Consider the following 118,349-nt stretch of genomic DNA (forward strand, 5'->3'; position numbering starts at 1 on the left):
TTGAAACACAGCCTGTTCACTTTTAGATGTTGAAATCAAGTGGCCTAACTGGATAAGATGCTGCTTATTTCTCAGAATGACAACGAGTTGCCAATTCTTTATATAAATGTGTCGTATGCTCATTGCACATTAATAAAACAAACTAGACAGCTAGCGCATAAGTCTGGCTAAAATGTTACTAGCGGGTATGTGGTACCGCAATGCCACACTTGACAAACTGAGCATTAATGTTCCAAAATCAGGTTCATTGATACTCTCATTTTAGTAGGGTCTGGGTCTCTCAATTTTGGGAGTTGAGACATGAAAAGGGCATCGTTAGAAAGGCCGAGTTCTCCTCTATTACAGTGAAATAAATGTCTAAGCGTTTATGTCGATATGACCGATTCGGTTGGACCAAACCTGAAATGCAAATAGCGAGTTTAAACCGCTTGTCAGAGAGGAAGAAGTTATCTTTTGTCGTTGTTGTGAGTGGCAGGGGAATGGGCTTGGTGTCTGTGTGTGAGTGGGAAGGTACACAGTGCACACAGCACAGGAGGAGTGAAGGAGACTAAAAAGTAGTGAAATGAACATAAATACGAAAACTATAAATAAAATGTTGATTCTTGCGATACAGGCATTTTGAACATTGTGTTAAAACACACATTAGAATTCAACTAATTTGATATATTACCCAGCCCTATTTGATGTTACTCCACAACACTAACCTAAAATGACAGAGTGAAAAGAAGCAAGCCTGTACAGAACACAAATATTGTAAAACATGCATCCTGTTTGCATTAAGGCACTAAAGTAAAACTGCAAAAATACTTGGCAAAGAAATGAACTTTATGTCCTGAATACAAAGCATTACGTTTGGGGCAAATCCAACATGTCACTGAGTACCACTCCTCATATTTTCAAGCATGGTGGTGGTTGCATCATGTTATGGGTATGCTTGTCATCGGCAAGGACTAGGGATTGTAGGCTTAAAATAAACAGAATAGAGCTAAGCACAGGCATAATCCTAGGGGAAAACCTGGTTCAGTATGATTTCCAACAGACACTGAAAGACAACCTAATATGCAAGCCCAAAAATATACACTGGTGTTGCTTACAAAGATGACATTGAATGGTCTTGAGTGGCTGAGTTACAGTTGACATAAATTTTCAAGACTATGGCAAGACTTGAAGATGGCTGTATAGCCATGATCAACAACGAACTTGACAGAGGTTTAAGAATAAATATGCAAAAAGTGTACAATCCAGGTGTGCAAAGTTCTTAAGAGATATACCCAGAAAGTCTCAGCTGTAATTGCTGCCAAAGGTGATTCTAACATGTATTGACTCAGGAGTGTGAATACTTATGTAATGAAATGTCTGTATTTCATTTTCAATACATTTGCAAACATTTCTAAAAACATGTTTTCACTTTATCATTATGAGCTATTGTCTGTAGATGGGTGAGATTTTTTATTTTATTTAATACATTTTGAATTCAGGCTGCAACAACAAAATGTGGAATTAGTCAAGAGGTATGAATACTTCATGAAGGCACTGTATATTTATACTTCATTAATATTAATGATATTACGGATGCTGCATTTGTTCTGCTCAGCAGAAGTCATCCTCACAACACAGTTTCTCAGCAGCCCCAATGCAGGTTTAAGAGCCAAACTCATCCTTCTTCAAATCTCTCCCTATCCCTACAGAGAAGAACACCAAGGCATGTTTAGCCAAACCCATTCCCCTCCTTCCTTGGTCATGTAGGCAAATTTGCATGTAGTTTACTGTATGACTGACAAAAACTTGCACTGCCAAGAGGTTTTAGTATAGCCCTGAGAACTAGTTTTGCTGCAGTGCTCTCTTTCTGGTGTGAATTAATGCAGAGAACAAATTGGAGGGGGAAACATGTGCGTGTACACACACATCTGAGAGCATAATTAAGTGACTGTAGATTTAGGATTAAGCATGAAGGGAGAGCCTCTCCGTGTGCTGCGTTGACAGATGGAGGACAGTAAGTTACTTAGGCAACGTGGCTGGGAGCTGACAGAACGAAGACAAAGCTACTGCAACTATCTGGGGGGAGATTAACAAACATTACAACATAATACAATCCAGAGAAATCCCCTTACTTCTTTCTCCTGTCCTAGCAGCACGCCAACCCTACTGTAATGTACAAAGGATTCCCTATTGCACCCTATATAGTGCAATACTTTTAACATGCACCCTTTGGAGCCTCGTTGAAAGTTGTGCACTAGGCTATATAGGGAATAGGGTGCCATTTGGAAGGTATCTGAGGAGTCAGCTAGGGGGTGAAAGAGTTTGGGATTGGACCAGGCTCCAGACCAACATCATGGTCTAGAAATAGCTAAATGAGCACATAGCCAGTTTCATCGAGGCCAAGACAAACAGCAGAGACCTTAATGACAATAGAACTCTCTGAGGTACCCTTTCTTTGGCGAGAACAACTCTCACATGGTTGATTCTGGAGGACTCGTTCACTCTACTACAGTACAACCCTCCAACAGGCTGTGTCCCAAATGGCACGCTCTTTCATTTTGACCAGTCTATGCTCGCCTTTACTGTTTATCTGATCAGTAGGCTGACAACTCAACCGGTGAGGTATACTATTAGCTAGACACACATGAAGCTTTGGCCATGGCCCACACTACCTCCAATAATGTAAAGAGATGTAGAAGGAAGATCTTACCTCATATTTTGGTAGTGTAAAAACACCCTGTGTGTAAACTGGGATTGAGAAATATTGTGGTTTGAGGGAACAGAGCCTTCCAGACACAGCAGAGATGTGAAGCAATGGCGCTGCACAACACAAATTAACATTAGAACAACGTTGTGTCATGACTCAAAAATCAAGTTTGACAAATTTCGCTACAAATTTGGGTAGCTATCTGAAGTCAAGTTCATATATTGTGAAATCGGCGACCACACAAGGTCACGTACACATGCTTGTGTCCTAAATAGCACCCTATTCCCTACATAGGGCTCTGGTCAAAGTACTGCACTATATAGGGAATAGGGTGCCATTTGAAATGGAGATAAATAATGACAGGCAGAGGGGCCAATACAACACTGGTCCTATGGAGTGTGTCCCCCAAATAGCACGCTATTCCCTATATAGCGCACTAGTTTTGACCAGGGCCCATAGAGGCTGGTCAAAAGTATTCCACTATATAGGCTACCATTTGGGACATAGCCAGGGCCTGTGTCAGTAACAAGATATGCCTATTACCTAGCCAATGTTCATTACTCTCTGCAGGCATGGATTTGTGCTTAGTCCTGAAGTCAAGTGCGTTACATTCCTCCGTGTGTTTGTGTGTGTGTGCGACTATAAGCTCATCTGGAATCTTAAGTACAGGTCCTCAGTGGGAATTACTACTTATTCACTCAATTTACAACCAGGCTGCCCTTTTCCAGTGTTACACTGTGTGATAGAGAGACTGTAGTCAGAAATAACTCCTGTTAGACTGATCTGAGGAAACGGAAAAAGGGGGTTAAGAGGAACGGTAATGTCTCGTTTTAAATCACAATGACATGGCACAAAAACACAGCCACAATAAACCAGTTGAGCTAGCTATAGTTCTCAGCTATAGAACTCTGTCCTCCTAACCAGTCTCTCTCCAACACCCCTCTTTCGTCACCTCGGTACCAGGCCAGTCAGCCCGCAGACAATGTCTCCCAAATGGCACCCTAATCCTTATATAGTGCACTGCTATGTAGGGAAAAGGGTGCCATTTGGAATGTAACCTCAGAGCCCCATCAGACAGGACTCAATATCTCAGAGGCTTCCTCTTCCACATAACATACAGCCAGGAGCTAGCCCCTCTAGTCCACCCCCCCTCCCCTCGTGAGCTCCCGGCCACAGGGCCAAGCATACCCTTCCTGGAAGGGGTCCCACTCAACACACAATGTTACATTCAGATTTATTAAGTGCAGTTGTGGGTCTCTGATCCAATCGAGAATGAAAAGATTAAAATCAGGGGGCAGAGTAGATTCTACAAATATCTGTAATTACTTAGACTGGATGTTTGCTCGTTACTTCAATCGTTAGGGTCGAGCAGAGCCCCTCAAAGCACTTAGTAGGACCCCGTTTCACATCAGGTTGGAATAGTTTGACCTATATTAGTGGCAAGGTTTTGCTGAGTTTGAACTGGGGGGGGAAGAGAGGCTTGGCAATGAGGAGTAGCTAGGTCTACCTCTGTCACCCCATTTGATCTCAATCCACCTAAAGAAATAATCTGCTTAACCAGGCCACATGAAAAGCTTTTTAGATGAACAGGACTTGGAGAGCAGCACACACTGCCACTACGACCTTCAGGGGGACTAACCTGGAACGCTAAATCAATTCACTGTCAACCAGTGGAGAAAACACAGCACTTCACAGCAGAGGCCTTTTCTCAACACCACGATGTGAGAGCAAAGGAGGTGTAGACCAGAGGTCGACCGATTATGATGTTTCAATGCTATGATTTTTCAATCCGATACCGATTATTGGAGGACAAAAAAAGCCGATACCGATTAATTGGCCAATTGTATTTATTTATTTGTAATAATGACAATTACAACAATACTGAATGAACACTTATTTTAACTTAATATAATACATCAAAATCAATTAAGCATCAAATAAAATATGAAACATGTTCAATTTGGTTTAAATAATGCAAAAACAAAGTGTTGGAGAAGAAAGTAAAAGTGCAATATGTGCCATGTAAGAAAGCTAACGTTTAAGTTCCTTCCACAGAACATGAAAACATATGAAAGCTGGTGGCTCCTTTTAACATGAGACTTCAATATCCCCAGGTAAGAAGTTTTAGGTTGAAGTTATAGGAATTATAGAACTATTTCTCTCTATACCATTAGTATTTCATTAACCTTTGACTATTGGATGTTCTTATAGGCACCTTAGTATTGTCAGTGTAACAGTATAGCTTCCGTCCCTCTCCTCACCCCTACCTGGGCTCGAACCAGGAACACAACGACAACAGCCAAGCAGAGTTACCCATGCAGAGCAAGGGGAATAACAACTCCAAGAGCGAGTGACATTTGAGACGCTATTAGCGTGCACCCCGCTAACTAGCTAGCCATTTCACATCGGTTACACAACGAAGAGCTGCTGGCAAAACGCATAAAAGTGCTGTTTGAACGAATGCCTACGAGCCTGCAGCTGCCTACCACCGCTCAGTCAGACTGCTCTATCAAACCATAGTTATAACATAATAATAACACACAGAAATACGAGCCTTAGGTCATTAATATGGTCGAATCCGGAAAATATCATATCGAAAACAAGACGTTTATTCTTTCAGTGAATTACAGAACTCTTCCGTGTTTTATCTAACGAGTGGCATCTATAAGTCTAAATATTCCTGTTACATTGCACAACCTTCAACTTTGTCAAAATTACGTCAAATTCTGGCAAATTAGGCGGCCCAAACTGTTGCATATATACTGACTCTGCGTGCAATGAACGCAAGAAAAGTGACAACTTCACCTGGTTAGTATTGCCTGCTAACCTGGATTTCTTTTAGCTAAATATGCAGGTTTAAAAATACATACTTCTGAGTACTGATTTTAAGAAAGGCATTAATGTTCATGGTTAGGTACACATTGGAGCAACGATACGCACCGCATCGATTATATGCAACGCAGGACACGCTAGATAAACTAGTAATATCAACCACCATGTGTAGTTAACTAGTGATTATGATTGATTGTTTTTTTTATAAGATAAGTTTAATGCTAGCTAGCAACTTACCTTGGCTTCTAATGCATCCGCGTAACAGGCAGTCTCCTTGTGGAGTGCAATGTAATCAAGTGGTTAGAGTGTTGGACTAGTTAACTGTAAGGTTGCAAGATTGAATCCCCCGAGCTGACAAGGTAAAAATCTGTCCTTCTGCCCCTGAACGAGGCAGTTAACCCACGTTCCTGAGCAGTCATTGAAAATAAGAATGTGTTCTTAACTGACTTGCATAGATAAATAAAGATTAATTAAATGTGTAAAAAGGGCAAAATCTGTGTCCAAAAAATACCGATTTCGATTATGAAAACTTGAAATCGGCTCTAATTAATCGGCCATTCCAATTAATCGGTCGACCTCTAGTGTAGACACAGAGACAGCCACAGAGAGACACAGCCACAGAGAGAATCAGCCACAGCGAGCCACAGAGAGACAGCCACAGAGACAGAGAGAGACAGCCACAGAGACAGAGAGAGACAGAGAGAGACAGAGAGAGACAGAGAGAGCCACAGAGAGAGCCAGAGAGAGCCACAGAGAGAGCCAGAGAGAGCCACAGAGAGCCACAGAGAGCCACAGAGAGACACAGAGAGACACAGAGAGCCACAGAGAGAGCCACAGAGAGACACAGAGAGACACAGAGAGCCACAGAGAGACACAGAGAGAGACAGCCACAGAGAGAGACAGCCACAGAGAGAGACAGCCACAGAGAGAGACAGCCACAGAGAGAGACAGCCACAGAGAGACACAGCCACAGAGAGAGACAGCCACAGAGAGAGACAGCCACAGAGAGAGACAGCCACAGAGAGAGACAGCCACAGAGAGAGACAGCCACAGAGAGAGACAGCCACAGAGAGAGACAGCCACAGAGAGAGACAGCCACAGAGAGAGACAGCCACAGAGAGAGACAGCCACAGAGAGAGACAGCCACAGAGAGAGACAGCCACAGAGAGAGACAGCCACAGAGAGAGACAGCCACAGAGAGAGACAGCCACAGAGAGAGACAGCCACAGAGAGAGACAGCCACAGAGAGAGACAGCCACAGAGAGAGACAGCCACAGAGAGAGACAGCCACAGAGAGAGACAGCCACAGAGAGAGACAGCCACAGAGAGAGACAGCCACAGAGAGAGACAGCCACAGAGAGAGACAGCCACAGAGAGAGACAGCCACAGAGAGAGACAGCCACAGAGAGAGACAGCCACAGAGACAGCCACAGAGAGACATAAGTATCCTCTCCCCTCGTGTGGGTGTTGAGGAGATTAAGAGTGTTCCCTAGAGGCCTAGCGAGGACACAGGGAACCCAGTGTTAACAAGGAGGGAGGAGGGACGGGCATCTTTCTCACTGATACCTTTCTCTAGTTGAGCCAGTGTGGGTTAGACCTTGGTTTAAATGCTATTTGAAATAATTTCACATACTTTGTGCTCTACTGAACTTTCCTGGCTTAAAGAATAGACCCAAACACAGCCCATTGAGTTGAACTCCAAGCAGGCTAGTGCAAATGCTCAAAGTATTTAAAAGATTTAAAATAGTATCTGTACCCAGGTTCTGGTGTGGGTGAAAGAGAGCTGGCCAGATGGTGTCACAGGACACCCAGCTCAGACGGCAGGCTAGGGCCAGTGTGTAAAAAGACACCATCCAATCACAGAGTGGCTCATTCATCCATTAGACCCTCATCTGTGCAGGTCAGCGTAAACACTACACAGGCACGCAACCACATACTTGGACCACAACCCGCCGTAACCCAAACGCCATTCACAAATTGGACATTTTGCTCCTTGCGGCAGCTAAAGTTGTTGATGACGCAATTCAAGTAGGGCTACAGAGTTTTGATTTGGCTTTAAAAAAACTAGTTGTAAGCTACCTGCACCTACCAGGATTCTAGTATTAAAATTCAAGTGGCAGTTTGGTATTTCACCATTATATAAAAGTCTATGGTATTTCCGCTGGAAAGAACAGCAATTAAAGCAAATGAGCAAAAGAGAACAAATCTAAAATCACAATAATGTTCATGAATTAAGTCAACGTTATCAGACATTCTCATTCCATTACGCCTACTCTGAAAGAGAAGATAACACAGCCAACAGCTCATTGTAACAAATGCGCATCCAAAATGGCACCCTATTCCCTTCCTCATATAGTGCACTACCTTTAATATAGGGAATAGGGTGCCATTTGGGACAGAATTAAATGGCATTCCGATCCCCTAAATGAAGCAGCCAATCCAAAAGCATATTGTGGAATAGCATGGAGACAGAAAACATCCTGTGGGCAAACATTTCTGCTTTTCAGGAAACCCAGTCATGAGAAATGTATAGGGAATGTACAGTACTCTACTCCAAGATGTGTATAGACACCGTGATTGTTAAAGCAACATTTCAGCACAGTGCCTTTCAGCAGGGGGAGGGGAAAAAAAAATCAGCTTTCCTCCTACCGCTATTCATTTAACCACGTCAAAACGAATATGCATTGAGTACCTTCCGAACAACGACAAGTCTGCAATCGCCTTACAAGTACAGAAAAATTAAAGTTCAAATGTAAACATTTTCGCAGACAGCAAAAAAAAAAGCAGAGTGGAGCAGAGAAAAAAATACAGCCAATTGGAATTTCTATTTAAGGGCAATCCATTAGAGAGAAATGGGAGGGAAACTGAAGACACACGTCAGAGTCTTCAGTTACACTGGCTGTCACACTGCCAACACTACCCCTTACTTAGACCGCTTGATGTTGGCGAATAAAAGAAGATTGAAGTCTTAGTGGAAGACAAACTATCCCAGAATTGAGAAAGGGGTTGCCAGAGCCCAGAATTCAGCAAACACTCATAAGCCTGAATGGCAGTTCAATAAATAGGAAAAGTTCCCCCACACAAATGAATCCAGTGGAACTTCACAAATTGGGGATAAGAGGTAGAGAGCATTAACCTAACTGAATGGAGAGGAAGTCCAAACAAGAGGAAAGAAGACCTGGGAGTGCTTTAGTGATAACCCAAACAAATCCTTTATTCTTTAGGCACTCTTCTGTCAAGGGGATTAGGACATTTTGAATGGATAACAATTTGAGACCATATCACTTCTATATGGATTTGTTTGTCTGTCTGGAAGCCTGTTGGGCTAGGGGGACATGTCCTAGCATGAGATGATAGGAAACAACAGGCAGAACAGGGCTGTGTACCATAGGGCATCTGTGACCCGTTTCCTTTTACAGTGCAAAACTTTTGACATTTCTTTTTGGAAAAAGAAACGTCCCTTTTTCAGGACCCAGTCTTTCAAAGATATTTGGATTTTTATAAATTTACTTCATAGATCTTCATTGTAAAGAGTTTAAACACAGATTCCCATGCTTGTTCAATGAAGCATAAATTATTAATGAACATGCACCTGTGGAACAGTCATTAAAAATGTGTATGCCCATATACAGTAAGACATACCAAAGATTTGAAGGCACCGATCAATAGCCAATATACTCAGCTTTCCACAGACTACCATTCTCATACCAGACGGAATTTAATAAAATAAATCAAATAGGGTCCCCAGCTCACTTTGTTAAAATATTGAAATCAGGTAATCTACCTGGATAAGACGCGTATTTCTCAGAATGAGAACGAGTTGCCAATTGCTTATATAAAATGTCTTTTTATGCACATTTATAAAACACAGACTAGACAACTAGCGCATAACAGTCTGTGGCTAAAATGCTGCTAGCCGTACCCACACTGACAACAGAAACAGCACATTAATTTTCCACAATCATATGCATTGCTACTCTCGGTTTAGTAGGGTCTGCTCTGTTCTACATTTTGAATTTATACATAAAAAGGGTATCGTTAGAAAGGTTCATTTTTCCTCTATTACAGTCAAATAATGTTTAAGCGAGTTGGTGTCCATATGACCGATTCTGTTGGACCAAACATGAAATGCAAATAGGAGTTTAAACTGCTTGTTGTCAGAGAGGAAGTAGTTATATTGCGTCGGTTGTTGTGAGTGGCAGGGGAACGGGCTTAGTGTGTGAGTGAGTGGGAAGGTGCACAGTGCACACAGCACAGAAGGACTGAAGGAGACGAGACAACGCTCATGAAAATACAAATATATGGGCCTCCCGGGTGGCGCAGTGGTTAAGGGCGCTGTACTGCAGCACCAGCTGTGCAATCAGAGTCCCTGGGTTCGCGCCCAGGCTCTGTCGTAACCGGCCGCGACCGGGAGGTCCGTGGGGCGACGCACAATTGGCCTAGCGTCGTCCGGGTTAGGGAGGGCTTGGTCGGTAGGGATGTCCTTGTCTCATCGCGCACCAGCGACTCCGGGCGCAGTGAGCGCTAACCAAGGTTGCCAGGTGCACGGTGTACCCTCCGACACATTGGTGCTGGCTTCCGGGTTGGATGAGCTCTGTGTTAAGAAGCAGTACGGCTGGTTGGGTTGTGTTATCGGAGGACGCATGACTTTCAACCTTCGTCTCTCCCGAGCCCGTACGGGAGTTGTAGCGATGAGACAAGATAGTAGCTACTACAACAATTGGACACCACGAAATTGGAGAGAAAAAAGGGGTAAAATTCACACACACAAAAAAAATTAAAAAAAATACAAATCTATGAACACCTAGATTCTTGCGATACAGGCATTTGGAACATCGCGCTAAAACATACATTTAAATGAAGTCTATATACGTCGCCCATCCCTAGCCGAACAGTACTATATAATCGCACTCTGAATTGAGTCATGCGGAGTTCAACAGGGAACATAATCCTTGGTGGGCGTGTTATCGCCGCCAACAGGACCTCTGACGAGTAACAGAGCTCACAGTCTGCTCAGTGTAAAAGTAGAGAGAGGAACAGACAAAGTCCACTGGAAATGAAGATGGCCCTTGCAAATGCGTGTGTGTACTGCATAGAGTGCACAAAAAAGGAATTCAGTGTCTTTTAGGCCAATCTATTCTGCACACAATTTTACAGAGCTTACAATAAAACAGACAAGAAAAGCCAAGCTAGATCTTCAGATACACGCCCGTCTTCACCCCAGGACTGAGTTGTTCAAGATTAAAGCATTTAATCACGCTTTAAAACAAAAAAATCTTATTATGTCAGATTGTTTTTGAAAAATACAAGAAATCAAGCAAAACAAACTAAAAAAAGTTAGTGCCACACAGAGTCTCAAAAGTCACCCTATCCCTATTTTGACCACAACTTTTAAAAACAGGGCTCAGTGTGCCATTTGGGGGAAGGACAGACCGACTACTACCTGGTAGGACCGACATGTCTCCACCCTCTTCAGGTCACAGTGGTGCTTCCACAGCCCATTAACCTGCAGTTATTCTACACACAGTACACCTGCTGTCTGCTACCTGCTGATGTCGTGCTCTCCTGGGACATGGGTTATGTTACTATTGGGGGGGGGGGGGGGGTGTAGCCCGAGGTTCTGAATGAGGCCACACACTGCAACTTGAGAATCACCCCATCTTCTTGCTAAATAAGGTAGAGGAGTGTATCATTTCACCAGTCTCATTGGTTATTGATACAGTTTGCAGCAACATAGCAGCACATTAAACAAACTAGATGCACCAAAGAAAAATACCTGAACGACTGACTTGAAAGTACAGAATACAAAGCAATGGAAGTGATTGTACTTACTTCCTGACGTTCTTCCCAAACAGAGCTGAGAGGAGAGAGAGCAAGTATGGCTTTCACACACACACACACACACACACACATAGCTGGCTGCTAGATCAATGAACTGGATTACATTTATAGACCTTCAGCAAGCAAAGTGAGGCTCAAGAGGCAGCAACTCAAAGCTTTGGCAGACCTGAGATCAGCATTGGAGGGGTTCGGTGCCAGCCCGGCGCCGTTTCATTCTGGGCCTCTACAGGTTTCATCCTGGATTCTTAACCCTCTATTTCATAAGGCTGTCACTTCATAACGACTGATCTCCAGTGACTTCAGGTGGCCAGAGGTTGTGTCCCAAATGGCACCCTATTCCCTAACTCCATGGGTCCTGGTCAAAAGTGTGCAATATTAGGGAATAGGGTCCCATTTTCTACACAGAATAGTTCAAATCAGTAAATCTGATCAGAGATCCTACACCAAGACAATCATTTCTTATGAGCAAGCAAAGTCTATTGGGTGATGGCTTCAGGTAATCGTCATTACCAACAAGAAGGTCCTACCAAGGATGATTTAGCTATTTGATTTTGAAATAAGACCCCTTGAAGTATCAACAAAAAATATTAAAACAATGAATTGATTAACATTTCTATTTGGCCTTACTGCTACTAGCCCATACAAGTGCTTTGAATAACAGATTCACCACATGGAACAGTCCCCCCCAAAAAAATCTAAAATAAATTTGTGTCTGTCCTATATCTGAGTGATAAGAAAGATCACTTAGAAATGTACTTGTTTTTGAAAGAAAATTGATCAGAAATACAGTGTAGACATTGTTAATGTTGTAAATAAAAGGCCATCTCTCAGACTGGCCAATAAAAATAAAATATTAAGATGGGCAAAAGAACACAGACACTGGACAGAGGAACTCTGCCTGGAAGGCCAGCATCCGGGAGTCGCCTCTTCACTGTTGACGTTGAGACTGGTGTTTTGCGGGTACAATTTAATGAAGCTGCCAGTTGAGGACTTCTGAGGCATCTGTTTCTCAAACTAGTCACTAAATGTACTTGTCCTCTTGCTCAGTTGGGCACCAGGGCCTCCCACTCCTCTTTCTATTCTGGTTAGAGACAGTTCGCGCTCTTCTCTGAAAGAAGTAGTACACAGCGTTGTACGAGATCTTTCATTTCTTGGCAATTTCTCAGAAAAAGAATAGACTGACGAGTTCCAGAAGAAAGTTATTTGCGTGCTCAAAATGGCCAGAAACAATCGAACCCACAAATGCTGATGCTCAACTAGTCTAAAGAATAACAGTTTTATGGCTTCTTTAAATCAGAACAACCGTTTTCAGCTGTGCTAACATAATTGCAAAAGGGTTTTCTAATGATCAATTAGCTTTTTAAAATTATAAACTTGGATAAACTAACACAACGTGCCATTGGAACACAGGAGTGATGGATGCTTAGAATGGGCCTCTTTACGCCTATGTAGATATTCCATTAAAAAAAAAAAAAAAAAAAAAAAAGCCGTTTCCAACTACAATAGTCATTTACAACATTAACTAGGTCTACACTTTTTCTGATCAATTTTATGTTCTTTTAAAAATGGACAAAAAGTGCTTTTCTTTCAAAAACAAGGGGAATTTCTAAGTGACCCCAAACGTTTGAACGGTAGTGTATACTTCCATTTTTTTTTTTTACTGCTACCAGGGGGAGGGGGGGGGTCTTCAGACGAGTGGCTTGTGGATGTCCTAGCAACCGGCATTAATTTCTTACGAACAAGTACACCTCCACAGAGGGGTCATATTAGTGTGCAGCCGAAACTGTTCAGACAGACAGAAGTTGGCAGATGGGCTGCACTGAGTCCCAAGATGCTTGTGTGTGTGTGTGTGTGTGGGGGGGGGGGGTTGTAGAGCAAAACAGCGAACACCGTCGAGTTTGTGAGTCTCATCTTTTCACAATGCCGGAGAAACTAAACCAAATCATGAATTTCTGTCAAACCTTGTCCATCGACTGCTTACAGGGCAAGGAAATCAGTCGTTTTGTCATTTGGGTAACTATCCCTTTGTGGAAATGCTGCTTCCTTCTGCTCTTCAGGGGTGGCTGAGGTGATGACAGAGTTGTCTGAATTAGACTCCGTTCCCTGCAGTGTACTACTTTTGACCAGGGCTCATAGGTCTCTATTCAAAAGCAGTGCACTGCATAGGGAATAGGGTGCCATTTGGGGGACACAGACCAGAGAATAACAGCGTTGAGCCCCAGAGCACAGCTGGTGTCATTTAACTTGTGTTGAGCTGATTATGCAGAGGCTTGGGTTTTGTCCCAAAGGGCACTCAATTCCTTTTATAGTGCACTACTTTTGATCAGGGCCTATAGGGCTATGGTCAAAAGTAGTGCACTATATAGCGACAGTAGTGGCATTTGGGACACATCCTTGGTGGGTGCCCTCCTCTCTCCCCCACCTCCCTCCAGTGAAGAGAGTGCAGAGCCTCCCAAAGGTGCTCCAGGCATGTATCTGATGAGCTCACTCGGTTTAATCTATTCCCCTCAAACAAAGTAAAGTCAAAACAACAGGACTGGAACAGGGGAATACATGGTGCCACTCCCCAAAATAGGAAACCGCTAAAATCAGTTCTTCAGTTGCAGCTGAGCAGACAGTTACGTACACAGCCCATTTCCATGTGTGCAGACTCATAAGAGCAACCGATCATTCTGTTAAGAGTAGCTTATACTAGGAATATGTTGTTGCGGTGACAGGCAAAGCGAAACATGTTAGCGGTTGACAAGGTTCTCCCAAGGATCAAAGTTAAAATCTTACCACTGAGGAAGAGAGTGCACCGCAAAGGGCATTGTATTCCCTACATAGTGCACTATTTTTTGACAGAAATGTATGGCCCTGGTCAAAAGCAGTGCACTATATAGGGAATAGGGTGCCATTGAAGACACTGATATATAATGTAGTGAGATACGCCGGCGTCTGTAACAGATCTAAGATCGTGTTGAGACTGGATCCTAAGGACGCTGGCCGTGATTCCCCTTGTGAGTGCCTGGGCCCAGGGCCAGGATGTTAGTATGGAGAATCAACTGGGGAGGTGTCCCAAATGGCACGCTATTCCCGATATAGTACACTATATTCCCCCCGGACAAGCTCCTTCCACTCAGACCGACTCAAACTACAATATTTCACCATTGGAAAGGTCATTGGGAAGTGGAGAAATGTCACAATTTCATTGAGTGCTGAGGAGGTGCTGCAGACAGTCCATATCCCAACACCTTACAGCTTCCTCCTCCTTCACACTGCTGGATGGGAGGATGTACATGTCAGGTCAGAATGAACGTGTACATCTAAATAGCCCCCTATATAGTGCATTACTTTTAACCAGGGTCCATATGGCTCTGGTCAAAGCTAGTGCACTATATTGGGAATAGCAGATTATAACCAGAGGATGCAGTTACTTTGTCCATATCACCCACAATCTACAGCAGATTATAACCAGAGGATGCAGTTATGTTGTCCATGTCTCAAATGGCACCCTATTCACTATGGGCCTTAGTCAAAAGTAGTGCACTACATGGGGAATTGGGTGGCATTTGGGATGCACGATTGTGTGAGGATTAGTGACGAAGCGGAACAGTTTTTCGCTGCAGAAAGTGCTGGTTGTCACAAACATCACATTCGTATATCATACTAAAGCTAGAAATCGGCTGTATCCTAACAAATGAGTTCGCTCTTATTTCAGCCTGAGCCTGTATATTCAGTTTGGGGTAATTCTATGAACATCAGCCTGAGAATGTTAACAGTTAGTCATCTTCAAATGAAAACATGTTAATAATAGGTTTATTTTACAGCCTTTACATGCAGTTCAATGCTCAATCCAGAACTACGATTGTACATTATGGTCAAGTGAATATTAACTGACATGTTTATGACAACTGAGACGGGCCTTAAAATAACAACCAATAACAGAGGGGATGACTTGCCAAAACAATAACTCTATATTAGCAGTGGTAACATCCCTGTGCCAGAGTACTGAAGGCTTGCCCTCCCTGTAGAAGTTGTTTTTCTTCTCAAGACTTTGAATATTAGCACTAAGGTGTGGACCCAGGTGCCGGTATCATTCAGGAGAGTGACTGTAGAGCATGTAGAGACAGACACACACAGACCGGTTTGGACAGGCAGACGTACAGTCACTGACAGACAGCTGGGTCCAGCCGTGCTTCAGATTCTGCTGTGTGCTGCTGCTTACTCCTCAGTCCTGGCAGAGTTTCCTTTAAAAGCCCAGGCTGCGAATATCAGTAGGATTTCTGTTCTAGGAGCAGGTCCCCCCTGTATGTAATCTTATCCAGTATGATCACAAAGGCCAAACTGATCATAAATTAGCACTCCTAATCTGAGACGTTACATACAGGCCAATGTACTTACTTTGACAGCTGCTCTAATCTACACTCTGCTTCCTTTCAGGCCCACAAAAAGTACAAGTACATTTGCCCTCAGTCAGCGTAAACCTAAATGAATAAAACCAGATACAGTATGTAAAACCAATAATGGAGCTACATAGTTTTTTTTATACGATCCTATTTGAGAACTAACCAAATCCAAACTATAAAGTAGACAGACAGGCAGTAGGGCTGGGTATTTCCAGGTACCTCACCAAACAATATCACAATTCAGCCTTAGGTGTTGTGTACTAGGCGTGTCAGAAGGCCCACAAAAAAATTGTCAAAGACTCAGAGTGCCAAGTCCAGGACCAAAAGGCACCTTAACAGCTTCTACCCCCAAGCCATAAGACTGAACAATTCATTTGTTTTGTACACTGCTGCTACTGGCTGTTTATTATTATCTATGCATAGTCACTTTACGCCTACCTACATGTACAAATTACCCTGACTACCCTGCACAACAAAATGGTACCGGTACCCCCTACATATAGCCCTCGTTATTGTTACTTTATAGTTTATTTACTAAATATTTTCTTATCTATTTCTTGAACTGCATTGTTGGTTAAGGGCTTGTAAGTAAGCATTTCACGGTAAGGTCGACGCCTGTTATATTCAGTGCATGTGACAAAATTTGATTTATTGCGATCGTCACGATTCTATGTATTGTGATTCAAAACTGATTTTATTAAGACTCCATTGCTCACATATATCTGCTGCAGAAGGACAAGAGAAAACAAGTTGTTTTGATCAGTCATGGAAATAGAAGTGCTGTAAACAAATTGTCTCCCTGTTTAAAATATTGAGAACAAGATATGAAGGAAAAATACATAATTTTTGGTGCAGGTACAGCCAACTACCACAAAAATAATATTGCAATATTGTTTAAAAAAACCCGATACAATGCACCATTAAAAAAAATATTCTATAACCCCCCCACCCCCCAATCAGGGAGAATCTAAGGTGCTTGTTTTGTCAAACTGAAATTAAGCAAACTATTCGAATTTTAGCAAGCTAGTGTAAAGAATCACAGTACCATCTAAACTGCTGTGAAATATATTTTCCATAACCAAAAACATTGTATTTTTAGCTGTTTGAAGCTGGTGTACAAAACTGAAAGTAAAAGAGCAAAAACTAAACTTAATGGGAAGCATAGTAATAGCACACACAGAACAAATCTACCCCCTCTGACTTTTTTTCAATGAGAATGACAGATCTATAAACACACGTCTATGTGAATTTGGTCAGGTCGCCCAAAAATATACATATTGTAGTTTTAAATATCTGTCTTAATCCAGAGACAAGGAAACAATGATCTGCGTACATTGTGAAAACACAAAGCCACCGGAGAGGCATTCCACACCAGTTGTAGAAAAGTGAAATTCTCAGCCACACCTAATTAGAGCAAAACCTACGTCGGAATCTCAAATGGCACCCTATTCCTTGTGTGGGGAATAGGGTGCTATTTGGGATGTAGCCAAAGTGACCACAATGGAGAGTAATGGTTCTCTTACTCGCATTAAGTGGAGGGAGCCTAAAGCTACATGGAGCTGCAATTAACATTGACGGATAAATCAATCTGCTTATTTCAGTGCAAATCAAATATCTCAGCATAAGTCATAAAAAGGAGACTTTGTTGATCTCTAAAGAACACAGACCTTCAGAACATTTTTATGTGGAGATGAGTTATAGAGAACACTTGTTTACTATGAACACTTGCAGTGTGTTCTTTCAGAGGTTCAGCTTGAGGGGGAGATGGAGTAGTGTATGAAGAAGAGGGGGGAGATGGAGTAGTGTATGAAGAAGAGGGGGGAGATGGAGTAGTGTATGAAGAAGAGGGGGGAGATGGAGTAGTGTAGGAAGAAGAGGGGGGAGATGGAGTAGTGTAGGAAGAAGAGGGGGGAGATGGAGTAGTGTAGGAAGAAGAGGGGGGAGATGGAGTATGATGATTAACATTCATGAGTGATACTGCCCCCAGTCAGAGGATGTTAGCTACACAGACCAGTCTTCTTTATGTCTCCCACAGTCAGGTCCAATAGCAAACTGTAGTTGGGTTTGAAAATAACCCGAGGTATAAGGATACTTTTCTCATGACCAAAAAAGACATAGGCCTACTGTTGCCAAAGTTTCATTTGGTGATGTCACCTACAATTTCACCTTGAAATGTATCATAAAAACATATGGAAAACTGGCCTGGAACTAAAAAGAGGCTGCTCATATCTGAGGCCAAACCTTTATATAATCATACGTGAGGCATAAATGGTTAATTACATGGAAATCAAGGCCACAACTAGAGAAGTCAACAATGTACTAGGCTATACTATGACCATGTCAAATTTGACAAAGTGGCAGTTTTTTTCTGGAGGTCGCATAATCCTCACCAAAAATAAAAATAGCGGGAGCAAAATAACACTGGGCCTGTATGTGCGGTGTCGTTAATGCCAGCTGTAGTAAGACAGCTAGGTCTTGCATTCACTGGCATGAATGTGCCATTTTCCCCATCCCTGTAAAGGCAGCCTGGGTAGAAAAAGACAGTGTTCGTACTACAACATCGCAATACAAAGCCTGTCAAACAGCCTCGGAGGACATCTGTAAAATGTTGACTGATAACTGGGCTGTCCAACTCCAACCAAACACGTCATCTCACTTTTAACATCACAGTTCTTAGGATTTCCATTTAAAATTGACCAGGCTAATTAATAGAACTACTGTATATAAATAAGGGCCTTTCTATTTTCTAAGAAGAATTTGACAATATAGGAATGATTTAGTCAAGAGATGCTAATGGGTTCACGACTACAGCGGTAGCTGCGGGGCTTTCTAGTAGGCGTTTACAGAAAGACAAACCAGAGGTCAAACCCCAGCACTGTGCTCTGGTGCCTTGTTCTTTTTGGTGGCCAAGACACTATTTACATGCTATGAATATTTTTACAAAAAGCATGGTGTTTTGAGAGATTGTAGTACAGAGACTATTGAACAGGCGTGTGAAATACACTGAAGGTAGACTATAACAATGTGCATTTATGTAATAGTGAGTGGGTTGAATTTAGAGGTGAAATAAAAACATCTACCCCGGTCTCATTATAGATGGAGAGTTTCAGAGGGCACCAATAGCCCTGGCTGAATGATTGAGGTGACATTGTCATACATGTACCTCCTGCACTGCTGGATCTCGTAACATTAAGCATTTAGCTGCATCGGCTATAACACCTGCAAATCTGTGTACGCAACCCATACATTTAGATTTTATTTGTATAATCAATTTAGGACAAGTATCTGTAGAAGCTTCAAGGACAGACTAAGAATAATTTCCCCGTCTGGGCTGGTGACACCTCTACACTGCTAAATATGTTCCCCTTAACACAATGACAACTCCAATGTCCTTCCCACATTTCACTTTGCATTGCACTCAACATGCCTCTATTATAAAACAGCACAGTAAGATAGTTTCAATCAAATAAAATGAATCGCTACTGCAGCTTAGACTTCAACTAAACTATTCATATTCTGAAAAAAAAGGAATCTTGCTCCAAACAAGCATTTTCCTCTGTGTTTCTTGTTTGACAGTCCTCCTTCCACCCACACAAGGTTAAACAGCTCCTATTAACCGGTCATTATCTTGTCAGGAAGAGAGGAGAGGCAGGCAGGAGTCAGAGGTTGAGGCAGGGCTTAGGGCTGGTAGCTAAGGGGCACAGCTTTGATTCCCCAGCTGCGATAGAGCATTTCCTCAGCACGGACTCAACAGCACTCCAGGGATTGCTAATACAGAGAGCTCAATTTGTCCCTTGCTCAGGGCCATGCACAGACCTTCCAGGGGACAGGTGGTCAAAATATTCATGACTGGCGAACTTGACAGTCAGTTGCGAATACAAACAAAATATTTATAAAGATAAAAGTTGCCATATAATAAATATATTATGACCATCAGTGACGTAGGTGGCCATATGTGAAACTGTCCATTGGAGAGTTGTATGAAAATATACTAGCATGCCTTTTAACAGAACATTCTATAGTGTCTAGACTCAGTCTCTCCTTTGCTCAGAACTCACCTACAACTATCGTTAGTGGGGTTAAGTATAGACAGACTGGTTGGCTGACAACTAGAGCCAAGACAATAGTAGTATTGCAATACTCCTTAGTATCATGGCAAGGAAACAAAAACGTAACTTTTTTTAGGAAAACCGCCCTAATGCTGGAAACAAACAATTGCACTAATATATATATATTTTTTTTTTTTTTTTGACTTATAACAGGTTTTTCAAGGACTACAGAGTTTGACTGCTTCATGGATTCATTTTTGCCTTGAGAATTATTTATTTATTTATTCATTTATATATATAAAAAAATACTGGTTTTGTCCCTTCTGACAACTTCACGAAAACAATGCATGCACTTCAATGGGGCAGAAGGCCGTGTGTTGTTGTGATTCTGGATGGACAGACTTGTGGTGAGCAAAATCAACAACCTCTGCATCATTCAAGACTGTTGTTTTGTGAGCACATGTTACAATTCACAGTTAGTCATTGTTTTGTAAATGCAAACTGAAAACTACCCAGGGTCTTGCCTTGGCTCCAAGTTAGAGCAGGTCTGCCGGAGCCATGGCCCAGTGAAACACTGGTGCCGGCCTGAGTAGATGGAAACAGAAACGTCTGAGGCTTTGGGTAAAACACTGAGGTAAATCCTCATTGGAAATGTGCCATTGCATCATCTCATGGTCAAACAGTAAGGGAGCAGCTTTTCGCTACACCCGCAATAACATGTACTAAACACGTGTATTGAGCCAATAAAATTTGATTTGAATATATGCTATACATAGCATTTCCCATCTGAGGCCAACCAGTACTAGAGCTCTGTTCTGTGGTAAACTCACTGGTGAGGACATCAAGGCTCCATGTCAACCATCTCACACCAGGAGGGCTGATTTAGGGTCTGTATTACCGTTTAAATCATAAGGAATGAGATTATATGGATAAGGGTGGACTAGATCCTAGACGCTTTGTGAATATGCCCTGTTCTGTGGTGCACTCACTAGCTCAGAGAGCCTGACATCAGATTTAATACTTAACAACCCGTCACTGAAAACCATTCTGCAGATATCAACATGCACTTGTGGTTTTGTACAGATGTCTGGGTTAGGCGATGCTTTACTGCAGTCTTAACTCAAACTTAGAGGTGCAGTCACCAGGGTACCGAATCTCAAATCTACGTCTGCATCTCAAATAGCACCCTATTCCCTTTAATAGGCTAATAATCAATTTTCTGTCAGAGGAGCTTTCTTTATATATAAAAAAAGGATCTCCTGCTATATATAGCAGATAAATATTGTGCACGTCCCAAATGGCACCCTATTCAGTGCACTAATTTTAACCAGGATCCATAAGGTTCTTGTCTAAAGCAGTGCAGCATATAGGGAATAGGGTGCCATTTGGGATGCAAACATGGTCTTATCAGCCTGAGCAGTGCCATCAATTTCAAAGGGCATAATTATTTATTACTCATTAAAATTACTTTGCAAAGAAAGTAGATTTAAGACCGTGCTGGTTGAAGCTTTTTGGTAGTGGTAGGACCTACAGGCTAGCTCTAGCACTGGTTTCTTATTGTATCACTAAAGCACCACATTTCACACAACACAGACCACTTAACTGGTTGTGGAATGTTGATGGTAGCCTAGCATTGCTCAAACAAACGGCACCAGCCTGAACGGTGCAAGAATAAAGATGTCTGTGCAAGAAGTAAAAAGACGTGATGTCTGTGCAAAGGGTCTTGAAATTAAACCGTTAAATATCATGAGTCGATGCATTTTTGCGGAGTGGAGTCGTTCGTACAGTACATCTGAGCCACGGAAAGATGTTTATTTAATGGCCAGACATTCCTCTGAAACAATCCTCTCCCTGTGCTCAGTGTTCCACACACATGCCTTGACATTTCAAAGTGTTCAGTTATGGAGAGCTCTGAACAGGCCAGCCTCCCCACAGAAACGTGCTTCTGAGGACAAGAACACATTTATGGAGCTGTGGAAACAAAAACCAAAAGATGGGTTCCATCCCAAATGCCATCCTGTTCCCCATACATATTGTACTACTTTTGACCAAGGCCCATAGGACGATAGTCAAAAGAAGTGCAATATATCGGGAATAGGGTGCCATTGGAACACAGTCATGGAGCTGGGGAACAAAACCAGAGATGGAGAATGAAACGGATCAAATTTGATTCAATTTATTTGATCATTAAAATGAGCCTGCATAGTACTCTTAGTGTGGCGCAGCCTTCAAACATTATGGAGGATTACACACAAAGACCAGAGGCTCGTTTCAAATGTGGTCTTCAACATACATCTTCATGAGGGTCCTATGCTGCAACAAGCCAAATTGACACCTGGTTTAATTAGAGTAAACTGGCTCAATGTTACCACAGATACAAGTACAGTCCAGCCGTGGACATTGTTCATAAGAATGGTCTCATTGATACGATATTTAACCAAGTTTCTGGTGAATTATGGAAAAACTGTTAATCCCAAATGGCACCCTGTTCCCTACATAGTGCACTACTTTTAACCAGAGCCTAATGGGTATAGGGTACCATTTGGGACACAACCTGTATGCTGCTGCTATCCAGTTATACGTGGCTACCTCAGAATAAATAACTGTTCCAGAACAATTTGAATATTCATGAGGCATAAATCACAATGGATCCTCTATTAACAAACTCAAACTAAGGTTACATTTCTTATAACCTCAAAATGGAGACTTCTGTCAGCAAGGAGACCGGCTCCAACACCAATGGCCAGTCCTAGATATTGATAAAGAAATAAGAACACTAGAAAAAAATACCACTGCTTATGCTTCAAGGAGACCAAATAACCCTGCAGGGAAGCCAAATTTGGGAGTTTCTTCAATGGCCATATTCTGCTTGCCAGGGTTAGCACAAACAGACCACCAGCTTCAGGAACACGCCCATGACTTACCACAAACACACTTCTGTGGAGGCAACCGAAGAACCTTATTTATAAATAAACTCAGGTCAGAGCATCTGAGGCTGTGCACCCAACCACGTATAAGAAAGTTCCGCAGGCTGACAAAGGTGGACAAAGACTTGCAATAAACTCAGAGCAAAGCAGGGAGCGGATATCATAAAAGCTAAAAAAAAATATTAAAAGCTGCCTCACCCCGTCATGACCAGTTTATACGCAGGCGCTTCCTCAGTTTATGGAAGAAGACCTAAAGCTAGAGCTTCTCCGCAGATGCAAAAATGAGATGAGACTTCAAACCAAAAACTAGGCCTATATCCCATCAAGACCTCATCAAAGCCTCGTAAAGTGTTGTGTCCCGTAGTGGTGGCTAGTGAGGGGAGGGGAGGAAGGCTCATAGTAACAGCTAGAATATAATGAATGCAACGGTATCAAACTCTTGGAAAATGGGAAAAGTATCTCATTTATTCTCTTCCAGCCATTACCATGAGCCAAAGATCCAATTTTAAAATGTGCCACCGGCCACCTCTGGTGTCCCATCAGCTAGACATAGGCACACATGAAAAGATGTCACTCATTGGCCTGTTTTCTCATGGGAGCACGGACCATATGTAGCTATGCAACTAGGCTTGATTCACATAAGGCGGCCATGGATGTTGCTAGTTCTGAGCAATATGGTCTAACTATAATTTCACAAAATGTTACACATTTGACGATATTTTAGGTTTTTTAATAAAAGTTCTAAATATGTTTTATGAGTAGTGTATGACCTTAGAATGTATGTGTTGCTTCCCTATGTGTTTTTGGGGGACTTTCATTCTGATTGATTGAACAGTATAAAACAAACTTGGAATATAGTGGGCACTTTGAATAGAGTTGTTTGACATGTCAATTAATGGAAAAAACAGGGACAGGGCAGGAACCAAAGTGTTGGTCAGTGTTTCCCAGTGGACCCTAATTAGATGTTAGATTAAATGTTATCTTACTTGTGCTGCAGTCCAAACACATTACCCCCTCAGCCCTTAAGCTAGCCACTTTCCCTCCGGGGGAAATCCCTGTCGAAACCGGATGCAGTTTGATTGCCATCTTAAGTGGAGGACAAATTTACTAACGTTGCCCCATCGATCCTCGATTTAGCATGAGGGAGCGAGTGAACACCTTTGGTAACTTACGAGGTTGATATGACCCACAATTCAATGCAAACTGTAGTCATGTCAAACTCTGGTGGTCGCGAAGTGTTAAATTGAATCAAAAAGGCTGCATTTTCAGCATGTCAGAAAAAAAGCTAGCTTGCTAAAAAAATATATATATTTTACCGTTGGAAAATTGTCTTGATGTTTTAGTGAGGAGCCAATAAAACTTAGCTAGATAAACATATTTTGGAGATTCCGGAAATGAATGGGAATAAAAACGCGTAAACTATAAAACTAGCTAGCTTGCTATGTGTAACTGTAGCTAGCTACCTGACAGGAGTGCTAGATATGTTAGCTTACTAGGTACATTAATAGCTTTAGGTTGGTTGTTTTAAGCTCAACTGCAAGATTTCCACCAAGGACATCGCCTCTCCGATCATCATTCCCCCTCGCTTGGGCAAGGGGCATTTAAGGTACACCTGGATGTGACGATATAAAATGTAATTCAAGGTGTGAGTGTTTAGGAGGCTGTCTGCTTTGAGTTTGAAACGCGGCCTTGAAGTAGTTAAAATATTCATGCATCACCTATTCCTTTATGATTTAGAATATGCCATTGCACACACAAAGAAAAACTCATTCTGATCTAGGCGTACAGCAGCACTGGTATCAGGCTGTATTAGCTAGCAACGTTTTCTCTGACTAAGAACATTTACCTAGCTAGCTTGCCAGCTAACTCGCGATTAGCATTAGTGGCTAACATAATTTATTTTAGCCACAACATGCTAAATGTTTGCAGATGTAACAGTTGTTAAAGTACTATGTGAATTTCACCAGGTTCATATATTAATATGTCAAGTGTTGATTTGTTATTATGCATGCCTGCATCCTGGGAGAAGGGGAGTGTGTACTTACGTTGCGCCCTGCATGCTCGTGCTCAAATCATTTTGATGCACTGAGAGAGGTAGGCACGCTTTTTCTGTCTTCAGAAAAGTTTGATTCTTTTAAGTACAAAGTCATACACACAGTGTTTTGTTCATGAATACTGATGTATATTTAGAAGTTTCTCATAAGACGGTGGTATTGTTAAGATGCACTTGTAATTGTACTTTTTAAGATGATATGAACATTCTGAATTCAACATGTGGTTAATAGCTAGCTAAGGTATTAGCAGGCTATTGTATGTGTGAACGATGGCTAGCTCCTCGAATGATCCCAGTCCCTCCTATTGTGCATCTGTTGTAGAAAGAGACGACGATTCTCAGAACATATGTGCTCTACAAATGTTTTGTTTCCTTTTGGATGCAGGTATGTGGTTTTATCTATGTAAAATATGTTATGTATAATAAGGAGAGTGTATTAACTTTTGTATTAGAAAATCCTTTTGATTCACTGAGAGAGAAAGAGGTGACGATTCTCAGAACATATGTGCTCTACAAATGTTTTGTTTCCTTTTGGATGCAGGATGCAGAAAGTGAGTTCTGCTTGATTAAAACTAGCTGATCTCCAAAGTCCACGTCTATAGTCTCAATCAACCACACACAACGCAGAGTTACAGCGGTGCAGTATAGCACTGGTTACACAGACAGTAAGATAGTGTTATTAATATAAATCCACAAGATTTCTATAAAGAAACAGCATAGTTGTCACCAACATCTTGTTGCATCTCCAACATTGACCACGCAGACTCCAAGTGGTTGTGACTCGTGGTAGAGCCCAAAAACTGCTCTGAGTGACAGTGGGCGGGGCTGTGTGGAAGGAGAGAGAGGACAAGCAGCAAACGGAGTAAACAATTATTTTTTAAACTGACATTACACGCGGCGGAGTGGCATAACATTTAACAAACACTGAAATAATGCTATAGAAGGCCAAGTAAAAACCCAAACCTGTCCATGCATCAATATATAGTGAAATACAGTAGATGTAGGCAACACTCAGCTGACTGGAGCTTTGCCAGGGTGTAATCTGTTTGCATAGCACTCTATAAACCACTTACGCACTCCATGACATGAAGTGTTATGATTTAACTTCCCGTTAACTCTGTTCCAAGAGGCCACTAGTGCTGCCCTTAGAGATGCCATCCCTTGGAGTAGAGCTACTTATCCCTACTACTATGTCACTTCCTGTAACATGCAGTTAGAAATGGTTTAAAATCAGGGCCTGTATTCATAAATCGTCTCAGTGTGCTGATCTAGGATGAGTTTTGCATTTTAAATCATAATGAATAAGAATGGAAACATGATCCGAGCTCAGCACTCCAGATGTTTTATGATTTTTGCTGCACCAGAACACATTTATTCAAGGTAGTCAACTCCCAACAACTGCTCTCAAAGACACATTTCTGTTGAATGCATTCAGTTGTGCAACTGACTCGGTATCCCCCTCATTAAGATGTCAACGCTGGAAAATCAAATCTGACGGCTTATGCAAGGCCGTTACATGCAGCTGGGAAACGGTGTAAATCAGTATGGATGCAAAAACCCAAAAGGACACTGGTCAAAAGCAGTGCACTAGATAGTGAATGTGGTGCCATTTGGGACTCAGCCAGGGTCCCAATCATTGCCCAGGGATCATCACACATGATCAAATTAGCTTTTAATCCAGCATTGGAGCACGAAGCCAAACCACTGTCTCACACAGCCCTGTGATAGGATCAAACACTGTTCAGCAGCAAAAGGTGCAATATTATAGCCTGGTTACCAGTGTTAGTGCTATCATGCCACTCCTTGCATGTTTGTTTGGCATGGCAAATAGCATGATAACAAACAGACTGGTACCAAGGCTAGCAACATTCTATGGACTCATTCAATGATTACATTCTGCGTGTACTGTAGGAAGTGATGACCATAGTGTCTATTGTATTCAGATAGTCCTTTTGAACATAACAAGAAAATGGACAAGTCCATAACTGAGCCATTTCCTTGGAAAGTCTTGTTTGAGTGGTGATTGGAATGACCGCATAGACTCTGCTCACAAGAACTTTTAAAAGTGGTGCTGAGCAGTAGCTCGCACGTGTGATGCACTGCACCATACTAATGACCATAGCATCAACACTTTCTTCTCACATGCCCATCCTGAGGCATTGCAGATCAGATCAAAGGCAGTTTCACATTAATCAAAATAGTAATTTGTGTAATGAAATAAAATTAAATATACCTGGACAAGACCATCACTTTTGGTGGTTGAAATAATTACCCTGTCTTCAGTTTAACTAAAAATAAATCAGAATTGAGATCACCATTGTAAATACCAAGTAGGCCTAGGAATGTTATTAAATCACAAAACATTCCAAGTTGTTTTCCTCAGGGTCCTTAATCCATCCTTTTCTATCTGAACTTAACCAGAATTGTCAGCAACTAACATCAGCAATCACTCAGATGAATATGGTCAGAGCACTTTTCCTGTCCCTCATCTAGATATTGGGAACAAATATCATATTATTCGAATACTGAAATAATTTCAAATGCTTTCCCAAAAAGAGAATGGTGTTGACAGAATGCCATTGAGAAGACCACTTAGGCCTACATGCTTTTCTTGAACAAGATCCTCAAGCGTGGTGTTCAGATGGAATATTAACATTTCCATTTTAGTCATTTAGCAGATTCTCTTATCAAGAGCAATTATTATTATTAAGTGCCTTGCTCAAGCGCACATTGACAATTTCTTTTTTATCCTAGTCTGCTCAGGGATTTAAACCAGCAACCTTTGTTACTGGCCCAACGCTCTTTACCGCTTGGCCACCTGCTCTCCTATACCTGCCGAACATGATTGCTTATGCCAAGACTAATGATTGAGTAGCATATGAAATCCATGGATTAGAACTTTTGATTTAATTGTTCCAGCGAGAGGTGTCGAAGCCTTTGAGCTCAACAAATGGCAGGCTACCCCACCCAAATCCAGAGGCCTTGAAGCCCCCTCCTGCTGTTCAGGGCTTTTCTACAAGAAATCTGCCTCCAGAAATTAAAGCTTCTCCCAAGTGGGGGTTGCCTGCTGCACTGCTGCTTGGATTCCACCAGGATTCCACCCCTCCCACTCTCGGGACTCTGACTATTGGTTACACAGATTTTTGGCCTCCAATCCCATTCTAACCAACTCTCGGCTGGCTTTGTATTCATGCTACCTGATGAAATTGCTGAAAAATATGATCTTGTTGCCATCTGATGCACATTCAGATGTCATAAATCAGCACTGCAGAGCTCTCCCTGTCCTATGTCGTGCCTTGATTGTATTACTGTTGATGATATCTGGAAATGTGCATGTACACCCTGGCCCAACTACTGTTGCTAGCCCCAATTCTGACTTCTGCTCTGATATCTGCTTCAATAATTTTTGCTCTCATAACAGCCTGGGTTTTCTGCACGTTAACACTAGAAACGTATTATCTAAAATTGATCAATTGAAAGTGTGGGTTCAGAGCGGCAATCCAGATGTGTTGGCCTGTACTGAGATGTGGTTAAGGAAGACTGTTTTGAATACAGATGTTAACCTTCCTGGTTATAACCTTTTTCAGCAAGACAGAGCTTCCAAAGGTGGGGGAGTGGCAATCTTTACCAAGGATCACCTTCAGTGCTCAGTTGTCTCCAAGTCTCTCCCCAAACAATTTGACTTGCTGGTTTTAAGTATTAAACTTTCAAATAGCACCCAGCAACAGTCAACAAAGAGCTATTATCCTCAATCAGCACCGGCCTGTACCCTACCTGCCCTCTGCGCTCTCCTGGCCCCTTACACCAAGTCTGAATTTGTCCTGCTTGGTGACCTAAACTGGGACATACTTAACCCACCTGACCAAGTCCTAAAGCAATGACTCCCTAAATCTTTCTCAGATTATTACCAATCCCACAAGGTATGAATCCAAACACCCAGAAAAGGCTACTCTTTTTGATGTTATCCTCACAAATAATCCTCGTAGGTTTCAGACTGGTGTTTTCTGTAATGACCTTAGTGATCACTGTTTTACAGCCTGTGTCAGTAATGGCTGCTCAGTGAAACGATCTTTCCTGATTTGTTAAAGACGCTTGCTAAAAACTTTAATGAGTAAGCCTTCCTTCATGAACTGGCTCTGTAAAATGGTATAGAATCAGCTTGATCCCCTCTGTCGAATACGATTGGACCTTATTTGATATTTTCAGTGGTATTGTTAACAAACACACCACCATAAAGAAAATGAGAATTATAAACCGGTTCAGCCCCTGGTTCGACTGTGATCTTGCAGAGTTAATCCACCTCAAGAATTGCATTTGGCAAAAGGCTCGGCACACGCATACTCAGGCTGACTGGCTCTCATACAGGCAAATGAGAAATAAGTGTACTCAGGCTATCCGGAAGGCCAAAGTTAGTTACTTTTACCTGTTACGCCTTGTTCGGCAACATCCGGTGAAATTGCAGAGCGCGAAATTCAAATGAAACTATTAGAAATATTTAACTTTCATAAAATCACAAGTGCAATACACCAAAATAAAGCTTAAATTCTTGTTAATCTGCGTCAGATTTCAAAAAGGCGTGTCGGCAAAAGCAAACCATGCGATTATCTGAGGACAGCAACCCACCATACAAACACAGGAAAATCATATTTCACCCAAGCAGGTGTGACACGAAACTCCGAAATAATGATATAATTCACGCCTTACCTTTGAAGATCTTCTGTTGGCACTCCAATATGTCCCAGAAACTTCACAAACGGCCCTTTTGTTCGATAAACTCCTTTTTTACATCCCCAAAATGTCAATTTATTTTGCACGTTGAATGCGCGTCAATTGGTCTCACCCCAAGAAGTTCTGAAAAAATCTTAATACCTGAAGAATAAACTCTCCTCCTCACAGCTGCCCATGTCCCTTAAAATTTATGTGGTTATTAATGAAGAAGCACATGGCTGAGCTCTAATCACCACTTAAGTCAGGTTTCTTATTTGACTCAGCCATGCCTCCTTGCCTGTCCAACATTTCCTCATCTTCCACCCTTTCTAATGCGACTATCCCCAATGCTTCTCCCCTTTTTTCCCCTGCCACACTACAAAGTTTCTCCCTGCAGCCAATCACTGAGTCCGAGGTGCTAGAAGGTCTCCTGAAACTTGACCCCAAAAAAACATCTGGGTCAGATGGTTTAGACCCTTCCTTCTTTAAGGTTGCTGCCCCTATCATCGCCAAGCCTGTCTCTCCTTTCTGGGTAGGTTCCCATTGCTTGGAAGGCAGCCATGATCACTTTATTTAAAAAGAAAGATCAAGCTAGTCTTAACTGTTATAGGCTTATTTCTATTTTGCCCTGTTTATCAAGTGTTGGGAAATCTTGTCAATAATCAACTGACTGAATTTCTTGATGTCTATAGTATTCTCTCTGGTATGCCATCCGTTTCCGCTCAGGGTACGGATGTCACTGCAACCTTCAAGGTCCTCAATGATGTCACCATTGACCTTGATTCTAAGCAATGTTGTCCTGCTATTTTTAGTGACTTGGCCAAAGCTTGTGATACGGTAGACCATTCCATTCTTGTGGGTCGGCTAAGGAGTATTGGTGTCTTTGGACTGGTTTGCTAACTACCTCAGAGTGCAGTGTATTAAGTCAGAAAATCTGTTGTCTCAGCCACTGCATGTCGCCAGGGGAGTGCCCCAAGGCTCAATCTTAAGCCCAATGCTCTTCTCAATTTACATCAACAACATGGCTCAGGCGGTAAGAAGCTGTCTCATTCATTTATATGCAAATGATACAGTCTCATACTCAGCTGGCCCCTCCCAGTATTTTGTGTTAAATGCTCTACAACAAAGCTTTCTTGCTGTCCAACAAGCTCTCTCTCTACCCTTGTTCTGAACACCTCCAAAACAAAGGTAAATGTGGTTTTGTAAGAAGAATGCCCATCTCCCCACATGTGTGACTACTACCTCTGATGGTTTAGAGCTTGTGGTAGTCACTTCATACAAGTACTTGGGAGTATGGCTCGATACGGTACATTGTCATTCTCTCAATACATATCAAAGCTGCAGGCTAAAGTTAAATCTAGACTTGGTTTCCTCTATCGTAAATCGCTCCTCTTTCACTCCAGCTGCCAATCCTACCCTGAGTCAGATGACCATCCAACCCATGCTCGATCCAATGGTTGATGCATATTTATAAAACCCTTTTAGGCCTCACTCCCCCCTATCTGAGATATATACTGCAGCACTCATCCTCACATACAACACATGTTCTGCCAGTCCCATTCTGTTAAAGGTCCCCAAAGCACACACATCAATAGGTCGCTCGTCTTTTCAGTTCGCTGCAGCTAGCGACTGGAACGAGCTGCAACACACTCAAACTGGACAGTTTCATCTCAAAGACTCAATCATGGACTCTTACTGACAGTTGTGGCTGCTTTCCGTGATGTATTGTTGTCTACCTTATTTCCCTTTGTGCTCTTGTCTGTGCCCAATAATGTTTGTACCATGTTTTGTGCTGCTACCATGTTGCTACCATGTTGCTACCATGCTGTGTTGTCATGTGTTGCTGCCTTGCTATGTTGTTGTCTTAGGTCTCTCTTTATGTAGTGTTGTCTCTCTTGTCGTGATGTGTGTGTGTGTGTTCTATATTTTTTTTAAATATCAGCCCCCGCAGGAGGCCTTTTGGTAAATAAGAATTTGTTCTTAACTGACTTGCCTAGTTAAATAAATGTTAAAAATCCTGATGTGACATGTAGGCTTAGTATTAAAGTACAGGAAAAGCGCTCCAACCACTTGTTGACCGCATATCTTTTTCATTGTCTGTAACGGGTGTTAATGTATGAATGACGTCCTCCCCTGGGACCTCAGGTGGCCAAGCTCCAGAGCTCACACCAGACAGCAGCCAGGCCACTTTGCTGCATATTCATCTGAGTGATTGCTGTTGGATATGAATTGTTGGTGTTACTTACAATTCTGGATACTTAAGGATTGATTAAGGACCCTGAGGAAAACAACTTGGAATGTTTTGTGATTAATAAAAAGGTTGCTGTTTTAAATCCCTGAGCAGACTAGGTGAACACCACGTTTGAGGACCTTGTTCAAGAAAAAGCATGTAGGCCTAAGTGGTCTTCTCAATGGCATTCTGTCAACACCATTCTATTTTAGGGAAAGCATTTCAGTATTCTAATAATATGATATTTGTTCCCAATATCCAGATAAGGTACAGGAAAGGTGCTCTGACCATTCATCTGAGTGATTGCTGGTGTTAGTTGCTGACAATTCTGGTTACTTAAGTTCAGATAGAAAAGGATGGATTAAGGACCCTGAGGAAAACAACATTGTATGTTATTAATCACAAAACATTCCTAGGCCTACTTGGTATTTACAATGGAGATCTCAATTCTGATTTATTTTTAGTTAAACTGATGACAGGGTAATTATTTCAACCACCAAAAGTGATGGTCTTGTCCAGGTATATTTAATTTTATTTCATTACACAAATTACTATTTTGATTAATGTGAAACTGCCTTTGATCTGATCTGCAATGCCTCAGGATGGGCATGCGAGATTAAATGGTTGATGCTATGGTCATTAGTATGGTGCAGGGCTACTGCTCAGCACCACTTAACTTCTTGTGAGCAGAGTGTATGCGGTCATTCAAATCACCACTCAAACAAAACATTGTTAAAATATATTGGGGGGAAAAAATTAGTCAAATACTGAAATATTTAAAATGACCATCCCTAAAAGAGAAAAAAAAATGGTGTTGACAGAACACCAGTTGGTTGATCATAGCCTACCCTTTCTCATTTAGACAACTTAATTCCGTCATTTGAATTAAATTTTGCATTCATTAGAAATCTCCCACTTCACCTGCTAGACTTGGACTCTATATAGGAAATAGGACTGTACGAAGGGGAAAAAAATAAAAATTGGTTGACCGAAAGTTGTCTTTTTAAATGTATTTTTCCATATATAGACACCCTTTTAACAAAAATCAACTTTATGCATTGAGCTTGTCTGATGCTTTTAGCACACTGTTTGTTGAAATAAGACAAAATGACTCAATGACACCAGATAGCAAAATACTTACCCTGACCCGACCATCCTCCTCTGCTCTTGCCGTCTTTCACAGATTCTGCTTTTACTCTCCTGAAGTTGCTGGTATAGGCTACAGAGGAGTCAGCAACATTTCATGTGGAATGTAAACTTATCTTACTACCGATCTGCGTGACAGTTGTTATAAGTGTGCATATGAAAACCACGTCTTCGTATCTCAAAATCGTTGTCATGTACTTAATCAAAATTCTATCCAAATAAATGTTCAAAGTAAAAAGCAACTTCTATTGCCATGTCAACTGTGAAAATAGCCTATATAATGCCAACAAATAAAAACATTGCAGCCTGCAGATCGAAAATAACCTGAAAAAAATTCCTATAAATCACATTGGCTAAGTATGGCCAGTCTACAACAAATTGAAACATTGTATAAGATATGCTGGGCCCTCAAGAGTTTCCCTGTGCCGGTGATCTGAAGGACAGACAGCTGTAGGCTGGCTATTTGCACAAGGAATAAGAAGTAATCAGGTAGGCCTATTTTATGAGGTTCCACTGGACCAGAGGATTACATTTTTCAATTTCAGGAGCATTACATTTTTCAATTTCACGCTAAGTGGTTATTGAAAGGGAGAGACTGAAATATATTTCAAATACATTGAGTAACTATTATCATTCTCAATGGATGAAAAAAATATGCTTTGCTTGCTGTTTGAGGTGAAGAAAGCTTTACTTTGAGAAGCTCCACAGCTCATTACTGGTGGTGCGTTAAGACTATCAGAAACACTATCAGATCCCCAAATGGGCACAGTTATATGCCTACCCTTGTGCACAGGCCGGTAGCCAAAGCTTATAGGCCTACTTCTAAGTGTAATCAGGTATCCTTACTCAAAATTGACAGGAGCGTCCAAACAAAAGACAATTACTAAATTAACAAAACTCGTAAATGGAATTACTTTTTTAAATAAACAAACCTTTTTCTCACAAGTGTAGCATAGGTTGTGCGCCCTGCAAACCATGTGTCCACTCCGACAATGAGAACGGTAAAGACAGGAATAATAGACTGCATTAACGGAAATTACAGTAACCAAAAAAACATTGTAGATTTGAAATAATTGGAATTAATGGTAAATGTACTACTGGTTATATATGTAAATGGGGAATTGATAGACTAACAAGCAAACAAACAATTCACAATTAATTATGAGAAAGAGCATTCTGGAGAGAGACGTGCATTGTGCAACTTAGCCACACTCCCCTTCTTCTTGGAGTATGCCATGCCCACAGCCGCCACAATGGATTAGTTCACTGAGATGGGTGTGGAAAAGACAGGTGTCTGGTGTTATATATATACACGCATTGTGCCACACTCCTTCTTCTTGGAGTATGCCATACCCACAGCTGCCACAATGGAATACTAAGATGGGTGTGAAAAACACAGGTGTCTTGTGTTATATATATATATATATATATACACATACACACACACACACACACACACACTGCTCAATAAAGGGAACACTTAAACAACACAATGTAACTCCAAGTCAATCACACTTCTGTGAAATCAAACTGTCTACTGAGGAAGCAGCACTGATTGACAATACATTTCAAATGCTGTTGTGCAAATGGAATAGACAACAGGTGGAAATTATAGGCAATTAGCAAGACACCACCAATAAAGGAGTTGTGCTGCAGGTGGGGACCACAGACCACTTCTCAGTTTCTATGCTTCCTGGCTAAGGTTTTGGTCACTTTTGAATGCTGGCGGTGCTTTCACTCTAGTGGTAGCATGAGACGGAGTCAACAACCCACACAAGTGGCACAGGTAGTGCAGCTCCTCCAGGATGGCACATCAATGCGAGATGTGGCAAGAAGGTTTGCTGTGTCTGTCAACGTAGTGTCCAGAGCATGGAGGCGCTACCAGGACAGGCCAGTACATCAGGAGACGTGGAGGAGGCCGTAGGAGGGCAACAACCCAGCAGCAGGACAGCTACCTCCACCTTTGTGCAAGGAGGAGCACTGCCAGAGCCCTGCAAAATGACCTCCAGCAGGCCACAAATGTGCATGCGTCTGCTCAAACGGTCAGAAACAAACTCCATGAGGGTGGTATGAGGGTCCGAGGTCTACAGGTGGGGGTTGTGCTTTACAGCCCAACACAGTGCAGGATGTTTGGCATTTGCCAGACAACACCAATATTGGCAAATTTGCCACTGGCGCCCTATGCTCTTCACAGATGAAAGCAGGTTCACACTGAGCACGTGACAGATGTGACAGTCTGGAGACGCCTGGAGATGCTAGCTAGCAACTTAATTTGGCTTCTTACTGCATTCACATAACAGGCAGGCTCCTCGTGGAGTGCAATGAGAGGCCGGTGGTTAGAGCATTGGACGAGCTGACAAGGTAAAAATCTGTCCTTCCGCCCCTGAACAAGGCAGTCAACCCACCGTTCCTAGGCCGTCATTGAAAATAAGAATGTGTTCTTAACCTGTTACATCTATGGGGGCGCTATTTCATTATTGGATTAAAAAAAAAACGTGCCGTTTTAAGCGCAATATTTTGTCACAAAAAGATGCTTGACTATGCATATAATTGACAGCTTTGGAAAGAGAACACTGACGTTTCCAAAACTGCAAAGTTATTGTCTGTGAGTGCCCCAGAACTGATGCTACAGGCGAAACCAAGATGAAACTTCAAACAGGAAATGAGCAGGATTTTTGAGGCTCTATTTTTCATTGACTCCTTATATGGCTGTGAATGCGCAAGGAATGAGCCTGCCCGATCTATCGTTTCCCCAAGGTGTCTGCAGCATTGTGACGTATTTGTAGGCATATCATTGGAAGATTGACCATAAGAGACTACATTTGCCAGGTGTCCGCCCAGTGTCCTCCGTCGAAATTGGTGCATCATCACCGCAGAGTACGACCCTGCCTCACACAGGAAGCGGCGCAGGTCCTAATCCAGGCACTTGTCATCTCCCGTCTGGATTACTGCAACTCGCTGTTGGCTGGGCTCCCTGCCTGTGCCATTAAACCCCTACAACTCAACCAGAACGCCGCAGCCCGTCTGGTGTTCAACCTTCCCAAGTTCTCTCACGTCACCCCGCTCCTCCGCTCTCTCCACTGGCTTCCAGTTGAAGCTCGCATCCGCTACAAGACCATGGTGCTTGCCTACGGAGCTGTGAGGGGAACGGCACCGCAGTACCTCCAGGCTCTGATCAGGCCCTACACCCAAACAAGGGCACTGCGTTCATCCACCTCTGGCCTGCTCGCCTCCCTACCACTGAGGAAGTACAGTTCCCGCTCAGCCCAGTCAAAACTGTTCGCTGCTCTGCCCCCCCAATGGTGGAACAAACTCCCTCACGACGCCAGGACAGCGGAGTCAATCACCACCTTCCGGAGACACCTGAAACCCCACCTCTTCAAGGAATACCTAGGATAGGATAAAGTAATCCTTCTCACCCCCCCTTAAATGATTTAGATGCACTATTGTAAAGTGGCTGTTCCACTGGATGTCAGAAGGTGAATTCACCAATTTGTAAGCCGCTCTGGATAAGAGCGTCTGCTAAATGACTTAAATGTAAATGTATCTTCAACTGCACGTCTTTTTCCAAGCGATTCACAGGAAAAAATAGACATTCACGAACGATATATCAATGAAGAGATATGTGAAAAACACCTTGAGGATTGATTCTAAACATCGTTTGCTGTGTTTCAGTCGATATTATGGAGTTAATTTGGAAAATAGTTTGCCGTTTTGATGACTGAATTTTCTGTTTTTTTGGGTACCCAAACGTGATGTACAAAACGGAGCAATTTCTCCTACACAAAGAATCTTTCAGGAAAAACACAACATTTGCTATGTTACTGAGAGTCTCCTCATTGAAAACATCCGAAGTTCTTCAAAGGTAAATGATTTTATTTTAATCTTTTTCTGGTTTTTGTGCAAATGTTGCCCGCTAAATGCTACGCTAGCTATCAATACTCTTACACAAATGCTTGTTTTGCTATGGTTCAAAAGCATATTTTGAAAATCCGAGATGACATTTTTGTTAAGAAAAGGCTAAGCTTGAGAGCTAGCACATTAATTTCATTTCATTTGCGATTTTCATAAATAGTTAACGTTACGTTATGCTAATGAGCTTGAGGCTATAACTGGATACAGGTTTTTTTTTCATAGACAAACGTGAACAAAACGGAGCGATTTGTCCTACACAAATAATATTTTTTGAAAAGCTGAACATTTGCTATCTAACTGAGAGTCTCCTCATTGAAAACATCTGAAGTTCTTCAAAGGTAAATGATTTTATTTGAATGATTCTTGTTTTTGTGAAAATGTTGCTGGCTGAATTCTAGGCTTATAGCTATGCTAGCTATCAATACTCTTACACAAATGCTTGTTTAGCTATGGTTGAAAAGCATATTTTGAAAATCTGAGATGACAGTGTTGTTAACAAAAGTCTAAGCTTGAGAGCAAATATATTTATTTCATTTCATTTGCGATTTTCATGAATAGTTAACGTTGCGTTATGCTAATGAGCTTGAGGCTATAAATAGGATCCCGGATCCGGGATTTTTCAACGCAAGAAGTTAACTGGATTGCCTAGTGTAAAAATATATATAAAAAAAAATTAAAAAATACAATCAAATAAAAAACATCGGCCAAATCGATTGTTATGAAAACTTGAAATCGGCCCCAATTAATCGGCCATTCCGATTAATTGGTCGACCTCTAATATGTACAGCACATAACTACCTCATACCCCTGCACAGACACATATTCACTCCATTTATTCCTTGGGTCACTATATCTTTAACTCTACATAGTTGGAAAAGCACCCGCAAGTAAGAATTTCGATGTTAGTCTACACCCATTACGTACGATGCATTTGACAAATAAAATGTTATTTGATCAAAGAGCTGTGACGCGATCACTTGACATCACTCTGCTCTAAAATTCATTTTTAAAAATGCCAGGGTGGGGGAGCAACGAGAGCAGCAATACCTAGCAAATGACTTTAGTGGGTTTCTTTGTTTTAAAGTTATGTTGTGGGTGAGAAGTTCACAAGAAGCTCTGGGTATTTAGATCAAAGCTCAATGCATACATAAGGGGTTTCATTTCGAGCTTAATTTCCATCTAGAAGCAGTGGCGTGTATTCATGGGGGAAGCCAGGCATTGCCTCAAATGTACCAATAAATTAAATTATTTTCTCTCCGAGTTTCATAGTGTTCCTTTATTTCGCATGAGGCTGAATGTATCTCACCATCGAAAGCATCCAAGCGAGCGAAACAGCACCCCTTCTTTTTTGTGATGAAACGAAAGGTATAGTTGAATTTATTCTGCCACTTCTTATTATCTCAGCCTTAAGCCTATATATCATAAGGCAAGGCATATAAACTCATCAGTTTAAAAATGAATTCAGTAAATGTCAACCTAGAGAGTCAGGCAAATTAAAGCAATTTTCTAAACAATATTTTGGTTTGTTGCTAGCTTGTTTGCTAGCCAGTTCAAGTAATTGCCAGAGTACAGTCGTGTCCAAAAGTTGAGAATGACACAAATATTATTTTGAAAGTCTGCTGCCTCAGTTTGTATGATGGCAATTTGATATACTCCAGAATGTTATGAAGAATGATCAGAGGAATTGCAATTAATTGCAAAGTCCCTCTTTGCCATGTAAATGAACTGAATCCACAAAAAGCATTCCACTGCAAAAGGACCAGCTGACATGAATCTCTCGTTAACACAGGTGTGAGTGTTGACGAGGACAAGGCTGGAGATCACTCAGTCATGCTGATTGAGTTTGAATAACAGACTGGAAGCTTCAAAAGGAGGGTGGTGTTTGGAATCATTGTTCTTCCTCTGTCAATCATGGTTACCTGCAAGAAAACACGTGCCATCATCATTGCTTTGCACAAAAAGGGCTTCACAGGCACGGATAATTATCGGATCATCAAGAACTTCAAGGAGAGCGGTTCAATTGTTGTGAAGGCTTCAGGGTGCCCAAGAAGGTCCAGCAAGCGCCAGGACCGTCTCCTAAAGTTGATTCAGCTGCGGGATCGGGGCACCACCAGTACAGAGCTTGCTCAGGAATGGCAGCAGGTAGGTGGGAGTGCATCTGCACGCACAGTGAGGCAAAGACTTTGAGGATGGCCTGGTGTCAAGAAGGGCAGCAAAGAAGCCACTTCTCTCCAGGAAAAACATCAGGGACAGACTGATATTCTGAAAAATGTAGGTACAGGGATTGGACTGCTGAGGACTGGGGTAAAGTAATTTTGTCGTCTGAATCCCCTTTCCGATTGTTTGGGGCATCCGGAAAAAAGTTTATCCGGAGAAGACAAGGTGAGCGCTACCATCAGTCCTGTGTCATGCCAACAGTAAAGCATCCTGAGACCATTCATGTGTGGGGTTGCTTTTCAGCCAAGGGAGTTTGGCTCACTCACAATTTGGCCTAACACAGACATGAATAATGAATGGTACTAACACATCCCCGAGAGCAACTTCACACAACCATCCAGGAACAGTTTGGTGATGAACAATGCCTTTTCCAGCATGATGGAGCACCCTGCCATACGGCAAAAGTGATAACTAAGTGGCTCGGGGAACAAAACATCAATATTTTAGGTCCATTGCCAGGAAAATCCCCAGACCTTAATCCCAATTGTGGTCAATCCTCAAGAGACGGGTCGACAAACAAAAACCCACAAATTCTGACAAACTCCAAACATTGATTATGCAAGAATGGGCAGCCATCAGTCAGGATGTGGCCCAAAAGTTAATTGACAGCATGCAAGGGCGGATTGCAGAGGTCTTGAAAAAGAAGGACCAACACTGCAAATATTGACTATTTGCATCAACTTCATGTAAATTGTCAATAAAAGCCATTGACACTTGTGAAATGCTTGTAATACTACTTCAGTATTCCATAGTAACATCTGACAAAATATCTAAAGACCCTGAAATAGCAAACTTTGTGGAAATGAATGTGTCATTCTCAAAACCTTTGGCCACGACGGTATACCTGACAACATCTCTTAAAACATTGGCTCCTTTTTAATTAAATATTATGGGAAAATAAAATGTAACCGATGTGAAATGGCTAGCTAGTTAGCGGTGGTGCGCGCTAATAGCGTTTCAATCGGTGACGTCACTCGCTCTGAGACCTGAAGTAGTTGTTCCCATTGCTCTGCAAGGGCCGAAGCTTTTGTGGAGCGATGGGTAACGATGCTTCGTGGGAGGCAGTTGTTGATGTGTGCAGAGGGTTCCTGGTTCGAGCCCGGGTCGGGGCGAGGGGACGGACTAAAGTAAAACTGTTACATAAACCCACAACATCATTATTTACAAGGCAATGTCGAACTTACAGAAAATAGCTTAACGCCACTGCGTGACCAAATAAAAGTAGGTCATTCTATCTGAGAATTTTAGACCTCCTGCATCGTTGGTCTAGTTGCTGTGGCAGTCCGGTAACCACGACAATGGAGACAAACTCTTTTCCATGTCTGTGTGACAAGGAAACTGACAGTTGAAGTGACAATCTAGACATTCCCCAGGAGTATAAATTAAACATTTTGACCAGCGACACATCGCATTCTAATTGCCTACAGACAGACCAAGTATAAACAGGCCATTACAGGTTATAGAACAAACAAATATCACAACACAGGTTGCAATATGGCTTAGTTTTTCTGGCTTGGCTTGGCTTCCCCAGTGATTGTACCCATGCACCACTACTGCTTAGAAGACCAATTCACTCTCAGCTTGAGAATATTCAGTATTTCCACACTTCTCTTTCTTCCATGATAGAAGTCTGTTACAATTATCATTAGTTACATTCCAATTACATTAGAAAGTCAGCTTGGAAAAAACCAATGACCACATAATTTCTATCGGAGGGCAAAGAAAAACTTCCACCAAAGTGTAAACTATACTGACAGCACACAGCCAAACACTCAAAGTATATGCAGGATTGTATTGATATAGATAAGGCTAAGTGTAAGTCCCCCAGATATGCTCCACCAGTCTGCCTCCCAGTCACAGCCTCACTATAGAAATAGGCCCATTCTTCTCCAGCGCTTCACTGACATCATTGAATTATTGAATGGACTTGCACTCACTGCACCATGTCATCTGGGTTACTAACATTGAAACAAATGAGACTGCTCCACCACACAACGCTGTGCCATGCATGATTTCATTATAGAATCCTCATGTTCCTGGATCCTACATACATGGCGAGATCTAATATCAATGTAATCAAGTTTGTTGTCAATGACCTTTAAATATAAAAAAATAATAATAATAATTACGTTACATATTAACTTTTTGGGAGACCCAAACAATGTCACAGAAATGTGAGTTTCAAGTCTGTTATTTGCATTCAAAGCAGGTCTAAGAAGCGGTAGATCTGTTCTGTGTGTGCCGATTTTATGCTTCCTTAAGGTTTGTTCTTGTATATTTTACTTTCAGTTTTGTACACCAGCTTCAAACAGCTGAAAATACAATTGTTTTGTTATGGAAAAGCTATTTCAAAGCAGTATAAATGGTTCAATGACTACACTATATGTGCTTGCGTTGTCACAAACTGATATTAGGCAAATTATTAGAATTTTAGCAACCAGGAAATGAAGGATCGATTTCTGCATAGTGCAGCTTTATAGGTTGCAATATGGTCTGCACCCACATACAAAAACAGTTTATGCTTGTCTCCTGTATGAGGGAACTTAGCATTCTGTGGAACTGAATCAAATAACCAGCTACTGTATCAACTTGGCATCTCCAAAAGTGAGTAATCAAATGTAACCCATTATCTAGTTCTCATCTGTCCAGGCATGCCAGTACAACCATCATATGCTAAGAAATTGCACAATATCATTATAGTCAGCTGAACCATTTATCCTGACATGGAAGTTTATCTTCAAACAAATATCAATGAAGGTTCTCCTGTCCTCAGTCGACTCTTAAAAATGCAGGGCACATGCTGTTTCCCTCTTTCCTCAAGGGCAAATTGCTCTCAGGAAGCATGTGGCTCAAAAAAGATTCTTCCAAAATTCCAGTTCAAACAATTGAGAGAGAATGGAAACAAACCATGTTGCGAAACATTCTGACTTTCCACCATGCATCATTCTAGAAGTTTGATTTTAATTTAGGATGTGAGTAGAAGTGAGACAGACTCGGGATACAATCTTTGTTTGAAGCCCTCTTCCTTGATTGATACTAGCCTAGCTGGGTATAATTTTAAATTGTATTTCTATCAGAAAAAAGGGCATCATTGACTTTTTTTTAAACACACAATGGTCAAGCTAAGCAATTATTTTTTTAGGTGCATTTCACAACCTGTTAGTTGCATAATCCTAACAGGATGGAACCTAACAGGGTGGACATCTGGAGCCTAAATTAGACAGCTCTGTGAGTGTGCAAGATTGAGCTAGCATAACGGTGAACACTTAAATCGGATTTTAACTTCTATCAAAAATTTTGAAATTTGGTTAATTTTCTCAATAATTTAGCCTAACAGAGTGGACATTTGAGTGTGAGACTGACAGGGGACATTAAATGTATTCATATTTCTCGTGGAAGTGGATGAATAACACCGGCGGACATGGCATAAAACGCCTACATCCACTGAGGAGAACATTTTAAAGTGTTAAAAATGCATACAAATCAATTTTAAGGTCCATATTTTTGTTTTTAATGTAAAAATGATAAATGGTTTTATATTTAAAGCATTTTGGAATCTACATTTTACACTAAATAAGTGATATTTCCTGGGAACAGAAAAGGCACCCCATATTTAGAAATGACCCGGCTAGCAAGCTAGCTACCGCTTCTTAGCTAGCTAGCTATGCCAACAACATAATAGGCTAATTAGCTAGGGGTAACAAAGTCAAGAGAAACTCGGGTGCCAGTGAAAATGTAGTATAGACATCTTGGTAGCATAATAATAATAAAAGGTACAATCGGCATGACATCGATAGGAAATTTTACGCTTTTTACAAATTACATATTTTAATTAAGTTTGGCAGTATCCCCATTTCAAAAACAGAATGCCATCCTGCAGCCTGCGGATGCTAACTAGCTAGCTATAAAACAGTCAGCTAACTAGCAAGCATCCAGCTAGCAGCTTCCAAGGAGTCAAATATCATTATCCTTTTACATCTAGAACTAAATAGGTTTGCATATTATATCCTAGTTAGTTAGCTAGTTAACTACTTAAGTTAGCGTTGTGTCATCTTTCCATGCACTTCAGTTGGGAAAGGGTGAAATCCCAAATGAAGTTTTCGTGGATTTACACAGGACTTTGCCAACTATGGTGATGTATCATCAACTCAACCTAACATGTATTGTTTATTTTAGTCAGCAGGATAAAACGGCATGTTGAATAATTTGATCATTTTAGCTCATCTCTTACAAATTTGCGCCATATTTGCGCGAGCCTCACGTCCAGTCCAGGCATTGCAACATTGTTTCCAGACCCAATGCTGTGAATGGAACATTGGAAACAAACACGCCATACAAAGTAAACGCGACTTACCTTTGCAATTGCTTTTTTGTATCTCATGACGGCTTGCTGGATGAGAATATGGATTTTGATATTTCCATCTCTGCACGGTACCACCACCCTAGTCCTTCCAAAACACACAGTCACTTTCATAGTTTAATATCCGATAGATCTTGCCCAGATTCGGAGGAAAACCGAGGATAAATTATCCCTTTGAAAGTCAGCCGAAACATGAATTATCTTTGGTTATTGAATCTTGTATCCTTAAAAAGAGATGAGACCAAAATATCTTTCACATTTTATCCAGGGACGACATTGTTAGCTATGCGTTTCTGACCACCTGTTTAGTCTTTCTCCTTCTGTTTCCACGTTCCCAGACTAGTGCAGGGAGCAACAGCTCCATCAGGATTCGATTGGGGAACGGCCTCCACACGCCGGTCAAGACTGGAACTGTCGAAGGTGGTATATGGCGCGCGCGAGCAATTGCACCCATGTGTGCGTAAACAAATGGGTGATTTCGAAAAATATCTGAGATCTTGACAATATTTTGTAATGAAAAAAAAATATTTCCTGCAAAGGAACCTCTTTAACATGCAATATTATTGAATCATATCCCTCCCTACAAATGGCACACTTACTCCCAGTCCTTAAACTGTAAACTAGGCCTACTTTAGTTGTAAACATGTCACAGGAACCCTCCAGGAGATCAATCTGCTCTTCTATCAACTATTTATTTCTGATACGTGTGTATGTGCGTTCTGCATATTGAATATATATATTCAAACGCAATAAACACGTGTAGGCCTATTTTGATGAATACAACTTAAACAAAGATATCCAGCACTTAGGAATATAGTTCTTTTTGTTTTATTGCATAACAGAAATCTCAAGGACATGTTCTGGCCACAAAACCTTGATCTCCACCTGCCTGGTGCTATTTTGGTGCTTTGTTCTAGTGTCCTAACCTAAAACTGAAACCAAGTCCCAATGAAAACCAGAGCAAATCCATGTGTGAAGCTTGTGGAACAGCTGCCTTGACTTGGCACATAGCTACAGTTCCACAGAACATGACTGTATGCTGTGAGGAACCTGCTCTCAGCATGACTGTGTACCAAATGGGACCTTTTTCCCATAGGGTCCTGGTCAAAAGTAGTGCACTATAAAGAGATTAGGTTGCCATTTGGGATGTAACACATATTAACTTTTTATATGGGCCTGTGCTCCATGAACAGTGCTGTCCCAAAAGTGTGGGCTCATGGGTGAGTCACATGTTCTAAGGCAGAAAACCAAAGAGTTACTTAATACAAGGCAATTTGTCTTCTAACTACAATATGACTTACATTGACGTGCTTGTTTCTATCTTTCTATGCCCCAGGGTTGGGCTCAATTCAAATTGAAGGCAGTCAATTCAGGAAGTGAATTTGAAATTAACATTTAAAAAATGTAAAAATGTTGTAGTAATTAGCTTCTACTTTTCAGTTTATTGTGAAGTCTGAAAATAAATGCCCTTTTTTAGATTATTTAATTGTACCCTACCATGCTATGCCCCAGAATTGATGAGCATATCTTCATGCCCCAAAAGCCTGAGCTAAAGCAGAAAACCAAGCTATTCCACAATATCTTGTGACTTTTCCTAACACAGGTTCATGGACTTACAGTACAAACAGTAATGTGTTTATCTCTGTACACACTTTATAAAGTGTATACAAAGGGAATGCTTAAAATGTTTGTATTTTTGCATACTGTTACTGTGGTTACACCTCTGTAAATATTTATCAACATTGACCACCTGAAAGAAGATCTTGACCAAGGCCAGCTGGTGCAAATGCTTTAAAATGACCTTTAAATATATTTTTCCTTTATTTCTTAATGGGATGTTATACATTTACTCAATAATGTTTGCCTGACAGAATTGTAGTAATAACTGTAATGGGTCAATGAACTCTTCACATCTTGAATGTTCCGTTTTTTACTGTTTTTATTGCAATGTCAACATGCAAGTTTTGGGCGACACCTTGTGGAATGATTACGTACTGCACTTGGCTTACTTGACCTGCAAAAAGCATAGGCCATTGACGAATGTCCTCTATCACACCAAGTTCAGGGCACTAAGTTTTTCCAGTTACTGACTCTCTCTCATCAGTTTGGGATGACATCTCAATATGAAGGCATATGCCATCTCTTGGCATGTTCAAACAGCAGCCTGGCTCATCCCAGGATTCTCTCCCAGTGCCAGAGGGTCTGGTGGGCTGTATAGCAACTTGGCTTCTCCATCACAACAAACTCATAACACTGCCTGTGTCCCAGAATGCACCACATTCCCTATATAGTGCACTACTTTTGGCCAGAGCTGGGTACCCTGGTTAAAAGTAGTGCACTACATAAGGAATAGGGTGCCATTTAAGATACATCCATAACTCAGCCAGTCAGGGCCCTGGGCAACACAACTCATCATGTCACCATTTAAGGCTTAATCCTGACAGTCAGACACAAATGAACATCTTTATGTGCAGTCAAATGTAACAGATAGCCCACAGCTTGCTTAATAACAGTACTGTTTCCTTCCTCACCAGCCCACTCTGGTATTCAATATTGGCTGCCCTCTTGATAACTGCTCCACCAAGAAGATAAACATTTGATGCCACAGGTGGAGGCATTTCAAGCTGAGAAGTCTGAAAGCACTGAATCCTGGCCTCTGTACTAAGGCATCGTTTTGTGTGTGTGTAATGTTTTGTTTGTTTTTCATTGTGTAACAATGCACAATCAAAATATCTTATTTCATCATGTAGCCTTATTCCTATACAACATGTAGAAGTCTTTTTTTTTTGGTAAGTGTTCATGTGATCAGATAGTACAAGAGGTATGCTAATACGCCAACCCCTGGTTGTTACAGAATAATATGTACATGTAGGTAGGGGCTAGGTAATCAGGATAGATAGTAAACAAGGCAGCAGCAGTGTGAAAGAGTGGGAAAGTGTCTCTATTTGTGAATGTGTGTAGCGTCAATATGCACGTGTGTTTTGTGTGTATTTAGACTTTTTTTTCACCATTATTTAACCAGGTAGGCTAGTTGAGACCAAGTTCTCATTTACAACTGTGACCTGGCCAAGATAAAGCCAAGTAGTGCGACACAAACAACACAGAGTGACACATGGGATAAACAAACGTACAGTCAATAACACAATAGAAAAGTATATACAGTGTGTGTAAATGTAGTAAGATTAGCGATTATATGTCCCTCGGCTATGCAAGAGAGTCAGTGCAAATAAATGGGTTCAATGCAAATTGTCAGGGTAGCCATTTGATTAACTGTTCAGCAGTCACATGGCTTGGGGGTAGAAGCTGTTCAGGAGGCTTTTGGTCCCGGACTTGGCGCTCCGGTACACTTGCCATGCAGTAGCAGAGAGAACAGTTTTAGAGCTTTCCTCCGAGATTACCTGGTATAGAGGTCCTGGATGGCAGGGAGCTCGGCTCCAGTGATGTACTGGGCTGTATGCACTACCCTCTGTAGCGCCTTACAGTCAGATGCCAAGCAGTTGCCATACCAAGTGGTGAATCAGCCAGTCAAGATGCTCACAATGGTGCAGCTGTAGAACCTTTTGAGGATTTGAGGGCCCATGCCAAAACTTTTAAGCCTCCAGGGAGGGAAGAGATGTTGTCATGCCCTCTTCACGACTGTTTTGATGTGCTTGGCCCATGATAGGTCCTTAAGGATGTGGACCCAGAGGAACTTGACGCTATCATCCGGCTCCACTACAGCCTAGTCGATGTGAATGGAGGTGTGCTAGGCCCTCATTTCCTGCAGTCCACAATAAGCTCCTTTGACTTGCTGACTTTGACAGGGGGTTGTTGTCCTGGTTCTCTGACCTCCTCCCTATAGGCTGTCTCATCATCGTCGGTGATCAGGCCTACCACCGTCGTGTTGACGGCAAACTTAATGATGATGTTGGAGTTGTGCTCGGCAACGCAGTCACGGGCAAACAGGGAGGGCAGGAGGGGACTAAGCAAGCAACTCTGAGGGGCCTGCGTGTTGAGGGTCAGCGTGGCGAATATGTTGTAGCCCACCCTCACCACCTTTGGGCGGCCCGTCAGGAAGTCAAGGATCCAGTTGCAAAGGGAGAAGTTCATTCCAACGGCCCTTAACTTAGTGATGAGCTTGGAGGGCACTATGCTGTTGAACACTGAGCAGTAGTCAATGAAGGTGTTCCTTTTGTCCAGATGGGAAAGGGCGGTGTGGAGTGCAATAGAGAGTGTGCCATTTGTGGATCTTTTGGGGCGGTATGTGAATTGGAGTTGGTACAGTATCTGTGCCATCATGGCATCTTCTTCTTAATTGGATGATTGCTCCCAACTAATAGGAAAACCCACTCAATATCCATGCTAAAATGGGTTATATCCATCAGGCACAACTCCAATATAAAGTTTTGGCTCCAGAGTGGCACAGCAATCTAAGGCACTGCATCTCAGTGCAAGAGGTGTCGTACAGTCCCTGGTTCAAATCCAGGCTATATCACATCTGGCTGTGATTGAGAGTACAATTAGGCCCAGCTTTGTCCGGGGTAGGCTGTCATTGTAAATAAGAATTTGTTCTTAACTGACTTGCCTAGTTAAATTTAAAAAATTAAGTCATTTTTTTCCAAAGTTTCACTGATATTTATTTCACTAGGAAAGTCAGTTAACAAATTCTTATTTAGAATGACAGCCTACCCCAGGACCAGCCTGGAATCGAAACAGGGTTTTTATAGTGACGCCTCGAGCACTGAGATGCAGAACCCCATATCAGTGCATTTTTAACAACATAACCATTATGAAACTTCTATACTTAGAGAAATTCTGTTGAGAACAATCATAAAGTAGTTATTAATAAGCTGTTGTTCTGTGAAACCAACAGGTAACGTTAGGCATTAGCATGTGCCTGTTCCCCATTGTAGAGACGAATAACTATTCAGGTTGGTTTTGTAGTTGTACACTGGAGAGCACTTATTTAAATTACATACAAAAAAGCATGAAGCAATTTGCCTGTCCGTTAATCTTGACTAACGGCATGATCCTGCTAGTGCATTGACAGACCATATTGTGCTACCACGAACCTGGCATATTGATGACAAACATGTACACCCTTCTAATCTCAGAAACCATAGTTTGATTATATATTGGATGTTTGCACGCGGACATGGATATTTACCAGAGTACTGCTCTTATGAAATGCTGGATGACCAAAGAGTGTTTAGTTATAAAAGCAATGTAAGAATCTTTTCCAGTCCCCTGAGACACTCAGGACTGCACTTGTTTTAAACCTGGCTACTTTCAATCCTTCACAAGACATGCAAATGCCACTCTAGGATTTAATGGTAAGTAAGTAAGCCTTGGACAAGTAAGCCTTGTCTGAGCCGGAACAGCCCACAGGGCCTCTGTAGCGTGAGGCAGCTTGATGTACAAGTACACTCCCTGGACAGGACATTACTCGGCTGCAGGGCCTTAGCCCCAATCCATCGCCTTACTAAATGGTAGATTGACAATAATTATCTGATTACATATACTGCACATTGTATGGGCATATTATATTGTATTTTTGTCACAGTAAGAACATAAACGGATGACTCAGGAATGTAACATGCAGCCTATGTGTCATGTATGAAAGGTTATTGATATGTAGTATGTACGTACATTTGTTTTCTTAAGGTCCACTTATTCAGTTAATATATGGTTGTGAATTAGACCATGATGGAATACACTCTCTTTCTTCGGATGATGACACCCTGCTCTGGAGCCACTTAGTTCCCCATGCAATGGCATTAGCAACTAAGACCATTCTGGATGGGTATAAACTTTAGAACCAAAGTAATTTGCCCTATGTGAAACGTGATTGTGTTCCAAGATTGAAGAATGTTTACACACATAGTAAGATACCTTTTCTGTTGATGGCTAAGATCACTTATTAAATGTTATGGCTCTGACCATGCATTGGTTCAATTGATATAGATTTGTAAAACATGTAAATAAAAAATCCTCTTACAGCTATCAACTTTTAAGATTAGTTGCATGATATTAATATATAGAGTTATTGTACATTGCTATAAGAGTTCAGCAAGGCTTCACATGCAGATATGATCGAGTTTTGGCTTGATCAGATAGGGGCAGTTTTTCTGTTAGATGTATTTGAAATACTTACTAAACAAACTTTTTGGTATTTTGTCATTTTGCATTTAAAAAGGGCTGAGTTATTTTTTTACAATTCTAACACTAATGCAGCCAATCTCGAGTAATAGGGGCCACAAAACACTATGAACTGTGCCAATTGTCAAGGCTATTGGTAGTTTTCAGCATGTTAGCCAAGGGTCATAGACAGGTTGTTTTTAAAAATGTATTTCCTGCATAATATTTTTTTGGAACAAGTATTTTGTAGTTTATTTTGATATGTTGGTCTTTAGGGTATTTTGTAACAAGACACATTGGATGTATCTGTGCACATTTTTGATTATAGGCCTCATTATACCAACTGTTGTCTTGTGGCATTCAAAACAAACTGTACTGTATGATGCTAATCAAATAATCTGAGACATACCAACATATGATGGTCCAACCACATTTCATTGGAATGACACCGGAACAACGTAGGAACAAATAACTATCTTGTATGACCCGTTTGGCAGCATTGGCAACCTGTGCATACACACTGCAATATATCTTACAACAAATATACAACAAATATTAAGTATGTGAATGTGGATATTTAGGCAAAATTTGAAGTTAATTCCTGATTTGTATAGTACAATACTGTATACTATAGTACTGTATTGTACCCACAATTATAAGTAGGTGGGCAATGGTTAGTGTACAAAACTGATGATTGTAGAAATAAAGGATTTGGAAGTTCACTTTGTCTTGCAGAGTGCATGGGATTTTGTATTGTAATGTTCTGTCCTTGACAGTTCGTCCTGAAGTGGTCATTTGACCTAGAACTGGAGAAGACCGAGTCAAGGACATCTCGGTTAAGGGGGAGCTGGATGGGAAGCCAACCTCTCTACATGTGGCAACAGACATCAAACCTAATCATGATTTGACTTACCAACTGCATAAAACCATCTTCATCTCTGGTTCTAAACACAACTACTCATGTTGCGTGGAGCACAGCAGTCTACCCGAGCCTCTACAGATCGATCAGGATGAGATAAAGATGCATTTGCGTTCCACTTTAAATCAAATATACAGCTGAAGTCGGAGGTTTACGTACACCTTAGCAAAATACTCAGTTTTTCACAATTCCTGACATTTAATTGTCACGACTTCTGCCGAAGTTGTTGCCTCTCCTTGTTCGGGCGGTGCTGGGCGTTCGACGTCACCGGTCTTCTCGCCATCATTGATCCATTTTTCATTTTCATGTAAACTTCCGACTGCAACTGTATGCATTCTATATATTTTAGATGTTTTGGAGGTTTTTTTCATCCGTTTCTTTTATTTCAACAGTTCCACCTAATAAACAGATTGTTGATAATTGCAGTTCTGCTTTGGCTGAAATGCAGATCTAAGTAAGTTTGTAAAATTATTATTTAAAAAACGTTACCATTTGATAAACACTTTCATTCAATACCCATATTATTTGTATAGCTATGTATTGAATGGTAGCCTTTATAAATATAGGCCCATTATACTGTATTTATACTATACTGTTAGTTTTACTAGTATTTTGAGATATGCCGCTACACAAAATGTACCAATCTATTTCTAGAGACAAAGTACAAAATTACATTATGTAAAGATATTTCGTAAAACATTTGAAGTATTTTATTGTTATCTATGTGCAAAATGTAAAACAGTTCATTCCTGTGAGTGTTATGTTACTGTTGTACTTTCGCAAGTTACATTTTTTTTGTGTAGAGGTAGACTCGGTGAGATGACGTTGCAACGAACAATGTACTGAGGAAACTTGCCTTTTGCCGGAACCAGATTAAGAAAGGATAGTGTAAATGAGGTCAGCAGAAGGACAACTTTCCTACCACTGATTCTGTTGATAGCAGATATTTCGATTAAGGTCTACTTGCAATAACCGTGAAATGTGGTTGTTTTTCCTTGACTGTAAGTTGCTCTGGATAAGACAAACTGCTTAATTACTAAAATGTCAATGTAATGTTAAATCATGTAAATTGTTTAATATAATAATTTCCTGATCAGAGCTGTCGATTGAGGGTTGTGTTACCCCCTGCTGCCGCTCTTTGTACCTCCTGTTGTCCCCTTGCTGTTCCCTCACCATCTGGACACTGCCCTCCAAATTCGCATCCAAATGGCACCCTATTCCCTATATAGTGCACTACTTTTAACCAGGACCCATAGGCCTCTGGTCAAAAGTAGTGCTCTATATAGGGAATAGGGTGCCACTTGGGCCATACACAGGTACATCTTCCTAGACAGGAAGGGAGTGGTAAAGGTGGAGGAGAGGACAGAAGCCAAGCTATGGTCCGTGTTTTATTTAGGAATTTTGTAACTGTGGTTTGGGAAGCCAATGCCCTCCCCCCAACACAACACAAGCACCGTTACTCACATAAACACACGCACATACACACACTTGAAGGGACCTGGTGGGCAATACTTTGCCCAACAATTTAATCATTTTATGTGCCGTAGCCTAATATATTCAATATTTCAACATAATGGTGCTACTGTAATGACTTCGTTCTTTAACATTAGCTGGCTTGGTGTAGGAACAGTATGACCTGACCTGGCATAAATGCCACCATATGGTGGCCCTGGGGGGCCAATGACAAAAAGTATCTTTCCACAGAAAAGGGTAGGTAGCATATCGGTCCTGGTCAAAAGTAGTGAACTATATAGGAAATAGAGTGCAGTGGTCTAAGACACTGCATCTCAGTGTAAGAGGCATCACTACAGTACCTGGTTCGAATCCAGGCTGCATCACATCCGGCCGTGATTGGGAGTCCCACAGGGCGGCACACAATTGGCCCAGCGTCGGCTAGACCGTCATTGTAAATAAGAATGACTTGCCTGGTTAAATATATATATTTTTAAATAGCCATATGCAATGTTCTCTCAATATTTTCAGCATTGAGCAAATTTCAAGTCTGCTGAGCTCAAATATATATATATATTCTTACTTAAGAATGTGTTTTCTATTATTGTTTTTCTCTGGGTGTACTGATGTGTTTTATGTGTACCGGTATGCAGGGCTCATTTGAGAAAGAGACCTTGCTCTCAGCATGACTCCCTGTCCAAATAAAGGTTAAATCAATAAAAAATGTATACATTTCAAACCAGAGTTGTTTTCCCATTTACAACCACTAGATAGCACATCCAGATAAAATTGAAATACTGTAAACTTTGCCTGGCTACTCCAACTGAAGTTTGTGCAGCCAGGCAACTCTTGGCCTACATTACAAGTTACAACATGATCTGAAAAAAATATGATCAATGTTAAGTGTTCACTGTGCACATGGGATAGAAGGAAAATATAATGACAATGTTTAGGCTAACTCTGTAAACTTCAAATAGTAGGTCTAAACACTATTATACTATTTTTAACTCACAGTATTGCTAGTAATATACAGTGTCAAATGTTAATTCTAAGATTATTATTAGTGTATCCAGTGCATTGTTGTCTAACGTTAAAAATGAACAGAATGATTTGCCCTCAGTCTAGCTACAGTAGCAGAGTACAGTAATCTGTGAAGCTCCTCCCACGTGTAGTGTTTTTCTGTAGTGTTCAGTTGGAGGGGACGAGTGCTTGGTCGACATTTTAGCGCTGCATCATCAGGACTGACGTGGGGACTACGTGGCTCGAGCCATCCACTCCTACCATAATTAGTGACGAGTCTGACTACGTAATTTATAACTTTGGTAAGTTATTACACTGTAGCCTACTCGCGGCACAAGTCCAGAAAAAAAGGAGCGACAAGACAGAACGTTCACGGTTTACAATGACGCATGGACAAACTTTCGATTCGCAGTCGAATCTACTTCCTGCTTGCTAGCCAGCTGAACAACTTCATGCACAGAAACAAATGCAATAGTGTTTGGCTTGCTAGCTGACATGGTATACAGTGACAATTGGCTTGCCAACCAGTGACCGTATATTATTACTTCACTTTTTTTTGTAACTCCCTGCTACTAGTTAGCTGCTAGTTACATTATCTAAAGCTGACGTTACCACCCTTAATGCTTTTCGGTGCGAGTCGCAATTTCTATCGAACAGCTGCAGAGCTATACGACGCAACTCCTTTCGCGTTCTCTTTTTGAAAAGCTAACGTTAGCCAGCTACTGAAGAAAATACATTGTGGTTGTCAGCAATACCTTTTAATAAATGTACCAAATGTATCTTCTTTAGGTGCTGAATATGGCTACAGATGTAGCAGAAAGTTTCATATGTAACAACCTCGCTACACGTACAAATTAACCAGTTTAGAAACAAGACTCCTCCCATTTCGAATTCAGACAGGCGCTCCATGGGGGGAAAGTTAAGTGAAAATATGAACCAAGGTCCAAGCAATAGCAACTGTCATATTTAACACTACATTGCATTGAATACATTAATTTGATTCACAATCACATCAACCTTTTGGTTGAACTGTGTTCTTGAAATGCTTGACTTAAACTTTATGAAGAGCTCTTGGAACTTAGATGGCATATCAGAGGAGGCTGGGGGGAGGAGCTATAGGAGGACAGGGTTATTGTATTGGCGGGAATGGATTCTATGGGACAGTATCAAATAAATGGAAACCACATTTGATTCTGTTCCATTTCAACCATTATAATGAGCCCGTCCTCCTATAGGTCCTCCCACCAGCCTCCTCTGTGGCATAAGTATTCCAACAAGCGACGACACAAAAGCATTCCTTGCATCTATTTAAAACACTTGTATCCCTGTTTAATTAGTATGGTTACAGCACAGGAGAAGACCTAACTTTGGGATCAAGTACTAAACCAAGTACTAGACTACTTTACACATATAAGTCAGGTGCCTGAGTGGCGCAGAGGTCTAAGCCACTGCATCTCAGTGCAAGAGGCTGTATCATATCCGGCCGTGATTGGGAGTACCATAGGGCAGCACACAATTGGCCCGGGGTCGGCCGTCATTGTAAATAAGAATTTGTTCTTTGCCTAGTTAAATAAAAAAAATAAGTGAATTTTTCCCAGTACTTTTTGTCTTCTAAAAAGGTCGGGACTATGTACCAAAAGTGCTGTAATTCTTAACCTCATAGTCATTGTATAATTTCAAATCCAAAGTGCTGGAGCACAGACTAAAAAAAAACTAAATGGTCACTGTCCCAATAATTATGGATTTTAAAATAACCTTAAACTTTAAAAAACCAAGCTAGGTAGACTATAATTGTACTTTGCCCAATTTCCTGACATTTCCAGTCCGATGACCATGGACACAGAGGTTGCGTCGTCAAAGCAGGAGGGACGTTTTGATGACTCTCTGTCTGATGAGGATCCAAGTCAGAGTGAATCCAACTCACCCACTGCAGTAATCACTCAGGTAGATACTTTGTGAAGTGTGTGTTGTGGCCAATGTCACTCATCATCACTCTTATAATTCAGATGTGTATCGGGGTCTAAATAGCCTGGTCCCAGATCTGTTTATGTTTTTGCCAACTCCCATTACTCATTGTCAAGCCAAATATGACAATAAATGACAAGGCGTTTGCATTTCCTCAAATATTTCTCAAATATTGTTTAAATTGCTTGTGAAATAATTGAACATCTCTCGTCTTCCTCTAGGTTCCAGGAACAGGAGACTCCGCGGGCATGACAGTGGTGCAGTTACCTAGTGGGCAGACACTTCATGTTCAGGGTGTCATCCAGGCTCCTCAGGCCTCTGTCATCCAGTCACCACAGATGCAGAATGTACAGGTAGCTCCTTCCCTATTCCTATATAGTGCATTGCTTTTGACCAGTGCTCTAAATAGGGAATATGTGCCATTTGGGATACAGACTCTTGTCACTATAGTCTTCTTGGCTAAATTCAGTCAAATCTGCATTGTGTTATTTTACAGAGTAGTTATTTTTCCCCATAGAAAAACCAAAGAATGGTTTTGCGTACTTGTAGCTATAGTTTCTTAGCCTGAGTGCCAGTCTGTTTGTCCCATCATGCAAAATTCTTGTCAAACATGCTTGGCTTGACAATGACACCATTGAAGTTAGCAAAAGCACAAAGTTTAACCTTCATGTGCACAGAATGTTGTATTGTGTCTGACTGTCTCTAAGACAACACACTGTCTGCTTTCATTAGACAAATCAGCACGTGATGTCACCCTAGTTGTCCTTTATTCTCTAAATTACAGAGAATCTGTCCCAAATAGCATTCTATTCCCTATATAGTGTACTACTTTTGACCAGAGCCATGTGGGGGAATAGTGTGTCATTTCGGAAACACCCTGAGATTTCTACTTTTGTCCAATTTTGTTTTCAGCACTGGGAATGACTTTTATTTTTTTTAAGGTATTTTAAATGGAGGGAGGTGACCGTACACAGGGATCATATCTATGCATTACTTTCAGACTTCATAGTGTTTTTCTTTGCTCCAGATAACCTCCATAGCTGGGCTTGAAGATGGGGAGTCAACAGCCACAGACACACAGAAAAGAAGAGAGATTCTCTCAAGACGCCCATCTTATCGGTTGGTAGACATAAAAACGTTGCAAATATTAAACAAACAAAAAGTAGTGCACTATAAAGGGAGCAAGATGTAATTTGATAAACAAGCAATGACATTTCAAAGCAATCGAAGCAGAGTAGTTTATTACGTGCTTTCCTCTTTCTTTCAGAAAAATCCTCAATGAGCTATCATCAGATTCCTCCTCAATTCCGAGAATCGAGGAAGAGAAACCCGAAGATGAGGTTCCATCCTCCAGTGTGCCTGCAGTTCAAGTGCCAACTTCAATCTATCAGACCAGCAGTGGCCAATACAGTGAGTTTCATTAGGCTCTTGTCAAAATTAGTGCACCATACAGGGAATAGGTTGCCATAGTTAGAACGCAACTATGGTCAAAATGTTGACGTGCACTCACTATTGTGACATTAGGGGTTCTGCCCAAATAATGTAAGAGTTGGTGATGCACGGGTTGACTCATAACCGCAGTTATATCTGAGGGGTTGGCGGGTTTAGGGTTATTAAATATTGTGTGGTTGAATAAAGTGAAAACAATACCTTAAAAAATACATAAATGTATAATTTGTGTGCAAATTCTATCTTTAGGTTAAATTTAGGGTTTTCTTAAATTATTTTAGGTTATCTGGTATTAGTGCATAAGCCAAACCTTTAGGGCCAAACTGGACACGTACCAAATAGACTACATGCCTATCACCAAATGCTTTTAGGAACGGGCAGAAAACATTACCGTTGCAGAAAATGTTAACGCCGATCCACAGATGCAAATAGGACAATATTGAAATTTAATTAAATAAGAGAAAAGCAGCAAAATGAAGAGTTGAAAATTAAGAGAAGGGAGGACCAGAAAAGTAATGTTTGGGAAAGATAAGGTGAAGTGGTAACATAGCCTGCTATCATCCTCTTTTATGTGTGATGATTGTGAGGCGCTATACAAATTAGACAGTCACAAGACAGGACTTCAAATAGGCCTATAGCACATCAAGGGAGCTGTAACCTACTGTTTAGATGGGTTGAATGGAAATTGAAATCTGGACACTGACTGTAGGTCTATAACCTCTCACATAGCCTTTATAATAACTGCAGAATTAAGCATTTCTTGCAGTAAAATTATAAACCAAATGGAGGCTAAATGTTGACTTGGAAACAGGAGTGAAAAAATAGGATTTCTTCCTTTCAGCATCTTGAGAAAATGCTAATGCATGTATCTAGTTATAGACAAGACACCTCACAAGTCCTCAACTGGCAGCTTCATTAAATAGTACCTGCAAACACCAGTCTCAACGTCAACAGCGAAGAGGCAACTCCGGGATGCTGGCCTTCTAGGCAGAGTTGCAAGGAAAAAGCCATATCTCAGACTGGCCAATAAAAAGAAAAGATTAAGATGGGCAAAAGAACACAGGCCAGCATCCCGGAGTTGCCTCTTCACTGTTGACGTTGAGACTGGTGTTTTGCGGGTACTATTTAAGGAAGCTGCCCATTGAGGACTTGTGAGGCATCTGTTTCTCAAACACTCTAATGTACTTGTCCTCTTGCTCAGTTGTGCCCCGGGGCCTCCCACTCCTCTTTCTATTCTGGTTAGAGCCTGTTTGCGTTGTTCTGTGAAGGGAGTAGTACACAGCGTTGTACGAAATCTTTAGTTTCTTGGCAATTTTTCGCATGGAATAGCCTTCATTTCTCAGACTAAGTATAGACTGACGAGTTTCAGAAAAAAGTTATTTGTTTCTGGACATTTTGAGCCTGTAATCAAACCCACAAATGCTGAAGCTCCAGATACTCAACTAGTCTAAAGAAGGCTGGTTTTATTGCTTCTTTAATTAGAACAACAGTTTTCAGCTGTGCTAACATAATTGCAAAAGTGTTTTCTAATGATCAATTAGCCTTTTAAAATGATAAACTTGGATTAGCTAACACAACTTGCCATTGGAACACAGGAGTGATGGTTGCTGATAATGGGCCTCTGTATGCCTATGTAGATATTCCATAAAATACAGCTGTTTCCAGCTACAATAGTCATTTACGACATTAACAATGTCTACACTGTATTTTTGATCAATTTGATGTTATTTTAATGGACAAAACATGTGCTTTTCTTTCAAAAACAAGGACATTTCTAAGTGACCCCAAACTTTTGAACGGTAGTGTATATACACTATGTGATGCTCGTCAAACATCTCATTCCAAAATCATGGGCATTAATATGGAGTTGGTCTCCCCTTTTGCTGCTATAACAGCCTCCACTCTTCTGGGAAGGCTTTCCACTACATGTTGGAACATTGCTGCGGGGCCTTGCTTCCATTCAGCCACAAGAACATTAGTGAGGTCGAGCACTGATGATGGACGATTATGCCTGGCTCGCTGTCGACATTCCAATTCATCCCAAAGGTGTGGAGGTCAGGGCTCTGTGCAGGCCAGTCATGTTGTTCCACACCGATCTCGACAAACCATTTCTCTATGAGGGCATTGTCGTGCTGAAACAGAAAGGGGCTTTCCCCAAACTGTTGCCACAAAGTTGGAAGCACAAAATTGTCTAGAATGTCACTGTATGCTGTAGCGTTTTTTTTTGTATTCATTTCTATATCCAGTTTGTGTTATTGTGTAAGAGATCTTAAACGGAAGATTTATTGTGGAGACCAAATTCTCCAGGTTATAGTTGTGCATCAATAAGCCAGTGACCTTCCATAAAGTACAGTACTTTCCTTTATTTCAAGAAAAACATCTAATCTAATGGACCAAAACATCTTGCTTAGAAGCAGCTGATAATCAACTATTTGTAGCAGTGGTCAGAAATGCACACTCCATTTTAGCTCTGCACATTTACTATCTATATTTTGGTCAGATAAGTTTTAATAAGATTCACACAAACATTCACAATATACCTCTGAGTATCCCATCACTTCTAAAAATGTGTGTCCCTCCTCAGTTGCCATCACCCAGGGGGGAGCCATCCAGATAACCAGCCCAGGCAGTGAGGGTCTGCAGGGCGTACAGACTCTGGCCATGTCCAACTCTGGTACACCCCAGATCCTGCAGTATGCAACCCAGGCAGGGGACTCAGGACAGCAGTTCTTCTCTGTACAAGGTGGCCAGGTGGTGATACAAGGTAGGAACAACTGTACCTAAATTAACTCCATTTTGACTCTGGTCAAAAGTAGTGCACTATGTAGGGAAAAGTGTGATTCATCAACTTATAGGTTTGCATTAATTTGGTAAATGAACAAAAGGAAGCTCTTGAAATGGCTGGAGCTTGACTAGTTTGTCTCTAAAAAGTGTCAAGTTTGGCTGGTTGACCCCGTAATGTTACTATGGAACCAGTGTTATGATTTAAAGGTAGAATAGATTCAAATGATGTTAGTTGGAGTAATGTCCACCAGAGTAATGTACGCTTTTTCCCCCTGAGGGGTTTCAGTAAAACGTCAGTAGTTTTATCAATCCAACAACTGGAACATTTCCCACTTTTTATTACTTTAAACCTTTCTGTTAGGCTACTTCTTTATTAGGCTGAACTTATTTACCTTATTTTTCAGAGAAATGAATGAAAAGCTTAATAATCATATATTAATAACAAGTACTAAAAGTGAATCCCCTGGGAGTGCTTCAATCAGGGTGCTCACATTAGTACGTCTGCTGTCACTTGGGCACAATATCCTAATGTTTGTTCTACATCGCCTAGTTGCGTCATAGGGTCTAAAAATAACCAGCTAACCCTCCCTCCCCTATCTTGCTGCATTGTGTTGCTCCACTTTAGCATTTGATCCAGGAGCAGAGCAGGGGAGGGGCCTAGAGGCAGAGTGTCTTATTGACTTCAGCAGGTCCAGTGATGTCATTGTGATGTCAGTGTCCTTAATTGTAATTTTGTGTGAAGTTGATGGGTGTCCACTCCATGTAGAGAGCAGGCAGGGAGAGAGAAAGACACACAGTCAGCTAGATAAAAAGAGAGAAAGTGTGTAATACTGTGGATCCCAGATTGTTAGAGAGTAGAAGACATGGCTGTTACTGGAGATGAGACTGAATCAGGTATGTAACTATCTATGTCTGTTTTCCTTTCTCAGTATTTCTCAGTTGTATTTTTATAGCAAGTTAAATGTATCATGCTGGTAGTGATAAACAATGTATACCTGCATTGTTGTTCAATTCAGAGATGTACTTGCATTGTTTCTGTATTTAGAGGGCTAAATACATGTTGTTTTTTTGTGAGTAATTACTTGAACGTTTGGATTGTTAAGTGTCTTTACAGAACTTTTAAAATGTATTCAAAAGTGTGTGTGTAGTCTACCATAGTTATTAAGTCATAGCAGTTGGCTCAGTTGGAAGCCTCAACTGTGTTTCAGAGTATTAGCAAACTGTCGTGCTCTGACTAACTAATTCAGGTTAATAGATATCTACTACAGAGGCATCCTGCCCACAGTTCTCTCTCTGAGACTTGAAAACATTACAAGAGAGTACTGTATAATTACCATTCAACATTCCTATAGTGAAAAGCTAGACATTGTGTTGACCGAACATGGCAGTAAGTGTTTAGTTAGCTTGCTCAACCCAGTTCCTGTCTGTCTGCTTGCCCCCTAAAACACTCAAACAGAACGCTTCTCTGGAGCAGCCAGGGAGAGGGGGGAGGGGTGGCGTTGACGTCACTCAGGTTTCCTGGAACCAGATGGGGCCAGGGAAATGAGAATGCTAACTGTCGAGTGAGACTCACATTGACGTCAGCTGGGAGTCATACTGTGATTCCAGACAGAACAGAGTCCTCTGTGGGAGCAGTGAAAGAGCAGTGATCACAGCTTCAGCGCTACCAGCTTAGTCATCCACTTCGATAACGACAGGAGAGAGAAGAATTCAGCCTTGTTTCTCCCTTTAGATCTGCAAGCTGTTACTTGCTCACTCTTGCGTTAAAACACGAGTGCAGTGGTGGCATTTGGGCTATTATAAATTCATAAATGGAAAAAATAGTCAAATGTTTTGTTGTGAAAATATAGTTGTTTTGAATAAGTGTTCATTCTTGCCATATAAGGATGATAGTTTTCTCCTGTATTTACTTTGTAGTATCAGGAAATGTCAGAGAGACATTTATCAACATACTAGTGGTCAGATCAGAACCACATTCCTACACCAAGGAGCACATTGGAAATACTTTTATGTGTTCTCTTCTGGGTTTTTTATACATCTATCGTGTTCTTCTAGTTTTTTTTATTGACCGATAGTAGTCAGAAATGTAGATTGGGAGATGGATAAGAGGGATACAGTACGGAAAGTGAGTGGGGGAATGGAGGATCACACCGCTGCTTGGGACTGCTTTGTACTTTGACATTTTTTTCAAAGTACAAGATTTGTTTGACCCAAAAATGAATGAATCAGTAGTGAATCATCACCAAATCATGTAGGCTGAAACGTAGGCTGCAGACAGTGTCTTTTCTCTTTCACTTGGATGGCAGTTATCTACCCAGCAACCAGAAAGACGATTGTCTTAACATCGTCTGACAAAGACATGTCAAGGAGGTAGTTGTAGTAACCCCCCCGGACAGTATACCTCAACATTCTATAGAAAGTACTACACATGATCAAGGGATAGTTTTGTGTGTAGTACAATATTCTACAGTATACTACAGAATTCATTAGTAAGTACTGTAGTATTCTATAGTAAACTGTTTGTTCATGTGGGTACCACACAAAGCTAGATCTGTGCTTAGGCCTACTCTCCCTAATTTGGCACCTGTGCTGCGATCTTAAATCTGTCTGTAGAAAAAATAACATTTAAATGAGGTTTGGTGTGCTTAATTCACGGTTCGTTGGAATCTGGTCTTGTCTGGTTGTTTTAACAGAAAAAAACATTAAACAAGTGGTCAGTTGTTGTTAGTTGTTGTGAAATGGACCCATCTACATGATTTGTGTTCAGCGTTTATGTCTAATTTATGGTCACTTATCCTCTAAGTAGATAGAAGATGAGAAATCTGTGTGATTGAAGGACTCAAGTAAAAAAATACAGCACTTAGTTTTTGCCCCAGTGAGCTAAATATAGGTAAGTGGTCAATGCAAGCGAGAATTTGTTCTCCAGTGACCACCTTGCTTGAATAAATGACGTAATCACTTCCAATTCTGATGTCCTGTCTGTCTGTGCAAGTGATAAACTTGGTTAAAAGAAGTTCTATTAAAATGGACCCTGGTGTTCTGTCTGTGTCCCCTAGCTGCCACTGGAGATATGCCAGCATACCAGCTCCGTTCGCCCACCTCGTCGGGCCTGCCCCAGGGTCTGGTGATGGCTGCGTCCCCAGGCTCCCTGACCATGCACAATCCCCCGGTGCACACTGAGGAGGTAACACGCAAAAGGGAGGTCCGCCTCATGAAGAACAGGTGAGACAGACACAGGTTGCGTCCCAAATTGGCATCCTCTTCCCTTTATGGTGCGCTACTTTTTCCCAGAAGCCCTGATCAAAAGTAGTGAACTATATAGGGAGTCGGGTGCCTTTTGGGACACATTCTAGTTTTTCTCTGTTACTCTGTTGCTCTGAATTTGGTCAAAGGGGGAACAGATTTCGAAATCATTCTCAGTTTTCTGTAGATTTTAAAGCACCCCTTTGATAATTGATTATCTATAAAGGTTGACTGGATGTTATGGGAAGTCTCTAAAGTGTTTTTGATTGGTGCTTAGAGCTGGGATTTCTCCCACTGTCTCTTTTACTCTGTCTTCTTTAGGGAGGCTGCAAGGGAGTGCCGCAAGAAAAAGAAAGAGTATGTCAAGTGTCTGGAGAACCGTGTGGCCGTGCTGGAAAACCAAAACAAGACCCTCATTGAGGAACTCAAAGCGCTAAAGGACATTTACTGCCACAAGAATGAGTAGCTGAGTAGCTGCTCTCAGCCTTGTGCCAGGAGAGAGAGAGATCCTACTGAGAATGCACAGAGTGGAGTTTACAGATTGACTGCTGTAAAAAAAAGACTCTGGGACGAAAACTACTTTCACTGTCTTTGTTTCTCGTTTACTCCGCTTGTTTGGGCCCAGTCAATTTGATGCTGCACCGGAGGTTGTTAGGTGGCCGTAGGCTTGTGCTCTCCGGGCTGAAGTCAAGTCTTGCTCCGGACAGGACCCCTGTCTGTCCTTGCGCTTGTATGTGAATACACAAGTGACGCCCAGCCGCGTTTGCTTCTGCTGTTTGCAGGGAGGCAGCCAATGAGATGCTAGCCTGCAGAGGAAGAGGAAGTAGATATGCTTCCTGAAGGCACACCGCTCACCACCACTGGTTCACCGCATTTGAGAAGCAGAAGCTGCGAAAGAGCCTCACTATCAGCCAGCAAGTTCACATTAAGTGCACACAGACTCACCAGCAAGCCAACCTACTACAGCCGGACTCTGTTTGTGCTGTCATGCCAACTCCTTGTTACTTTTTTATCACATTTGGCTTGACAATGAAAGCATTTGAGTTGGCAAGAGTACAACCAGATCTGGGACCAGGCTAAACCTATATATCTTTACTTGTCACTGCTAGCTACAGTTGTTCTCCTTATATTACTGTACTTCTCTGCTCACCTTGGCTGTTGTCAACATACCTTTGTTAAATCAGATGGTCCTCTTCTTTCAGGACAGTGTGATGAGTAAATACACTTTCCGAAATTATTAGAGTTTTGAAATTCTATATTTGTCCTTTTGACTGTCAATCGGGGTTGTCTAATGACTTCACGTGTTACCTGAATCAATGTGTAAAACCCAGTATCGAGGATGTGAGTATACGCCTTTCACTTGGTCTCTTTTCAAACAACACAGTTCAATTTAAAATGTCAAATTAACATGGCGTGGCCCTCGGATGAGTGTATATAAAATAATTATATATTTCTAGCCATTGGAGGAATCTTATCTCACCAAGACCATCTTGAAATGACTACTGCTTTACCACACAAAATTGCTACATTTGATGTTCACTGAATCTCTCACCAGTCGTTGTCCCTTTTGTCTGTCTGTCTCGGAACAGTACTGTGCGGTGCCAGTGTACTGTACAAAATACGCACTGAAAGTGCTGATAAGCTGACGTTTGGGTATTTTGATACTCGTTATAAAAGTTTTATGTGAATTAGTTGATCATAACAAATAAGATATGGCCCAAATGGCCCACTATTTTCTTTATAGTGCACTACTTTTGACCTGAGTTCTTTGGGCCCAGGTCAAAATTAGTGCACTAAATAAGTAATAGTGTGCCAGTTGGCATGTAAAAATAGAGTTCATGACTGCTCTGTTTGAAAGGTATGTCCATGAGAGCACAGACCTGACTATGATGATGATGATGATGATGTAGCTTTGTTTTCTTTCCTCACACCAGTTCTGCTTGCAGTGATTTTGCAACCTCCCGCTTGCTTTGAATTTCCTGATAACCTTTCTGTTTACAGGTATATGTCATTTGGTATATGTCCTTTGGTATATGTCCTTTGGTATATGTCATTTGGTATATGTCATTTGGTATATGTCCTTTGGTATATGTCATTTGGTATATGTCCTTTGGTATATGTCATTTGGTATATGTCCTTTGGTATATGTCCTTTGGTATATGTCCTTTGGTATATGTCCTTTGGTATATGTCATTTGGTATATGTCCTTTGGTATATGTCCTTTGGTATATGTCATTTGGTATATGTCCTTTGGTATATGTCCTTTGGTATATGTCCTTTGGTATATGTCCTTTGGTATATGTCATTTGGTATATGTCATTTGGTATATGTCCTTTGGTATATGTCCTTTGGTAAATGTCCTTTGGTATATGTCCTTTGGTATATGTCCTTTGGTATATGTCCTTTGGTATATGTCCTTTGGTATATGTCCTTTGGTATATGTCCTTTGGTATATGTCATTTGGTATATGTCATTTGGTATATGTCCTTTGGTATATGTCATTTGGTATATGTCCTTTGGTATATGTCATTTGGTATATGTCCTTTGGTATATGTCCTTTGGTATATGTCCTTTGGTATATGTCCTTTGGTATATGTCCTTTGGTATATGTCATTTGGTATATGTCCTTTGGTATATGTCATTTGGTAAATGTCCTTTGTATGTTTTTTTGTCAGGCCAGTGGTTATACAATTCAGGTGGGATGTAAACTACATTTGATCTCAGTAAATGTTTTGGATAGAATTGAAAAGTATGTCAAACAGGATAGCTCTTAAAACCAGATGTTCACCTCATGTGTATTGATCCCTCTTATGTTTGAAGATTGTCAAAATATACTATTTCTAATAAAATGTCCATACCACAGTATGAATTACACTGAAATGATTTGTTAGATTAAACCTCATTCAGAAAACTACACACTATATGGACTGAAGTCTACCACACAATGCCTTTGGGCTCACCTCTGAAATAACAAGCACAAGGATGAACAAATACTAACCAACATCATTTCTCTTCACCTCAGATACCTTTAACTCTGACATCACAACATTTCACCACAGAAGTGTTACACTAGACAATTTACATCTTCATGATGCTCTAACATAATTCATTATGATACTCCAGGCATCAGAAATGCATATAAGAAATAGATTTTCTCCCCTAGAATCCCAAAGGAATATCACTGTTATAGCATTATATCACACAGACTGTCACGCCCTGATCTGTTTCACCTGTTTCTATGATTGTCTCCACCCCCTCCAGGTGTGGCTTATTTTCCCCAGTGTATTTAAGTCAACCAGCGTTTTTTTCCTGTATTCTTTTTTGCTGTTCTCCTTTTTTCTAGTCTTCCTGGTTTTGACCCTTGCCTGTTTCTGGACTCTGTGCTTGACCATTCTGCCTGCCTTGACCATGAGCTTGTCTGCCACTCTGTACCTCCTGGATTCTGATCTGGTTTTGAACTTTTGCCTGTCCACGACCATTTTCTTGCCTACACCTTTGGATTATTAAGCATAGTAAGACTCCAACCATCTGCCTCCTGTGTCTGCATCTGGGTCTCACCTTGTGCCTTGATACAGACCATCTCAAGTACAAGAACAGTTTATTGCTTTATAGTATAGCTAGGAAACAATACTGTTTTATACCTTGTTTCTGCTCTACTAACTGCCCTCAAGTTTCTTGTTATTTTTAGGCCTGTAATTTCTCATCTCTGGAAGTATTAGTGTGAAGGCGTAGTGCGTTATTCTCTCCTGTTCAGGTCTGTGGACACTGCAGAGTGGGTGGGCTGGACCTGTGAACAGAGGGGCGTTGGAATGAAACCTTAAAACAACTTGTTTTTCCTCACTGTTCTGTTGTTGTAAAGCCAATCTGTGACCCCCCACTATATTCTGTGATGTCAACACAATGTACAAGTGCCTATCTAGTACAATGTGTTAAGGTGTTTTCACACTTGGTCCCTTTCAGCAAATGTTTGTGAACTCCGTGTGTTTATTTCTGTCCAGTGTGAACACTCCAAAGGAACTTAGACCCCTCGAAAGAGCCTCTGAAGCGAACCCAACTGACCAAATCGAGAGGTGGTCTAAGTTCAGTTCACTTGAAATCCTTGGTTCGGTTCCATTTTCTAAGGCAATGTAAACACAAAGCTCCCTAGGTTTGCTTGTCATTATTTCCGCACCACACACTAGACTACTGCAACAGCGTTTCCCCTGACATAACCAATCACATTGGTGCCACGAGAAGATGAACATGTGTAGGTTCGCTGAAAAAAACGGGTGCTGTTTTTGGATATTGATTAGCGATTGTCAAGGATGCACAGATCTATAGGCTAAGAGTGCTTCATAAGCTTTTTAATGATTGTGGGATTTGAATAGTGTGAGAAGTATGTGGATACCTGCACGTCAAAAATCATGGGCATTAATATGGAGTTGGTCCCCCCTTTGATACTATAATAGCCTCCACTCTTCTGGGAAGGCGTTCCACTAGATGTTGGAACATTGCTGCGGGGACTTGCTTCCATTCAGCCACAAGAGCATTAGTGAGGTTGGGCACAGATGTTGGGCGATTAGGCCTGGCTTTGTCGGTGTTCCAATTCATCACAAAGGTGTTCGATGGGGTTAAGGTCAGGGCTCTGTACAGGCCAGTCAAGTTCTTCCACACCAATCTCGGCAAACCATTTTTGTATGGACCTCGTTTTGTGCATGGGGCATTGTCATGCTGAAACAGGAAACTGTTGCCACAAACTTGGAAGCACAGAATTGTCTAGACTGTCATTGTATGCTGTAGCGTTAAGATTTCTCTTCACTGAGGGCCCTAGCCCGAACCATGAAAAACAGCCCTATGCATTGGGGCGGGTAGCGTTTTCCTGGAATCCACCAAACAGAGATTTGTCCAGACAGCCAAATGGTGAAGCGTGATTCATCACTCCAGAGAACGCATTTCCATTGCCCCAATGGCAGTGAGCTTTACACCACTCCAGCCGACGCTTGGCATTGTGCATGGTGATCTTAGGCTTGTGTGCGGCTATTCGGCCATGGAAACCCATTTCATGAAGCTCCCGACGAACAGTTCTTGTGCTGATGTTGCTTCCAGAGGCAGTTTGGAACTCAGTAGTAAGTGTTGCAACTGAGGACAGACTATTTTTATGGCTTCAGCACTCGGCGGTCCCATTCGGTGAGCTTGTGTGACCTATCACTTCGCGCCTTAGCCGTTGTTGCTCCTAGACATTTCCACTGCACAATAACAGCACTTGCAGTTGACCGGGGAAACTCTAGCAGGGTAGAAATTTGACAAACTGACTTGTCGGAGAGGTGGCATCCTATGACAGTGCCACGTTGAAAGTCACTGAGCTCTTCAGTATGAGGTATTCTACTGGAAAAAAATCTTGGTTCCTTTCTAAACATAGCAATGTGAACGCGAAGAGAACTCCGACCACAAAATAAGTGAAGTGAACCTGCATAAGAGTTGAGTCCTCGTTCAAAGCCAAGGGCAGTGTGAATACAAAGAGAACTGAGTTCTTACATTTATATTTTTACCAAAGAGTTCACTTTAAAGAGGTTGGTTATTTTAAAGAGGATTATATGTGAATAGATTCTCTCAGAATTGATGTCCAATTCTCACTTACACAGAAAGTGCTCATTTGAAGAGTGAATGTACGAGCGTAGATGAGGGTTTCATTGTCATACGGAAAATCAACAACTACTGTATTTAGCACCTTGCCTACAATGCTTACTATATGAGGATTGCACCCATCAGATAGGACCTATCAAAATTGAGAAGTTGAACAACTTGAGGTGGGTGTATGTTTAATATTTTATTACCAGCATTGCAACATCTTACTGTAGTTCCTACTGTCTGGTTGAAGTGGAAATTTCCACTACAGGAAATTGCGCCCTCCAGTGGTCAATCCTGAAGCCACTACCTTCACGGATAGTTGATCCACACTGGCCTCTTGTGGACAGAGGGCATTATTACATCAAAGATCTTAAAGCTCTTAAATGTAGTTGAGCCAAAACTACTTACAAGGGCTGTAACATACATGACAATAAAACATCTCTGGTTGAGATATATCACAACTTAAAACAGATATTGCATCTATATTTGATTGCATCTCAAATGACATTCGGTCTGTAAATGAGGGAACACCTGCACTTCTCTATCACGTTCATACTTTCGTATTGAAACGTACATTGAAGTCGGAAGTTTACATACACCTTAGTCAAATACATTTAAACTCAGTTTTTCACAATTCCTGACATTTAATCCTAGTAGAAATTCCCTGTCTTAGGTCAGTTAGGATCACTACGTTATTTTAAGAATGTGAAATGTCAGAATAATGTTAGAGAGAATGATTTATTTCAGCTTTTATTTATTTCATCACATTCTCAGTGGGTCAGAAGTTTACATACACTCAATTAGTATTTGGTAGAATTGCTTTTAAATTGTTAAACTTGGGTCAAACATTTCGGGTAGCCTTCCACAAGCTTCCCACAATAAGTTGGGTGAATTTTGGCCCATTCCTCCTGACAGAACTGTTGCAACTGAGTCAGGTTTGTAGGCCTCCTTGCTCGCACATGCTTTTTCAGTTCTGCCCACACATTTTCTATTGAATTAAGGTCAGGGCTTTGTGATGGCCACTCCAATACCTTGACTTTGTTGTCCTTAAGCCATTTTGCCACAACTTTGGAAGTACGCTTGGGGTCATTGTCCATTTGGAAGACCCATTTGCAAACAAGCTTTAACTTCCTGACTGATGTCTTGAGATGTTGCTTCAATATACCCACATAATTTTCCTACCTCATGATGTCGTCTATTTTGTGAAGTGTACCAGTCCCTCCTGCAGCAAAGCACCCCCACAACATGATGCTGCCACCTCCGTACTTCACGGTTGGGATGGTGTTCTTCTGCTTGCGAGGTTACCCCTTTTTCCTCCAAACATAACGATGGTCATGATGGCCAAACAGTTCTATTTTTGTTTCATCAGACCAGAGGACATTTCTCCAAAAAGTACGATCTTTGTCCCCATTTGCAGTTGCTAACCGTAGTCTGGCTTTTTTATGGCGGTTTTGGAGCAGTGGTTTCTTCCTTCCCAACCGTGAAGCACGGAGGTGGCAGCATCATGTTGTGGAGGTGCTTTGCTGTCTCAGCCTCCAGTATTTTTGCTGCAGGAGATTATGTGTTGGGGGGCTCGGGTCAGTCTGTTATATCTGGAGAATTTATCTTGTCTTGTCCTGTGTGAATTTAAGTATGCTCTCTCTAATTCTCTCTCTTTCTTTCTTTCTTTCTCTCTTTCTTTCTTTCTCTCTCTCTCGGAGGACCTGAGCCCTAGGACCATGCCTCAGGACTACGTGGCCTGATGACTACTTGCTGTCCCCAGCACACCTGGCCATGCTGTTGCTCCAGTTTCAACTGTTCTGTTTGCGGCTAAGGAACCCTGACCTGTTCACCGGACGTGCTACCTGTTCAAGACCTGCTGTTTTCAACTCTCTAGAGACAGCAGGAGCGATAGAGATACTCTGAATGATCGGCTATGAAAAGCCAACTGACATTTACTCCTGAGGCGCTGACATGTTGCACCCTCGACAACCACTCTGATTATTATTATTTGACCATGCTGGTCATCTATGAACATTTTAACATCTTGGCCATGTTCTGTTATAATCTCCACCCGGCACAGCCAGAAGAGGACTGACTACCCCTCATAGCCTGGTTCCTCTCTAGGTTTCTTCCTAGGTTCTGGCCTTTTTATGGAGTTTTTCCTAGCCACCGTGCTTTTACACCTCCATTGCTTGCTTTTTGGGGTTTTAGGCTGGGTTTCTGTACAGCACTTTGTGACATCAGCTGATGTAAGAAGGGCTTTATAAATACATTTGATTGATTGATTCCTTTCTATGCAGCCTTTCAGGTTATGTCGATATAGGACTTGTTTTACTGTGGATATGGATACTTTTGTACCTGTTTCCTCCAGCATCTTCACAAGGTTGTTTGCTGTTGTTCTGGGATTGATTTGCACTTTTTTTAGTGTCGGTAAACTTCTGACCCACTGGAATTGAATTGTGATACAGTGAAATAATCTGTCTGTAAACAATTGATGGAAAAATTGTGTCATGCACAAAGTAGATGTCCTAACCGACTTGCCAAAACTCTATTTTGTTAACAAGAAATGTGTGGAGTGGTTCAAAAAAAGTTTTAATGACTCCAACCTAAGTGTATGTGAACTTCCGACTTGAAATGTGTAAGGTTCCTTTTGTCTAATCCTTATCTGTGCATGGGTATATTTTTAAGTTCCCGAGCTTCATGTCAGTGAGTTCACGATTTACAAGACAGATTTCTGTGGAGCCAATGCTCACCTCATCTATCCATTCTAGGCTGTATAAGGCTTTTGGAATAATGAGTTATCCATACTACTGTTGTTATATTGTAGTGACACAAAGCCACATCGGATTTGGTCTATTTTTATTTGCCCAGGGACTCCAAATTGCTAAGTCTGCCCCTGCGCACACACACACACACACACACACAAAGTATTAGAAATTAACAGTAAACATGGCACTCAAAAAAGTTTAAAAACAGACATTTCAAGTGTTATATTTAAGCAATCAAATCCAATTAATCTATATAGCCCTTCGTACATCAGCTGATATCTCAAAGTGCTGTACAGAAACCCAGCCTAAAACCCCAAACAGCAAGCAATGCAGGTGTAGAAGCACGGTGGCTAGGAAAACCTCCCTAGAAATGTAACGGCTGTCTTGGGTGGAAGACGGAGAGGACCAAAACGCAGCGTTGTTAGTGTTCATCTTATTTAATAATAATCCAAACTGAACACTGAATAACAAAAACAAGAAAGAAACAACCGAAACAGTTCTGTCTGGTGCAGACACACAAAGACTGAAAATAACCACCCACAAAACACAATGGAAAACAGGCTACCTAAATATGGTTCTCAATCAGGGACAACGATAGACAGCTGCCTCTGATTGAAAACCATATCAGGCCAAACACAGAAACAGAAAATCATAGAAAAACTAACAGAGACAACCCACCCAACTCACGCCCTGACCATACTAAAACAAAAGACAAAACAAAGGAACTAAGGTCCGAACGTGACAAGAAAGGCCAAAATATAGGAAGAAACCTAGAGATGAACCAGGCTATGAGGGGTGGCCAGTCCTCTTCTGGCTGTGCCGGGTGGAGATTATAACAGAACATGGCCAAGATGTTCAAATGTTCAGAAATGACCAGCATGGTCAAATAATTGTAATCACTTGCAGAACAGTTGAAACTGGAGCAGCAGCACGGCCAGGTGGGCTGGGGACAGCAAGGAGTCATCATGCCAGGTAGTCCTGAGCAATAAGGCACGAGGGGGTGTGGTATATGGCCATTATACCATTGCTAAGGGCTGTTCTTATGCACAATGCAACCCTTAGCCATGGTATATTGGCCATACACCACAGACCCCCGGGGTGCCTTATTGCTATTATAAACTGGTTACCAACATAATTAGAGCAGTAAAAATACATGTTTTGCCATACCCCTGGTATAAGGTCTGATATACCACGGCTGTCAGCAAATCAGCATTCAGGGCTGGAACCACACAGTTTATAATATCAGCTATGTGCAGTGTTTTAGTAATGAGTAAATAATTGTAGTAAGAATAGTGGGGAAAGATAAATAATGTTTGTTTATTTATTTTGCCTTTTGTACTTTAACTAATTGCACATCTTTACAACACAGTATAATATAATATGACATTTGAAATGTATATTCCTTTGGAACTTTTGAGTATATTTACTATTCATTTTTATATTATTTGTTTCACTTTTGTTTATGATCTATTTCACTTGCTTTTGCAATGTAAACATGTTTCCCATGCCAATAAAGCCTTTTGAATTGAATTAAATTAACAGAAAGATATTGGTGGTATTTACGATGTTGTTTGTGCTCCATTGGTTGCCCTTTTCTCATGGCAACGTGCCACATATGTTGCTGCTGTGATTACACATGGCTGTATTTCGCCTAAAAGATATGGGAGTTTATAGAATTCTTTGTGGGTCTGTGTGATCTGGGAATATGTGTCTCTGATGTGATCCCGACAAGAGGTTCTGAGCTAAATTGTAACCACCCACTTGAACCGGAACCTTTTCAAGCTACAACTGTGTTGCCTTCACGATCATGTGTATCGCAGAGCTCCATTTACATTCCCTTTACACAACTGATAAAAACGACGATGTCTCCTCCTCGTCAGGCATGGATGATTTAAAAATGAACGTTAGTCATGTTCAAAAGCGTGGTTAATGCGTGGTCTTGGCCGACTGTGGAAGCTTAATTGATTTACTTTGAAGAAGGTAGGCTGGCTAAAAACAGTTTACAGTGTAAAATGCGAAACATTTATCTGCTTAGTTGCAGATGTTGTTGGAGGATTTATCAATGACAGTGTATTCATGTGCTGGTCGCGGCGGTGGTTTCACCCTCGTTGCTTTGATCTTCCTCCCCGCTTCAGTAGCGATTTGAACTACCGGTGTCATTCTTCCAATAGGTAATAGCAACATTGTAACGCATTGGAAAGATGGGGAGCACGACCTCTTGCTGTGTGTCTTCAAGTCCGAAGCTCCGAAGAAATGCTCATTCGAGGCTGGAGTCGTACAACACCGAGCCGGAGTTGAGTAGGGAGGATACGGGCTGCAACCTGCAGCACATCAGCGACCGAGAGAATGTCGACGGTAAAGTATAAAATAATTGCCTAATGTAGACCTATTAATGTTTAATGTTCTCGTGTGATGGTGGTGAGTGTTTTGAAACACGACTCAACATTTTAAAGTTCACACTGAATGTTTTATTGGTTTGGCTTGCCAAATAGGCTATAAATATAACATGTCGCTGCAACCTGGTCTCAGGGTATTTCGTATTGTAACGACTCTGGGTTTATAATACACTGGGTTTATAGGCAAGGAAGTGCACTCTGCCTTGCGGCACAGTCGATAGCGCGTCGGACCTCGGGCTCGAAGGTCGAGGTTTCGAGCCCTGCTCCCTGCTTGTTTCATTACCGTATTATTCAGTACGGAAACCAAGACACTCCATTTAATGTATTTTAAGTTTCATATGGTATGCATTCATTTGTAGATGTCCATCACCCATTTCGTATAATATGTTAGAAATTCTGGCTAGGTGGCTAACGTTAGCAAGGTTAGGAGAAGATTTAGCTAAAGGGTTAAGGTTAGGGTTATATGAGGGGTTAGTTAAAAGGGTTCATGTTAGGGGAAGGGTTAGCTAACACAGTAAGTAGTTGCAAAGTAGCTAAAAAGTAGTATGTAGTTGAAAGGTTGGATAATTAGCAAAAATGCTAAAGTTGACTGATGAGATTCGAACTCGCAACCTTCAGTTTTCTAGACGTTAGTGTTATATGCCTGATCAACCACCCTATTTATTTGTTTTGCCTTAAGTAACCAGCTGTCTTATATAACCATACCAAATGTAACATACCATACTAATTTTAGTATCCAGGATTTATATTTACTATGTTACATCTAGTGTATGAGACCAGGCTGCATGTTGGCAACATTTACTAGTGTGGGACCTTTATTGGTAATTTATAATAAATGCATATTCCAATCAGCAAGGCTTTCTCCTCCCCCTGGCAATGGATCTCTGTGATTGACTTAATGCATATATTAGGCCAGCCAGATTATCTGAATGTATGTTGTTACATATGTTATTACATAGGTATTTCTATACATGGGGGCAGGCAGCATGGGCATCCAGTCTGCCTCTCAGTCCCATGTGACATGTTGAAATATGGGTTGTCCCAAATAGCACCCTATTCCCATTAAAGAGCACTACTTTTGACCGTAGACTGAGCCTTTATAGGTCCTAGTCAAAAGTGGTGCACTATAGGGAATAGTGTGCCATTTGGGGGACAGCCTTGGTGCACCAGAGCAGACAACATCCTGTTCATAAATGCTTCTCTTTGTTTTCACTTGGAGCATGAAAGACACACCAACGGTGGCATGGTATAGCACTCTTTATTGAAACATATATTAAAAATTGATACATTTACTCTCAAAGTGTAAATGGGTATAACCTACTCAAGCTGGACCGACTCATGTAGAGATTCAATTCTCTGAAGTGGAATATTGTAAGGTCTGCTCTGCAACGCGCATGTCTGAAAATCCATCAACTGCAAAGTCTGCACATTTGGCATCAACTACTATTGGGGTTTCCTCCATTCCCTATCACCACATCAGGCCACTGAAGATTCATCAGTATTTCTTATGGGTATGTCCAGTGCTTAAAGTGGATTTAAATATAGGCCGGTACTCACTTTGTGTCCAGCCCAGTATTGTATATATTTAGGTGACAGTACTCCACAATATTTGATCCAATATTCTATAAGATATTCATTCTGTTACTCAAGCAGTAGAATATTTTGAGGTGGTGGTACCGGTGTGTACCGGTCCAATTCAAACACGGGGTATGTCCAAGCCACAGTGAACCTACAGTGGTGGATAGAAGCTGTGACTGTCTGTACAGTTTTAATTATAGGCTGTCTCACTCTGCCTTGGCTCTTACTTCTGAGAGCTGGAATGGACAGAACAGCAAACCCATAATCTGGTGGTGTGGGTTTAATGCACCCAGCATGTTATTCTGGAGCAGCCTTGCAAGTCCCTAGAAACACCACCGATAACACCTCTGCTTTTGAGATTTAGCTTGAAGACGAGAGCAATGTGACACAGAGTATCCATCTACTACACATATGGATGGTGAGGAAAAAAATAGAGGGAGGGAGATTAAAGAGAGACTGACAGAGAGAGATACTGGGGACTGCTCATTTCGTGATTTGAAAGGAGCGTATTGGTGAATGTGTTTGTATTTATTATGGATCCCCATTAGCTGCTGCCAAAGCAGCAGCTCCTCTTCCTGGGTTCCAGCTAAATTAAGGCAGCTTATACAATGTTGGGTGTCTGTCAGACAGCATCCAGAGCCCTGGTCAAAAGTAGTGCACTATATAGGGAATAGGTTGCTATTTCGGACGAGGTCTGCGAGCGAGGTCACAGACAGGATGGCGATGTGCTTCTGAACAGCAGACTGATCAGGGGGCTGTCTGTCGCTGTCCTACCACAGCAGTTGTGTGTGTGAGTGTTATCTGAAGCTGTCTTACCACAGCAGCAGCTGAAGCCTGTAGATGCAAATTACATGCCCAGCGGGACAAATCACTACTGAGAGAGACAAACTAATGCCTTCATTTAGAGATGGGGAGTCTTATGAGACACTATAAAGAGGGTTATTCACTTCTGAAAGGATGGACTGTTAACCCCAAGACTCTCATGGACTAAATCTCAGTATTTGTTATTAGAATACTCTTGTCAAAATAGTTCTGGGTCCCTCTTTTAAAAGAACTACAGGGTCGTTCCACGAATAGAGTACATTTTGTGTCATGTAACTTGGTAAAAAAACATGACATTCTGATGTAATGAGCACATGTTCAACTTCATAAAAAACTAGTGTGGGACCTTTATTGGTAATTTATAATATATGCATATTCCTATCAGCAAGGCCCCAGGTGTTGAATAAAAAAAGTGACAATAGTAAGTGCCAATAAAGTAACAGGGTTGAATGTAACAGGGTTGAATGTAACAGGATTGAACGTACAAGGTTTGAACTTAACAGGGTTGAGGTTTTCATCATAATCTGCCATAAATCTCCTTGTGACGGGGGAGATGGAAGCTTGTTGTGGCAACCGGGAGTAGCAATTGAATGTAAGCTTCACCCCAAAAATGACATTGTTAAAATATTTCTAGCCTAACTATGGGCAACAGGGTTGATGTGTTATGCTCGACTCGCTCAGCTCAAACACCAGAAAATGTCTAAAAGTAGTAGAACCAGCTTCTACACTATTATTTAAATATTTTTTATTTGAAAAAATAATTTAAAATGGAATAGTTTCACCATAATAAAATGAGAGTTCTGTTCACATAACAGGGTTGACCTTAAAATGATGGACAGATGTAAATTATTCACTAATAATATTAAATAAATAATCATCTTCAGAAATGACTGACAAAGCAAGAACATATCTAGGGCTTTGCAATGATGGTAACAACTTGAAGAAATGTTGGCATTAAGTGTGTAAAAAAAAAAGACAATTAATTTGATTTAAATCAATTGATTCATTGAATTTCCATGTGGTATAATTAGTAAACTTCATTTAGTATAACATCATTGTTTTATTTAATATTGGTGCTGCACATATTTACTTTTAATATGACAGACACTTAAATTGTACTCTTCGTGAAACGACCCTACAACTTATGAAGAATTAGTCTATAAAGGACTTATGAAGACTTCAACAAGCCATAAAAGTTGTGTTTGTATAAGTTTGGGTTTAGTCCTGTTTGAAGGAGAAGCCTGAGTCTGACCCGGGCAGTCTGGGTTATGTGTTGTCTGACCCGGGCAGTCTGGGTTATGTGTTGTCTGACCCGGGCAGTCTGGGTTATGTGTTGTCTGACCCGGGCAGTCTGGGTTATGTGTTGTCTGACCCGGGCAGTCTGGGTTATGTGTTGTCTGACCCGGGCAGTCTGGGTTATGTGTTGTCTGACCCGGGCAGTCTGGGTTATGTGTTGTCTGACCCGGGCAGTCTGGGTTATGTGTTGTCTGACCCGGGCAGTCTGGGTTATGTGATGTCTGACCCGGGCAGTCTGGGTTATGTGATGTCTGACCCGGGCAGTCTGGGTTATGTGTTGTCTGACCCGGGCAGTCTGGGTTATGTTATGTATGACTCGGGCACTCTGGGTTATGTGTTGTCTGACCCGGGCAGTCTGGGTTATGTGTTGTCTGACCCGGGCAGTCTGGGTTATGTGATGTCTGACCCGGGCAGTCTGGGTTATGTGATGTCTGACCCGGGCAGTCTGGGTTATGTGTTGTCTGACCCGGGCAGTCTGGGTTATGTGATGTCTGACCCGGGCAGTCTGGGTTATGTGATGTATGACTCGGGCAGCCTGGGTTATGTTATGTCTGACTCGGGCAATCTGGGTTATGTTATGTATGACTCGGGCACTCTGGGTTATGTGATGTCTGACCCGGGCAGTCTGGGTTATGTGTTGTCTGACCCGGGCAGTCTGGGTTATGTGATGTCTGACCCGGGCAGTCTGGGTTATGTGATGTATGACTCGGGCAGCCTGGGTTATGTTATGTCTGACTCGGGCAATCTGGGTTATGTTATGTATGACTCGGGCACTCTGGGTTATGTGATGTCTGACCCGGGCAGTCTGGGTTATGTTATGTCTGACTCGGGCAGTCTGGGTTATGTTATGTCTGACCCGGGCAGTCTGGGTTATGTGTTGTCTGACTCGGGCAGCCTGGGTTATGTGATGTATGACTCGGGCAGCCTGGGTTATGTTATGTCTGACTCGGGCAATCTGGGTTATGTTATGTATGACTCGGGCACTCTGGGTTATGTGATGTCTGACCCGGGCAGTCTGGGTTATGTGATGTCTGACTCGGGCAGCCTGGGTTATGTGTTGTCTGACCCGGGCATCCTGGGTTATGTGTTGTCTGACCCGGGCAGTCTGGGTTATGTGTTGTCTGACTCGGGCAGCCTGGGTTATGTGATGTATGACTCGGGCAGCCTGGGTTATGTGATGTCTGACCCGGGCAGTCTGGGTTATGTGATGTCTGACTCGGGCAGCCTGTGTTATGTTATGTCTGACTCGGGCAGCCTGGGTTATGTGATGTCTGACCCGGGCAGCCTGGGTTATGTGATGTCTGACTCGGGCAGCCTGTGTTATGTTATGTATGACTCGGGCAGCCTGGGTTATGTGATGTCTGACCCGGGTATTCTGGGTTATGTGATGTCTGACCCGGGCAGTCTGGGTTATGTTATGTATGACTCGGGCAGCCTGGGTTATGTTATGTCTGACCCGGGCAGCCTGGGTTATGTGATGTCTGACTCGGGCAGCCTGTGTTATGTTATGTATGACTCGGGCAGCCTGGGTTATGTGATGTCTGACCCGGGCAGTCTGGGTTATGTTATGTCTGACCCGGGCAGCCTGGGTTATGTTATGTATGACCCGGGCAGCCTGGGTTATGTGATGTCTGACTCGGGCAGCCTGGGTTATGTGATGTCTGACCCGAGCAGTCTGGGTTATGTTATGTATGACTCGGGCAGCCTGGGTTATGTGATGTATGACTCGGGCAGCCTGGGTTATGTGATGTCTGACCCGGGCAGTCTGGGTTATGTGATGTCTGACCCGGGCAGTCTGGGTTATGTGATGTCTGACTCGGGCAGCCTGGGTTATGTGATGTCTGACCCGGGCAGTCTGGGTTATGTTATGTCTGACTCGGGCAGCCTGGGTTATGTGATGTCTGACTCGGGCAGCCTGTGTTATGTTATGTCTGACTCGGGCAGCCTGGGTTATGTGATGTCTGACCCGGGCAGTCTGGGTTATGTGATGTCTGACCCGGGCAGTCTGGGTTATGTTATGTATGACTCGGGCAGCCTGGGTTATGTGATGTCTGACCCGGGCAGTCTGGGTTATGTGATGTCTGACTCGGGCAGCCTGTGTTATGTTATGTATGACTCGGGCAGCCTGGGTTATGTGATGTCTGACCCGGGCAGTCTGGGTTATGTTATGTCTGACCCGGGCAGTCTGGGTTATGTTATGTATGACTCGGGCAGCCTGGGTTATGTGATGTCTGACTCGGGCAGCCTGGGTTATGTGATGTCTGACCCGGGCAGTCTGGGTTATGTTATGTATGACTCGGGCAGCCTGGGTTATGTGATGTATGACTCGGGCAGCCTGGGTTATGTGATGTCTGACCCGGGCAGTCTGGGTTATGTGATGTCTGACCCGGGCAGTCTGGGTTATGTGATGTCTGACTCGGGCAGCCTGGGTTATGTTATGTCTGACCCGGGCAGCCTGGGTTATGTGATGTCTGACTCGGGCAGCCTGGGTTATGTTATGTCTGACCCGGGCAGCCTGGGTTATGTGATGTCTGACCCGGGCAGCCTGGGTTATGTGATGTCTGACTCGGGCAGCCTGGGTTATGTTATGTCTGACCCGGGCAGCCTGGGTTATGTGATGTCTGACCCGGGCAGTCTGGGTTATGTGATGTCTGACTCGGGCAGCCTGGGGTATGTTATGTCTGACTCGGGCAGCCTGGGTTATGTCACATCCCATTTATGGCTTTGTGGCCCTTTCCTAAGGTGACTCTCTCCATCCTGTGTTTTTAAGCAGGGGTCATCACACTATTTCAAACCCCATGCTTGCCCTGTATGAACTGATCTCTTGGCTGATACTAAGATTAGATTTCAGACTGACGGGCCAGGCAGGCAGGCTGCTTTTGAAGAAATTCAGAGCATGTCTTACTTTGTCCAGAGATGACTCCTGGGTGGATCTGCCTCACATATGCACATGACAAATGGTACCCCATTCCCCTTATAGTGCTGTCAAGACTTCGGCCGAAGTTGGTTCCTCTCCTTGTTCGGGCGGCATTTGGTGGTCGGCGTCGCCGGTCTTCTAGCCATCATCGATCCACTTTTCATTTTCCATTTGTCTTGTCTTCCCACACACCTGGTTTCAATTCCATCATTACATGTTGTGTATTTAACCCTCTGTTCCCCCCATGTCCTTGTCCAGAATTGTTTATTGTAAGTGCTTGTGCGCGTTATTCTGGTGTGCGACGGGTTTTGTACTCATTGTATTGATTGTTCTGTTTACGGTGATTTTTATACTGCACCGTTGTAACACCGTTTTTGCTCTCCTGCACCTGACTTCTCTGCCACCAGTACGCACCCCTTACAGTGCACTACCTTTCACAAGTGTCTGGGCTCTGGTCAAAAGTAGTTCAATGTATAGAGAATAGGATGCCATTTGGGACAATTATTCTGTTGAGAATGGTGCCGACTGGCAAGGCCCTTTTTTGTCATTACCTGAGTATAGAAGACAACATGTTCAATACCAACGATCCTGTGTCCTATATTCAGGAAATATCCTAGAATAAATATAATTTCTCTCTTGTTAAAATTTGAATAATATCTTTGAGCGAAAACTTATTTTGTAGAGAAAGAGAGAGAGAAAGAGGTAGGGAGAGAGAGAGATGGTCACAAAGAAATAGACACTCTCAGGGAGAGATGGGGGGGACGGGGGGGATGACGACAACGCAGTCTTATGTTCTCTCTGTCACACAAAGCTTACTGTGTTCCTGAATCCTGCCTTAAGATGATTGCTCATTCTGCAGACCAGGGCGCCAGGCAGGCATCAGCTGACGCTCCTATTTAAGTTTATAGATGCAGGGAGTCTCGTCTCTCTTCTCTCTGTGGGGTTTGTGTAATGGTATCTTGTTATTAAGTCCATAATGGGCTCTCAGGGTTGGGTGAGCTAAGACACAGCTTGCGTCCCAAATGGAACCCTATTCCCCATAGGGCTCTGGTCAAATGTAGCACAATATATAGGGAATAGGGTGCCATTTGGGACGCACTGACCTAACATGCTGGGTGCTTTGAAGTCGACTTGTAGCTCATTACTTGGAAGTAATTGATGATGAGTGATATCATCTTGAATGTAATGGGGAAGAACTCCTGTAGCCTTCTGGAGGTGTTCTAAACATGTCCTCTTCTTGTATTTATCAATGCAGTGGCTAGATACCATTCATTGCACTAATTATTTGGTGCAGAAGGAACATCCTTTATTGATTATATGGTCAGAAACGGTCTATATATTATTATGACTCTGCATGAGTCCCTTGCCATGTTATTCTCTCCCCCCATGTGACCAGCGTGTGCATTGTACATGGAGTAGTCAACAGGAAGTAAGATGCAGCATTTTTAAAACTACAAACCCTTTCCTCAACTGTCTTTATTCTCTCTTACATTTATCACTGCTTATATATGTCAAATAGACTGGTTTATTATCAGATATAAGATGGTGCTCACTGCTTATGCCTTGAAGAAAATGTCTTGTAATGTAACACAAGCTCTTTGTGCTTCAGCTCTGTTGAGATATACAGCTGAAGTCGGGAGTTTACATACACCTTAGCCAAATATATTTAAACTCAGGTTCCTGACATTTAATCCTAGTAATAATTTCCCATCTTAGGTCAGTCAGCATCACCACTTTATTTCACATTTAATTTTAAATGTCAGAATAATAGTAGAGAGAATGATTTATTTCAGCTTTTATTTCTTTCTTTCTTTATTTCATTCTTAGTGGGTCAGAAGTTTACATACTCTCAATTAGTATTTGGTAGCATTGCCTTCAAATAGTTTAACTTGGGTCAAACATTTTGGGTAGCCTTCCACAAGCTTCCCACAATAAGTTGGGTGAATTTTGGCCCATTCCTCCTGACAGAGCTGGTGTAACTGAGTCAGGTTTGTAGGCCTCCTTGCTCGCACACGCTTTTTCAGTTGTGCTCACACATTTTCTATAGGATTGAGGTCAGGGCTTTGTGATGGCCACTCCGATACCTTGACTTTGTTGTCCTTAAGCCATTTTGCCACAACTTTGGAAGTATGCTTTGGGTCATTGTCCATTTGGAAGACCCATTTGCGAACAAGCTTTAACTTCTTGACTGATGTCTTGAGATGTTGCTTCAATATATCCACATAATTTTCCTACCTCATGATGCCATATATTTTGTAAAGTGCACCAGACCCTCCTGCAGCAAAGCACCCCCACAACATGATGCTGCCACTCCCGTGCTTCACAGTTGGGATGGTGTTCTTCTTGCAAGCCTCCCCTTTTTCCTCCAAACATAACGATGGTCATTATGGCCAAACAGTTCTATTTTTGTTTCATCAGACCAGAGGACATTTCTCCAAAAAGTACAATCTTTGTCCCCATGTGCAGTTGCAAACTGTAGTCTGGCTTTTTTATGGCGGTTTTGGAGCAGTGGCTTCTTCCTTGCTGAGCGGCCTTTCAGGTTATGTTAATATAGGACTTGTTTTACTGTGGATATAGATACTTTTGTACCTGTTGCCTCCAGCATCTTCACAAGGGCCTTTGCTGTTGTTCTGGGATCGATGTGCACTTTTCGTACCAAAGTACGTTCATCTCTAGGAGACAGAACGCATCTCCTTCCTGAGCAGTGTGATGGCTGCGTGGTCCCATGGTGTTTATACTTGCGTACTATTGTTTGTCCAGATGGACGTGGTACCTTCAGGCATTTGGAAATTGCTCCCAAGGATAAACCAGACCTGATGAGGTCTGAATGATGAGGTGTACAATTCTTTTTCAGAGGTCTTGGATGATTTCTTTTGATTTTCCCATGATGTCAAGCAAAGAGGCACTGAGTTTGAAGGTAGGCCTTGAAATACATCCACAGGTACACCTCCAATTGACTCAAATTATGCCAATTAGCCTATCATAAGCTTCTAAAGCTATGCCATTATTTAATGGAATTTTTCTAGCTGTTTAAAGGCACAGTCAACTTAGTGTATGTAAACCTCTGACCCCCTGGAATTGTGATACAGTGAATTATAAGTAGTGAATTATAAATGAAATAATCTGTCTGTAAACAATTGTTGGATAAATGACTTGTGTCATACATGAAGTAGATGTCCTAACCGACTTGCCAAAACTATAGTTGGTTAACAAGACATTAGTGGAGTGGTTGAAAACCGTGTTTTAATGACTCCAGCCTCAGTGTATGTGATCTTTCAACTCCAACTGTACAAGTTAGCTGTTATGGTACAGTTTGACACAGTAGGAGAAACGGGACAGACAATCTCACTGTTCTTTCATACATTTTCCACCACTTTCAACTCCATTTCTGTTTCTTCTTCTCTTCCATCACTTGCTCCCTATTCCTTCCCTCCTGTCTCCTACTTCTCTGTCTGTAGACACCGGCCTCATCTGAAATTATGCAAATGTAGAGATGCTTCGACGCTGTCCTATTTCCTTTTAATACCCCCCTCTATTAAAACTGGTGGTTTTGAAGAGCGGAAAAGGTAAGCATTTTTACATAAAATTTTGACTGTAATCACAAACCAATCATCTCTATACCTGGAATTAGTGTGCCTTAAACCATTGAAGGTGTCTGTCCAAAAAGAAATGTCCAAAGTTTGCAGGAAGGAGAGAAGTTAAATTACCACTTACTGCTAATGAATCATTTCTAGCAGATTAAGCCTTGGCAGGAGTACGAGAGGTGGTTAGTTGATTTATTGACCAGTAAAGGGAGAGTCATTTATTCCCATCAGTGAGCATCTCATCACATGAATAACCCATTTCAAAGCATTGGTGTCATTGGCCTTCAATAACGTGCTCAGAGGAAATCATTTACTGCCAATCTGATTTTCATTTGTTGACATCCCTGTCTGGTGTTGAGTAAGATTCTTGGATTCTTTAGTTGCAGAGAAATAGTCTTCTCAGGGGAAGACTGAAGCAATTAGTTACATATCTGATTGACAATACTAATGGTGCTTTGGCCTCAGTCTGGCCCTGTCAGTGCTACTTTTCTCACCCATAGGGCTCTGGTCAAAAGTAATGCACTATATAAGGAATAGGGTGCCATTTGGGACACAGAGCCTTTCTCTCCTAGACAGAGCTCCGCAGCTCAGCGTTTTGTCTAAACTGGACCCACCACCATCCACTACACTCTTACAGTCAACTTTTGTAGCCCAACAATGGGGTGTCTGTTGGAACAGTATTAGGGAGATTAGACAACGGCCTGATGGGTCTGCATCCAAAAATGGCGCCCTACTCCCTTTATAGTGCACTACTTCTGACCAGAGTCCTATGGGCCCTCGCCAAAGGTAGTGCACTATATAAGGGATAAGATGCTATTTTGGACACAGGCTGTGTTTGCTAAGTGACAGGATGGATGATACAGGCAGTCATTTGGGAGTAGTAGCTGTTTTTGTTCATTCTCTCTCTTCTGACATTTGCATGTTTTGCTTTGGGTTAGGAGTTTATAAAGGAAGTGTCATTCTGTTCAGTTGACACAAAGATGCATTTATGTGCAAAGTAGTTGCAGCAACTATCAGTCAGTAATATTAAGAGAATCCTTTTAGTGTAGTGAGAGCCACACAAAGGAATGGCAGCCAGTAGTCATCTGGTCAACACTGTAAATACTAATTTGGACATCACCGGACTAGATCCTTAGAAGCCCTCTTGTAAAGTATCAAATGCCACAGAGACAGAGAGCAGCGGAAACAAGTGTTGTTATTTCTTCAGGGATTTTCTAAACCTTTCGCAAATCAAATGGAAAAGTTATAGCTTTGCAAGTATTTTACAGCTTACTTTTAAAATGGACTACTCTATCATTCTCCCATTATCTTCATACCGATATTCTCAAACTGAAAACTCTATTGTTTTGGACCAAATCTAAATGTGTTGTTGCTGTAGTGAATCCTTAAATCTATTCAATCCCTGTTGTTAAGTCTAACAGAAACAACAACAAAAATGGCCCCCTCCCTCCTGCCTGCCCCAGTCACCTGTCACTAGTCACCCGCAGGCATCCAGTGTTTCCAAACAAACATGTGACTGTGATATGTGGCCTGCGTTGTGGTAGCCCCAGCCTCTGTTCTTTCCTCCTTTATGCCTCTCTCTCTGCCTCTCTCTCTCTGTCTCTCACTGTCTCTCTCTCTGTCTCTCTCTCTCTGTCTCTCTCTCTCTCTGTCTTTCTCTCTCTGTCTCTCTCTCTCTGTCTCTCTCTCTCTGTCTCTCTCTCTCTGTCTCTCTCTCTCTGTCTCTCTCTTTCTGTCTCTCTCACTCTCTCTCTCTCTCTCTCTCTCTCTCTCTCTGTTCACAGCACTGTTTAACGGTCCCATTCTTAATTCATAAAGCCTATCAGAGAACAGCAGGCCTACGCTACAGGCGATAGCCTTCACTTACACGGGCTGCATCCTAAATGGCACCATATTCCCTACATAATATTTGGTGATTTTCCACCTGAGACTTACCCAACACCAGTGTGTCACCAGTGTTTATGTTAATGTTAGCTCAGGAGTGGGACACGAAAGACTTGGGGAAGAATAAACTACTGGCGATTTGCAAAGAGCAGAATAAACAACCCCTGCATCATCAAGACAGTTGCTTTGTGATGTTTTAGTTATAGAAAGGTGTTAACCCATGTTCACAGTGAGTCATTGTTATGTAAATGAGGCTGAAAAGTACCAGTTGCCAGGTCCAGTTGCCAGGTATTGACCCCCAAGTCAGAGCAGGTCCACCGAGGCCATGACCCAGTGAGACATGTGTGCCGGTCCGTGTGTGCCGGTCAGTGTGTGCCGGTCAGTGTGTGCCGGTCAGTGTGTGCCGGTCAGTGTGTGCCGGTCAGTGTGTGCCGGTCAGTGTGTGCCGGTCTGTGTGTGCCGGTCAGTGTGTGCCGGTCCGTGTGTGCCGGTCAGTGTGTGCCGGTCAGTGTGTGCCGGTCAGTGTGTGCCGGTCAGTGTGTGCCGGTCAGTGTGTGCCGGTCAGTGTGTGCCGGTCAGTGTGTGCCGGTCCGTGTGTGCCGGTCCGTGTGTGCCGTCCGTGTGTGCCGGTCCGTGTGTGCCGGTCAGTGTGTGCCGGTCAGTGTGTGCCGGTCAGTGTGTGCCGGTCAGTGTGTGCCGGTCAGTGTGTGCCGGTCAGTGTGTGCGGTCCGTGTGTGCCGGTCAGTGTGTGCCGGTCCGTGTGTGCCGGTCAGTGTGTGCCGGTCAGTGTGTGCCGGTCAGTGTGTGCCGGTCCGTGTGTGCCGGTCCGTGTGTGCCGGTCCGTGTGTGCCGGTCAGTGTGTGCCGGTCAGTGTGTGCCGGTCAGTGTGTGCCGGTCAGTGTGTGCCGGTCCGTGTGTGCCGGTCAGTGTGTGCCGGTCAGTGTGTGCGGTCAGTGTGTGCCGGTCCGTGTGTGCCGGTCAGTGTGTGCCGGTCAGTGTGTGCCGGTCAGTGTGTGCCGGTCCGTGTGTGCCGGTCAGTGTGTGCCGTCCGTGTGTGCCGGTCAGTGTGTGCCGGTCTGTGTGTGCCGGTCAGTGTGTGCCGGTCCGTGTGTGCCGGTCCGTGTGTGCCGGTCAGTGTGTGCCGGTCAGTGTGTGCCGGTCCGTGTGTGCCGGTCCGTGTGTGCCGGTCAGTGTGTGCCGGTCAGTGTGTGCCGGTCAGTGTGTGCCGGTCAGTGTGTGCCGGTCAGTGTGTGCCGGTCCGTGTGTGCCGGTCAGTGTGTGCCGGTCCGTGTGTGCCGGTCCGTGTGTGCCGGTCAGTGTGTGCCGGTCAGTGTGTGCCGGTCCGTGTGTGCCGGTCAGTGTGTGCCGGTCAGTGTGTGCCGGTCCGTGGAGATAGAAACAGAAACGTCACATTGGGGTAATTCTCAGGTGGAAACTCTGCATAATGCTCTACTTTTGACTAGAGCCCTATGGGTCTTGATCAAAAGGGCTCGAGTCAAAAGTAGTGCACTATAAAGGGAATAGGGTGCCCCTAAATCTTTGTTAAAGTTTACCAGCAGCGCTGGCTGTGAATTCCATTAATGTTCCACAGTTGACTCCCGATAAGTGTGCTGCAGTTCACCACAAGTCCCAAATACATACATGTTCTATAATATACTGTATCTGTGTCACCTTTAACCAAGGTGATGAATTTACCTAAACACACCATGTTTACATTACGCTGTACAGTAAGCTTGTGGTCACTGTACATGTGCTTTATGAATGAATGGAATGTCAAAGAAAACACAGGGTAAATGACTGACTTAAAGCACCTTGGTTTATACCGCTCTATCTCATGAAGAGAACAGAACTGAAACCAGTTGAACCATACTAATTCAGGCCAACCAATTTTTTTTGTGTCATAATACTTGTTTTGAGTAATAACATGGACTAATTGTCAACACTCTCAGGGCTGATTTCCCAGACATACATTTTCCATTGAAAGTTGTTCTTAGTCCAGAACTAGGCTTAATCTTTGTCAGGAGTTTAGCTACTTTCAGATACTCTACTAATGCCTGGGCCATAAACGTTACATTCCTGAGATTCATACTACTCTTCCACAGTCAAATGCATTTCCTCAATGACCTACTATTTATATTTTACCAGATAAATCAATTAAAGAAAACCAGAAATGTAATGAAGCTTTTACAGTGGTTCGCCCTGTAATGAATAATTGTATTGCACATCTCAGTCTTAGCCAAAAATACTTCACAACTGGTCCTTACATTGAACACGCGCGCTCACTCACCTTACTTACATAAGTGTTCAGACCCTTTGATATGAGACTCAAAATTGAGCTCAGGTGCATCCTATTTTGGTTGATCATCATTGAGATGTTTCTACAACTTTATTGGAGTCCACCTGTGGTAAATTCAATTGAGTGGACATGATTTGGAAAGGCACACACCTGTCTATATAAGGTCCCACAGTTGACAGTGCACGTCAGAGCAAAATCCAAGCCATGAGGTGGAAGGAGTTGTCTGTAGAGCCCCTGAGACAGGATTGTGTCGGCACAGATCTGGGGAAAGGCAGCAAAACAATTCTGCAGCATTGAAAGTCCCCTAGAACACAATGGCCTCCATCATTCTTAAATGGAAGAAGTTTGGACCACCAAGACTCTTCCTAGATCTGGCCTCCCAGCCAAACTGAGTAGTCAGGGGAGAAGGGCCTTGGTCAATGAGGTGACCAAGAACCCGATGGTCACTCTGACAGAGCTCCAGTGTTCCTCTGTGGAGATCGGACAACCTTCCAGAAGTATAACCATATCTGCAGCACTCCACCGATCAGGCCTTTATGGTAGAGTGGCCAGACAGAAGCCACTCCTTAGTGAAAGGCACATGACAGCCCGAGTTTGCCAAGAGGCACCTAAAGGACTCTCAGACCATGAGAAACAAGATTCTCTGGTCTGATGAAACCAAGATTTGTCCTGAATACCTTCACATCTGGAGGAAACCTGGCACCATCCCTACGGTGAAGCATGGTGATGGCAGCATTATGCTGTGAGGATGTTTTTCAGCGGCAGGGACTGGGAGACTAGTCAGGATCGAGGGAAGGATGAACGTTGCAAAATACAGAGAGCACGTTGATGAAAACCTACTCCAGAGCGCTTAGGACCTCAGACTGGGGCGAAAGTTCACCTTCCAACAGGACAACTACCCAAAGCACACAGCCAAGACAACACGGGAGTGGCTTTGGGACAAGTCTCTGAATGTCCTTGAGTGGCCCAGCCAAAGCCTGGACTTGAAACCGATTTAATATCTCTGGAGAGACCTGAAAATATCTGTGCAACAACGCTGCCCATCTAACCTGACAGCGCTTGAGAGGATATGCAGAGAAGAATGAGTTACTCCCCAAATACAGCTGTGCCAAGCTTGTAGCGTCATACCCAATAAGACTTGAGGCTGTAATCACTGCTAAAGGTGCTTCAACAAACTACTGAGTAAAGGGTCTGACTACTTATGTAAATGTGATATTTAAGTTTATTTTATTTTATACATTTGCAAAAATGTCTACAAATCTGTTTTGCTTTGTCATTATGGAGTATTGTGTGTAGATTTATGGGGGGGAAAACACAATTTAATCAATTTTAGAATACGGCTGGAAAGTAACAAAATGTGGAAAAAGTCAAGGGGTCTGAATACTTTCCAAATGCACTGTAAGGCTTTGTAATAAATATAATCTAGTGATACATAATTTGACATTTCTACCATCCATTGTGGGAGGATAGCCAACCTTTCTATTAATTGCGATGCATTTCATAGCCCCTATAAATGCTAGGTTACACTGTTTCTTCTGATAACAGTCTCAGTATCAACATTTCCAAGCAAAGAAAAAACAGGGAAAAAATTGTAGACATGCCGAGATAAAATTTTCCTGCCTCGTGTTGCCATCTATTTTGTGAACTTCACCAGTCCCTCCTGCAGCAAAGCACCTTCACAACATGATGCTGCCAAACAGTTGTATTTTTGTTTCATCAGACCAGAGGACATTTCTCCAAAAAGTACGATCTTTGTCCCCATGTGCAGTTGCAAACCGTAGTCTGTCTTTTTTATGGAGGTTTTGGAGCAGTGGCTTCTTCCTTGCTGAGCGGCCTTTCAGGTTATGTTAATTAATATAGGACTTGTTTTACTGTGGATATAGATACTTTTGTACCTGTTTCCTCCAGCATCTTCACAAGGTCCTTTGCTGTTGTTCTGGGATCGATGTGCACACCAGATTACGTTCATCTCTAGGAGACAGAACACGTCTCCTTCCTTATGACGGGCTGCGTTGTCTCATGGTGTTTATATTGCGTATTGTCCCATGGTGTTTATATTGCATACCATTGTTTGTACAGATGAACGTGATACCTTCAGGCATTTGGAAATTACTCCCAAGGATGAACCAGACTTGTGGAGGTCTACGTTTTTTTCTGTGGTCTTCTGATTTCTTTTGATTTTCCGTTGATGTCAAGCAAAGAGGCACTGAGTTTGAAGATAGGCCTTGAAATACATCCACAGGTACACCTCCAGTTGACTCAAATTATGTCAATTAGCCTATGAGAAGCTTCTGAAGCTATGACATAATTGTATGTAATTTTCCATGCTGTTTAAAGGCACAGTCAACTTAGTGTATGTAAACTTCTGACCCACTGGAATTGTTATATAGTGAATTCTAAGTGAAATAATCTGTCTGTAAACAATTGTTGGAAAAATTACTTGCGTCATGCACAAAGTAGATGTCCTAACCGACTATAGTTTGTTAACAAGAAATTTGTGGAGTGGTTGAAAAACTAGTTTTAATGATTCCAACCTAAGTGTAAACTTCCAACTTCAACTGTAGTTGCTGTTATGATGGTCTTAAACTGCAGTAATTTATGTCTGAGATTATATGAACATGACTGGGCATTCTAACGTAACATTCATTCGTCGTCATGAATTGCGTCTCCCAGGTCTTCCTGACATTTTAGTTTGTTTTGTGTCATCAGGAAAAGCCTTTATCAATCCTCAACTTTAGAGGTTTGTCAGACTGTCTTTCAATCTTTTTGCTTGTCCAGTGTTTGCTGCACAGAGAAAATAGTGTTGTGTCTGCAAAAATCACCTCATCTCAGTCAGACTGGTCTTCCCTGGCTGCCTGACCCCCGATGAGACCCCTGTCACCATCTGATCCTGCTCAGATGAGGCATGACACATAATTACATTGGTGTACATGGGGCGGCAGGGTAGCCTAGTGGTTAGAGCGTTGGACTAGTAACCGGAAGGTTGTGAGTTCAAACCCCCGAGCTGACAAGGTACAAATCTGTCGTTCTGCCCTTGAACAGGCAGTTAACCCACTGTTCCCAGGCCGTCATTGAAAATAAGAATTTGTTCTTAACTGACTTGCCTGGTTAAATAAAGGTAAAATAAATACATTGTATTATCCATGAATAGAATCAATGGTTCAACAATTGAAATGACCATTATTCCCAGATCCCAGACTGTAGTCTACCCATCAACTCAAGATGGAACTTAGTTTCCATTCACTGATTGTTATACACATAATGCAAAATTGTACGGACCAACCGCAACATTCAAACGAGGCTACAAAGAAAACTAATGGGACTGTAGCAACCGTGTTGACTTCAAAATCGGGGGTGTGAACTAGGTTCTATTCAAGCGTTGATCGACATGGTAATGGCTCTATAGTATTTGAGAAAAGTTGAAAAAAACGACCTCTCCGCCGCAATGTTACGTACAGCACGCATAAAGCACCTATTTCTGTCTTACAATCTCTCTTCACCAGGGGTAGCACTTCTCTCATCCTTTAGAAACAAGAAAATGGACAGTGGCGGGGGTAAGGGGGGGATACCTAGTCATTTTTTTGCGTCATCATTGCATGCGATCATCATTCTCAAAGCCGCTGTTTACTTCTAAGATCCCTTTAGCACCGCCCTAAAAACCCTATTGAAATTCAACACAAACCTTCAAATAGGTATGTAATGACACATTATATAAACTCTTTATAGTGTTTTATTTACATTTTAGAGGAGATAAGGTGATAAGTTGGACAGATCGAGTGAAAAAAAGCAATTTTCCCACACAACATCTCTCCTTCTCACTATCACGCATTAGTTTCGCTTCCCCACCCGCCATTTTTAAAAAGACCCGACGGGGCTCATTGCCTGCTTGAATTATCCAGAAACGGGCAGCGTTTAGGTCATGTAATTGATTATGTTGGAAAGGGGAGAAATTGTGCTTTACAATGGTATTGACATTACAGTTGATCTAGAAGTATTACGTTTTTGGGGCGCTAAAATAAGGGCAATTGTACGGACCAAGGCGATGTACGAGGTTACGTGAGTTTACTTTACTAGCTCAAAACTAGGAATATTTTTTCTTCTTCTGTCAAACAGCAGTTACTTTGCCCGCTAGATTAGTCAACTAAAGAATGGCCATTTTCTGCTCTGCTGGCTTTTTCAACTCAGAGAAAAAGCACAACACAGACAGCAGCTGCCTCTGTTCATCTCCCCCGAGCTGGTCCTATACGCCAGCCTTTCAGAAGCTTTGCCTTCACACAGCCTGTCTGCAAGCTCTATGGTGACTGTACGGTCCTAAATCCACTGGCTGAAACCTGAAAACAGCCTACCCAGAATGTGGGTGTGACGCCCTGACCATAGTAAGCTGTTTATTCTCTGTGTTGGTTGAGGCGTGATAGTGACTTGGGTGGGTCATCTAGGTGAATTTGTATGTCTATGGTGGCCTGATATGGTTCCCAATCAGAGGCAGCTGTTTATCGTTGTCTCTGATTGGGGATCATATTTAGGTAGCCATTTCCCCATGGTTATTCGTGGGATCTTGTCTACATTTAGTTGCCTGAGTGCACACCAGTAGCTTCATGTTTCGTTTGTGCTTTATTGTTTTGTCTTTTGGGTGAGTTTCAGTTTATTAAAATATGTGGAACTCTACTCACGCTGCGTCTTGGTCTACTCATTACTACAAACGTAACAGAAGATCCCACCGACAAAGGACCAAGCAGTGTGCCCAGGAGGAGGAAGTATCCTGGACTTGGGAAGAGATCCTGGATGGGAAAGGATCCTGGACTTGGGAAGAGATCCTGGATGGGAAAGGATCCTGGACTTGGGAAGAGATCCTGGATGGGAAAGGATCCTGGACTTGGGAAGAGATCCTGGATGGGAAAGGATCCTGGACTTGGGAAGAGATCCTGGATGGGAAAGGATCCTGGACTTGGGAAGAGATCCTGGATGGGAAAGGATCCTGGACTTGGGAAGAGATCCTGGATGGGAAAGGATCCTGGACTTGGGAAGAGATCCTGGATGGGAAAGGATCCTGGACTTGGGAGGAAATCCTGGCGGATGTCGGGGTGAAAGGCCACAGAAACCCCAATAATTTTTTGGGGGGAGCACATGGAGCTAGTCAGGAAGTCGAGTGAAGAGCTCGATGCAAGATTCCGGAGAGAGGTGCTGGCGGTGAGAACGCTGCAGAGCGGGTGTGCTGAGGTGCGTGTCATCAGCCCGGTGCCACCTGTACCAGTCCCACGCATCAGGTCTCCAGTGCGCCTCCATAGTCCAGTACGTCTTGTGCCTCCTCTCCGCACTCGCCCTGAGGTGCGTGTCATCAGCCCGGTGCAACCTGTGCCGGTCCCACGCATCGGGCCTCCAATGCACCTCCCCAGTCCGGAGCTTCCGGCGACGGTCCCCAGTCCGGAGCTTCCGGCGACAATCCCCAGTCCGGAGCTTCCGGCTACGGTCCCCAGTCCGGAGCTTCCGGCAACAATCCCCAGTCCGGAGCTTCCGGCGACGGTCCCCAGTCCGGAGCTTCCGGCGACGGTCCCCAGTCCGGAGCTTCCGGCGACGCTCCCCAGTCCGGAGCTTCCGGCGACAATCCCCAGTCCGGAGCTTCCGGCGACAATCCCCAGTCCGGAGCTTCCGGCGACAATCCCCAGTCCGGAGCTTCCGGCGACAATCCCCAGTCCGGAGCTTCCGGTGCCAATCCCCAGTCCGGAGCTTCCGGCGACGGTCCCCAGTCCGGAGCTTCCGGCGACAATCCCCAGTCCGGAACTTCCGGCGACAATCCCCAGTCCGGAGCTTCCGGCGACAATCCCCAGTCCGGAGCTTCCGGCGACAATCCCCAGTCCGGAGCTTCCGGCGACGGTCCGCAGTCCAGAGCTTCCGGCGACAATCCCCAGTCCGGAGCTTCCGGCGACAATCCCCAGTCCGGAGCTTCCGGCGACGGTCCGCAGTCCAGAGCTTCCGGCGACAATCCCCAGTCCGGAGCTTCCGGCGACAATCCCCAGTCCGGAGCTTCCGGCGACAATCCCCAGTCCGGAGCTTCCGGCTACGGTCCCCAGTCCGGAGCTTCCGGCGACAATCCCCAGTCCGGAGCTTCCGGCGACAATCCCCAGTCCGGAGCTTCCGGCGACAATCCACAGTCCGGAGCTCCCGGCGACAATCCCCAGTCCGGAGCTCCCGGCGACAATCCCCAGTCCGGAGCTCCCGGCGACGGTCCCCAGTCCGGAGCTCCCGGCGACAATCCCCAGTCCGGAGCTCCCGGCGACAATCCCCAGTCCGGAACCTCCTGAGACGGTCCGCAGTCCGGAACTCTACTCACGCTGCGCCTTGGTCTACTCATTATGACAAACATGACAGTAGGGGGGGGGGGTGGTCATGCACCCCTGGGTTTAAGTATAACTTTAGTATAACTCGAGCTTTTAGTGAGAGGTTTAATGCTTTAACATTTAATCATTTTTATCCCCCCAAACTTGTAATCATTAAATAAATAAGCACATTTAATTTTGTCTGGCTAACCATTCCGAATACAGATAATATGTTTTGCTTATATACACTGAGCAAAAATATAAACCCAACATGTCAAGTGTTGGTCTCATGTTTCATGAGCTGAAATAAAAGATCCCAGAAATGTTACATATGCACAAAAAGTGTTTTGTTTGTTACATCCCTGTCAGTGAGCACTTCTCCTTTGCCAAGACAATCCATCCACCTGACATGTGTGGCTGATTAAACAGCATGATCATTACACAGGTCCACCTTGTGCTGGGGACAATAAAAGTCCACTCTAAAATGTGAGGTTTTGTCACACAACACAATACCACAGATGTCTCTTGTTGAGGGAGCGTCTAATTGGCATGCTGAGTGCAGGAATGTCCACCAGAGACGTTAGCAGAGAATTGAATGTTCATTTCTCGGCCATAAGCCGCCTCCAATGTCTTTTTAGAGAATTTGGTAGTACATCCAACCGGCCTCACAACCGCAGGCCATGTGTATGGCGTCGTGTGGGCGAGCGGTTTGCGGATATTAACATTGTGAATAGAGTGCCCCATGGTGGGATTATGGTTTGGGCAGGCATAAACTATGGACAATGAACACAATTGGATTTTATCGCTTGGCAATTGAATGCACAAAAATACCGCAACGAGATCCTGAGGCCCATTTACTTTAGAGGTATCTGTAACCAACAGTTGCCTATCTGTATTCCCAGTCATTAAATCAATAGATTAGGGCCTAATGAATGTATTTCAATTGACTGATTTCCTCATATGAACTGTAAAATCTTTGAAATTGTTGCATGTTGGTTTATGTTTTTGTTAAGTGTCATTTGAAAAATGAGTTGTCAGGAGTAGGTAGCGACATAAGTAGATAAGTAAACAGTGATATGACTAAAGCGTTAACCAGTGTCATTTTAGTAACTAGACAGGTATTTACCTCGCCATGGTTGCAAGGTCTTCTCATTTTATTTTGTTCCTTGCTGTAGAAGGAGCAGGCTTGCCACAGATGGTGTCTCAGCTGCATTAGATCCTACTGCTTGACAACCTGCTGTCTGACAACAGAATTATACTCAGAGTAAGAAAAGAAGGACAGTGTCAGATTGAGACAGAGGGAAAGAGGTAGACCTACGATGCTGATTATCTCTCTGTCAGTTCAGTTGTCAGTGGTGTTGAGCCATGTCTCAGCTGACTCTCTCTCATGGAGCCCAGAAACGGGTGTGGCTGCATACTCTGTGATAGCATAGGCTGCTGTTCCCCTCTCTCTGCCCCTAGCTCTATGGTAGTGCTCTGTAGTGGTGCTCTATGGTAGTGCTCTGTAGTGGTGCTCTATGGTAGTGCTCTATGGTCGTGCTCTGTAGTGGTGCTCTGTAGTGGTGCCCTGTGGTAGTGATCTGTAGTGGTGCCCTGTGGTAGTGATCTGTAGTGGTGCCCTGTGGTAGTGATCTGTAGTGGTGCCCTGTGGTAGTGATCTGTAGTGGTGCCCTGTGGAAGTGCTCTTTAGTGGTGCCCTGTGGTAGTGATCTGTAGTGGTGCTCTATGGTAGGGCTCTTTAGTGGTGCCCTGTGGTAGTGATCTGTAGTGGTGCCCTGTGGTAGTGATCTGTAGTGGTGCCCTGTGGTAGTGATCTGTAGTGGTGCCCTGTGGTAGTGATCTGTAGTGGTGCTCTATGGTAGGGCTCTTTAGTGGTGCCCTGTGGTAGTGATCTGTAGTGGTGCCCTGTTGTAGTGATCTGTAGTGGTGCCCTGTGGAAGTGCTCTGTAGTGGTGCCCTGTGGTAGTGATCTGTAGTGGTGCCCTGTGGTAGTGATCTGTAGTGGTGCCCTGTGGTAGTGATCTGTAGTGGTGCCCTGTGGTAGTGATCTGTAGTGGTGCTCTATGGTAGGGCTCTTTAGTGGTGCCCTGTGGTAGTGATCTGTAGTGGTGCCCTGTTGTAGTGATCTGTAGTGGTGCCCTGTGGAAGTGCTCTGTAGTGGTGCCCTGTGGAAGTGCTCTGTAGTGGTGCCCTGTGGTAGTGATCTGTAGTGGTGCCCTGTGGAAGTGCTCTGTAGTGGTGCTCTATGGTAGTGATCTGTAGTGGTGCCCTGTTGTAGTGATCTGTAGTGGTGCCCTGTGGAAGTGCTCTGTAGTGGTGCCCTGTGGTAGTGATCTGTAGTGGTGCCCTGTGGAAGTGCTCTGTAGTGGTGCCCTGTTGTAGTGATCTGTAGTGGTGCCCTGTGGTAGTGATCTGTAGTGGTGCCCTGTGGTAGTGATCTGTAGTGGTGCCCTGTTGTAGTGATCTGTAGTGGTGCTCTATGGTAGGGCTCTTTAGTGGTGCCCTGTGGTAGTGATCTGTAGTGGTGCCCTGTGGTAGTGATCTGTAGTGGTGCTCTATGGTAGGGCTCTTTAGTGGTGCCCTGTGGTAGTGATCTGTAGTGGTGCCCTGTGGTAGTGATCTGTAGTGGTGCTCTATGGTAGGGCTCTTTAGTGGTGCCCTGTGGTAGTGATCTGTAGTGGTGCCCTGTGGTAGTGATCTGTAGTGGTGCCCTGTGGTAGTGATCTGTAGTGGTGCCCTGTGGTAGTGATCTGTAGTGGTGCCCTGTGGTAGTGCTCTGTAGTGGTGCTCTATGGTAGTGCTCTGTAGTGGAGCTCTGTGGTAGTGCTCTGTGGTAGTGCTCTGTAGTGGTGCTCTGTGGTAGAGGTCTTCATGGGTCCAAAAAGTTGGATATGTTCCGTAATGGACCTGGGGCTTTCCTACCTGGACCAGATATGCATAAATACATGTTTTAAATATAGAGACCCGCGAGAGGGAGAGAGGTGCCGTTCCAGCAGGCACAGAGGGGCCGTACTGTGAGCGAGTGACACGGGGAGGAGGGAGTGAGATGCTCTAGTAGGTTATTTATCATCAAATACTATTTACCTGCATCAAACCGGGAGAAGCTAGCTAACTAGGCTAACTGAGGCTGCAGTGCATGTGCTTTCTCATCCTACAGTTACAAATAACAATTCCATTCAGAATATTAAGTAGCAGCCTACCTGTTGACTCCTGGTAGTTGTAGCCTCCATTAACTAACCATCTTCCATTGATTAGATATCTCCTCATTTTTGCCCCACACTGAGCGAGGCTCTATGACCGTAGCCTATTGCCGCTTTGATGACTCATGATTGGCAAACAACAAGCTACACGCGCCACGCTCCACTCTCGTGAAAAGCAAGAGGAGCAGCATAAATGATCAAATATCTCTTTCTTTATACACTGCAGCAGTCTCGTTCTGATCTGTATGGTCCCTTCCGGACAAGTCTGTTAAAATTACACATACCCGAGACCCGTGACAATCCGATCAGATCACCGGAAGGAAGGATGGCCGGAAGGAGAGTGACAATCCGATCAGATCACACCTGTGACATTATTTAGAAATCTGGATCCAGACCCGCTCGAGACGCAGATCGGGTCTATACTCTGTGGTGGTGCTCTGAGTGGGCATCAACAGGCATGGAATAAAATGCTAAACTCTCATATCCTTCCTGTCTGCATGCTGTCAGGGATGATGCCAATTCATCTACACTGGAATGTGTCCCAAATGGCACCTCGGGCTCTGGTCAAAAGTAGTGCACTAGGGATTTGCGATGCAACCCACTGTGTACTGCAAAGTGAAAGGGGAAAATGAAGTGTGAACCATCTTTTATTGAAATTGATTGATTACATATAAAATGAATGGATTAAGGTTAATGGATTTACCATATTGTGTACTTGAATCTATTTAAAAACAGTTTTGCTCTACAGAAAAGAGACTTATGTTGGTACCTTGTCCATGGTGCAGAACTGCAGGGTTTTGTTTCTGTCAGAGGATTGCCTGACCCCCTTTCGCTAATTGTGTTCAAGTGACCTCTGCCTCTGAATACCTCCTGGTTCTAATTTCTGAATGTGTTGAAACGTCTCTCAGTGTAATACTATTGGTCTGTGTCCGAAATGGGACCCTATTCCCTATTTAGTGCACTACTTTTGACCTAAGCCCTGTTAGCCCTGGTCAAACGTAGTCCAATATACAGTGAATAGGATGCCATTTCAGACACAACCTGGGTTTCTGTTGCATAAGTGTGCTAAATTGACGGAATGGCCGTGTTTTATGCAAGACTAATCCACACTGTCAGCCCATTTAGAGTTGCCCCACGTCTCAGCGAGCTAACGAAAATTATAACCAAAAGGGCCTCTCTCAGCTCTGGCACACCCCTCCGGGTCAGTTGGACTACAGCCAGCCCAGCATGCTCTCTGTCTGGGTTGCCGCCAGGTCATTACCTCTGCTGCTGACTAACACCTCAGACCTCTTCATCAGCAGCAACAGCACCCCCAGGTCTCTCCACCCATCACAGTAGCCATTTGTTGTATTCAAACAAGATGATAAGAAAAAACAATGAATAAATGACACAAGGCAGAAAGCATATTTTTCCTTTTAACACCCCTCATAGCAACTCCTTTGCAGCTTGTCATTGACTGTCCAGTTCTGTGGTATGTTGTTCTGTAATCTACTGGCTGGGTCTGGGTCTGCCTGCCAGGGGAAGGGATACAGTAGAGCTGTGTGCATACCAAATGGCACCCTATTCCCTTTATAGTGCACTACTTTTAACCAGGGCCCAATAGTGCACTATATAGGGTGCTGTTTGGGCCACTGTAGGAGACCTCCCTGCATTCCTGGCAGTTCTTTATTCAGAATTTACCAGAAAAGGCTCTTCAAGGTACTCCATTTCAGTACAAGGCAATCTTCGAGGGACTTTTCTCACTCTTGAGTATGAAGTTGGCTTAGCTTTGTGGTTTGAGTTTATTCTATTCAATTATTTAAGGTAGTACCAATAGTCCTGTTGTTTGAGCATGAAACCCCCATTTCCAGGTGCTGTTGAGGTGTTGTTGTTGTGGTGCTGTTGAGGTGTTATTGAGCTGTTGTTGAGGTTTTGTTGTTGAGCTGTTGTTGAGGTGTTGTTGTTGAGGTGTTGTTGTTGAGCTGTTGTTGAGCTGTTGTTGTTGAGGTGTTGTTGTGGTGGTGCTGTTGAGGTGTTGTTGTGGTGGTGCTGTTGAGGTGTTGTTGTGGTGGTGCTGTTGAAGTGGTGTTGTTGTGTTGTTGTGGTGGTGCTGTTGAGGTGTTGTTGTGGTGGTGTTGTTGAGGTGGTGCTGTTGAGGTGTTGTTGTGGTGGTGCTGTTGTGTTGTTGAGGTGGTGCTGTTGAGGTGTTGTTGTGGTGGTGTTGTTGAGGTGCTGTTGTTGTGGTGCTGTTGTTGTTGTGCTGTTGAGGTGCTGTTGTTGTGGTGCTGTTGTTGAGGTGTTGTTGTTGAGGTGTTGTTGTTGAGGTGTTGTTGTTGTGGTGCTGTTGTTGTTGTTGTGTTGTTGAGGTGTTGTTGTTGTTGTGGTGCTGTTGAGGTGTTGTTGAGGTGCTGTTGCCTCTGGAAAAGTAACTCTGTGAGGGCTAGAGTAGCGTTCAATGGTATCAAATGTATATTTTGACACATTGCAGACATTTTCATGGAGACTTCATTATGATACACAGTCCAAATTAATGGTAGCTATAGTGGCTTATTAGTATCCTTCAGTACCTTTTTCTTCATTAGGGTAATTTACCATACTATAGCATATGTATAGCATATGAGTGTAACTATTTGTTTGATGTGAGACATGAGCGCCCATCCATAGCTCATATACAGTGGGGCAAAAAAGTATTGTTTTCCACCATCATTTGCAAATAAATTCATAAAAAATCCTACAATGTGATTTTCTGGATTTTTTCCCTCATTTTGTCTGTCATAGTTGAAGTGTACCTATGATGAAAATTACAGGCCTCTCTCATCTTTTTAAGTGGGAGAACTTGCACAATTGGTGGCTGACTAAATACTTTTTTTGCCCCACTGTACCCAGGCCGTGATGTAGATAATGCCCTGAATCACAAAGCATGAATCATTCTTCAATGTCTCAGTGAGAGTGAAGAGAAACAAACAATTTATATATGAGTACTAGAGGGGACAGCAGATAACACAAACAACACACAGGGCTCTGGTCAAAAGTAGTGCACTATGGAATAGGGAATAGGCTGTCATTCAGGACGCATCCTATGGCGCTTCACTGTTAAGGCAGCTCACTCTTTCATTTCCTATAGCCTATGTGACTGTGTCCCCTGTGTTTTTCAGAAAAGCTGTTAATTAGTGTTTTAATTATATGATTATTAATAATCACTGTAGGCAGGTGAGAGACAATTAATGCTTGATCCGAAAATGTGGTCGGAGGCTCCGTGTTGATGGTGTGACGCAATTGCGAAGCCTCCGGAGGCATGCAGAGGCCAAATTGAGCTTCATACCGCACTACCGTGTGTCTCTCAGAATGTGTAACAATGCAGAGGACTCCGTATAGCTCCACATTGACATGATTGGTTGATGGTAGGTGAGGGCAGGAGGTCCTGTATAAACACAGACTCATCTCCTTGACAACTTCCTTCACAACAGCTCTATGTGTATGACACATATAGCCTCCTGTCTGTCTATGGAGTCCATCTGAACTGTACTGTGCTGGTTTGGATATTTTATTTTCACATTGTCCTTTCCAGTACGCTTCCAGCAACTATCGTGGATGTGTAATCAGGCCAGCCCAGTACAGCTCAGCTTGGTTTGGCCCTATTGTGTGAGTTAGGCATGTGGCTATGTTCTGTCTGATGCCATATACTGGCTGGATGAGTTAACAACGAGGCTAATGCATGGATGAGAGAGAAACTTTTGGTATAAATGTAACCTTTGAAATGATGTCATCTCACCCCTACATTTTGGCGGTCAGTTGTAAGTTGCATGTGTTTGTCTACAATGAAATGTTTTCATATTCAACAAGAGGGTGTTTTTCTCTCTCTTGCAAAACATTTGTGTTGTAACTTGAGGAACTCCACACATCTGATCCGACAGGTTAATATTTAGTGTCTCAAATAGCATCCTATTCCCTGTACCGGGGCCCTAAAGTGAAGGGAATAGGGTGTTCTATTCAGCAACTGACAGAGTGATTGATTGTCTTTGTTTTCTCAGAGCTGAACATGGAGTACAACCCCTCTGACCATCCTCGGGCCAGCACAATATTCCTCAGCAAATCTCAGACGGATGGTGAGTGGCTCTCAATCAATCAATAAAAAATTACGAATCTTTGACGTCACTCAACGGGTGCATTTAACTTGGGCATACTGGTAGGCCCTGTACTCCACATTCAGGACTTTAGCTAAAACCAGGATTGCGTCCCAAATGGCACTCTATTCAAATGGCACTCTATGCCCTACATAGTGCACTAGTTTTGACCAGAGCCCTATGGACCCTGGTCAAAAATAGTGCACTATATAGGGAACAGGGTGCCATTGGGGACGTATCAGGGTTTCTTCCTGACCATGTGACCTGACCAAGAAAACACACAGATTTATCAGGGAAAACTCATGGATACTGGCAATACAGTATAACCTCTGTATTATGTTATAAAGTAGGATATTCCCAGATCACAAGACTGCTTCCAGTGAACACAGCCAGCTCAGCTCTGTGTGGTAATGTATGCCTTGCCCTGGGGTGTTTCCCTAGAAGTACTACAGTATCTACAGCCTCTGGGATTCTCATCCTATCACACTGTTTTTCACTGATAATGTAAGGGTTTTCCTCTGGTGAAGGAGAAGCGGACCAAAATGCAGCGTGGTGGTTATTCATGTTCTTTAATAAAGGAACTAGACATGAACTAACTAAACAATAAATGTGCGAAAACCTAAACAGTCCTATCTGGTGCAAACACAGAGACAGGAACAATCACCCACAAACACACAGTGAAACCCAGGCTACCTAAATGTGGTTCCCAATCAGAGACAATGACTAACACCTGCCTCTGATTGAGAACCATATCAGGCCAGACATAGAAATAGACAAACAAGACATCCAACATAGAATGCCCACTCAGATCATACCTTGACCAACCAAAACATAGAAACATACAAAGCAAACTATGGTCAGGGTGTGACAGATAAATCTTTCCACTTTACTCGGAAGGATTTTAGAACAACACAGTGATTCTAGGAACTTTGAGTCATGCTTAGCTATGTTATACTGTAATAAGACAGTATTAGCATAGCAGGTTAGGTGACACCATTGTCCAGGATAGAAGCTACATTTGATACATACTATTGTATTAAAGTGAGAGCCAGTGATAGTTGTGTTTTTGAGTTGAACCGGTAAATTAAGTAGATGGCTTTTGGTTTGTTTTTCAGTGGAGTTGTCCAGCAAAAATGGTGAGTAGTGTATAGGTACAGTAATACTGAGTGCTTCTGTTTCCCCCTAGCTGTGGAGTAATGTCTGCCTCTAATACTCTCTGTTCATAACCAGTCACCAGCCCTAACCATAATGAATCATCTCTGATAGTGTGATATTAACCACTTTGTCCTCTTTGTGCACACTTGGATACGCTTCTCGCTGTACAGTATGTTGCAAATAACGCATTTAGGGTCCATAGAAGCGTTGCTGTTTCAGTGCAGAATGTCTTGCTGACCATGCTGAAACTCTCATCGACCATTGTGCTTTTTCCTATTGCTTACACAATCTCTAGGACAGTGGTATTGTAACTTTTTCAGCAGTGACCCCATTTTTTTCACCAGAATTTCTGGGGACCCCATTTTTTTGGCGACGAATTTCTTGCAAACCCACCCCATCCCAAATCTAATGACAAAACCTGTGCATTTAGATTTTACATCAACAAATAACCTTCAACTCATTACATTTTCATCTCTTATCAACCAATAAATACATTTACTCAATAACATTTTATTTTTCAAAATGTATCTTTCTCAAAAACATTTGTATATTGTCCCATAAAATAACCTGTACTCTTAATTTTTTGTAAAAACAAACTATTATCATTTTGGCGACCCCACTGCAGTTCGTGACCCCGACATTGAATACCGCTGCTCTAGGACAATGCTGATAACAAAGGATAAAAGCCTTTCTCAATCTTTCTCTTCTTATCTCTGTTTAGTGCGTGAAAAAAGAAAGAGCCTCTTCATCAATCATGTGAGTATTAAATACGAATGAAATATAGATTCAGGCTAATATATTATTTCCTTATATTGGACAGTTAGTCTTTGTAACGGATTTATAATAATGTATGAATTGCCCATGGTAATTCTTTATATTGTTTTACAAGTTAACACACATTGACGAGTCAAAGGTAATGTACAACATTATTTATGTGTGTCCTCCATGGATCCATTTCATTGCTACTCATGTGACATCATGTTAAATTCATATAGTGAGGGCTGACTTGCATCATTCATGGTAATGTGTTAGGGGTGAAGGACCCTCTGCATTATTGACAATGATTAGCAATCTTTAAATAGTGAATACACAATTATGTCTTAATTTGCCACGCATGTCCATCGCATGCTACATTTGAGGAGGTAGCCTCAGTAGAAACCTTATTTAATGTATCAATATGCCCTCTAGTAACAACATGCCCTCGACTAATGGTCAGCTTCTATAATTGCAGCAATGTAGAGATGTGTATTTGTAATTCTATTTCATTATTATAGCATGGATCAACTAGAAGAAAACACAGCTCCTGTTCCACCATCTTCCTGGATGACAACACAGTCAGTCAGCCCAATCTTAAATTCACCATTAAATGGTGAGTGTATGTCCCAGTTCCGTTTACATGGGTTGACCTATGGGACAGACAGAAAGTACTGGTTGTGACAAATGCTTTAACAGCTACCCTTCTTTCTTTACAGTGTATCTCTTGCAATATATTACCATATCAAGAATAGGTAAGAATACTCTTATCACTGTGAGCAAGCAATGCCTTGAATGGAGAGTTTGGTTAGCTAGTGTAACAGTCCAGAAAAACATTTGACCTTTGAGCGTTCCTGAATGACCTGTTTCAGGGACACAGATGGAGGAATGCGGCAAGACATTTTTGACGAGAAGCTTCACCCTCTCTCGGTAACAGCCAATGCAATCAGTTCCTGTATTCATATTGACCCACTATGTGTGTGTGTATGAATCTATACATGTAGTTTTATACAGTGACCATGTTCGTATTGCCTTCATGTTCTTCTACTCTCTCAGAAATCTGAAGTGCCGTCTGACTATGACAAACACGACCCTGAGCAGAAGCAGATCTACCGCTTCGTCCGGACGCTGTTCAGCGCTGCTCAGCTCACTGCAGAATGTGCCATTGTTACACTGGTAAAGGAGGGGGACTGGTTGACTCCATTGTTTGCGTCCCAAATGGCACCTGACCCTATACCCTACATAGTGCACTACTTTTGACCAGGTAGCTTACCAATGGGACACTTGTTTCATCAGAGGTGTCATAAATTAGACCTATACATTTTTAGAAAAGTAAATTCTCAACTCGTCTGACACCTCAGACAGGGCAGACAGAACTCTCCACCAAGTTATTCTCTCCCCTTTAGCTACAGCCTTTTATGTTTGATCAACTGGTGTCTTGTTGGTTACTGCCTGTCTGTCTAACATTGGTCAGACACGGGCTTGGAGTGTTCCCATCTCAGGCTGATCATCATGTGAGTCAGTCTGTCAGAGGCTGCTAACTAGCCTGTGGTTGCTTCCCAAATGTCACCCTTTCCCCTATTTAGTGCACTTCTTTTGACCAAGACCTATATAGGGAATTGGGATGCAGGCCAATTCTGTCAGAAGAAACCTCCTAACTAGCCCGTGTCTGGGCGGCTGGCAGCCAGTGTCAGAGCCAGTGATATTCACTGACATGAGCAGCAGTGGAGGAAAATTAGGCCAACCGCCAGGGGCCAAAGCCAGTTAGCCACTGTGTCCTCTACTGCACGAATGTACAGTAAAAGGCCTGGGTCTACTACTCTACTGCCAGAGGAACACACAGATGGTCTGCAGCCAGAGCAGAGCTAACGTCAGCATCACAGAAGCACATTCTCCACACACCAAGTGACATTTCGATGCACCAATGTTGTGGCCTTGTCTTCAATTTACACACATCCTTGTCTTCTCTCAGGAGGTCATCCTGAGAGGGCCCTGGGGGCTGAGGGGGAGGGAGGGAGGGAGGATGGCCCTGGGGACTGAGGGGGAGTAGGGGGAGGGAGGGAGGGAGGATGGCCCTGGGGGCTGAGGGGGAGGGAGGGAGGGAGGATGGCCCTGGGGACTGAGGGGGAGTAGGGGGAGGGAGGGAGGGAGGCCCTGGGGACTGAGGGGGGCTGTGTGGGAGTAGGGGTGAGGGGGAGTGGGATGGATGAGGGATCGGGGGCTGTGTGTGATTAGGGGGAGGGAGGAGGGATGGGCGGACTGTGTGTGAATAGGGGGGAGCTGAGGGGGGCTATGTGGGAGTGAAGAGAGGGAGGGAGGGATAGGGGGCTGTATGGGAGTAGGGGTGAGGGATGGAGGAGGGATGGGGGGTGGTGTGCCTCGGGTGAGAAGAGGTGGGTTAAGAGGGATATCACTGGAGGTTACTGTATGAATCAAGCTTCAGATACGGGTCACATTAGTAATATGGCTCTGCGTGTGCCGCGCATTATCAGGAGATGAACATGCTATTCAGACAATACGGTGTTATATGGGAAGCAGACAATATCACAAAGTTAGTTGCCTCAATTACCTCGTGACTTTAGTATTCATTTTCCCACGGTGTTTTTCAGGTGTACGTTGAGAGGCTACTGACGTATGCAGAGATAGACATTGGCCCAGAGAACTGGAAGCGTATGGTACTGGGAGCCATCCTGCTGGCCTCTAAGGTCTGGGACGACCAGGCTGTGTGGAACGTAGACTACTGCCAGATCCTCAAAGACATCACCGTGGAGGACATGTAAGAAGAAAATATATCAGGGACTCTTCTGCTGGCTCATTTCAGCTGCCCTGTTTTGCTGCTCACATTTAGTGTGTACACAGTGTTTCTGGAAAGCTCAGACTTTACTGACTTACTGTAGGTCTGACACTGGACCACATTGTGAAATCAAAACCATGTACTGTACATTCAACAATTCGTTTTTACACTGATGTTTTGGATATGTGCCCCTAATATGTTGGTGTCGATCTCTAGGACAGTGAGTTGAGTGCCATCAATTGTGAAAAACATATATTCTCAATTTTTTCTCAACAGGAACGAGCTGGAGCGTCAGTTTCTGGAGCTTTTGCAGTTCAACATCAACGTTCCATCAAGTGTTTATGCCAAGTATTACTTTGACCTGCGCTCACTGTCAGAGACCAACAACCTGAGCTTCCCTCTGGAGCCCCTGAGCCGGGACAAAGCCCAGAGACTAGAGGTGAGCCACTGCTCAATTTAGCTGTCTATCAATAACTATATTTATTTAGAAAGCCCTTTTTACATTAGCAGCTGTCACAAGGTGATTTTACAGTAGCCTGGCCAAGACCTCAAGAGAAGCAGAGGCTATGCAGTAGAGTGTAGGCTGGGTTACTGTAGAGCACTTTGTGTCAACGGCTGATCTGAAAATGTCTTGTGTTGATGGCAGCTGATCCTCTGAATAGTCTTGGTTTAACACTTTAACTACATCTTTTAGTCTATGCCTGAAGGGCAGTAACAATTCTGTTCCAGCGAGTTTGTTTATCGATCCATCATGTTTGTTGCTCCTGCAGGCGATCTCAAGGTTATGTGACGACAAGTACAAGGATGCCAGGAGAGCTGCCAAGAAGCGCTCAGCGAGCGTGGACAATCTGGTCGGGGTGCGATGGGTCCCTGCCATCCTTTCCTAACAACCAGGAACATAGACCACACCTGAGACTGGGCCTGAGACTGGGCCTGAGGCTGGGCTTGAGGCTGGGCCTGAGACTGGGCCTGAGGTTGGGATAGAGGCCAGCATGGTAAAATTCCCAAAATTCCCAGGTTTTCCAGAATACCTGATTGGAGGATTCCCGATTTCCTGCTGATTCCGGGAATCATCCAATCTGGATTCCTGGGGAATTTTGGAAAAGTTATCCGAATTCTGCAACCCGGACCTGGATAGACAGACTGACCTTGTCACAGATAGATGCCTTCACAGTGCCTCCGCTCCTGTAACACAGGGAAGAGTTCTCTATAGGACTGGTAGTTCACTGACTGTTAAGAGTAAGAAAAATGAAAGCTTCTTTGTGATACAACATAACAGATGACTGTTAAGAGATCTCATGACATCACAGTTTTCTGTGGACAGAAGCAGCCAGGTGACCATCAAGACCATCAGAAGTAGCCAGCCAACCATCACTGTGGAAACATTAGCTTTATGCGGTGTAGCAGCAAACCAACAGAGAAGTTGTCAGAAAACAACATTTCAGTGTCATTTGACCTCTTTTCCTGGGTCGTCCCAAACGAAAGAAAAAGGACTGAAACGGTTGGATGACCTGAACTTGTCCATTAAGAAACGGTTTCCGTTGAAAACGTTTTGCTATGGCGTGCACTAATGAATATGATCATGGGTCCTCGACTGTCCAAGCTGGCGTGGCACGACAGACAGTTGGTTGCCTTTGGAGATGGTTCTGTAGCTTTTGGTGAAAGGGTTTATTTTCATTTTGTGTTCATAAGGTTGTTTTCACTGTCTACTGCTATAGCCGACCAAACCCAAGTACCTGCAGACATCATTTGATCAGGTAAAACAGCATTCTAGCTGTGCAGGCGTTTCTACTGGAGATCTACATTCAAATTCCAGAAACATTTAGTTCTTAATGAACACAATTATTTTGTTTATGTTCAAACAAGTTGACCAAATTACTTTACTACCCACTGGGCAAAAACTGGTTGAATCAACATGGTTTCCGCATAATTTCAACAAAACAAATCAATGTGATGATGTTGAATCAATGTGGAAAACTGATTGGATTTGAAAAAAGTATTTTTTTCACTGAACTTTTAACCTAAACTTTTTATGTAAATAAGAAATAGACGTTGAACTGACGTCTGTGCCCAGTGGGTACCTTTCCACTAGTATATCTCCCTAGTTACTGTACATCCCAATACTCAGAATGTTATATTCAGATCTGCAGCTAAATTCATCAATGATTTACTACATGGCCAAATGTATGTGGACACCCCCTCAAATTCGTGGATTCGGCTATTTCTAGACACATCTCTTGATGACAGGTGTATAGAATTGAGCACACAGACAAACATTGGCAGCAGAATGGCCTTACTGAAAAGCTCAGTGACTTTCAATGTGGCAACGTCATAAGAAGCCACCTTTCCAACAATTCAGTTTGTCAAATTTCTGCCCTGTTAGAGCGTCCTTGGTCAACTTTAAGTGCTGTTATTGTGAAGTGGAAACATCAAGGAGCAACAATGGCTCATCCACAAAGTGGTAGGCCACACAACCTCACAGAAAGGGACCGCTGAGTGCTGAAGCGCGTAACGCGTAAAAATCGTCTGTCCTCGGTTGTAACATTCACTACTGATTTCCAAACTGCCTCTGGAAGAACGTCAGCACAAGAACTCGTTGGGAGCTTCATGAAATCGGTTAATATGGCCGAGAAGCCGCAAACAAGCCTAAGATCACCATGCGCAATGCCAAGTGTCGGCTGGAGGGGTGTAAAGCTCACCGCCATTGATCTCTGGTGCAGTGGAAATGTGTTCTCCTGAGGAATTAATCACATTTCACCATCTGGCAGACCAACGGACGAATCTGGGTTTGGCGAATGCCAGGAGAACACTACCTGCCCGAATGCAGAGTGCCAACTGTTAAGTTTGGTGGAGGAGGAATAATGGTCTTGGGCTGTTTTTCATGGTTTGGGCTAGGCCCCTTAGTTCCAGTGAAGGGAAATCTTAACGCTACAGCATACAATGACATTCTAGACGATTCTGTGCTTCCAACTTTGTGGCAACAGTTTGGGGAAGGTCCTTTCCTGTTTCAGCATGACAAAGCGAGGTCCATACAGAAATGGTTTGTCGAGATCAGTGCGGAAGAACTTGACTAGCTTGCACGGAGCCCTGACCTCAACCTCATCGAACACCTTTGGGATGAATTGGAACGCCGACTGAGAGCCAGGCCTATTCAAGAAGAGTGGAGTCTGTTATAGCAGCAAATCGGGGAACAACATTAATGCCCATGATTAATATGTGTCCACATACCTTTGGCCATGTAGTGTAAATGTGAGTGATTTACCTGTGTCATCCACAGGATTCAAAGTAGGTTATATTGACAAGAAGGTGACCAATGAAAGGATAGAAATGGGTTGTCATACTTGATACACCGTGTGAAGCATGACTTGTGTTTTTTATTTTAGAACTCGATGTTTTAAGCTACATTGTTTCTTTATTTGTTTAAGAACAAAAACCTGAACACTGAGCCAACTTCTATATAACATAGCTCCTCCAAACGTTATACAGTTTGATTTTGTCTAATAAATATATTAATATTGTTATATTCATGATCAACTTTTATTTGTGTTTTTTCATTTGTCAAGAAGACCCTACTGACAACTGAAGCACTACAATTGTATGAATTATTTAGAAAATAAACTGTACAGTGTATAATCAAGTATTAAAGTGATGATGCGATCATTAACTTAATTTTGAAATATTTATATGAAGGCGTTGATCCATGTTTGTAATAAAAGAAAATGTCTTTTGATTTTGATTCATTTATTTTTGGGTGAAAAGTATTTGTACAGTTTAGAAATCCAAGAGGACAACACATGAAAGTGTAAGATACACTTATTTCCAAAGCGTTTGTCTGACTGTTGTATTAGTTTATGTTTATATGTGGAGAACTTGTTAGATCACGTGTGTATGCTAATCATTAAATCCCCCTATTAGCAGTCTATTTGTAGCCAATGTGGAATTGCGAGCTAGTTGGCTGTGTGCTAGAAGAGGGACAGAAGCCATACTGTTACAGATCCAACATGTAGCAGCTGTCGTCTTGACATGACCATTAAAATGGCTTCATGGAGATGTAGTCTCGCGTTACCATATCCCCAAAAATGCGTCCTAATAGCACCCAATCCCTATGTAGTCCACTACTTTTGACTAGGGCCCATACGGCTCGGGTAAAAAGCAGTGCACTATATAGGAAATAGCGTGCCATTTGGGATGCACGCCAAGTATCATTAATCACTCTGCTATTTCCGAACGAATGTGAGGAAGCCTGTGTATTGAGGTTAATGGACAGGAGGTCAAGATCACCACCATTTGGGCACAAAGCTACAATTCTCGTTATTGTCCTATAACCTTTAACCTGGTCACCTCAATTCGAATAACATTCTATAATCACAATGCTTCTTTTATGTACACCCGTCCAGTTGTCTTAGTTCAGTGTATTTTGTTGAAATATCCTAGCAATGCTTTGATGGTAACATGATTTGGATGTGATAATAATAGCAGAGAGAGGACCCTGCCTGGCATCACTGAGCTGTTTATAACACTTGAGAGAGATCTATAGTCGAGTAGACACACACTCTGGGGAACTGAGAACTTTCTCTGGAGCCACTTCTCTACAGCCAAATGAGGTACTTGGGTTTTAATCGGACTGATTTGAATTGATTGAGTTGAACTGAACTGGATTGATTGGACTGAAATGGACCCTTGCTGAGTAATCTGGATTGGATCAATACAGACAGGATCTCTATAGGATGAGCTGCTTGTTGTTTTTATCATGGAGAAGTCGGGCCTAATGGAAATACTCTTCATTACTTTCAATCACAACGTCACTTTTCTGGGTAGGTTTTCCTTTCCGCCATGTGGACATGCTGTACTGTATGTAAATGAGCCTGTAGATGCTGTATGTATGGGATAGTTAATGTTACTAACATGAAGATTTTTTTCAAGAGTATCTAACACTAAAATAATGTTTGTTTTACTTGCAATGACTGTGATATGTGGTTGTCTTACCTACCTTAGTTGAATGCACTGACTGGAAGCTGCTCTGGATAAGAGCATCTGCTAAATGACCAAAATGTAAATGTTTAAATGTGTGTGAGTGAATATTTAATTGATTTGCTGTTACTGCAGGGAAGACATGGTTGATCTTGATGGTGGTCCTGAGGTTACTCATCCTCCTGTTCTCTGGCTATCCCCTCTTCCGGAACGAGCAGGAGCACTTTGTGTGCAACACCATCCAGCCAGGCTGTACCAACGTCTGCTTCGACAGTTTTGCTCCCCTCTCCCTCTTCCGCTTCTGGCTGTTCCAACTGATCATGCTCTGTCTCCCTCACCTGATGTTCATCTCTTATATCATCCACAAAGTATCATCAACTCTCCGTATCAGAGGGAACTATTTCTCTGGGAGCAGAAGTCAGACCGGAGCAGGCACTCTGTGCACCCCTCTACACGCTCTACCAAAAGGAACACCTAACTTTGTAAGTGCCTATCTTCTGGATGTGATACTGCGGATTCTGCTGGAGGCAGCGTTCAGTGCCGGCCAGTACTACCTCTATGGCTTCTCTGTCCCCAGGAGCTTCCAGTGTTATGAATTTCTCTGTACGTCCATGGTGGAGTGCTACATATCCAGCCCCACAGAGAAGACCATCATGCTCAACTTCATGCTGGGGGCTGCCTCCCTCTCTCTGCTACTGAACTTGGCAGATCTTGTGTGCTCTGTGCAATGGATGGTGACACAGAGGACCAGGAGAAAGGGCAGACGGTTGATGAAAGGTGGGGTTGGGGAGGACATGGAAGTCCTGTACAACCAGAACCACAAGACCCCCAAAACTGTCCTCAAGAGAGGACAAAGTCACATGGACAAACCAACCTCGAACTGTAACCCAAACGGTGACCTTTCACACAGAAGAGTCAGAATAAAAGATGAGACTGGCGTTAGGGTGGCTGCCCAACCACTGCAGGGGAGCAAGCTGCCGCCGAGGGATGCCAAGATTGAACCACCATTTCACCCCATTCCTATGGGGGCTCCATGGAGCGGGCACTTCCTTCATCCCAACCACATCTCCCGTTCATCTTCCGTCCCTCTCTCCCGGCAGTTAGAGAGAGACCCAGTAGTAGTGTCACGCCAATTTATACCCTCACAAATGTACAGTGGTCGGAGGCATGGCCAGTCCACCATGGTAGACGCAACACTCCTGGAGCAGCATCCTGATAGTGCAGAATCCCGTGATAGGCTCCTGGACGACGTCAACCTGCAGGAAGTAAGGGGCTCCTCAAGCTCTTCCAGCGATTCTTCTTCCTCATCAGATGCTCAGTAAAGTAGATTGTTTTATTTAGACCTATGTAATTCTATGCAAGGCAGCAACATAACAATGGGAGAGCTGTATTTTTTTTAGTTTAACAACTGATGATTTACTTATTACATACACTTAAATTCATTTTTCCCCAAATTGTAATAATAGGCTACATTGCATTTTGCTGTTGTGACTTCACACTTTCAGCTCTACAAATAGAATGTGTTCACTGTATGTGTTTGCTAACAGAATTATAATGGGCGATCCAATTAATGCCAGTTAGTTGACCTTCAAGAGCAATGATGGCCGCACTCCGCTGTTGTTCAGCTCACACGGTCTTTCATTGGGTTCCCAAACAACAGTCAGACAAGACTGACATGCTCCGACTCATCAGAAGCTAAGACCACTTGGAGAACTGAGGGAAACAAAGGAACATTACTCCTCTACCAGGGTGGCATGTAGCCTAGCGGTTAAGAGCGTTGGGCCAGTAACCGAAAGGTCGAATCCCTGAGCCGACTAGGTGAAGAATATGTTGATGTGCCCTTGAGCAAGGCAATTAACCCAAATTGCTCCTGTATGTCACTCTGAAAAACAGTGTCTGCTAAATTAATAAATTGTAAATGTCAGGAGAGGCTTTGCAGGAGGCCAGTGATGGAAAAGTTGAGGTGAATGCAAGCCTACCTACTGTCAACAATGCTGTGGATGTCAGCTCAAGTGTAACTTACATTTAAAAGTCAAACACAATGCGCTGCTCTACAACGTGCCTTGGATTCAATCCTGGCCGAAGCCTTCGTGTTGTTTTGAGTGTAGGAGAGAGCCATTTGTTACATTCAGCATCACCCCTTCAAGGGAAATATAGTTTTCTTTCTAACAAAGATATTTACATATATTTCAGTATGTTGTGCATCCCTGGAAATAATTTAAAAAACAGTTTTGAAAACATACACTATATATACAAAAGTATGTGGACCCCTTCAAATGAGTGGATTTGGCTATTTCAGCCACACCATTGCTGTATAAAATCAAGCACACAGTCATGCAATCTATATAGACACACATTGGCAGTAGATTGGCTGAAGTGCTCAGTGACTTTCAACATGGCACCTTCATAGGATTGACATTTTAGTCATTTAGCAGATGCTCTTATCCAGGGCATCTTACAGTAGTGAGTGCAGACATTTTTCATACTGGTCCCCCGTGGGAATCAAACCCATAACCCTGGCATTGAAATCACCATGCTCTACCAACTAAGCTACAAAGGATGCTATCTTTTGACCAAGTCAGTTGGTCAAATTTCTGCCCTGCTAGAGCTGCGCCAGTCAACAGTAAGCGCTGTTATTGTGAATTGGAAACGTCTAGGAGCAAAAACGGCTCAGCCGCAAAGTGGTAGGCCACTTAAGCTCACAGGATGGGACTGCCGAATGCAGAAGCGCGTAGCAGGTAAAAATCATCTGTCCCCGGTTGCAACAATCATTACTGAGTTCCAAACTGCCTCTGGAAGCAACGTCAGCACAATAACTGTTTGTCGAGAACGTCATGAAATGGGTTTCCATGGCAGAGAAGCCGCACACAAGCCTAAGATCACCATGGGCAGTGCCAAGCGTCAGCTGGAGTGGTATAAAGAACGTCCACATACTTTAGTAGTGTATCTTTTCCAAAAAAAGTGGTCTCTTGGAACAACTTACCCCGGGTAAGTGGGTGATGATGCTGGTAGGTCAAAGGCTAATTAAAGGAATGGGGTTGTGGTATATGCATCTTAAATGTATGCCTACATTCAGATATAGTTGTCTGGGACAGGGATGTTGTTTCGTTTTTCAATTCGTAGGCAAGTTCTCTACATTTATATAATTTGTTTTTTAAGTAATTGTACAGACTATTAAACATTTATGTACACATGGGGCTGCCATAATCATTACCTTGTTTGTTTTAGGGCTCCCGAGTGGTGCAGCTCAGTGCTAGAGGCGTCACTACAGACCCTGGTTCAATTCCAGGCTGTATCACAACCAGCTGTGATTGGGAGTCACATAGGGCGGCACACAATTGAGCCAGCGTTCATTGTATAGGGTTTGGCCGGGGTAGGCTGTCATTGTAAATAGGAATTTGTTCTGACTTGCCTATTTAAGTAAAAATATTTTTAAAGTCCACGAAACAACAGGGTCGCGTAACATCTGAATAAGTGTATGCCATTGTCTTTACTGCCCTCCACTGGTAGATAAATGAAAGTGCAGATACAAGAAAGAACCACTCTGCCAGAGATGAAAAATTCTTAATCCATTTTAAAATACCTATACATACTGTATGTAGATATTTTTCCTTAACTGTAAATTATTTTTATATTTTAAATCATTTTTATTTTCTGAATTTGTTTTGCAAGCATGATGTTTGGTGGGAAAACCACAACAGTGAGTCAGCTCCTACTCAACCTTATTGATTCACTGTTCATATGCATCCCAAATGGCACCCTATCCCTAAATAGTGCATTACTTTTGACCGGAGCCATGTTCATCTGAAAATGATCCAACCCTCACTGGTCATATATGCTGTTGGTACAGTACTCAGATATCATGGTTGACAGAAACTAGTGATAGATTAATATAGGCAGAGAATTCAGCATTGAGCATAAGAGAACATCAAAAATATATATAAAATATCAACCTGTCCTCAAAAAAAAAATGTAAGATTTGGTAAGAAACTCCGTTGTCCTTCATTTAGTATGATACATTACGTTAGGTTACATTATGAATGGAATAGCAGTTGTACAATATCATAGGAATGAGAGGACGTAGAGTATATGTTTTACCTGATCATACAATAAATAGCATACGAATTGGATGTTGTAACTTATAATACATCTTGGAGGACATATAGTATTATAAGTCTTTCTCTGAGACCAGATTGCATGTTGCGAAGAGAATTCAGTAGGATTATATGTTTGTTGTCCTTGGTGACAGAAAAATCCATTCTCACTCCTTGGATGTTGACGTCAGAGTAAATGTAGAGATCACTACATACAATGGACGATTCCCAGCAAGCCTACAGGGTTGTATTCATTATTGCGAACCGTATCAAAACGTAGCAAACTGTTTTGCAACAGAAAACAAAAACAAGCATTTCTTACAGGACAAAGTCATGAAGTCCCTTCCTGTTTTAGTATGTTTTCTTTGTTTGGGGCCTAGTGAATATGACTCTGTTGTGTAATGGAAATAGGTGGAGAGACAGTATACAGGCTATGTATTGAAGAATTAGAAAACACTGTAAGAGTAGAGGCTATATAGAATAGATATGCAAAATTGTTGTTTTTCCTGTATATGGAAATGGAAATGTCATGCATATATTGACTTACTCACAAACTCATACATACACACTTTCACGAACATGGACTGACAGATATAGCCATAACCGTTGACCTTTGCAACCCTCACCTCTAGTCTAATTTTGAGTGATGAATGAACGATGTACAACCCTGTCTGAAGATATAGTGGTAAAGGAATTAGAGAGCCTGCTTCACTGAACATACACTGAACAAACATTTAATCGCAACATGTAAAGTTTTGGTCCCATGTTTTATTACGTCAAATAAAAGTTCCCAGAAATGTTCCATACGCACAAAAAAAAAAAAAATCTCAAACTTTGTGCACAAATTGTTTACATCCTTGTTGGTGAGAATTCCTCCTTTGCCAACATAATCCATCCACCTGACAGGTGTGGCCATAGCCATGAGAAGTATGGGTGCAGAGGGTTCTGCAGCACCCCCTGGAAAATTAGAAGAAAATATATATATTAATAGAAAAAACATTTCTCACAAAGGTAGTGCACTGGGCCTTTAATAGTCATGTATTAGCAGACCGATATAGCAGTCTGCAGCGCCAGCATGGGCAAAAAGATTTGTACAGCACCTTCGGGATCGTCTTAGACCAGCCACCTGGGTAGCTGATGAAACTGTAGGTTTGCACACCCAAAGAATCTCTGCACAAACTGTCAGAAACCGTCTCCGTCCTCACCAGGGTCTTGACCCGACTGTAGTTCAGTTTCATAACCGACTTAAATGGGCAAATGCTCATCTTCGATGGCCACTGGCATGCTGGAGAAGTGTGCTCTTCACGGATGAATCCCGATTTCAACTGTACCATGCAGATGTCAGACGGCCTGTATGGCGTCGTGTGGGCGAGCGGTTTGCTGATGTCAACATCACATCGGGAATAGAGTGCCCCATGGTGGTGGTGGGGTTATGGTATGGGCAGACATAAGCTACGGACGACGAACACAATTGCATTTTATCAATGGCAATTTGAATGCACAAGGATACCGTGAAGAGATCCTGAAGCCCATTGTCGTGCCATTCATCTGCCGCCATCACCTCATGTTTCAGCATAAGCCTGGAAGCTGAAAATGTCCCAGTTCTTCCATGACCTGCATACTCACCAGACACCCATTGAGAACTTTTTGGGATTCTCTGGATCGACTTGTACAACAGCATGTTCCAGTTCTCACCAATATCCAGCAACTTCGCACAGCCAGTGAAGAGGAATGGGACAATATTCCACAGGCCACAATCAATGGACTTACTGACTGCCCTCCCCCAGGTGGTGAGGATAGGCAACAACACATTCGACATGCTGACCCTCAACACGGGGGTGCGTGCTTAGTCCCCTCCTGTACCCCCTGTTCACCCACGACTCCAACACCATTGTTAAGTTTGCTGACGACACGATGGTGGTTGGTCTGGAATCGGAGGGCACGCCCCCATCCACATCAATGGGGCTGTAGTAGAGCAGATCGAGAGCTTCAAGATCCTCGGTGTTAAGATTATCATGGTCCACACACACCAACACGGTCGTGAAGAGGGCACAACAATGCCTCTTCCCCCGCAGGAGGCTGAAAAGATTTGACATGGGCCCTCAGATCTTCAAAGTTCTACAGCTGCACCATCGAGAGCATCTTGACTGGCTCTATCACTGCAATAGCTTCCTGGAATATCTGCATTGATCCATTTTGCACCAACTCGTTTGACTCATCACACGCTGCTGTTACTGTTTATAATCTATCCAGTTTCCTACTCACTTTATCCTTACCTACAGTACCAGTCAAAAGTTTGGACACACTTACTCATTCAAGGTTTATTTTTTATTTTTTACTATTTTCAACATTGTAGAATAATAGTTTCGACATCAAAACTATGAAATAACACAAGGAATCATGTAGTAACCAAAAAGGTGTTAAACAAATCAAAATATATTTGATATTTTAGATTCTTCAAAGTAGCCACCCTTTGCCTTGATGACAGCTTTGCACACGCTTGGCATTCTCTCAACCAGCTTCATGAGGTAGTCACCTTGAATGCATTTCAATTAACAGGAGTGCCTTGTTAAAAGTTCATTGGTGGAATTTATTTCCTTCTTAATGCATTTGAGAAAATTAGTTGTGTTGTGACAAGGTAGGGGTGGTAAACAGAAGGTATTTGGTAAAAGACCAAGTCCATATTATAGCAAAAACCATTCAAAAAAACAAAGAGATGACAGTCCATCATTACTTTAAGAGATGAGGTTCAGTGAATATGGAATATTTCAAGAATTTTTTACGTTTCTTCAAGTGCAGTCGCAAAAACCATCAAGCGCTATGATGAAACTGGCTCTCATGAGGACTGCCACAGGAAAGGAAGACCCAGAGTTACCTCTGCTGCAGAGGATAAGTTCATTAGAGCGACCAGCCTCAAAAATTGCAGCCCAAATCAATGCTTCACAGAGATATTTTATATTTGAGTTTCTTCAAATAGCCACCCTTTGCCTTGATGACATCTTTGCACACTCTTGGCATTCTCTCAACCAGCTTCATGAGGTAGTCACCTGGAATGCATTTCAATTAACAGGTGTGCCTTGTTATAAGTTAATTTGTGGAATTTCTTTCCTTCTCAATGTGTTTGAGCCAATCAGTTGTATTGTGACAAGGTAGGGTTGGTATACAGAATATAGCCCTATTTGGTAAAAGACCAAGTCCATATTATGGCAAGAACAGCTCAAATAAGCAAAGAGAAATGACAGTCCATCATTACTTTAAGACATGTGAGGTCAGTCAATCCAGACCCAGAGTTACCTCTGCTGCAAAGGATAAGTTCATTAGAGTTACCAGCCTCAGAAATTGCAGAGTTCAAGTAACAGACACATCTCAACATCAACTGTTCAGAGAAGACTGCGTGAATCAGGCCTTCGAATTTCTGCAAAGAAACAACTACTGAAGGACACAATTAAGAGGAAGAGACTTCCTTGGGCCAAGACACACAAGCAATGGACATTAGACCATTGGAAACCTGTCATTTGGTCTGTCCACATTTGAG

At 42.7% G+C, this 118,349-nt stretch overlaps 4 protein-coding genes across 15 annotated transcripts in view; 3 read left to right on the forward strand and 1 right to left on the reverse strand.

Moving 5' to 3' along the window:
* Window positions 1-43,711, reverse strand: part of pard3ab (par-3 family cell polarity regulator alpha, b) — a 233,326-nt gene extending 189,615 nt beyond the window's left edge. For 4 of the 8 annotated variants that reach the window (XM_064992607.1, XM_064992604.1, XM_064992605.1 and 1 more), the window contains exon 1: window positions 43,346-43,711. In XM_064992607.1, the coding sequence (XP_064848679.1) occupies window positions 43,346-43,465 (120 nt within the window). In that variant the 5' untranslated portion in view covers window positions 43,466-43,711. The remainder of the gene's footprint in view (window positions 1-43,345) is intronic. The other 4 variants (XM_064992601.1, XM_064992610.1, XM_064992608.1 and 1 more) reach the window with 1 other exon arrangement.
* Window positions 43,712-53,014: 9,303 nt separating this feature from the next.
* LOC135558643 (cAMP-responsive element modulator-like) lies at window positions 53,015-65,162 on the forward strand. 2 transcript variants are annotated; one of them, XM_064992611.1, is made up of 8 exons: window positions 53,015-53,161; window positions 54,683-54,803; window positions 55,046-55,177; window positions 55,852-55,943; window positions 56,092-56,234; window positions 58,858-59,037; window positions 62,114-62,279; window positions 62,622-65,162. In XM_064992611.1, the coding sequence occupies exons 2-8, from the start codon at window positions 54,687-54,689 to the stop codon at window positions 62,764-62,766; spliced, it is 975 nt and encodes a 324-aa protein (XP_064848683.1). In that variant the 5' UTR covers window positions 53,015-53,161; window positions 54,683-54,686; the 3' UTR covers window positions 62,767-65,162. The 2 variants fall into 2 exon arrangements, with proteins under 2 accessions (XP_064848683.1, XP_064848684.1); XM_064992612.1 differs by lacking the exons at window positions 53,015-53,161; window positions 54,683-54,803; window positions 55,046-55,177; ... (1 more) ...; window positions 56,092-56,234; window positions 58,858-59,037 and adding an exon at window positions 59,674-59,951.
* A 7,238-nt stretch (window positions 65,163-72,400) lies between these two features.
* On the forward strand, window positions 72,401-109,477 carry LOC135558645 (cyclin-Y-like). Of its 4 annotated transcripts, XM_064992615.1 has the most exons (13): window positions 72,401-72,637; window positions 72,829-73,012; window positions 100,955-101,029; window positions 102,163-102,183; window positions 102,924-102,958; window positions 103,092-103,115; window positions 103,477-103,571; window positions 103,675-103,710; window positions 103,828-103,885; window positions 104,012-104,131; window positions 105,565-105,731; window positions 106,026-106,188; window positions 106,520-109,477. In XM_064992615.1, the coding sequence occupies exons 2-13, from the start codon at window positions 72,859-72,861 to the stop codon at window positions 106,634-106,636; spliced, it is 1,065 nt and encodes a 354-aa protein (XP_064848687.1). In that variant the 5' UTR covers window positions 72,401-72,637; window positions 72,829-72,858; the 3' UTR covers window positions 106,637-109,477. The 4 variants fall into 4 exon arrangements, with proteins under 4 accessions (XP_064848687.1, XP_064848688.1, XP_064848689.1 ...); XM_064992616.1 differs by lacking the exon at window positions 102,163-102,183; XM_064992617.1 differs by lacking the exon at window positions 103,092-103,115 and having other exon boundaries at window positions 72,402-72,637.
* A 100-nt stretch (window positions 109,478-109,577) lies between these two features.
* Window positions 109,578-112,042, forward strand: LOC135558644 (gap junction delta-4 protein-like). Its single transcript, XM_064992614.1, has 2 exons — window positions 109,578-110,563; window positions 110,856-112,042. The coding sequence occupies exons 1-2, from the start codon at window positions 110,500-110,502 to the stop codon at window positions 112,040-112,042; spliced, it is 1,251 nt and encodes a 416-aa protein (XP_064848686.1). The 5' UTR covers window positions 109,578-110,499.
* Window positions 112,043-118,349: the final 6,307 nt, after the last annotated feature.

This window comes from Oncorhynchus masou, chromosome 17 (genome assembly GCF_036934945.1).
Source record: "Oncorhynchus masou masou isolate Uvic2021 chromosome 17, UVic_Omas_1.1, whole genome shotgun sequence".
Lineage (NCBI taxonomy): Eukaryota > Metazoa > Chordata > Actinopteri > Salmoniformes > Salmonidae > Oncorhynchus > Oncorhynchus masou.

Coding starts and splice junctions, on each gene's coding strand:
- LOC135558643 (XM_064992611.1), top strand. CDS start 54,687: ATGACCATGGACACAGAGGTTGCGTCGTCAAAGCAGGAGGGACGTTTT. Junction 56,235..58,857: donor GACCAGCAGTGGCCAATACA/GTGAGTTTCATT, acceptor GTCCCTCCTCAG/TTGCCATCACCCAGGGGGGA. Junction 59,038..62,113: donor TGGCCAGGTGGTGATACAAG/GTAGGAACAACT, acceptor TGTGTCCCCTAG/CTGCCACTGGAGATATGCCA.
- LOC135558645 (XM_064992615.1), top strand. CDS start 72,859: ATGGGGAGCACGACCTCTTGCTGTGTGTCTTCAAGTCCGAAGCTCCGA. Junction 102,959..103,091: donor AGAGCCTCTTCATCAATCAT/GTGAGTATTAAA, acceptor TTGTTTTACAAG/TTAACACACATTGACGAGTC. Junction 106,189..106,519: donor ACAAAGCCCAGAGACTAGAG/GTGAGCCACTGC, acceptor TTGCTCCTGCAG/GCGATCTCAAGGTTATGTGA.
- LOC135558644 (XM_064992614.1), top strand. CDS start 110,500: ATGGAGAAGTCGGGCCTAATGGAAATACTCTTCATTACTTTCAATCAC. Junction 110,564..110,855: donor TCACAACGTCACTTTTCTGG/GTAGGTTTTCCT, acceptor CTGTTACTGCAG/GGAAGACATGGTTGATCTTG.